Source organism: Vigna unguiculata, chromosome 8 (genome assembly GCF_037176805.1).
Source record: "Vigna unguiculata cultivar grain cowpea cultivar isolate G323 ecotype 2 chromosome 8, ASM3717680v1, whole genome shotgun sequence".
NCBI lineage: Eukaryota > Viridiplantae > Streptophyta > Magnoliopsida > Fabales > Fabaceae > Vigna > Vigna unguiculata.
In genome coordinates, this window is record NC_140799.1 from 26,955,748 (window position 1) to 27,087,063 (window position 131,316).

Sequence of the window (131,316 nt, forward strand, 5' to 3'; positions counted from 1 at the left end):
ACGAATGTTATTCGTATTGGGAACTCCACCTGGCGTTACGAAGTGTGGTTCGTAGCATGGTTTCCCGCACGTGCTCTACCAGTTGTGGCTGGTAGGTGTGACAACAAGACATCTTGAAGTACTCATCAGAAGACGTAGAACACGGGTAACATGGTGCTGACCATGTGACTTGAAAGCAAAGGATGAAATTCCTCTGGTATGCTTGTAATGATATTTTTTATGTTTTATATATATGTGTGTTTAACTATAAGCTCACCCTATCTGCTTGTGTTTGGTGATGATTGTATACGCGGTACACGGGAGCAGATGATATTGCAGGTGGATCTGGTGAAGTGTAGAGCCAGAGCATGGGCTAGCTTGGGAGATTTTTTCTATAGAGTTGTTTTATTATGAATTTTATAGACTTGTAATCTTGCTTTATGGACATGAATTTGTTTTATAATTGAGTTTATAAATTAAAGTTTTGAGATACTTTACAATGTAATAAAGTTTTAAATTTCGTCACGTTTTTGGGAAATGATATAATAAATGATGCGTAATTATTATTATTTTTTATTTTATTATTAAAATCCATAATAGCTGGACGGGATGTTACATTTGGTATCAGAGCAAAGGTTTTCCAAAATGATTTTAAGGGTCTATGGGGAGTGAGCTTATCGTGTTTCGCTTGTAAGACTAATGTGTTAAATTTGATTGCTAAGTTTTGTTGTGTAAGTTTTAGCTGGAGTTGTTTGGTGTGAACAGTTGAAAATGTGGCGTGCTTAGGCTATGGCTAACTGAAGGAGAAGGAATAATGTTGGAACTGATGAGATCGCACATGCAATTCATCGGATGGTGGATGCGATACAGCCTATTGCAGTGCAACCCAGAGCTGTGGTCGCACCCACTTGCCCATTGACTATGGAGGACTTCATGAGACACAAGCCCTTTGAATTCTCGGGCAAATCCACTCCTAATGAGGCAGATGCTTGGCTTAGAGAGTGCACAGAAGCTCTCATTCGTCACATTCTTGTTTGTGGCTGATTCAGAATACTAGTGGGTAGGGATGCAGCAGTTGATGCAAACTCGAGAGGAAGCAGTGACTTGGACTTCCTTCAGGATGATATTCTTGGGGCAGTATTTTCCTGACAGCGCTAAGCATGAGAGGGTAGCTAAATTCCTCACGTTCTAGCGGGGGATCCTGATTGTGCAGGCATACACAGACAAGTTCGAGCATCTGGCTAGATTTTACTCACCTGTTGTTACAGAAGAGTGGAGGTGCAGAAAGTTCGAGGGCAAACTTAAACATGAGCTACGCAGATTCTTGGTACCACTTCGGATTAGGGAGTTTCCAGTTTTGGTTGAGCAAGCCAAAACCGTTGAGCAGCTGGAGATGGGGCTGAACAGAGTGGCAAGACCGTAGAAGGCCACCATAGATTCCAGGCAGCAAAAGAAGCCATATAGCAGATCATAATTTTCAGCTAGGAAACTATAGTGCTATAACTGCGGGGGAGAGCATCTCAGAAAAGACTACCTAAAACCCTCTGATAATTCTAAAAGAGGCGTGAGCGCTGACAAGTGCTGTGTATATAAGCAGACTGGACACTTTGCACGACAGTGTCCCAACAAGAAACCCGTTGTTGGCGTTCCAACAAAGAAGCCAGTGGGAGAATGACCTAGAGCACCAGGGCGTGTGTTTGCATTGACTACCACCGAGGTGACTTAGTCAGGTAACTTGGTGCAGACTACTTGCTTGTTATTAAATCACGAGTTTTTTGTATTGTATGATTCAAGAGCTACCTATTCATTTATGTCCAATGAATGTGTGAGGAGGCTTAGACTTGTGATTCGAGAGTTGGGATGTGAGTTGATAGTCGCGACGCCAGCATCTAGGCAAGTATCCACCAACTCAGTGTGTGTGTGATGCCCTACGGAAGTAGCAGGCCGCAAGTTCAAGGTGAATCTCATATGTTTGCCAATGGAGGGTTTGAATGTGATTCTGGGGATGAACTAGTTGTCAAGTAACCACATTGTCATCGATTGCGGACGGTGCATAGTAGTGTTTCCAAATACAGAAGGACAACCTGTGAGAAGGACTTTACTTGATTATTCGATGCCAAATGCAAATAATTACCAAGGGAGTTGTTCAAGCCAACAATTTTCAAATCAAGCCTGCACTATTACAAGTTAATAAGCAGAATCAATTTGGAGGTGTAATTTCAGAGGATCCTAATTCTCATATGGAGAATTTTCTGGCCATTTGTGACACTTTGAAAATTAATGGAGTTTCAGATGATGCAATCCGCTTGAGGGTTTTTCCTTTCTCATTACGGGATAAAGCTAAAAGTTGGCTTCAAACACAACCTTAAGGCAATATTTCTACATGGGAAGATATGGCTACAAAATTTGTAACCAAATACTTTCCTCCATCCAAGTCAGCGAGAATGAGAAATGAAATCACTACTTTTGTGCAACAAGAAACTGAATCTTTGTACAAGGCTTGGGAGAAGTACAAGGAGCTCCTGAGGAAATGTCCACATCATGCTTTACCAGATTGGTTGCAAGTCCAAATATTTTATAATGGTCTTACACCATCTTTTAAAGCAATTCTGGATGCAGCAAGTGGAGGATCATTTAACTTGAAAACACCTGAGGAAGCTTTGGAGACTCTTGAGTTAATGGCAACTAATACAATGAATATGCAGTTTGACCGGCAAAATAGAAAAGCGAGAGTGTTGAAGGTTAATACCTTGGATGTTATCCTTGCCCAAAACAAGTTGTTAACACAACAAATTACTAAGTTGACGAAGAATTTGGGTAATATGCAAGCAAAAGTAGTTAATACAACGTCTCTACTATGTGATTTTTGTGGAGGAATACATCAAAATGGTGAGTGTCAAGTAAATCAACAAGAGGTGCAGGTGAATGCAATGGGCCAACAACAAAATTTGTTTGCTAATAATTTTTCCAATTGGAGGAGCCCACCAAACAGACCTTGGAGTGGTCCGAATCAATCTAATCAACCAACGCCTTCTTATAAGTATCAAGCACAATCTAGCAACTAAGGAAGTAAGTTGTCTAACTTGGAGAGTGTTGAGGAGAAGCTAACGGTGCAAACCTCAGCATTTGTGGAGCAGACTTCTAATTTCATGAATGAGACAAGGACTAATCTCAAGAACCAGGAAGCTTCAATCGGGAAGTTGGAGAATCAAATTGGTCAACTTTCACGACAAATTTCGGAGAGGCCTCTTGGAACATTCCCTAGTGACACCATTCCAAACCCAAATGAGCAATGTAAGGAAATTCAATTTAGGAGTGGAAGGTTGGTAGAAAATGAGAAAAAGAGTGATGTGAGTTGTGAGAAAAATGCACGACGAGATGAGATTGTAAAAGAGAGTGAAAAAAAGGAGCAAAAGAATTGTGAGGAGAAGAGTGAGGGAGAAAAGAATGAAGAGAGTGAAAAAGGCAAAATGAGAGAATATGTTCCTACTATTCCATTCCCTTAAAGGTTGAAGAAGAAAGATCAAGAGAAACAATTTGCAATATTTTTTTATGTTTTTATGAAGCTCCACATTAATATCCCATTTGCGGAGGCATTGGAGAAAATGCCAAGCTATGTTAGATTTATGAAGGATTTGTTGTGTAGGAAAATGAAGCTTCAAGAAGATGAAACCATAATGCTCACAGCGGAGTGCAGTGCAATAATTAAACAAAAGTTACCTCCCAAGTTGAAGGATCCAGGAAGCTTTTTGATTTCATGTGAGATTGGAAATATAATGGTGAGCAAGGCATTGGGTGATCTTGGAGCAAGCATCAATTTGATGCCTTTATCCATTTTTAAAAGGTTGGGTATTGTAGAATTGAAGCCCACCATGATAACTCTCCAATTAGCAGATCGTTCAGTGGCTTATCCTTATGGAGTAGTGGAGGACGTCTTAGTAAAAGTTGATAAATTTATCTTTCCAGTGGATTTTGTGGTCCTTGACGTAGAAGAAAATGCTAAAGTCCCAATTATATTGGGAAGACCATTTTTAGCCACAAGAAGAGCATTGATAGATGTACAACAAGGTGAATTGATGTTAAGAGTAGCTAATGAAAAAGTCACATTCTCCATAAATGAAGCAATAAAGCATAAGGTGGACAAGAAGGATTGTTTTCAGGCTGAAATAATTGAGTCTCCTGTGTTAGAGAAAATGGATAATCATGTGAGGAAAAATCCACTAGAGAGGACTTTGTTATCTAGAATGCAACCAAAGGAGTTGAGTGAAGAAGTGAGTGATGAAGAAGTGGTACATTGTGCATATCAACTAAAAGTTCTCAAGCCATTGTTCAGTACTACAAGAAGAATAGACCTAAATAAGAGTGAAGGTGGAGGTGAAGAGACATCCAAGGATGTCAAGCCACGATTAATCCATTTGATTCTCTTAATGCAAGAGTTTGACATGGAAATCCGAGATAAGCAAGGGAAACAACATTTGATAATTGATTACCTCTCAAGACTGTAGTTTAATGAGGATGACCAGGATGTTTAACCTATTTTAGCGGTGTTTCTAGATGAGAAGTTGCTAGTTATTAATACTTTGCCATGGGTTGCAGTCTTTGCCAATTTTAAAGCAGCAACAACCTCGTCACTTCACAAGCAAAGCTACTTTCAACGTCGGCAACAATGCACCAGTTCCACCACCAGTAATTCTGTGAGTTTTATCCCTTTTATTCTTAATTATTTTATTTATGTTGGGGACAACTTAAACATCTAAGCTTGGGAGGGTCACATGCATGTTAGTTGTTGCATTTCATTTTGTTATTTCATTTGCATAGCATACATATCAATCTAACTCAAGTCTAAGTTTATTCAATTATATTTTGGGAAGCACATTAGATAATTGTTGGGGAACTCATACACTAAACAAGAGGAGGTCTTGACACTTGACATGTAAGGAAGATAATATTTGAGTGATAGACTTAAAGATGGTCTGTTTAGGTTTCTAAGGTGACACTCACTGCATTTAGTTACTGGAGAAATGTTTGTCAATTTCACAACATAAAAAATGAAAAAAAAAAGAAAAGAAAAAAAGAAGAGTATAATTATTAATAATAATAAGTGCAATGCATATCCCTTTGAGACTATTAGTTACTAGGAAAAGAGACACTCCTTTAAGACTGGGTGTGGTAAGTGCAAACCATTTGAGTGGAGGATCCATGCTTAGTTAGCAGGTGAGTGTTTTTTAGGCTAGAAACCTAAGAAGATATCCTTTTTGCAGAGAAATTTAAAAACACATCAAAGATTCTCCTCCTTAGTGTCTTGTGTCTTTACTCATTGATTAAATTGCACTTAGGGACCTAACATATATGGAATGTGTGTATCTAAAATATTTTTGGATGAATTTAGATTTAAGATTAGTACTAACTCATCATTCTGTTTGCATTTGTTATGTTGTTTCATTACATTTTCTTTGCTTGAGGACAAGCAAAAGTCTAAGCTTAGGAGAATTTGATGAACAGATAATATATAGGTATATTCATGCATTAATTTAGGGCATTTTTATTCATTTGTGCATTATTTGACTAATTTCATCATGCATTATCTAGTTTCAGATTATACATTTGGATTGGTGCATTGTTTGTGTAAACAGGTATGAAGGGAGTAAGTTAGACACAAAATAGCATGTTCCACAAGTGCCTTCAAAGATGCGAGTTTCAAAACAGCTTATTCCATAGGTGCCTGGTGGATTTTTCCATGACCTGTGGGTTTTGCAGCGAATTGGAGGAAACAAAACAGTGTGTTCCACAGGTGCTTGGTGGGTTTTTCCACGACTTGTGGAGTTTGCTTCAGAAGATCATACGCAAAACAACATGTTTCACAGGTGGCCTGTGGATTTTTCCACAACTTGTGGATTTTCCAGCGAGAAATTTAAAGATTACGTGGATTGACAAAGATTTAAAAGGAAAAGAAAATATAAAGAGAAGAGATAGGGGAAACGGTTAAAGGAGAGAGAAAATCACCTCAACAAAGGAGAGAACGTGACAAAAGATAAAAGGAAGGCATTCACAGAAAAAAAAATTTCTTTTACCTCTTTATTTTCATCTATTGCTTCGCCTACCGTTTTAAATTTTTCTTTTCATTATGCAAAACTAATTTCCTTTTGTTGGAGGATTGATGTAAGACTTTGGATTATAAGTTCTACTCTTTACATTTGATATTTTGTTAATGTTCTTCATCTTAGTGTTTTGTTTATGGTTTTATTGTTTATTTATGAGCAATTTCATAATTGGGAAATTGGGGATTGTTTGCGATTATAAACAAGACAGGTTAGATCATATCACAATTGGGAAATGTTTGGCGTTTGGACAAAAACCAAGAGAGGGGTGAATTGGTTTTTAGTATTAAAATTAATACTTTAAAATTTTTCTGAAATTTTACCGATTAATTTAAATATCAATTCCTTTAAAAACAATAGTAGATAAAGTAAAGAGATAGAGAAGAGGAAATGACACAGATATTTATACTGGTTCAGATTAAAAGATCCTACGTTTAGTTGTTAATCTCTTAAAATAAAGAGATTATCTCAATCACTAACAAATATCAGATTACAATCAGATAACAAGATAAAGGAAAAGAAAACACCTCTCTTGAAGCCATAAGAGATGAACAACCTTTCTCTGAATCACACAGAGAACTTGACCTAGCTTTCCTAGCAACAACAACAACACTCAATCTCCTAGAAACCTCTTAGGAAAAGTTATCGCTCTACTCACACTATGTTTTTCAAAGCTCTTTTAAGAACACTCAGAGAACTCTCTTTGCAATCACAACACAAGCACTCTAGCTTCTCAAAAAGGTATTTTCAAAGTTGAATTGCAGTTCCTTAAATAGGGTTTTCGAAAATTAGGTTAAAAACTGAAACGTCATGTTCCAACTGCCAAGGATAATCGATTATCACTAAGGATAATCGATTATCTCAGTAGGTTTTCAGAAAACAAATTTTGAACATGATAATCGATTATTTCAGGAGATAATCGATTATTCCAGTAGGATTTCGAAAAAATTTTGCATAGATAATCGATTATCGCAGTGATAATCGATTATCTATGTAGTTTTTCCAAAAACAAGAAACCTTAGAGAGACGAGGGTTATGTTGCTGATTCTAAGTTTAAGTAAAACTATTATACAACGCACTTATTTTATTTTACAAGATAACATTAAACATTTAAATATTTTGTCTTTATTCTTGCTTGATCATCATTCATTTCTTGATCATCATTCAAAATCACTAGGCTTCCTTCTTTTTTCCAACAATCTCCCCCTTTTTGATGATGATCAAAATATGTTTAAAGTACCTGTTGCTTCCTGCAATTGAGAGACTTACAAAGAGAATGGTTAAGATAAAATAATGTCTTCTTTTAAAATAAAGCTTCGCCTAAATTAGATAACCTTTAAATCACATAAGAAAAATGAAATACTCAATCATTCATTGTTCATAAATTAAAAGAGGGTACAAACGGTGGCAAATCATAAGTTAGAAAGAAATCCTCCCCCTAAAATTCTGCACTCATATCATCATCATGAGTGAATTCCTCATCAAACCTATGTTCTAGATGGGAAATTCTAGTATCAGTCCCCCTAATTAAGCCAACAACCTCTTCATGGCGTGAGTTCGAGAGAAGAAATAATTCTTCTAGCTTTTTGTTCATGTTCACTATGTTGTCTTCTATGGAGAAGGATGATCCAGCACCACCAGAAGATCCAACATTTGGTGCAACAAGGGGTATAGGATCAGCAGGAGAAAGTTCTTCATCTTTAGCTTCATAATTGGGCATGTCATCTCTATGAACATATGTATCACCAATAGGAACAAGTTTTAACTATTTGAGAAAGCTTTCAACAATATCATTTGCACAGATGGTGCTTTGACAAAGCTCCCTGGTTGTGTCAACTCCCTTGTATTCGCAAATCCTAGAAATTAATAGAGAATATGGTAGAGGATATTGTGGATACCTCTTGGCTTTGAGCATAGTGTCAAGGATTAAGCTTGACCACTTTATGGGCACACGATTTAAAATCCCATATACATAATGAGAAGGTCTGCTTCTGAGCATTGAGCATGATTGGTTCCTGTGGGACATAGAATCCAAACAATTAAATAATGGATGAGTCTTTTATCCATTTTGAGTCCTCCTGCCAATAATGGTCTTCCCACATATTGTGCAGGGTTAAGTAAGAAGGATTGGTAAGCTAGAATTCGATTGAAGCCATCAATCCCATTGAGGATGGATTCAGCAGCATCATTGATGGGAAATTTGGCCACATTTTCCCAAATATCATTATCAATGATAATGTCCACACCTTTTACCCTTGAATAAGCAACTTCATCTATGATTTTGAGATTGTAGTAAAAGACTCGAACAAGATCAGGATAGTATTTTCCTTGCATTTCAACAAAACGGTCGGATACCTTGGAAATTGAAGAGAGAGGGAAATTCAAAACCTATGGCTATGAATTTTCGAGTATTGATGTATTTGGGAGAGATGATGACCTTATTTTTCTAGATTTGGATGAATTCATCTCTTCGTTCTTCGTCAAAAATCCAACCTTTAATAGAGGCAGTGAGTGTAGAAGGTTGGGTTGAACGTGGGACAGTACGTCTTCGGGTAGGAATCTTTCTACGAGATGATTCTACCATGGCACTGAATTTTGAGAGTGAGAGATAACACTGAATGGGTTTTTAAGGGTTTCAAAAGGGGGCAAATGATGATGAGTTTACTTTTTTGCGTGAATAGTTAAAATTGGGGGCGACAATTTATAGGGAGAAGGTTGCCAACGGTTATAATGAGAGAATCATGGCAAATCTAACCATTACAACGACTAGTTTTAGAAAATTTTTCACCCAACGTTGCATAATAATCGATTATCCTGAGTGATAATCGATTATTGTTTCATGATATGAATTCCAGAAAATATTTTTATGAGTAGATAATCGATTATTGTAAGTAATAATCGATTATTCCAGAACGAATTTTAGTAATTTCAACAGGGTCATGATAATCGATTATCCCACTTGATAATCGATTATTCCAGGAGTTTGGAACTTATTTAGGGAAGAGATAATTGATTATCCTGAGTGATAATTGATTATTGAGCGTTATTTTACGAAAATTTAGAGAATTTAAGTTTTTGCTCTTTTAAGAGATTTATAGTATTCCTAAATCTCTCCTAAGCTCATAGAATTTGTCTTTGGCTAAAGGTTTTGTAAAAATATCAACCAATTGATGCTTGGTGTCTACATATTCTATCACACAATTTCTTTTACTGATGTGATCCCTTAAGAAGTGGTGTCTAATTTCTATGTGTTTTGTCCTAGAATGCATATGGGATTCTTGGTTAAGTTTATGGCACTCATATTGTCACACTTTAAAGGTATATGATTTAGATAGATACTGTAATCTTCTAATTGTTGTTTCATTTATAGGATTTGGGCACAACAATTGGCTGCAACAATGTATTCGGCCTCAATGGTTGATAAAGCTACACAAGCTTGTTTCTTGGAGTGCCAAGAGACTAATCAACATCATAAAAGATGACACGTACCACTAGTACTCTTTCTATCAATTTTACAGCCACTATAATCAGCATCAGAATAACCTATTAAACTAGAGGAGGCTCTTGAAGGATACCAAAGTCCAAAATAAGCAGTTCCTTTTAAGTATTTTAAAATTCTTTTTACAACAGTAAGATGTGATTCTTTTGGATTTGCTTGAAAATGAGCACACACACATACATATTGCATAATATCAGGCCTACTTGTAGTAAGATATAACAAATAACATATCATGCCTCTAAACATAGTCTAATTTACCTCTATACTTGATTCATCTTTGTCTAAATAAAAAGAGGTCCCCATAGAAGTACTTGCTTCCTTAGCAGTATCCATTCCAAATTTCTTAAGTACTTCTTTACAGTACTTAGATTGAGAAATGAAAGTTCCACTTTCCATTTGCTTAATTTGCAGACCCAAAAAGAATGTCAATTCACCCATCATTGACATTTCAAACTCTCCCTACATTATACTTGCAAAACCCTTACATAGAGAATTATCAGTAGATCCAAATATTATATCATCTACATAAATTTAAACTAGCAAAATATGTTCACCTACTCTTTTAATAGAGTTAAATAAATTTTTCCTCTTTCAAAATCATTTTCTAACAAAAATGTGCTTAATCGCTCATACCAAGATCTAGGTGCTTATTTTAATCCATACAATGCTTTCTTCAATTTATAAATGTGATTAGGAAACTTATAATCTTAAAAACCAGGTGCTTGTTCAACATACACATCTTCTTTAATAAATCCATTTAAAAAGGCACTTTTAACATCCATCTGATACAATTTAAATTTCATTAAAGACGCATAAGCAAGAAGTAAATGTATAACTTCTAACCTTGCAACTAGAGCATGTGTCTCATCATAATATATACCTTCTTGTCTGTATCCCTTTGCTACAAGTCTGGCTTTATTTCTAGTGATGTTTCCATCTTCATCCAGCTTGTTTTCGAACACCCATTTTGTTCCTATGACTTGGTGTGAATCATCCCTAAGAATGAGTTCCAAGACTTCATTCCTTTCAAATTGATTCAGCTCTTCTTGCATTGCAATGCACCATTGATCATCTTGAAGAGCTTCTTCTACATTTTTGGGTTCTATCTGTGAAACAAAAGCAACAGTCATACAAAAATTTGACATATTTCTAGTTACTACTCCCTTTGATATATCTCCAATGACATTTTCCAGAGATAATCCTCTAGGTGATTTCCATCTTTTGGCAAGATCTTCAGGTTCAGCCAGTGGATTCTCATTTAGGTACATCTCATCAAGAGCTTCTTTAAGATATTCTTCATCACCTGCATTTGTTTTATTTGACTCAAGAGGATTCTCCTCAAGGTCCACAATTTCAACAAAAACAACATGCATGGATTCTTCTACATTTAAGGTTCTTCTATTAAAAAATTTGTAGGCTTTACTGGTTAATAAATATCCTAAGAAAATAGCTTCATCTGCTTTAGAATCAAATTTACCCAAATTTTCTTTTCCATTGTCTAAGACAAAACATTTGCATCCAAATATTTTTAAATGTGCTACATTAGGCTTTCTTCCTTTAAACAATTCATAGGGGGTAATTTTCAAGATAGGTCTAATAAGCATTCTATTAAGTACATAACAAGCCGTGCTCACAGCATCGGCCCAAAAATATTTAGGCACTTCATATTCGTTCAACATTGTGCGAGCTAGTTCTTCTAAGGATCTATTTTTTCTTTCTACAACTCCATTTTGTTGAGGAATTCTAGGTGCAGAAAAATTATGCATAATCCCGTTTTCTTCACAAAATTTTTCAAACAATTCATTTTGAAATTCCCCACCATGATCACTTCTCAAAACTTTAATTTTCAAATCTTTTTCATTTTTGAATCACTTTTGCAAATTTCTTAAGAGCTTTAAAAGCCTCACTTTTCAGTGTGAGAAAGAAAGTTCAAGTATATCTTGAGTAGTCATCAACAATAACAAGAGCATAGTAATTACCCCCAAAGCTTTTTATCCTAGAAGGACCAAACAATTCCATATGCAAAAGTTCTAATGGCTTTGATGTAGAAATCACATTTTTTGAATGAAATGATGATTTTACTTGTTTTCCTTTTTCACATGCAGCACATAGTTTATCTTTTTCAAACTTTATTTTTGGCAATCCAATTACTAATTCTTTAGAGATTAGTTTGTTTAAATGTTGCATATGAATATGAGCAGCTCGTTTATGCCACAACCATGGATTTTCTTCTTTAACAACCAAACAAGTTATATCACTAGATGATGCATTATCAAGATCAATCAAGTAGATGCTATTGTGTCTCATAACTTTCAAGGCTACTTCCTTAGAGTCCTTTTGATGAATAGTATAGTAGTCAATCTCAAAGATGACTTTGAGACCTTTATCACACATTTGACTTATGCTGAGAAAGTTGTGCTTTAGTCCTCCCACAAATAGCACATCCTTGATCTCCGAAGTATTTCCTCCACCAACATCACCCGTTCCAAGTATTTTTCCCTTGTTGTTATCCTCATATGTAACAAATCTTTGTTCCTTTCTTTTAAAGTTCTTAAACTTCCTTTTATCTCCAGTCATGTGCCTTGAACAACCACTATCAAGATACCACATTGGTTTCCTAGATTTAGAAGTCATTTGCAAAATAAGGAAACAATTTATTTAGGTCCCCAAAAACTTGTTTGGGTCCTTGGGGTTAGAAAAAGAATATCTACCTATCAACAGGCACCCAGTGATACTTCTCATTTGGAACACCAAAATGTTTAATGTTGGACTTATTTGAAGTATGACCCTTTTTCATGCAATTAAAAAACAAGTAGCAGTACATGCACATGCATTCATAGAACAAGAAGTTCCTTTTTCTACCCAAACTCTACGAGTTATTTTAGTTTTATTTTTCTTATTATAATTATGAGCATGCTTGTTCTTATTTGGAGTTTTCTTAAGAGCAAGTTTTTCAGAATTTTTATTTGCTAATGCATCTTCAAGATGTTTTTTCCAAAATACATATATCAAACATGCACTAGTGCAAAATAAGCTTTTTATACCTACATTATTATACCTGTTCAAATCCACCAGGTATAAAACAAGAGACGGATGACAATTTTGTAAATCATGTGAGATCTTTTATGCCAATTATACTTTCAACCGGTATAAAAATTAATGCGGTGGCATTTTTGCAATATCGAAAAAAACTTTTTATACCAGTTATAGCTAAAATTGGTATAAATTTCGTGTATATATATTATTTTTAATTTTTAAAAAGATATTATACTCGTTGAACTTTAACCGGCAAAGAATGTTTCTCGTATCCCATTTATTTCGTTCATTCATTTTCCTTAACACATTCCTCGTTTCGAACATAGTTCATTTTGTCGCTCCCACTTCCCAACCTTCACCGTCACTGTGCGAAGAGTCTACGAAGTCGTCGCACCGTGCGAAGTCGCTGCAGTCACCATGCGAAGTTGCCTCGTCACCGTCGCGTGTTGTTTCTGCGCTCTTCGTCTGCTAGCATCACTGTGCGAAGTCGCCTACGAAGTCACTCCTAGTCTGTGTCGCCCTCATTGTCCATCTCTTGTACACTTTCTCCATCTAAAGGTCAGCATTTGAACCCTAACCACACATTACTGTTGTTTTGTTGAATGAGTGAAATTGGTAGTTGTTCTTTTGCAGGAACAACTAATTAAACAAGTAAGCCTAGATGGCATTAAAATATTGCTGATCCATTGAGCCCCAAAGTTGAAATGTATTGATTTGTGTGTAGAATTTGTATAATGTTTGTCCAGGACTTTTACAGCTACATGTTGGTTTGAATGGTTTTATGTCTATTCTGCAGGTGTTAGCATTCTTTGCAGGAGCTCTACTGGAGAAGCAGATAGTTTTTGTCTGTTCTAATTTGGTATGTCTTGTGGCTCAACTTAAGTTAGTAATGATATTGTGAATATTGTTTATTTTCTCTATTCAATTTTATATTAATGCTAATGTTATCTGAGCCATTGGTTGGATACCTGTATATGCCTTTTTCTCTCCCCTGCACTGTTAGAAACAATACTAACTATATTTGTACTTAAGTTACCCTTGCTATGTTAGTTATATTTAGATTTGAATTATGATGTGCCCATTTTGGCCTTGCTGACATGCTCACGTGTTAATGGTCAGCTATTTTGCTACTTATTCTGTAATGTACAGACAACATCAGGAGTTATGTTAATTATCTTTGGATCTTGCAAATGTGCATATCCTCTGTTTACAAATTTATTATATCGACATTGAATATGGCTAGCTATATGTGGTTTTGACCCAACCCAATCTTGGATTGGCTGATTTAGAGACTTTAATTGTCAGAAATAAGCATCTCACTTGAATTGTTGACATTTCATAATAATCCTTAATTGAAGCAATTTGATTCTTTTATGACCAGGGAATCCTATCTGCATCAGTTTTATCAGTTATTTCACTAATTAGCCATGTTATGTTATATCATGCATGCAGTGGCAAAGAAATGGGTGATGAAAGGAAAAGTGGGTTTTGAGGTGAGTGGAGGAATTTTGGGGAATTTGAGGAAAGGTAAATTATTTCAATTTTATATAAAGAAATGTAGGTAAATATTCAGTCTCACCTCACATCAGTACCTGTGTTTATCCAACACAGAGGAAGATGTTATCCTTTGTTAAATAAAATTCAAAGGTTAAATCCAAATTTTGGGCCTTGTAGTTTCCTTTCAATTTCATGACCAAAGTATTTTTATTCTCAAATCAGTGCCTCGACTTAAACTTAAGTATTTTCAAAACAACTACATTATTTTAACACCATTGTTAGTTAGTTAATTGAGTTTTTCTTTATACAATAATTTTCTTTTACCACCAAGGATGTAAATCAACTAGCACGGGGATGTTCTAACTTAACCGATAGTCTCAAATTTGTGTCCTACATATGCAACTGCATTAAATACTAAAAGGGATAGCTTTGTTGCCGTAGTGGTCCTACTTAATTCAAATGGGATTACCTTTTGTGGAGTATATCAGTGCTCTATATAAAAAGTAGATGCTTCTTTATGTGTTTTTTTCCTATAAGTCATCCTCTACAGATGCTTTGTCATATTCTAGTCAAAGCTCCTACAGATACTCAACTCTACTGATTGTCTTCTTAATATTCATTGGGAACACATCTAGATGCTCCTTTTTTTTAATGTTAATATATTTAGCAGGGACCAAATTGATTTCGTTTATGATGAAAATGGGGGAAAGAACTACCGGAAATTATTTGTAAGTGTGAGATCAATTTTATAAAGTTAAATTTGAAAATTGATGGAAATTATACGAGCTAAAGTTTTCATTTGAGATTTTGACCATTCACGACTGTAACCTTCCACAGATCAGAAATTCACTTTAGAAACATGGTGGCGCCAAAGTTAGGCACAATAAGAAGTGTCATATATGGATTGCCAAATTTAGGTCCCACACTCTGCAGCACTTCACTCGGTCTTTTTGGTCAAACCTTCCAAGGCAGTCCTTTCTAAGACACTGGCAACCAAACCGATAACCACCCAAACACTAGGAGAACCCTCCCTTAAAATCTAGCCGTCAAGGGTGAGAACCAAATCCAAGTCACTTAATTATTTCGTCAAGGACTGAGGCACCCCATAATACCCAAGTCCCTGTCAGATTTTCTCAAACATTTAACAAAATCTCTCTTTGCCACTTTGATGTTGTTGGTGTGCTGGACTTAGGTGGTCTTGTTATCTCTTTTTATTCATACTCTCATGTTCTCCCTAGACACCAGTTGGTTGCCTGTGCTGAAGCAAATTCTGCGTTATTTAAATGGATGCACAAGACCTTTGGCTATCATTTTCTAATTAGGTCATATTTCTCATTTTAGAAGCAGTTTAGGATTAAAAATTTCTGAAGACAATATAGGCTAGATGAAAAGCATTCTATAGTGCTTTCATTGTTATTATTAAAATTAGTCAACTAATTGTGAAAAAACCTATATCTCTATATATGGATGGATGGTGCATACCTTCGTGGTTTTAAAATTTGCTTCAGTTAGAAGTGAAATGTTTGCATCTGATATCTTGACTTTCTTTTTGAATGGGTTGCATTCTTCCTCTGTTGGTTGGTGCATTTTTTAATTGATATTTCCAATCTTGTTAAATTTAACATGCAAACAGATTCCACATTTTTTATGATTGCATTATAATCATAGGAAGCTTGTTATGAGAAATTCTGAAGCTTTACTTCATTAACTTTTTAATATGGCAGGGTTGTTGTTAGCTTTAAAAGCATATCTGAACAAGGATCTGGGAGCTCTTGTAGAAGCATTTTTTTTGTAAGGAATGATATTTGTATGTCCCTTTTTCCTTTCACAAGCATTAATTAATTTGAACGCCCCACATAATTAATTAGAGAATCGTGTTGATTCTCCTCCTTATGGCATTGATTACCCAACTGGAAGAGCCACTGGCCGTTTCTCTAATGGCCGGAACATTCCTGACTTCATCAGTTTCGTTTTTAAACTTCTTTTTCTTAATTATTGCTTCAATCTTACTAGTACTAGTACTGTGTTTGTGTGTGTACATGTATAATATAATGTACTAGTTATTGTTCTGATATTTTATTTATGTGTAGGTGAAGCTATTGGCGCCGCGAATCCACATTGCCATATTTAGATCCCGAGCTCAACGGGGAAAGATTGCTTGTCGGTGCCAACTTTGCTTCTGCTGGAATTGGAATTCTCAATGACACTGGAATCCAGTTTGTAAGTCACATCACTTGCTATTCTGTGTTGAAAATCCATCCAGTTTGTCGGTCCTTACTTCATTCTAGCATCGTATACCAATATGTGTGCATGTGGTTTTTGAGTTTTCTGGGTTGTTGTTGGGTGGTATTAAAACTAACAAGTGAAATTTCTGAGATTTTTCAGTGAAGTGTGAAAACAATAAAGTATTGTTAGCTTCTTTAACCGGAGTTTTAAATGAGAATTGGATTGATTTTCTTTTTTTTATTGATTTAATTAGTGTTTGCTTCCTTTTTATGTTTTTAAGATTTGAGCCGAACTCTTGAACCTAGATATGGTTGTTAATTTTATGTTTTTATAGTTTTGAATTTCTTTGTTAGGGATCAAATCATAGGTCACGATCACATTATGGTATCTGATTTTACAATGCTTATTTTTTAATTAATTTACTATGGAAGTAGTTACGGTTGATTTTCTAACAAGGAAACCATTGTTATGAGTAATTTTAAATTAAGAGTGTATAGTCGTGAAATACTACTAAGAGCTATAGTAACTTCTATATTATATTTAATATGAAAGAAGAAATGGGTTAATATAGTAACTTAAAATAAATTACATTTGATGAAAATACGTGATTATTGTTGGGATTAAATTTTATTAAATATTTTTTTCATTGTTATAATTTTTATTTTTAATATTTATATTTCAACTTCTCCTATAAGTAAATTTTATTGAATCATAATATCTTCCTAAAATTAATAGAATAATCATATTTTTAGTTCAAAGATCTAAGAGGATATTAAATCGTTCTAATTTTTTATATAAATTATTTATTGACTGTTTTTTCAGGTTAATAACTTATTCTTTTAATCTCTTACAATAGAAGAATATCATATAAAATAATGTTCAGTAAAGCTTGTTGGGTGAGAATTTACTTACTCTCTTTAATTTTTGTAGTAAAAAATTGACTCACTAAATACATTATCATTGCTGAGCTCATATATTAGATCATAATATTATGACTTGGGTCATAGGAAGATTTTTCCATTGAAATATGCAGATGACACAAAAAAGATAAGATTGAGAGTCTTTAAGACCCTGAGTCATAAGAATAAAAAAATATCCAGTGTGCCAATTTTGTCCTTCCTTATCTCCATATAACCCTCTTTAGCATCTATATTTTTAAGATTGAGGTTAATTTTTATCTACTATAAAATTAATTTCAGTTGCATAAATTAGTATCTCCAAATTCTTGCATCTTAACTAAATTTTAGTTGTGGAATTATGATGTCTACTATCAATAAAAACTGTTGTTGAACTGTTTGAGAGATTCTTTTGTTCTATCTTCATTAGTGAGTTATATAGCTTGTGCTCATAGAATTTTTGTTGCTTAGAATTCCTTTGTGTGAACTGTTCGAAAGTCAAATGAGTTGTTATGTTATATTAAATGGTGCTAGTGTTGAGTTCACAGATTGGACTACGTGTTTGGCTGTTTCTGAGCTCTAACCAAAAGCAGTGGTTATAATTTATACACACAACAATGGATCGGAGTTGGATAAATTTTTTACGCACAACAAATGAATATGAGAATGGAGTAGAAGAATTTCTTGAATTTGCAAATATGAATGTTCCGGATAATAATGGATAATATGAGTAGTTAATCTTCAAACTGTTGAAATACAATTATCAAATTTATGATATTATATGAATTTAACTTGTAGTGCTCATGTCAACCGGGAAGCTATGAGTGTGGATATTATACCATGAGGCACATGCATAGAATCATATCCGCAAACATTGTTGACTCATGGGATATGGTAATATGTACAATTTATAAATCACATCTTAAGTATTTATCACTAAAAGATTGTTGACTCAACTATTCATTGTGTAGATTTTCAATGACACATCTCCAATGGATCAAGGAGTCTTGAAGGAAGTTCGTGAGCAGTGGGCTTCGTTTCTTTTGAGTGTTTATATAAAATGATGTTAGGTGTTTTATGACTTATATAGTAATTCGTTTTGGAGTAGTATTATATTTCATATAAATATTAGATTCTATTTCACGTAAATATTAGATTGAATGAGATTTGTTTTCTGGATGTTTTGAATAATTATATACAGTATATAAGATGATGTTAGGTATTTCATGACTTATATAGTAATTCACTGTGGAGTAGTATTATATTTCATATAAACATTAGATTCTATTTCATGTAAATATTAGATTGAATGAGATTTGTTTTCTGGATGTTTTGGGTAATTATATACAGGTTTGCTATGAGGTAAGAAGCATAAACGAATGTTTCAAAAAAAAATAATAAATCACTTTTTATACCGGTTGAGGTCATACTTGGTGTAAAATGTGTAACTTTTTATACCGGTTAAAACTATAATCGGTATAGTAAGTCATTTTTTCTTACATAACCTTCCATTTTCAAGAGGACTTTCTATACCGGTTTTAGAAATGGTATAAAAAATAATTTTTATACCTGTCATGGAACCGATGTAGAAAGATCAAACTTTCTATACCACCTGCATCTATACCGATGCTAGAACCGGTATAAAAAGCCTTTTTTAACCGGTATAAAAAGCTTATTTTACACTATGTAACTTTTACAGGAAGTACATTCAACAATTTCTTTTTCTTTGTTTTCTAAGGTTGAAATTTTATTTTTCAAAATTTCTTCTTCAAGAGAGATTTTTCAAACTTACTTTGCAAATCCTTAAAATCAGATTTTAATTTTCTGTGAGCAATATCTAATTTACTAGATTTAACAAGTAATTGTTGAAATGCATCATAAAGGTCATCATAATCATTTTCATTGCAAGTAGAACTTACCTCATTGTCAGAGTCATCATGATTAGCCATCAAACAGAGATTTGCTTCTTCATTATTAGAATTACTAGAATTTGATGTGCTTGAGACATTATCATCCCATGCTATGTATGCCTTTTTCTTAAAAAAATTTATGCCCTTCTTTTCTTCACTCTTCTTTGAATTTGGACATGTCTAGTTTCTCCACATCCATAGCACTTGAAGTTCGAGGATGATCCTTGATTTTCCTTCTTATTGCTCTTGAATTGATTTTTACCTTTGGCCTACATGAATTTTGTAAACTTCTTAATCATCAGACTCAGATTCTCATCATCATTAGAGTCTTCTTCTTCTTTTTGCTTTTTGCCTTTGATAACTTCACATTTAAAGGCAATATTTTTCTTTCTTCCAAGATCTTCTTCTTCATTTAGTCTACCCAGTTCAAGCTCGTGCTCTCTTAGCTTTCCAAATAGAGCCGCCATCGTCATTGTTGCAAGATTTTGTGACTCCGTGATGGCCGTCACCTTTGGCTGCCAAGTCCTGTTCAAGGATTTAATAATTTTTATATTCAATTCATCAATGTCAAAATTTTTACCTAGACCCGTGAGATGATTGACGATGTGTGTGAATCGTTTCTACACGTCATAGATGGTTTCTCCTTGTTGCATACAAAACATTTCATATTCTTGGATTAAGGAGTCACTCGCAAAATTTCCCACATATCACGTGCACTAGTGCAGACTTGGATCTTGTAAAACTCATCAAGGGTTAAAGCAGATGAAATAATATTTCTAGCCTTTACATCGTATTGAGCTCGTCTATTTTCATCTACAATCCATTCTGAAAATGGCTTTGGTTCATCCACATCATTAACAACATTAACAAGCATAAATGGTCCATTTAACACTGCATCCCAAATACCTCTATCAACAGATTCCAGAAAAATTTGCATCCTAACTTTCCATAAAGGACAATTTTCACCATTAACAAAGGTTTGATTTTGTCCAACCATTTTCGAAAATTTTGAAAAACTATCAAAGCAAACTCTGATACCAATTGTTGGTATCGCTAGCGGAATGTTTGGCGTTTGGAATAAAACTAAGCGGGGGTGAATTGCTTTTTAGTATTAAAATTAATTTTTAAAATTTTTCCGAAATTTTACCGATTAATTTAAATATCAATTCCTTTAAAAACAATAGTAGATAAAGTAAAGAGATAGAGAAGAGGAAATGACACAGATATTTATACTGGTTCAGATCAAAAGATCCTATGTCCAATTGTTAATCTCTTCAAATAAAGAGATTAAATCAATCTGTAAAAAATATGATATTACAATCAGATAACAAGATAAAGGGGAAGAAAACACCTATCTTGAAGCCGCAAGAGATGAACAACCTTTCTCTGAATCACACAGAGAACTTGACCTAGCTTTCCTAGCAACCACAACAACACTCAATCTCCTAGAAACCCTCTTAGGAAAAGTTATCGCTCTACTCGCACTAGGTTTTTCAAAGCTCTTTTGAGAACACTTAGAGAACTCTCTTTGTAGTCACAACACCAACACTCTAGCTTCTCAGAAAGGTATTTTCGAAGTTGAACTATTGTTCCTTAAATAGGGTTTTCGAAAATTAGGTTAAAAACTGAAACGTCATGTTCCAACTCCTAAGGATAATCGATTATTCCAGTAGGTTTTCTGAAAACAAATTTTCAACGGGATAATCGATTATTTCAGGAGATAATCGATTATTCCAGTAGGATTTCAAAAAATAAAAGTTTTGCATAGATAATCAATTATCATTATTGATAATCGATTATCACTACAGTTTTTCCAAAAACAAGAAACCTTAGAGAGACAAGGGTTATGTTGCTGATTCTAAGTTTAAGAAAAACTATTCTATAACACACTTATTTTATTTTACAAGATAACATTAAACATTTAAACATTTTGTCTTCATTCTTGCTTGATCATCATATATTTCTTGATCATCATTCAAAATCACTAGGGGGTAAAACAGCTCTCAGTAAAGTCAAGTGGATTATTACATTGCTTGCATCGATTGAAAAGGAGTAGAATTCTATAGGAAAAAGTACAAAATCAATCCTCTAACGATTCTTCTATTGATTAAAGTTTTTGTTATAAATTTTATGCTTGCAATTCTATTGTTTCGCATTTGCTAAAAATTACGTCAATTAGGAATCTAGTATTCAATAAGTCAATCCTAGAGGACGATATTTTATTACTACGTTAACGATTGGTTCACTTGCCAAACATTCATCAATAGAGAAAATATAAGTCCTTTGTTGATCTCATAAGAAGACCTTTAGAGTTTGCAACTAGAGATCATGTATTTTCTAAGGTGACTCCTACACTAATGTGGGAAGAGTTATTTGGTCGAAGAAGTTGTTTTCTAAGTTCATTGTACCATATCATATTCTGCATAGGAGTGGTTTAGTGGCTTAAGAGATTGCTTTGCCTCCTAAATTAACACATGTCCTCATGCGGGTAGTGACGATGAAGACTCTATTGGCATTTTACATGTTAGCACAAATGATTTAATGATTTAATGCTTGAAGATTTGATGAAGATATATGAAGCCATTGAATTGGGACATGGTGAAGCTATGATAAATTGATCAAGATGTGAAGACTTTAAGATTCAAGTGTCGATCAAGCTTGGAGTGTGTGTTGAATTTGAGTTTCACATGAAGAACACAAAGCTTAAAGATTGGTGCTCATAATGTAGACCATTTTGCATTGTATATATGTCTAGGGTTTGGTTGGTGTCTTTGAACTTGTTGAATGAGTTTTTAACAAGTTAAATGTTTGTTGCAATAGTTCTATCAGTTACATATTCAAAAAGTTGAATTATTTTTTAATCAGCTAATTTCAATTAAGTTAGTGAAATCAACAGATTGAATGAAAAATAAACCTGTTGAATATGCTAATAGATTGACTATAAGTTCTAGTTTTTCAGAGAGAGGCAACACATGTCATTTTGAGTGCAAAATCATTCTAAATTCTGAATAAAACTCTCTCTCTAGATCATACAAAAGTGCAACTATTGGTAAAAAATCTTTGATCATCTTGGAGCAATTTTTCTTGGTTTAAGAACTTGGAGAAAGAAGTTCGGTTGACTAAAGAGAGCATTCACTCAGGTTTGATCTTTCTCAGGTTTCTGGGTGTTGCCTTGTGGTTTTCCAGGTCTACAAGTGTGATCTTGTTGTGCTTGTTGTTAGTTTTGAAATGGTTGAAAAGCCAAGAAGGGGAGGGTTGAATTGGCTAGTTAAAACTTTAGGCTATTTTTGCAAGCTAAAAACCTCCTTTAATTGAATCAAATAGATCACCAAGTTAGGATGCAAACAGTACTGAACTATACACTTTCAATCGATCAAAAATAGAGTTAACAGATTGATTTTACTAAACAGATTCTGTTTTGGTATAATCAATCGATTGAAATTGAAAAACAGTCGACTGAAATACTGGGAAAAATGCAGAAATATGAATTTGAATTTTAAACCAGAAACAATGCTCAAGAATGATCAAGATCAGTTCCAAATGATTATACATGCTCAATGCTTCAGATGCTATGAAAACATGCAAGAACATGAAAAAGATTATTAAAGCACAAGTTCTTGAAACTTTAAAATGAAAATGCAAGAGAGAAAGGTTAGAGAAGAGATGACACCACGAATTTTTATACTGGTTCACTCAAACTTGAGCTACATCCAGTTTGTCAAGGCAACCTTAGCTTGACTTTGCACTATTTCAAAAGTTTTACAAAGAATTCACCCTTACACTTCCAAAATATGCAAAAACACCATAAAAGACTCTTGAATCACACAAGAATCACACCAGCACAGCAAGAACTCTCTTGCAGACCTGGAAAACCACCAGGCACACACACAAAGCTTGAGAAAGATCAAACCTTAGTGGTAGCACAGTCTTGCCTACCGCAAACCACTTTCTCCAAGCTTCAAACCAAGCCAAAAGCTTCAAGAATTGATCCAAGATCAATCTTCAACAGCTGCAACACCTATGATCACGAAGGAGAGAGTTTCCAAAAGTTTCCAGAACCAATTCGTGCTCTAAAATGATCAACATACCTCTCTTTCAAAAATCACAACTTTTATAGTCAAAATGTTACGAAATTCAACAGGTTGATTTTCAAATCAATCGGTTGATTTCACTTAACTTAAGTGAAATCAGTCGATTAAAAATTAAATCAATTGATTGAATTTGTTGCAGTTTAAGACTACTGCAGCCAACCTTTTAACCTGTTAAAAAGCCATTCAACAGATTAAAAGAGATATTTTAACCTGTTGGAAAACCATTCAACAGATTAAAAAACACACCAAAGACCAAACTACATCTAATTAATGCTTTAAGGTCTACAACATGAATTACAAACTACAAGCACACTTTCTTAATGATGTAAGTACATGGAGAGCATACATTCTAGCCTTGATCACCATGGATATCATCAAATCTCCTTTCCTTCATCAATGTAGACTTCATTCCAATGTTTATAGCTTCAAGATAGTTCAAAAGAGCTTCATTCAATCTTCATCAAATCTTCAAGAAGCAAACCACCTTGGCTTCTCATGTCAACACTTGTTGAGAGTCTTGTGGGATTCAAGAGTCTTGGTTGTGTTTTTGCTTATTTTGAAAGTGTAATTTTGTCTACATCTTTTGAAATAGTACAAGTCAAGCTCAGGTTACCTTGACAAGATTTAGCTCAGATTTGAGTGAACCAATATAAAAAAATTGTGTCCTTGTGTTTGACTCCATCTCTTCTCTCTTTATTTGTGTTTTAAAGTTTTAAGAAATTTGAATCGAACAATCTTGTATATGTTATTTGTAAGTTTTGAAATTGTTGAAATGCCAAGAAGGGGGGTTGAATTGACTAGTTAAAAATATGATGTCTTGTGAAGGTTTAAATTTGTTTATTGAATCAATTTCGATGACCAAGTTTGGATGCAAACACCTATGGATAATATACTTTCCACTGATCAAAAACAAAGTTAGTTGATTGATTTTACTAGACAAATATACTGGTATAATCAATCGATTGAATTAGAAAAATAGTCGACTAAAATACTGGGAAAAATATAGAAATGCATATTTGTGATTTAAAGCAAGAACAATGTAAGAGATCAATCAAGATAGGTTCCAATGAGTTATATGCTCAATGCTATAGATGCCACCAAAACACTCAAGAATATAAAAAAGATGATTTAAATTCAAATTCTTTAAACTTTGAATGATAATGCAAGAGAAAAGGGTTAGAGAAAAGATTTATGTACAAGAGTTTTATATTGGTTCACTCAAACTTGAGCTACATCCAGTTTGTCAAGGCAACCCGAGCCTAATTTTGCACTATTTCAAAAGATTTACAAAGTTTACACTCTTACACTTTCAAAATAAGCAAAATACACACAAAAGACTCTTGAATCATACAACAATCACAATAGTACAACAAGACACCTCTTACAGACCTGGAAAACCACTAGGCACACGCGTAAAGCTTGAGAAAGATCAAACCTCAGTGGTAGCATAGCCCTGCCTACCACAAACACCTTCTCCAAGCTCCAAACACAAGCAAAAAACTCTAATAATTGATCCAAGACCAATCTTCATCAGCTGTAATCACTATGATAACGAAAGAGAGAGAATTCCCAGGTTTCCAGAACAGTTTCGTGCTAAAAAATGTCTTGCTACCTCTCTTTCGAAAATCACAATAGTTATAGTCAAATTGTTACGAAATTCAACAAGTTAATTTTCAAATCAATCAATTGATTTCACTTAACTTAAGTGAAATTAGTCGATTAAAAAATAAATCAACTAATTGAATAAGTCACAATTTAAGACTATTGTAGCTAACCTTTTAACCTGTTGAAAATTCATTCAACAAATTAAAAGATACATTTTAACCTGTTGAAAAATATTAAAAAACACAATAAAGACCAAATACATCAAACTAATGCTACAAGGTGTACAATGTGAATTATAAACATCAAGCATTCTTTCCCAATAATTGATTCATGTGGAGGGCACGCGTTCAAGGCTTGTTCAACATGAATACCATCAAATCTTCATAACTTCATCAATGGAGCATGATTCCAAATTAATGGCTTCAAGTTAGTTCAATAAAGCTTCATCAAAACACACCATTCAGGCTTCACGTGTCAACATTCTTAAGTGTTTTGGCACAACCTGAGGCTTGGCTCATATCTGTATTATTTATTTTAATCAATCTTGATAAGTCTTTCAAGTTGTTTTTTAGTTAATCTGCAATTTCGAAATTCTCCAAAATTCCTAGTATTTCAATCAATTATTCTAATATTTTGATATATTGATTTACATTGCACTATTAATTGTTTAATTAAATCAACCTTTATCCATGTTTTTAATCGATTGAAAGTGAACAATCCAATAATAGTTGCATTCTGATTTCGTGGTTTATCTGATTCAATTTAAAGATGTTTTAAGTTTTCAAAAGTAATCAAAGTTTTATAAAGCCAATTCACACCTCACCTTCTTGGCTAATTACCCATTTCAATACTTGCACTACCATGGTAGGTGCATCGACAAAGATGTAGAGATGTACAAGGGTTTTTGTTAAGAAGAAGTTGAGGGTCTGTAAATTATCCAACAAATGCACTAGGTCAATTGTAGCACAACAAGGTCGTATCCACATGGATTTGGTACGATAAAGTAGTAATATATAATCTACTTTAATTTTGGTAATAAAACAGTAACAAGGATTAGTTTTGGTAGTTTGAAAACACGTTTGAATATAAATAAAGATAAGTGATGTTGATTAAGTGGTTGGGATTAAACTTAGCTTCTTTCACTCAATTGCACTACCCTTTATTATCAATAATTACTTTCTTTATCTTAATGTTCCTTGAAGTACTCTTAATTGTAATTCTAACATCATGCTTGTAGAATTAGAACTTAAAGTCATACGCAGCATGTCCCCATTCAAGTGTAGGAACCCTTGCATTAAGAACAAGACTCTTTAAACCAACTAAAGTTGCATATCCATGTCTGATATATGCCAAGTAGTAAGAGGTTTGATTGGATCTAAATACTAGACCAATTGTTGTTGCTGTCTAGTACTGATGAAGTATGATGAGTGATCAAGTCATCAAATCAAAGAAAGCAAATCAAATAACCTACATGTAAAACAAGAACATAATATATATCAAACCAAGTGGAGTACAAAGTTTAAGAGTTACATCCAATCCCAACTGAGGAAGAAGTTAGTTGCTCATAATGATGTATACAACAAGAACATGGAGTAAGTTTCCTCCTTATATAGCTTAGAAAAGATAAACAATATAAATCTAAGCTAACTATGAAGTTTCTCTCTCTAGGATGATTCACAAGATCAACACGAAAATAATAGAGATATGCTTTGTATTTATAGAATTCTGACTGTTGCTCTAGCTGTAATCAAAGTAGGCTAGCCATGGAGGTTTCCTTCATGAATGGGTTTGCCTCCAAGCTTAGGCAGTCACCTTGGTGATCAGCCATGGAGCCTCCTATGAGGTTTTTCTTTTGATGCTCAGCCGCTATTCTGGAGCTCAAGGTTTCCTTGTAGTGAAGGTTTCATAAAACGTGGCTCAATGCCAATATTGTTGCTCAACTGCATGCTTATATTCTGAATTTTCGTATTTCATCTCTTCTTGTTAAGCTGCAAATTTGAGGCTTAGCACCAACATCTTAATTTCCTTCATTTTTCTTACAAAATCAGTATAAATACATTAAATTTCCCTTTTTATTACTTCTTCTCTCTTATCATTTTGTATTTTAATGCAAAAGGGGTTGTTTTAGTGACTTTTACATTAAATTTATACACGATAAGTGTTTGAATGATATACAACTTTACTAATACTAGATACTTATCAGTTTTAATGTAGCTTAGAGGGCAAATTAGACTTATATTCTTATTAAAGATAAATAAGAAAAAAAATAGAATGATGTGTAAAATAATTTGAAATGGTAGCCAACAAAATGAAGACACATAAGGATATTTTTAAAACACACTTTGAAGAAGCACAATAGAAATCACCATTAACAAAATGATATTATAATATTTTTCAAAATTCATTTAAATATATGACAAATATATATATTATTCTATAGTAAATATTTTTATATTTTAAAGATTCTTAATAAGTCCTAGTTAGGGACGACTCAAGAGTTTAGGAGGCCTATAGTAAATTTAAAAAATGAGGTCTTTTATTTAAAATTTATTTTTCAAGCTTTTTTTATACAAAATTATTTATTAAATTGTCATAATTAATTTCATTTAACATTTCTTCTTCAATAGATAATAAGACTAATTTATTTAATCTTTCTTAGAGAGTACTTGAATTGTTAACATTATTCTAAAAGTTATATATGCATTTGGAAAAGAATATAATCTTTTTATATAATTAAGAATGTCAATTGATTTATCATTTTCCAAATCTATAATTTCTCTTAAGATATTTAATTATGAAAATAAATTAAATTCATCGCTATCCAACAAATTATCATGTTTTAAAGATATTTCAAGGTTTAAGCATTTTTTTGTAAAAATGTACAATCTAGTGACTTTAATTTTTTAACACTACACAAAAAACAAAAAATATCTTCATATATTTTAAATTGTTCAAATTTGTTCTGAAGTGTGGTAATTTATTTATCTACTATATACAAAAAGTAATCAATGCTAAACGATTCTTGAAGAGATTTTACAATTTCATTCTCAATGTTTTCATCAAATTGTTTCTTTTTGCGTCTAATACGTTTTTCACAAAACGTAGGTTTTTCTCAACTTGATAGTAAGTCTTTTTTTTTTCTTCAACATGAATTATCTTTCTATAGAAAATCCAACTTTGAATTATGCTCCAATTAATCTATTATCCACCAAAATGCTAACCCCTAATCTAAAAGTATTGAAAAACAAAAGTGGACAAAAGAAACACATTTCTAATTTTAATACAAATCCAAAAAAGAATAAAAACTACAACAACACAAATAGAAAGAAAAAACATAGTAACTAGACATGAGGATGAAAAATTGGTACACACGGGAAAGATGAGATTGAAGAGATGTAATTTGCCAAGACACTAAAAATATGAGTCTTAGAAGAGAAGAAAGTAAGGAGAGGTAAGAGTAGTCATAAAAAGACAAAAAGATAAAAGAAGAAAATGGAATTATAAGAGAATAAAAATAACTAATCATTCTCTTCTTTATAAACAAAATTATAATTTACTAAATAAATGTTTTAACTCATTAACTATCATTTTTAATAACAATAAAAATTAACATATACTAATAATAATTTAATTAAATTTTGTTCTCAAACATAATGTGAGCCCCCTTTTCTTTTATTATTTCACCTTGTGTGCCTAAGTAAGAAGGCTCAAGTTAGTTCCCCTTCAAAACACCCTTTGCTGCCATACTACTTTCTATCAGCCCTCTCTCAAATAGATTACTCCTCTTGTTTTCCATTTGTAACCTTTCTTTTCTTGCAATCAGATTTTGGAGGTGAGGCCCCCACAGAGCCCTCTATTGATCCAACTTTTTGCTTGCTTCCTCCGAGTAAGTCAACATTCCCGTTTTATATCTCCTTTTTGTTTTCAGTTCTAAGACTCTGCCTTTGTTCTAAGATTGATCAGAGACCCATTCTTTCCTTGTGTCCTAGTATTAAATTCTTCGTGGGTTGAGTTGGGGTTTCAGTACCCCTTTCCGTTTTGGGGTTGCTTCTCACCAAGCCCAGTTTCAGTAGAGGTAAGGGAAGCTAAATTGTTTTCTTTAAATTCGCAAAAGAACTACTTTTGCTAGTCTTGATTGTATGTTAGTGTGTTGGGTTGAAGCTTGAATTGTATGAGAATGGTTTTCAATGAGGTTTATGCAAGATTTTTCTAGGTTGCATGTGGGAACAGGTTGAGAATTTGTTGTTCTCGCCCAAGTGAGCAGCTCTCACCTGAGCGAGAATAGCAAAAACTCATCTTTGTCCGTGCTCGAGTTGTCGCCTAGGTAAGGACTTGTCGCTTGAGTAAGAGCAGTCTCGCCTAAGCGAGAAAGTCTAGCCCAAGTGAGAACTTGTAGAGTTTCTGATTGCTCTTTGTTTTAAACGTTGCTCAGGTGAGAATGGCTCTCCTAAGCGAGAGAACATTTATGCAGTATGGTCTTTAGTTTTTGTTGAAGTTGTGAATGAATGAGAAATCTATTTCTAAAGCATGCATTATGTGAATGAGCATTGATGGGATGGTGTTTGATACTAAATGTGAATTAATTATGTGATTGTGAATACGAGAGATGTTGTTGATGAGAGAATTTCAAGGAGAAATTCTAAAGGCTATGATATTAGTGTATGTAAGGGCATAAGAACCCGCTATCAGTGGTATCCTGAAACTCCAATAATCATTCATGCTCTTATAGAGCAAAATGGATTATGTCGTGAGGAGTAGCAGGAAGTCATAGTCATTGGACTTGAACAAGTCCTAGACGTAAAGGGGTCTTACCTTGTGAGTGATTGGATAATAACCCCTTGAGGCCAAACTCTGCAAAGTTTGGAAACCACACACAGGTGCGAACCACCAAGAGGTCTGATTCCACTTGTATATATTCGGATAATTGAGTCTAGCGTTGACTGTCTATTAGTGTTGGATTAATTTAATTATTATGCTATGGTTTGAAGTTGATAACATGATTATGAATTAATTGTATGAACCCTTTTATTCACATTAGCTTACCCTTTTGTTGTTATGTGTGTTTGTGCTTGGTTACTTCTTTTGCAATGATCCCTTAGTTGTGTGAGCAGAGGAAGATGCAGGTGAGGTACTCCTCTCATGGATGGCAGTGAGACAACAAAGTAGGCTCTAGTGGTGTATAGTGTTGGCTTATGTTTTGATTAGAGTTGAAAATCTTTTAACTCTATTTCTAGTGGTCTTGTAAATACAATTTTTATTATTATGGTTGTTTTGAAATGACTGTATTAATACTCTATATTGACCTCCTTCTACTATCTGTTTTGTGTTATCATTAGATGATATTTTGTTTAGTACATAACAATTATTAAATTGGATGTTACACATAAACTTATAATTAATGTAATAAAATTATATTAGTAATAAAATATTCTTTTAATAATGGTTCTATTTATGGATGGCAAAGGGGCGAGGCGAGGCGGAGACGAGTTTCGATATCCTATACTTGTCCCATCAAAAAAATTCATCTTCATCCCCATACCCAAACCCAACAAGTATCAAACTTTTGTCTCATTCTTATCCCCACCAGGTAACGAGTTTATACTCATACTCATACTCGTACCCACTTTCTTACTATTTCAATATTAATTAATTAATTTTTATAAAATAATAAAAAATTACGACAAAGGAAACATAATATTATCAAATATTCAATATTAAGAGAAAGATTGTTTCTTCGATATCAAATATTTAGAAAGAAACTATATTATAATTGTATACATTTCAAATTAGAATACCAAATAAAATTTCATGAAAACCAAAACATCTATTAAATTTGCAAAATTCAAAGAATTCTAGTTGATAAAATTTAAATTTGTTTTAAAATAATATAAAAGGAAAAAAAATATTCAAATTAAAATATATTTTAAATGTCCGTTTACTTCATTTGTTTAAATTCTAATGAATCTCTTTATTATACACTAATAAAAGTTTAAAAGTTATAATATCACTCTATCAAAATAACGCAAAGAACAAATATTAAACTAATAATAATAAAATAGATATTGTATCTTTTGAACTTCAATATATATTAGATAGTGATAAAAGAAAAATCATGGTAATTATAATAAAATTATATATTATAGTAAATAAAATTTATTTATACAATTATAATGACTCTTTTTTTTATACGCTAATAAAAGTTATAATACATCACTTGATCAAAATAACACAAAGAACAAATATTAAACTAATAATAATAAAATTTTAATTTAGATTTTGAACTTCAATATATGTTGGATAGTATTAAAAAGAAATTCATGGCAATTACATTATAATTTTATATTATAGTAAATAAAATTTATTTATACAATTATAGTGATAAAATTATAATATGATATGAGTTAAAAAATAAAAAATAATTATATAAAATATATCAAAATGGTATTTTACATTAGAAAAATAAACAAAAAATAAAAATATTACAAAATTATCAAATGTGTGTCTTAGAAACAATTTGAAAGACCATTGAATGAAATCGCCCAAAGGAAAACAAATATATAATTAAGGATATGATAAAATGAAAAATACTTTAGAGATCTCAGAAAAGTATTCAAATATCAACATAGTCGATGGTTGAGAAATAACGAAAATTGTTTTAGTAAAACAAAATAGTTCTTCAAATGAAACATAAATTAATAATAATAGAGTAAAGAAGATATTTTTTTTATATTACCTAGTAAAATAAATATTTATGTTATTGAACACTTAAATTGAGAGTGTTGAACGTTCTCATGTGAAAGAAAAAATATACAATAAATAAAAATATGAAAAAAATAGAAATATTAAAATGTGAAATAGAAAAGTTATTTAATTGACATACATCATTTGAACATAGTTGTATAAAAGTTATGATAAGATATATCGGTGATGCAAATGAATTTTATGCCAAAACAAATAATTAGAAGAAATAAAAAATAGAAAGTGTGAATTAATATATATATATATATATAATGATTTATTTGGTGTTCACTTTTTTCGCTTCTTTTCTTTAAGCTACAACTTTAATTTAACAGATTTTTTAAACTTAATTGTTTTTTCAAATTTAACTATTTTTTTAAGGCTTAAATACCTTTTTCGTCCTCATTTTCGTAGTGTTTATTGCGGATGGTTCTCATTTTTACCAAATGTTTAAAATGGTCCTCATTTTCATAGTGTTTGTTGCGGATGATCCTCATTTTTACCAAATATTTAAAATGGTCCTCATTTTCGCAATTCGTGTTTAATTTAGTCCTTTTCTGTGACGCTGTTTAAATCAATAACAAGGCATTGTACAAGTGGCATTGTTTGTATTACATTGTACTGGGGTGTATTACGTGTACTGTACAGGTGTAGTAATTAGATATTTAGGGATAAATAGGTGAACTAGGGTTTTGAAAATGAATTGTTGGTCAGTTGCTGCAATCTTCTTCCTCCATTCCCAATTTGTGTTGTTGCAATTTTCTTCTTCCTGCAATCCCATGTCACGGTCCAATCTTCTTCCTTTACCTCTGATTGTAATCGTTGGAGGCAACAGTGTTGTAGCAATTCGTACAATGTTGGTGGTTCAACGAGAAATTGGGGGATTAACCCCGATTTGTAACTGTGGAGAGAATATCACAACATTCCAACCACAAACAAACCCCAAAACAAAATTATGAAAACCCTAACCCCAATTGATGAAGAAATCGCCTATACTCGTCAATCCCTAATTGCAGCGCGACCTAATTGGAAAATTTTTGCCCCAAATTGAAGAGCTAATGTTAATAATCCACCTGTATAGTACATGTAATATACCCCAATATAATGTAATACAAACAGTACCACTTGTATAGTACTCCGTTACTGATTTAAACGGCATCACAGAAAATGACTAAATTAAACACGAGTTGCGAAAATAAGGACCATTTTAAACATTTGGTAAAAATGAGGACCATCCGCAACAAATACTACGAAAATGAGGATCATTTAAAACATTTGGTAAAAATGAAGACCATCTGCAACAAACACTACGAAAATGAGGATGAAAAAGATATTTAAGCCTTTTTTTTAAATTAAATAAATAAAAATCATCTAAAAAATAAATAAAAGTTATCTATAATTAGATAATAAAAATTATTTTTTTTATATTTATTTTTATAATTATAATCTAATTACTTTTATCACAAAAATATGAACATACGCATAATGTTTATGTTTATGTTTTCAATAGTATAAATGAAGGTTTCCATTTCTTTTATCTAAATTTTTTTGTATATTTATCGTTTAAATACAGTTTTCTAAAATTAAAATAATTATTTTATCAATTTTAATTTTTAAATTAATTATTTTTTAAAAAATTTAATCATTTTATTTATAATAAAATTATAAAACTTATGTATATTTAATTTTATAATAATAATAATAATTTTTTTATTTTTCATTATTATAAAAAAAATAAACACATGTTTGAGTAAAAAAAAAGCTAAAAGAGGTTGTACAGTATTTTAATAAATAAAAAATTAGTTTTATTTGCTAAAGAATAAAATTGTATAAATTTCCTTAACTTATTGGTTATACAATTTTGAGCTACTAATTAATTAGTTTTCAACTTTAACAAATAATTTAAATAAAAACTTAAAAATTAATAAATTAATTTAACAAATTCAACTAATACCACTTGGTTATTGGAAGTCTTTTTTTATGTTTACATTTTTTTTTCAATTTATTCTTTAAATATATTTTAAAATTAAAATAATTATTTTAGCAATTTTATCATAAGCAACTGTATTTTTAAATTTAATCATTTGATTTGATTTGATTATTTTTTTTACATTTAACTATTTTTTTAATTATAAAATTACATACAAAATAAATAAAAATTATTTCCAATAAAATTATAAAAATTATTTATATTTAATTTAATAATAATAATAATTTTATTATTTTTTATTATCATAAAAAAATAAAGAAATAGTAAAACACATGTGATGTTTTCACTAGTGTTTGGGTAAACAAAAATTTACCAGAGGTTCTATAAGGTCCTCTTATTTTATCCCCAATATTTAAAGGGTTGTCCCAAAACCTAATGGGCCTAAGGGCTGACCCATAGGGTGTCCAAGGCCCCTAAGGTAGCCAAACCCCTCTCACTTTTGTCATTTTTGCAAAAACAATACTTTCACACTCTCTTTCTCTCTTCACAAAACCTTTGCTAGGGTTTGTCTCTACGTTGTAGCAAGCTTGTCCCACATCGTTCTTCCTCCATGTAAGTTAGCCTCCAACTCATACCTTTATTCTCTGGTTTGTTGTTCGTAGTCCAGTTAAGATTCACCCTGGTTCACATGCTTAATCCATACCACAATCTTTCAGCTCGCGAAACTGCCCGAGGAGTTGTGGTGCTTCTTTGTTGGTACTCAAGATTCCCCTTAGTAGCTCTTTTCGGGTAAGGGAAGTTAGGGTTCTGCTTGATCTTCAGTTTTTATGCTTGCTTTGATGGTATTTCACGATTGTATGGGTTGTATGCCACTATGAGCTTATGAAATGCCTTGTTGAGCTGTTTAGGTTGTGTTTATTGGACTGTTGCACGAGAGAACAATGGTGAGCACTTGTTTTCTCGCCCAAGCAAGTACGTCTCACCTCGGCAAGACTAATAGAGGCTCGCCAAGATTTCCTACTCGAGTTGTCGCTTAAGCGATGAGTCTCCGTTTTGAGCGAGATGCAGTCTCGCTCAGACGAGGAGGGCTCGCCTAAGCGAGAAATCGCAGGAAGCCATTGTTCCCCTTTTCGAGCTCTCGCCTAGGCAAAAGGAGCTCGCCTGAGTGAGAGAACCCTCTCGTCTGAGCGAGACCTTTTTGCTTGAGCGAGGAGCTGGGGAAGGATGTGTTTTGTTCTATTACTTCTTTGTTCTTGGATAAATGTCACATATTTAGTTGGATTATTGTGTTAAAGCATGTTTTGAGCGAAGTTGCATGTATAAAATGATTCATGGGTTGAATATGATGAGTTTGGTATGATTTTGGTATGGAATATGGATGAATGTTGGTTATAAAAGTTGGCATGAGTTTGGTAGGCATGATAGTACATACTTGGTTGGTGGAACATGAGTTGTGTGTGGTTAGGACGTAATTCCATGATAGTTTCGTGGTGGTGCCTCATTGGTTAGGGTGTAATTCCATGAATTTCTAGGTGAGATCTCATGGTGGTGCCTCAGTTGGTCAGGACGTAATTCCATGATCCCTATTAGTGGGAGTTCATGGTAGTACCTCATTTATATAATTTAGTAAGGATTCAAGGTAAGGATTGCATCCTGACACTCTAAAGAGTCAGTTAGTCTCACATAGAGCGTACTAACTCAAGTGGTGAGAGTAGCAAGAGGCATGAAACACTTTAAGGGCTAACCTTGTGCGTGGGGATGAAACACATGTAACAATTAGCTTAGTAGAGCAGTAAAGACCACAACAAGTGCAAGCATCCGCTGAATTCGACTAATTATATGTATTCGAGTCGTGTCATGAGTCGTAGTGTATTGTTTGCAAGTCATAACATGATTGGTTGACGTGTGCATATTGGATTATGAAATTGTAAGTGACTGTATGATAAATCATGTTTACTCTAGCTTACCCTTTGCTTGTTTGATTGTTATGTGTGTGATTTTCTCTTTTTGCGATGATCATCAATTTATTGATGTGAGCATATGCGAGAACTCCTCGTGGTCAACAGGAAAACGGTGATTCCGCTGCGTAGCTTCTCTTGGTTGGATTTCAGCTTTCATTTAGGACTAAGGCCCATGTATTGTCTTGTCTGGAGTTTATTTGAATTACTGTCAATCTCTTACTTCATTTTGTAACTGACATCGTGGTGTGCCTTAATCCTTTCCTGATTCCTTCTAGATATTTGTAAGGAGTAACGTTATAGTCCATGGCTTTGTTTCTCTTTTATTTGTGTGACATTTCATTTAAATTAAGGTTATTATTTAAATGGGATGTTACAGATTCTACAGTTAATAAATAAAAAAATTACTTTTATTTGTTAAAGAATAAAATTGTATAGGCAATTATATTTCATTAACTTATTAGTTATACAACTTTTAGCTACTAATTAATTTGTTTACAACTTTAACAAATGATTTAAATGAAAACGTATAATTTAATAAATTAACTTAACAACTTCAACTAATACCACTTAGTTATCTGGCCTAACAACTTTGGGTTAACTTATTCCCTGATCGGTTTACTAGTTTACTGATAAATTACAAATATTTGTTTTGTAAGATATTGTACAAATATATTTAATCACGTAACAGTTAATGCTCTCGGTTAAAAATACCTTATAATGTATTTAATTTATAGGATTTCGATAACTGTTGCTGCTGCTACAGCTACAATGTTCTTTCAACTTTTTTCTGAACATAAGGTCAGAGGTTGTTGCTTTGCAATTATATCTCTTTATTTATTGAACCGATTTAAGAGGCCAAAGTCAAATTGTATACAAAGTTATTTCAATGGGGTTGTTGACAATTACAACTTGCTGGTTCCAATGTATTGCCAAATTGATTGCTGCAAGTATGGGATGACTCTCACCTTCATAAATATTCGGTTATATGATGATGAAAATATTGCCTCACAATATTTATTATATTTGTCAGAGATATCTTTGATATCTTTCATTTTTCTATTATGAGTTTAGGTTAGGTTTTATACTATAATTTTCTTTTATGATTTTCAATTACGTTATTATTTTCTATATACAATCATGTTTATATTTACGTAAACGAACTTGTTACGTTACATGTTTGTATTTTTTATCAAGTGTTTTTCTTAAATTTTCTTTTATTTGTATTTCATCAAATACTAACATCGATAAAACACAAGTAAAAAAAATGTTAAAAGAAATACTTTATTGAAAATATGAGAACAAGTTCATTTACATAAGTGAAACATGCTTGTATATAAAGAGAAAATAAAAAAAATAATAATAACATAATAGAAATTCATAACAGAAAATTATAATATAAAATCTAACATAAACTCATAACAGAAAACTGAGAGATATCAAAGATATCTATACAACCCTCTTAAGATGGACATGGAGATTATGAAAGCACAACTTAAAAGTAACATGTTTGGAAAGTATTTGAATGGAGAACCTTAAGAAATTGAGAACATTGTTGATAAATTGAAGAAAATTGATGCTTTTTTTTTCAAAGCTTCGATATCTAAGAGGCATTGATTAGAAAATTGTACAATCTAATATCCATGGTTGATAATTGTTATCAACAAGAAAGAGATATAAAAGAATTTTCACATCGTTTCTTTTTTCAAGATGAAGAAATAAAGGATTAGGGGAAGAAAAACTCGCCATGGGTTTTAAATGAACTTGTTCTCATACTTTCAATAAAGTATTTCTCTTAAACTTCCTCTTACTTATGTTTTATCAAACACTAACATAGTATGATGAAATACACCTTCCACATCTTCCGTTATTACCTTCTCTTCACCACTTTACACATGACAAGTTTTGCTTCTCCTTACCCTTTATTTCTTCATCTTAAAACAAAAAATGATGTGCGTATTCTTTTATATCTCTTTCTTGTTGCTAACAATTATCAAGCACGAAAATTGATTGTACAATTTTTCAGCAATGGAGATTTGATTGTACAATTTTCTGATCAATACCTTCTATATCGGAGCTTTAAAAAAAGCATCAAATGTCTCCAATTTCTCAAGGTTCTCCAATTTCATAAGGTTCTCTAATTTCTCAATGTTCTCCCATTTCTCAATGCTCTCCAATTTCTCAAGGTTCTCCAATTCTTAATGTTCTCCAATTTCTCAAGGTTCTCCATCTAATTACTTTTCGAACCTACTACTTTCAAGTTGAGCTTTAATAATCTTCATGCCCACTTTGAAAATGGGGTGTTAGAGATATCTTTGATATCTTTCAATTTTTTGTTATCAATTTATGGTAGGTTTAACATTTTAATTTTCTATTATATTTATTTTTGTTACTTGTGTTTTCTCATTATATAAAAGCATGTTTCACTTGTACAAATGAGTTTGTTCTCATGTTTTCAGTAAAGTATTTCTCTTAAACTTTCTTTTACTTGTGCTTTACCAAACACCGACAATATTTCTTATTTACATTTTGATGAGATGGGAAATAAAATTCTATATGTGGAAATTGTGTGAATTCATCTTTATATAGAATGAGGTAAAATCCTCTTTATTTTTCTTATTTTCTATTTTTCTTAACATTATCGTCTCTACTTTTCTTTATTTTTTTTAATCTTTATCTTTTTGAAAATATGATACCTTGTAATATTATGAAGTTAGGAATCATTTTCAATCAATCAATTTTTGAAATAAAATAAATTTATCTTTATTATAATATTTTTTATTTCTTTCTTTAACTTCTAGATTTCTTATCAATTTAGGTAAAATTAATTGAGAAAAGTTATTCTCTTATTTATTGTTTATGTGCAAAAATATTGTAGAAGTTTATCTTATTGATGTAGAGGAGTGCAAAAATTATTTGCAATTGTTCTATTTTCATTACCATTTAGTGGTGATTCTTCCTAATTATATTAGTTTCTTATCATTTTGATTATTCCTATTGTAAAGATTCTCTCTATTAATTCATTAAATGTTTTTTAAAGATAAAATTATGACGAGTATGTCAAGTTTCAAAATAAATATTACATGCAATTATTAATTTAATAGTATTTTAGTAAGCAATAAGTCAAATATTAGTGTTATTTGTGAGGTTGTAAATAAGAGTTTAAAATCACCCTTATTCCTCAATTATCGGTTTGTTAATACACCTTAAAAAAATTATATAATTATATATATATATATATATATATATATATATATATATATATATATCTTCTCTATTAATTCACAAAAACTTCAAGATTAAATTTTGAACTATTAACTTAATGGTACTATCTTAATACACTTAAAAGTCTCAACAGTTCATCTCCGAATGTTGATATGAATTGTTGTAAAATTAATGTAGGAGATCCCAATATAAGTCGATTGAAATCCTTGTTTATGAAATTAGATATGAGTTGATAAATCCGATCCATATATAGAGAAATATAAATAAAAGCATAGTATTTTACTACATTACGTAGAAAAAAAATAATCTCCTTGCAAAGTGGAAGCAGAATGAATGTGATCGTGAAAGCGGCTTCATTCAGCATTTTCCTAGAGTGTTGCACGTGTAGGGCCACCCGCGAAACCCAAAGAAGCATCACCAAACGTACGCAAAACAAAGGAAGACTCTTTTGCACTTTTGACTTTTCAATTATGGTTACCTCCACAGCCTACAAACAAGTGTGTGCCTCTAACTCTGAACTCCACATCGGTTTCTACTTCACCTACGTTCGACATTTATAAACATTAAAAACATCAACAACTTTTCAGATTTCCTCTGTTTTATGCATTAAAACAACCAGCTATTCAAATCTCAATATAATTTTCCCTCGTAAAGATATGGTGTCACATTTCGTGCTCCCTTTTTCTCTCTTCGTTTTTTTAATTTTCGCAACCAAACACGGCCTGGCTGGAGAACAAAAAGGAAAATCCTTTAACGAGATAATGTTCATAGAACCTGGACAGGAATTGGGCTACGTGGTTTCTTTAATTTAAGTGCCACTTTCCATCGACGGTTTTCAAAGTTTCAAAAGAAAAATCGAGTCTTTTGTGAAGACACACGAGAACCATCGATTGTGGAGAATTGAAAACCAAGCTATAACTGTTTCCGGGTACTCTCTCTTTATGTGTAGAGATACATATAAATATATATATCTTTTCCCCTTTTCGTCATTTTTTCTATTTTGTTTTACTTTGTGCTTCGACGAAATTGTGACAGGGTGAGATTGGGATCCTCCACTTTCAATGGCTTGCGTGAGAAGTTTAGAAAGAGAGGTTAGTTTTTGAGTTGGACTTTATTCTTCAAACTCGTTATGATTTTTGAATAGACACTTAGTGGTTCTTGAGGGTTTGAAAAAAGGTCATGTTTTGGTTCTGTCTTGTTCTCATTGAAGGATGTGTCCAATTCCTCTCCGTTGTGTGTATGTGCTTATATAAAGTGAACACTAAAAGTTTAATGTTGTGGCGCCACGTTAACGATTGTGTATCTTACTTCACATTATTATATTGGATGGTAGATTGTGATGATTCTGTTGAACGGTCAAACATGATTCTGCTTGTCATTTTTTTTTTATTATTTCCAATGGCGTTCTGGAACTTCATTAAGGTTTAAGAATTTGATTCCTTTTTATTCTTTCTCTCCAGAATGACATTTGAAAGCATAACCTTGATTATTACTTCTGTGAAGCAACAGTAACAGAAGACATTTGATAATCATGTGTCCATAGATAAACAAATTTTAAAATTTAATGTGTCTTTGGTTAACTTATTTTGTATCTACAGTTTCATGACCTTTTGTTTTTGTTCTCATAGTAATTAGAGCTTGACCTTTTAGGTGGAATTCTGAGGTATCTCCACAAGTTTGATCCTTTGAGCTATAATGAGACTAATTCTTAGTTGGAGACTCTTTATGTTTAACTCAACTTCACAAAACGAGTATGGAAGATGAAATTATGATTTTATTCTTAGTCCAAAACGAGTATGGAAGATGATATTATGATTTTATTTTTAGTCGATGTGAAATTTCTAACACAGTAAAATTCCTCACATTTTTCAACTTAAGTCCTTCCCACATACTCAGCTTGTGTTGTTAATTGAGTCACACGACTCATTTAGTTTTTGGTTGATAAAGGTTTTATATGTAAAAATAAGTTAATTTGAAGATTCTCAATCACACCTATCCCTCATAATAATTTTCACCATCGACTTCCTAAATTCCAAACTGATTTGTCGGATTCTATTAGTTTATATCCCACATGCTGTTGTCCCAATATACCCCACGCTTTCGTTGTGATTAAACCAATATTGATGTTTGACATAGGAAACCAACATAAAGGCTTCTATTTGTATACCTAGTTGTTGAGGACCACATTTCAACTTCTTTCCATTTTTTACCTTTTGGAATCGTTGGTTTTTAAGTAAGCACCAGCCATTGCAAGTTGTCATATAATTTAATAATATTATACTAATTTGTAGTACCTGCTAGTTATACCTTCTCATACTATATATTACTTCTCCTCCATTCTTCTTACGAAACAAACTACTGATTGTTACCTGCGAACCTGAATTAGCATTCATGGATTGTCTGGTTGGAATTTAATATTCTTATGTTTTAGTTTAGTTTCTTTTTCTTAATCATGCATAACACTGACGTGCATTTGATTCTGGTTCACACCTTATTGTGGTACGTTTTATGTTTCAGCTTGACCTTAACTTTTGACTTGAAGTAATATAATCCAAACTAGCTTCACGGCAGTCTTTTTGTTGAAGAAGTCTTTAACTATTCAACCAGTCAACTTCACCATTCTCTCTGCATTCTCACCCTTTAATTCAGGTTGGTTAACATTTTTTAAGTTATTGCTCAGTTAGTGAGGTCACTTTATCATAAGTGCACACCTCAAATCCTATAGAGGACCTTATGTGTCTGATATTCTTTTGGGATGAACACCAGAGCTGCAAGCATCATGGTATGCTTCAGAAACAAAATCTACTAGAATTGAAGTAGCCTTGTACGAGGCTGTCTTGAATTCAACATGAACAATATATTTTTGTTGGGATTCAGTGCTTCGGTTAAACTGTTCCATTACTCAGATATAAAATTTTCTCCCAGTGTTACAGCTGAAAGTCATTGCTGATGTCCTCAATGGGTGGTTCAACTGATGAAAATCTTGAAACAAAAGAGCCACATGCGAGAAGTTTGTCATCTTCAAATGTCCAAGAACCATATGTACACAAGGTTGGAATTCCTCCGCGGCAAAACCTTTTCAGGGAATTCCAATCCACTGTAAAAGAAACATTTTTTGCAGATGATCCACTACGGCCCTTCAAGGATCAAACTAAGTCCCGGAAGCTCATCCTTGGCATTGAAGCCATTTTCCCCATACTTAGCTGGGGGAGAACCTATAATCTCACAAAACTTAGAGGGGATCTTATTGCTGGTCTAACTATTGCAAGTCTCTGCATTCCTCAGGTGAATTTGGCATAATATGGCCATTTTTAGCTTTTGAAGAACAATAGAATGATATATCTTAGCCTACTTCTTAGCCCATTCGGAAGGTTTTGGATTGTAATATTTTCCTTGGAAAACAGGACATTGGATATGCAAAGCTTGCAAATTTAGATCCAGAGTATGGATTATGTAAGACTCATCTCTCATTAACAGCTCAACTTCCCTATGTGTTTACTATTCTTTGGATATTGGATTGAGATTTTGTTTCTTTTCTTATATCTCTTACAGACTCCAGCTTTGTTCCACCACTGATTTATGCTGTCATGGGTAGTTCTCGTGACATTGCAATAGGACCAGTGGCAGTGGTTTCTCTCTTGTTGGGGACTTTACTTCAGAGTGAGATAGATCCTATTGCTAACCCAATAGACTATCGAAGACTTGCTTTTACTGCCACTTTCTTTGCGGGGATTACTCAAGCAACACTTGGGGTTTTAAGGTATGACACTTTCTTCCTAACATGATGTTTGTACATGTGCTAGTGCCACCATCATCCAAATGAAATTCTCTATTGTTAATTCACCTTGGTATTGGTGGATCTTTTGATCAGGTTGGGATTTCTGATTGATTTCCTATCTCATGCTGCAATTGTTGGCTTTATGGGAGGAGCTGCCATCACGATTGCCCTTCAACAGCTTAAGGGCTTCCTTGGGATTAAAAAATTCACAAAGAAAACTGATGTTATCTCTGTGATGTACTCAGTTCTGTCATCAGCCCATCATGGTGTATGCTTTCTCTTTTCCTCTCTAGACCTGCACACAAAAGTTAGTACTGAAGATGCATGTAACACTAAAACTGATCAGTTTCTATGATAATGCAGTGGAATTGGCAAACTATAGTAATTGGAGCTGTTTTTCTGGCTTTTCTTCTGTTTGCCAAGTATATTGTAAGCTCACTAATTCATCTGGCTATATATTCCTGAAAACAGATTATGGAGATCGTAAATTATTTTCTCATTATTTTATGATGATACATGGATCAGGGAAAGAAGAACCCGAGATTCTTCTGGGTGCCAGCAATTGCCCCGTTGATATCTGTTATTCTCTCTACTCTTTTTGTATACTTAACACGTGCAGACAAGCATGGTGTTGCAATTGTAAGTATACATATATACATATATATTACCTTTCTCATGCTAAATATGGTAGATTGTACCTGTGGTCATATGATTAAATGCATTAGCAGAAAACTAAGATAATAATGATTTTATAGCAAGGCAAATGCTAATTCAAAACTGTACTAAGTTGATAGGACTAACTAATTGCAACAGTGGTAAAGCTTTTTTTTTTTCTATTGATGTGTGAAGGTAAAAAAGATAAAGAGTGGCATCAGTCCTTCATCTGTGAAGGAAATTTATTTTACTGGTGATTACCTTGGGAAAGGTTTCAGAATTGGCATCGTGGCTGGCATGATAGCATTGACTGTAAGCAAAATTATCCTCATATGAAGAATACTTTTCCATTTACTTATATGTGTTTTATGTGTTGTTATGAACTCTTTCATTTTTGTTATCAGGAAGCTACAGCAATTGGAAGAACATTTGCTTCCATGAAGGACTATCAATTAGATGGAAACAAAGAAATGGTGGCATTAGGTGCTATGAATGTTGTTGGTTCATTCACTTCCTGTTATGTGGCAACTGGTAAGTTCAAATATATTCTTTGCTGTAAGAAGCATGCATGTGGTCACAGCTAATGAAAGAAATTATAATGCTTTTCTTTTAGCTGATATAAGCATATAATTCGCAATAAAAATGATGAAAAAGAGAGAAGAGAAGTATGATTGTTTGGGAAAATTACACTTTATTCCATGTATTTTACTTATTTCAGAATACCCCTCATTGTTTCTTGCTATCAGTTAGCCCTCTTCAAATTCCGTATAACTGGATAACTAGCTTTTTCTTCATTGTAGTTCTTTTTCTCAACCTAATCCCCCTTCAAAGGTTTAGCTTTCCAAGAGTAAATGTGTAAAAAAGTAACAACTTTTTATGGGATAGGTTGAGAAGGTACTTCTAAGAGAGTACTTTGTTTTTTTGAAAGAATTTAATATGTTTTTTTTTGTAAAATATGTTGTTTGGACAAAAAAAATTTAAGAACAATTTGAAGTTGTAGAAATTTATGAATGTTTTGATTACTTAAAATTGTAAAATGTTAAACACTACCTTCAAATGAACAAAAGAATTTGAAATACTCTTACCTTCAACTCTCTTTTCATTTCCCATACTATTTCTTTTTTCTCTTTTCTTCTTCCCTGAACCAGTCCTCTCTCTCTCTCTCTCTCTCTTTTTTTTTTTTTTTTTTTTTTCTCTTTACTTCTTTCTGTTTTTTTAGTACACATCACTCTTCTTAATGTCCATCTAAATAAGAAAGGGTCAAACTTTGTACTTTTAAATTATTAAACATTATATATCTTAACTAGAATATATTTAAAAATTGACTAAATATTTATTTTCATAAAGTTTATTATTAAAATTTCAATCACTCAAGTATATATTTAAAATTAAACTTTCATTTTGTAGAAATTAAATGTCATACAAACTAAGAATGTGAAATTTCATATTTCAAACACTTAAAAATTCTCTGAAATTTCAAAATTCCTCGTTCGAAAGCAGCCTAAAGAAGTGGTGTAACATAAACTGCTGTCTTAATGTTAAAAGTTATCTGAAAAATTAATTTTTTTGACTAGAAAACAAGATTGTAAGGGTTAAGTAACTACACCCAAGAAAAAAGGTTGGTAGGGTTATTTGGGGAAAGGAGAAACTGCAAGGAATGAATAAAGTCTAATTTACTCTAATAATAATTTTATGGTAGTTTGTTTCATAATTAATCATGAAAACAAAATGCATGCACATGGATTCTATGCTAATTTTTCATAGGTTATGGACTAATCTCTTGCTAACTACAGGTTCTTTCTCTCGGTCAGCAGTAAACTACATGGCTGGCTGCGAAACTGCTGTATCTAATATTGTCATGTCTGTTGTTGTGTTCTTAACCTTGCAATTCCTCACACCTCTTTTCGAATACACTCCAAATGCCATTCTTGCTACAATCATTATTTCTGCTGTCATCAACCTTGTGGACTATAAAGCAGCGATTTTGATATGGAAGATTGATAAGTTTGACTTTGTTGCTTGCATGGGAGCATTTTTTGGGGTTGTTTTTGCATCAGTTGAAATAGGACTTTTAATTGCAGTAAGTACTGAGACAAAGTTATCCTATGCTGCATAATGTTAATGTGCTTTCTGATAGGTAATATTAATTTAGATGTTCTTGTGGTAGGTCTCTATATCCTTTGCAAAGATCCTATTACAAGTTACTAGGCCACGAACTGCAATTCTGGGGAAGATCCCTAGGACTACTGTCTACAGAAACATCCAACAATACCCTGAAGCCACAAGAGTTCCTGGTTTACTCATCATCAGAGTTGATTCTGCAATATATTTTTCTAATTCCAACTATGTTAAAGAAAGGTAAAATTGTTCCTTCTTTGTACTTTTCAAGCTATAACTGACTAGAACTGTTATCCAGGCATTTATATTCAACAAAAATTAAAGAATCCATCATGTACAGTTTTTTACTTCTGAATTGTTGTCTTAATAATCTAAAGTGATCAGAGAACTGTTATATTGTTCTGAAAATACCACTGATACTAGATATCTATGGAGCTCGGACATGTCTGATACGTATCGATCGAACACCGACACATGTACAATACTCACACGATACACATATTGGTGAAATGTCAAAGACATTTTCCTGTCTCTGACATGATTTTGATATGACTCCAACACAATGTTAATAACCACAAATCTAATGGTTTTCTAAAAAACTCAAACTTGTAAACTTATTACATAAGTATCTATTATGATTATAGAAATAAGGAACAAATCTTATATAATCACTACTTTTTTGCTTTTTGGATATTAGGTAGATTAGATTCATTTTTGTGTTAGACGATAACATATTTAGATTATTATATTTGACTAATCTTGTTTATAGATGATTTTGACGATGTAAATACATAATGATCTAATATATAGATTTGTGTCCTTGTGTCCTACATTTTGGAGACTACATATATCGAAGTTTCCGTGTCTAGTTTCCGTATCATTGTCCGTGCTACCTATTGTATGAAGTTTCAATGTTGATGTACCAGGAAAATAACACAATCAGTATCAAATATCGAACTATTCTACTGAATTAGATTGTTTCTCTCTTACCATTTACAATATTACTCTTAAATGATGATAACTTCACTGACAACCTATTTCCTTGTTTTGGTAATTTTGAAACCTATTTATTAATCAATGACTAACGTTTTCTCTTGCAGGATATTAAGATGGCTGATGGATGAGGAAGAACAAGTGAAAGTAGACTACCAAACAAGAATCCAATTTTTGATAGTAGAGATGTCACGTGAGTGTCCACAATTTTTTTTTCCTTTGTTACATTTTCCTATAGTAAGTATACAATTTCATATCATTGTTCTCAAACTGTGTCTATTGCAGCTGTCACAGACATAGACACAAGCGGCATCCATGCACTTGAAGAGTTATTTAGAAGTCTTCAGAAAAGAGATGTTCAGGTAATATGAAACCATCTACTCTAACAATTCTAAATGATATCATGTGACAAATATCTTACCAAAGAAAGCACCATTTTGAGCAGCTTGTTCTGGCAAATCCTGGGCCAATAGTAATAGACAAGCTCCACACATCAAATTTTGCGGCTTTGCTTGGTGAAGACAAGATCTTCCTCACTGTTGCAGAGGCTGTTGCATACTGTTCTCCAAAGTTGGCTGAGGAACCTTGAAGAATAACACTTTCAAAATCTGATTTTGCCATCGTTAGGGAAATGAGGGGAAGAAATGAAGTGGGGGATGGTGGAGATCAACCCTGGCTTTCAGCCGAGTTAGCTTTTCAAGAGATGGTCCTACAAAAAGTTGTTACAAATTGCCCTTAAATTTGTGCTAGTTAGTGCTTTTGGGGTCCCTATCCTAAAGAAAAATGATTCATGTGCACAAAGAGCTACATCAACACTTAATATATACTTTCAGAAAGAACAAAAATGATAAGTTTATAAGTTACATGATGTGATAAAAGGAAAGAGATAAAAAGAAAAAAAAAATAAATGTATAATATGTGTAAACAAAATCAAGATGTATTTGTATCATTGCTCCAACCAGCATTAACTCAGGCCTTGGTTTTCACTGGAATCTATATTGTATTATAAAGTTCAGTGTGATACCTTGGAAATGCTCTCATTTTCCATTATGTGTACTGAATGAAAATTACACCTTCAGAAGGAAACCTTTCCATTCCCTCTTCCAAATTTTCTCTTTTTCTTCCGTTTTGTGATTGTAATTCTTGCTGCAGTGAGGTTTGGTTTCAGCTCTAAGCACTTTTAGTGAAAACAGTAGTAACAGTGTAGAAGACAAGATTAATGAAGCAGGTACATTATTTTTCTTTTCTTTTTTCAATGAAAGGTAGATTCGATGTGATTTTATCTTTTCTGTGTTGAACAGGGTCGCAAAATGAGCCACATTCATAATGCAAACATACTTTTTAGGATGTGAATATTATCTGTTAAAAAGTTTCATGACACGCTCCAATAAGAGTTAAGATTTTTTATTAGGGTTAAATAGGGTTTTCCTTTTCAAACTCCTATAAAAAGTTATAATTATAAATTATTTAATCTTTAAACTTATGAAAATTATGTAAAATATCATTTTCAATAAAAGAGATACGAGAATTATAATTTAATGTACTATGAAACTTTATTTGTCATATGAACAATTTTTTACAATAATTTTAAAACAGAAAATATATTTAACTCATGTTTTTTAAACTGACTTGAAGAACCTTTAAATTATATAAAGTAAATTGCGCTACACTACACTCTATTTTTCGGATTAGGCTCATGCTAATTTTGTTATAAACATTAAAATATTACACCAACATCAATTTTAATATTACATATAACTCAAAATTTTGAAAGAATGTTACGCTTTTACTATTATAAGAAAAGGTACAAGGAAAAACAGAAGATAGAAGTGTAAATTAAAATTGTTTTAAGAAGTATTAACGTAATTTAGTTCATTGTATTATTATATGTTCTAGCTAACTTATGCAATAATTTTATAATAACAATAAAGGATTATGTGTAAGGCCCACGAATCTGCCCCTTTTTCTTAAGGCTGCCCCTAACTATTGGGCCTTAGGGTTGACCCAAAGAGGAAAACAGACCTAATCTGTCCCAAACTTTAACTTGTGCTCACTTTTCGTAAAAACAGAACCCTCACCTCCTTAGAGCTGCTGCCGTCTTCCTCCGCTAGGGTTCCACAATATACTCAGCTTCGCGTTCAGCTTGACCCCGTTTTGGCTCACGTAAGTATTCCCAACCCATACTTTTCAATCTTTGGCCCTATTTTCGTGGGCAGTTTTAGAGCTCCGGTATTAGACGCCCTCTGTTCTTTTTTCCAGCTCCGTAATCTTCTCCTAGAGCTGTGGTGCTCCGCTGTTCGATGTTGAGGCCTTAAAACTAGCTTATTCCAGGTTAGGGAAGCTAGAACCCTTCTGTTTGTTGGTGTGGTTGCAGTTGTTTGTGTTTGTTTCGTGATTGGTTGAGTTGTATGTTGCTGTGGATGTATGAGCTAGTTGACATTTTGTTTGGGTATGAGATATGATTGTGGTAGGGAGAAACAATGGCGAGGTTCGACACACTCGCCCAAGCGAGCCTGTCTCGCCTAGGCAAGACTTGCAGGAACAGACCAAAGCTGCACTCGAGCTCTCGCTCAGGCGGAAGCTCTTGTTTTGAGCGAGGTACTATCTCGCTCAGGCGAGAGACGCTCGCCTAAGCGAGGACGCGTGAGAGCCCTGGGCCTGTTGCTCCTGTTTTAGCCTAAGCGAGGAACCTCACGTTTGGGCGAGGGGTTGTCTCGCTCAGGCGAGGAGGGCTCGCCTAAACGAGCCATGCGAAAGCCTCCCCATGCCCCTGTCGCGATCTCGCCTAAGCGAGGGTCCACCGCCTAAGCGAGGACATTCCTCTCTCCTGAGCGAGGACTCCTAGCTTGAGCGAGATCCGCTGCGAGTTGTGTTGTTTCCTTCATTTGGCTAAATGAAATGTTTGATTATGATGTACCCTATATAATGTATGATACCTACAAAATGAAATGCATGAGATAAGCTGTGGTTATTGTACCTTTGGTGGTTTTGTCAGGAAGAGACACCTCCGCCATATCAATCTATCAACCACATCACCCATTCTCATCACAGACGTCGCATGCCCCCCATAACCTTCACAGATGACGATTTTCAAGGCCTTGATCACCAGTAAGATGACCCTATGGTCATCATCGTCGAAATCGAAAACTACGCAGTCAAGAAAGTCCTCATCGACCAAGGCAGCTCCGTCGACATCCTCTATTGGGCTACGTATCAGAAACTCCAACTCCCAACACCGCCATGGTCCTATACAATGAACCGATATACGGATTTTCTGGAGAAAAAGTTTTCACCCGCGGCTACATTGACCTCCATATCGTTTTTCGCGATGGCGCCCAAACCAAAACAATTCATATCCACTTCCTTATCGTCGACGCACCTACATCTTATAATGTCCTCCTCGGCCGCCCTTCACCCAACACTCTTGGCACTGTTGTCTCCACACCTCATCAGGCCATGAAGTTCCCCTCCCCATCTGGCGACATCCTCACCATTCATGGCGACCAACGCCTTGCACGCGAATGCTACATGGCCAGCCTACGCCCACAACTTCCCATCCTTCAAACCAATCATATTGAGCGACCACCCGGCTCTGAGATCGCCTTATCTGGTGACGATCTAGACCCCAGAGTGGGCCGGGATGTCCGCCTCGAACCTGTTGAAGAAACCACCCCCTAGAGCTCCCTAATGGCCGCACAATCAAACTCAGTAATGGGTTAGAACCTGAACAACGTGACATCCTAACACCCACCCTTGTCAGTAACACGAACCTCTTTGCTTGGTCAGCTGCTGACTTACCTGGAGTTGACCCTCACGTGGCATCCCATAAGTTGTCCATTTACAAGGAGGCCCGGTATGTCTCCCAGAAAAAATGCAAACTTGGTGAAGAATGACGCCTCACGGCTAAGGCCGAGGCCGACAAATTACTAAATGCGGGGTTTATCGAAGAAGCCCACTACACCACTTGGCTCTCTAACGTGGTTCTGGTCAAGAAAGCCAATGGCAAGTGGCGGATGTGTGTTGATTACACGGATCTTAACAAAGCCTGTCCTAGGGACGCCTACCCTTACCTAATATTGACTGACTTGTAGACGGCGTAGCCGGTAACAAAGTCCTTCGTTTTCTCGATGCATACTCCGGTTATAACCAAATTTCCATGGCCGTATCCGACATGAACAAAACCGCCTTCATCACAGACCACGCCAACTACTTCTACAAGGTCATGCCATTTGGTCTAAAAAACTCAGGAGCAACCTACCAACGATTGATGGACAAAGTCTTCAGCCATTTAATGGGCAAATGTGTCGAAGTATACGTTGACGACATGGTTGTCAAATCCCCAAGCCATCACCAGCACGCTCAGGACCTATCAGCAGTCTTCTCCGCGTTAAGGCAATACAACCTCCGCCTCAACCCCGACAAATTCGTTTTCGGCGTCGACCGCAGTAAATTCCTTGGATTCATGCTGATCCAGCGCGGCATAGAGGCTAACCCTGAAAAGTGCAACGCGATAATTGAAATGTGAAGCCCCACCAGTGTCAAAGAAGTACAACGCCTCATAGGCCGCCTTACTGCCATTTTCGGCTTCCTTCCCAAACTAGCCGAACAAACCCAACCCATCATTCAGCTGCTCAAAAAATCCGCCAAGTTCACGTGGAATGATGATTGTGAACAAGTATTCTAAAAGCTAAAAACAACCCTCACCTCACCACCCATCCTCCATAAATCGGATCATCAACCCTTATTGGTCTATATTACCGCCACAGATCACACCGTAAGCACTGCGCTGGTTCAAGATGTCGGCGACACCCAACATCCTGTTTACTTCGTCAGCAGAACCCTGCAAAATCCCAAAATCAGGTACCAGATGGTGGAAAAATTAGTCCTATCCCTGGAACATGCAGCCCGCCGCCTACGCTCATATTTCCAAAATCATAACATTATCGTCAAAACCGACTACCCGATCAAGAAGATATTGCAGAAACCAGACCTTGCGGGGCGGATGTTGTCCTGGGCCGTTGAGTTATCCGAATTCAACATCCGCTACGAACCTCACGGCCCCATCAAAGCTCAATGCCTTCTAGACTTTGTCAACGATCTCCAACGAACTCCTGAAAAGGACCAATGGACACTTTATGTTGATGGTTTGTCAAACCCAAAGAGGCAAGTGCCGACATCGTACTAGAAGGACTCAACGATATCCTCATCGAAAAATTGCTTCATTTCGCCTTCAAGACGTCTAACAACCAAGCCGAGTACGAAGCCATCCTCGCCGGGTTATCCTTGGCCCGCGAGGTTGGTGTCAAGTCACTAACGTGCAAAACTGATTCCAAGCTTATCGTAGGTCATTTAAATGACGAGTTCCAGATCAAATACCCTACCCTCCTACAATACTATCACCTGGTCCGAAAAGTCGTCCAGTTCGCCTTCGAACAAGTCTGCATCCAACACATCCCTAGATCCGAAAACGTCAGAGCTGACATATTGTCCAAACTAGCCAGCACCAAGTTAAAAAGCAGCCACCGATCACTATTGCAACAAACGCTATCCGCCCCCTCTATCACAAATACTTGTCATACCCTAACCCAACACCAAGTCGACAATTGGACAACTCCCTACATCCAATACCTCCAAACTGGTAACCCCTCACCCAACGTTGACAGGAGTTGGATAACTAAAGTCGTCAGGTACACGATGATAGGCGATGACCTATACAAACGCGGATACGACCAACCACTTCTCAAATGCATCACTGCAGAACAAGTTCAGTACATCATTAAAGAGTTACATGAAGGCATATTCGGCTATCATTCCCGTGCACGCACCATGACTACCAGAATCCTTCGCGCTGGTTACTTCTAGCCAACCATGGAGGCAGATTACCACGACTTCGTCAAAAAATGCATACCATGCCAGAAACATGAAAACCTCATCCACCAAAAACAGGAGTAGCTACACTCTATATTATCCTCGTGGCCCTTCGCAAAGTGGGGAGTGGACATCCTTGGCCCTTTCTCCCCCGGCAAAGGTCAAGTAAAGTTCTTGATAATAGTCGTCGACTACTTCACCAAGTTGATAGAAGCCAAACCATTAGCCACCATTACAGCCCAACAAGTCCAATAATTCATTTGGAAGGATATTATATGTCGGTATGGTGTCCCACATACAATCATCACCGACAATGGCTGACAGTTCATAGACAAAGAACTTGCTAAATTTTATACCAGCCTAGACATCAAACACGTAACCAGCTCTGTTGAACACCCACAGACCAATGGACAAGCCGAGGCAGCAAACAAGGTTATACTAGTAGAATTGCGTAAACGATTGGACAACGCCAAGGGCCGAGGGCCAGAAGAATTAGTGGAAGTGCTATGGGCCTACAAGTGTACCCCTCAATCAGCAACAAATGAATCTCTATTTAGCCTAGTATACAACACCGACGCTATGATACCAGTTGAAATTGGTGAACCATCTCTACGTCGAGAACTATACGACCCAGTCCAAAATCATCAAAACATGAGCACCCACCTCGACCTCCTGCCCGAGTTAAGAGAAAAATCCCAAATACACAACTTAGCTGCCAAACAGCGAGGCTCAGAAAATATAATGCGAACCTATGCCCAAGATCATTCGCAAAGGGGGACTTAGTTTGGAGAATGGCCAACAGTGCAAGGAAGAAGGATGTCAAGTTCTCCGCCAATTGGGACGACCCATACCGAATACGTGAAGATGTTGGGGGAGGAGCGTACAGGCTTGAGCAATTATCGGGGGAAGAAATACCTAATACATGGAATGTGTCCCATCTCAAATTTTACTTTAGTTAAAGACATGTATTGTAGCACATACTTTTAACCTTGGGTGTACTCTTTTCCCTCACTTGGTCTTTTTTCCCTAAGGAGGGTTTTGGCCAGGGAGGGTTTAACGAGGCACCCCAAATTTCATGAATAAATAAAGGGTTCTTAACCTCACGACTACTCCTCACCTTACTTCTAACACGCTTTTAAGTTCCCCACCTTTACCACAAGTAAGCGGCCTGGGTGGAACACCCTTAACTTAATGTTAATTCGTTTAAGTTCCCCACCCTTACCACAAGTAAGCGGCCTGGGTCGAATACCCTTAAGTTAATGTCAATTCGTTTAAGTTCCCCATCCTTACCACAAGTAAGCAGCCTGGGTCGAACACCCTTAACTTCATGTTAATTCGTTTAAGTTCCCCACCCTTACCACAAGTAAGCAGCCTAGACCCTTAACTTAATGTTAATTGGTTTAAGTTCCCCACCCTTACCACAAGTAAGCGGCTTGGGTCGAACACGCTTAATTAATGTTAATTCGTTTAAGTTTCCCACCCTTATCACAAGTAAGCGGTCTGATTCGAACACCCTTAACTTAATGTTAATTCGTTTAAGTTCCCCACCCTTACCACAAGTAAGCGGCCTGCGTCGAACACCCTTAACAAAATGTTAATTCGTTTAAGTTCCCCACCCTTACCACAAGTAAGCGACCTGGGTCGAATAGCCTTAAGTTAATGTCAATTCGTTTAAGTTCCCCATCCTTACCACAAGGAAGCAGCCTGGGTCGAACACCCTTAACTTCATGTTAATTCGTTTAAGTTCCCAACCCTAACCACAAGTAAGCGGCCTGGGTCGAACACCCTTAACTTAATGTTAATTCGTTTAAGTTCCCCACCCTTACCACAAGTAAGCGGCCTGGGTCGAACACCCTTAACTTCATGTTAATTCGTTTAAGTTTCCCACCCTTACCACAAGTAAGCAGCTTGGGTCGAACACCCTTAACTTAATGTTAATTCGTTTAAGTTCCCCACCCTTACCACAAGTAAGCGGCCTGGGTCGAACACCCTTAACTTAATGTTAATTTGTTTAAGTTCTCCACCCTCACCACGCGTAAACGACCTTGGTCGAGTACTCTCATATAAGCATCAATGGTACTTCTCCAGGTAAATACACACTTAACATAACATATCGCATACATAACAACGTTATCCGACAAACACGTTCCTATCACATACGCTATCGTCAACAACTACATAACAAATATATCCACAATATTCATCACATTAAAAGCAAGGTAAAATATTGTACGAATTATTACAGACTTAGGATTCATTGTCAATAGAACATCATAAAAAATATATATCCTAAGTCGCCTTGTTGTCATCACCCTCCACGTCCGCTGTTGCTTTCTCTGCCTCCTCCTCGGGGCTGCTCTCAACCTCATTGATAAGCTGGTCGTCCACCACATCCTTGTTCACGTCAAATCTTGGATCGGCTGCATCAACATCCTGGCAGAAGAAGGCTGCCTGCCTCACCCCTTTCTGAAACCCGTTAATGTGCTCTTGAATAATGCAGCCTTTCAAATCTTCAAGTTCCACCTCCACGCCTTCATATTTTTCCTTCAACTCATCATAATCCACCTCAAGGTCCGCTATCCTCCCGTTGAGCTTAGTCTCCGAATCTAGACAACGAACCTTCCAGGTCCCCAATCTCTTCTTTTCTTCCTCCCACCCTTCCCTCTCCTTTTTCCACGCAGCTCTTTCCTTTGCAAACTTGTCAATTTTCTCTTATAAATCTTCTAGCTTTTCCCAGTTCCCTTCCTTAACCTCCCTACGATACAACGATCCAACCCGGCGACTCAAAATTAGCGCCTTGCTCCCAAACTCCACCACCGTCCTCACCAAGTGGTCCGACTCCATACTGTCGATAGAATTAATCAGTATCTCTGGCATGTTAATTGTGATGTCTTTCCCGACGGCCGTCTCTAGCAACTGTATCAGACCAGCTTCCGGTCCTTTAGCACCACTAGATGACCCTTGCCCCAACAAGGCGACCCTTACCTTCTCCACATCTTTGCCCTTACCAGGCCTAGTTGGCAACTCGGCCATCCTTTTGGTGCCGCCATGAACATGCACCTCCACCAATGATTCTTGTAAGTTTGGGACCTCAGTATTCCTAGCTGCCTTCGCCTTCACGGCCTTCTCCTTCCTCAGTGCTTGAAAAAGGGTCAAGTTCTTCTTTCCAGCTTGAGGCATATGTCCTACACGAATACACCAAAGTTCAATTAGTTTAACTTAGAAACATCAAGACAGTTTAAGTCACAAACAGATACCTTCAATATCAATAATTGGATGAACTGAATTATAAACCCTAACTAAGCCCTTAGTGGGCAGTTTATCAGTAAACTTCATCAGCACCTCTACCACCTCCCTATCCGCCGCCGACAACTCATCGGTACTCATATCCTTATATCGAGAAGGGCTACCCGTCCAACTAAAAGGGAATTTTGTACTCCCATCTACATTAAGGAAATGCGACTTCCCCCCTCCTTCACCACAACTTTGAAATACCCATCCTTGAAGTGCTTGAATGACTGTGAAAACGCGTCCAATCTGCTAATGCTTGGCCTGCTCACCAAGGATAGCCAAGTAGTCAATTGTCGAGGTCTCGTGTCATAAAAGTATAAAAACGCATGAGGAGACGGTCGTAGGTACAACGACTGACACATAACACGAAAGGCCTGCAGGTAAGCCTAACTATTCGGATGTAGCTGAGTACGCGCCATGTTTAGCTGGCGGAGCACCCCCATGGTAACATCATCTAGCGGTAACCTCACATGTAATTGAGAAAAGTTACACATATACATGTAAATTTTTTTTTCGACAGCTCCTTCTTGGCCATGGCAGACGCACTCAATAGCGCTCACTCGTTCTAATGACATGATACCACGGTCCACGCCCTTCGCGATAATGGGGGTACAGTTCAGCCACGACTTTAGCAGGCGAGACCACCGGAACAATGACGACTGGTTTCGAACATCAGCCGCTACCCAGTCATAACCGGCCTTAGCCGGTCAGCTACTTTCTGCTATCTCTTCGGGAGGATCTTCCCTCATCACGGTTACTATCTCCATCGGGATCCTCCCCACCACAACTACTGGACTGGTACTTTCCTCCTCAAGACACCTACCTACACTCTCCCTCGATTGCATACTCCCACTACTTGACGAAGACAATGACACAATATCACTACTACTAGACATACCTTTTTTGAAAGATGTCGGCAGAAACAAGGGACTAATTGGACAGTTCTAACGCACGCAAGTCTCTGATTTTGAAATCCTCACAAATGATCCAACAAAAGCAAACTCTTCGCGAAATCCGCATTTATAAGCATGAATTCCAAACGCCACAACTTCTTCCCACCAAAAGTCACAACCCATACCAATCGTCACAAGGCACACCAAAGGTCGTGAGCACCAGAAATGACAGCGCAAAAACCCTTTTTGATTAGACCTCTGACACCCTTTCACCTGCTACAAACCTTTTCACATCATTAGCCTTAACACTGTTCATCACATTTAAAGGCTGGGAGACTGGTGTACCACACCTAGCCAACCTGCCCAAAAATGACAAAGACTTGTTATCCTTTACCGACATAACTATATCGGCAAAGGCTGGGGGACTGGTGTACCACACCTAACCGACCTAGCTGAATAATAACCAGAAAACCCGTCCATGTAACTACCAAGGATGTAAATAATAACAATTACCATACACATGCTAAGGTACCCAGACTAAACCGCTAAGGAGCAACATTAATCAAACAAACCAAAACAACAATAGTGGCCTAGGCCGCTAAAGAGTAACCGGCCTAGGCCGTTAACTCTAGGAAACTAACCAAGGACTTGGCAAAACTATAACATTTCTATAAGATTCATCAAGCCCACAATAATTGAACTAAGGGCCTGGAGTAGGGCCCAGGCCCACCTACAGCCCAAAAAGGGGCCCAGCCCATGACGTAACCAAACATAATTAATAATCTATAAATATGCATGGACCCTACGAATTAAAGGTACATATTTATTACTTCCCTAATCACCATATTCGACTTTCTTAGAGATTTTGCTGACTTGAGCTTCAAAGTCCCTTCTGCAGGTAACCCCTCTCGGGTCCAAACCGATCACACCGAGATACCCATGAGCGACATGTATCAACCAGGAGGAAGCCTACTGAGGAGATGGCGGACCAGAGTAAGGTAATGCTTGTGTGTAACATATCTTGTTTGTTCTCTGCAGGAACAATTATAAATTGGATTGATATGATTGCATGATCTCGGCATGTGAAGCAAATGAGATGGTTGGTGTTAAAGTGGCATGGTATTAGCATGAGATGAAATTCCACAACTATTATTTGAGAGTAATGAATGGGTATGGAACCACTGGGAAAGAAACGAAAGAGGCAAATTATAAGGAGCTGGTATGTGATGTATATGCGTATGTGTGATAAACCCTTCTTGTTTGGTCTGGTATGTTTGGTTAGTGTCAATGCGTAATTCCTTGGAAATCTCTAGGTGGGATTTTAGGGTCATGCTTCAATAGTCGGGATGTAATTCCATGGCCCCTGTTAGTGGGTATCCATGGTGGTGCCACATCTATATAACTTGGTAAGGATTCAAGGTAAGGATTGCATCCTGACACTCTAAGGAGTCAGTTAGTCTCACTTAGAGCGGACTGACTCCTGTGGTGAGAGTAGCAGGAGGCCTGAAACTCATTAAGGGTTAACCTAGTGTGTGAGTGAATTGATTCATTGTAACACTTGTAACACATAGCTCGGGGGTGAGCAGAGGTATCCACCACAAGTGCAAGCATCCGCTGAATCCGACTAGGTTATATGTATCTGGATGAGTCAAGTAGAGTCTTAGTGTATTGATTGAAAGGTCATAACATGCGTGGATGATATATGTATATTGGACTGTGAAGGTATATTTGATTGTATGATAAAAATCTTGTTGGCTCTAGGTTATCCTTTGCTTGTTTGATTGCTTTGTATGTTGTTCTTCTACCTTTACGATGATCATCAATTTATTGATGGGAGCAGATGTGAGAGGTACTCGTGGTCAATAGAGGAGGGATGATTTCGCTGCATAGTCTACATGAGCTGGACTTTATTTTTTCTTAATGGGCTTTTCTTTAGGGCTATGACCCATGTACTTGTCCGTCCTTTGATTTATATACATTATGTTAAACTTTTCAACTAGTTTCCTTTCGGGCATCGTAGTGTGCCTTGGGTTGTAAGGAGTTAAGTTTTAAACTCCAGGACTACGTTATTATGTTATCTTTATGTGACACTTCCTTTAGTTTCGCTTACTAAATTAAATGGGGTGTTACATTTATGGTATCAAAGCGGTCATTCCTTAGGTCCGTGGACTTGGATGTCCGCTTAGCTTTCTCTGTGTCTTTTTGAGTGTTCTAGTTAAATTTCCTGTCTTATCAAGGCTAACCAAGTGATTTTCTGTGTGCCAGTGAACTATGGCTCCTTCTCGTAGGACTCCGCAATCCTCTCAAGGTGACGTACGTGGTATCGACAGGGCAATAGAGGCGATGGTAGCGGCTATGACGCAGCAAAGCACAACGATGATGCAACATCATGAGGCATTGATGCAGCGACAGGCAGGTCGCTTGAGCAACAACAGCTAGTGATGCAACAGATGGAGGCTGCTAGGGTAGCTGCTGAGGATGCTCATCGACAACATATGAAAGCCCTCCGGCAGCTGGAAGAGAACATGACAGCTGCACCTATTTTTGGTCCCAAGCCACGACCGACAATTAGGGAGTGGAGCCTAGAAGATTTTCTGAAACATCATCCGGTGAAATTCGACGGTAGAGTCAGCCCAGATGCAGCAGACCAATGGCTGAAGGATATAGAGAGGATCTTCGATGCGAAGATGTGCCCGACTGAGAACCGATTATCATTTGTTGTATACATGCTCACAGGTGAGGCAGAACATTTGTGGATTTGCATGAAGTCCATCATGGAGGAGAGAGATAAGCCGATCACGTGGAAGGCTTTCACGGGGAAGTTCCTCTCAGGGTATTTCCTCGACAACATGAGGTATGCCAAGGAGGTGGAATTCCTCCATTTGACACAAGAAGGGAAATCAATGACCGAGTATGCTGAGAAATTCAAACACCTCAGCCGCTTTTACACTCTATCGCTCGACAAGGAATGGAGATGCTTCAAGTTTGAGAATGGTCTCTGCGGTGATATCCGCTTGATGTTGGCTCCCTTGTCCATCAAGGACTTTGCCGCTCTGGTGAAGAAGGCTGAGTGATGGAGAAGATGAAACATGAGATAGAAGGCCAGCGCCCACAGTAGCCACAACAACCACAGAGAATTGATGGACCATCTGGGTCCAAACCTAGGTATGAGGAGCGAAGGAGGCCATATGATAGACCCCACAATCAGTCCTAAGGGTCTAGGAGTTTCCCTCCCCAACAGGACCGAGTACAATGTTATATTTGTGGAGGCCATCCCTTGAGGAACGCTTGCCCACGTATGGAGGGTTACCGCCGGTGCAACAACTGTGACAAGGAGGGCCACTTTGGGAAGGACTGTCCCACGAGTTCTAGGGCAGTGACCTGCCCTCCAGTTCAGACTCATCACCAGCATCAGCAGAAGGACAGAGGCAACAGGCCTCAGGCGATAGGCAGAGTGTATGCCATGACCGGAGCGGAGGCTGCTGGCTTAGGTAACCTTGTTATAGGTAATTGTGTGATAGCTGGAAAAGCATGTTGTGTGTTGTATGACTCTGGAGCGACACACTCCTTTGTGCCAAATGCTTGTGTGGAACGTTTGGGTCTGCCGATGTGCGAGCTGCAGTGTGAGCTTGCGATATCTACTCTAGCGTCGGGTTTGGTTAGGACGTCGTCCTTGTGTGCTAGGTGTCCAATGAAGGTAGAGGGACACAGGTACAAAGTGAACCTAATATGCCTACCTCTACAAGATATGAAGGTAATCTTAGGGATGGATTGGCTCTCTGCCAATCGCATTCTCATAGATTGCTGAGAGAAGAAGTTGTTGTTCCCCGACTCGGTGGAACCCGAGTTGTTATCATCTCACGGAGTCATGAAGGAGCTACAAGGTGGTGCGCAATGTTTCATGATCTTCATATATCTGGAGGGGGAGAGAGAAGAGGCGACGTCAGTGATATCGGTTGTACAGGAATTTGAAGATGTATTCTCGAGGAAAGTGCCCGGGACTGGACCAGTGTCAATGGCTTTGTATTGTATGGCTCCGGTGGAGTTAGTGGAACTCAAGAAATAGATAGAGGAGTTACTGGGGAAACAATTCATTTGACTAAGTACAACCATGGGAGCACTAGTATTGCTAGTGAAGAAGAATGATTGTAGTTCATGTCTGTGTGTGGACTACAGACAGTTGAACAAGATGACAATCAAGAACAAATATTCACTTCCCAGAATTGATGACTTGATGGATCAGTTGCATGGTTCATTCGTGTTCTCGAAGATTGATTTGCGGTCAAGGTATCACCAGATTTTGGTAAAGGCTGATGATATGCAGAAGATGGCCTTCAGGTCCCAGTATGGACACTACGAGTATGTGGTTATGCCTTTCGGTATGCCCAATGCCCCAACAGTGTTCATGGACTACATGAACAGGATCTTCCGACCCTTCTTGGATAAGTTTGTCGTAGTCTTCATAGACGACATCCTTATCTATTCCAAGACTCAAGAGGAGAATGCAGAACACTTGAGGTTGGTGCTTGGTGTTCTGAGGGAGAAGCAGTTGTATGCCAAGTTGTCCAAGTGTGAATTTTGGATGGATGAGGTACAGTTCTTAGGGCACATGATATCCGTCCATGGGATAGCGGTGGATCCAGCAAAGGTTGAGGTAGTGGTTAAGTGGGAAAGTCCCAAGTCAGCAACAGAGATCAAAAGCTTCGTGGGTTTAGCTGGTTACTACAGGAGATTCATAGTGGGATTATCCAAAATAGTGGCGCCCTTGACGCAATTCATACAGAAGGACCAACCTTTCACCTGGACAGATACGTGTGAGGAAAGTTTCCAGGAGCTGAAGAGAAGATTGACCAGCGCTCCGATACTAGTGATCCCGGATGTCGGGAAGCCGTTCGAGGTCTACTGTGACGCCTCCCATCTCGGACTTGGTTGTGTGTTGATGCAGGAGAAGAAGGTTGTGGCATATGCCTCGAGACAACTCAAGGTGCATGAGAGAAACTACCCTACTCATGACTTAGAGTTGGCGGCCATAGTATTTTCCTTGAAGATCTAGAGGCATTATCTTTATGGTGCGTAGTTCCGTGTATTCAGCGATCATAAGAGTCTTAAGTATCTATTTGATCAGAAGGAGCTGAACATGAGGTAGAAAAGATGGATGGAATTCCTGAAGGGTTATGACTTCGAGCTCCTATATCACCCAGGGAAGGCGAATGTAGTGGCAGATGCCTTGAGTAGGAAGACTGTACATGTTGCACACCTTATGATTAAGAAGGTGGAACTATTGGAGGAGTTCAAGGACATGAGGCTACAGGTGGAGTTGGGGTCCGAGTCCATTAAATGTAGTACTCTTACTATATCTAGTGACTTCTTGGACTCAATCAGAGAGAGGCAGTTGTTGGATGCCAGTCTGAACAGAGTCAGATAACAACTTAGGTCGGATGAGGCTAGAGACTTTGCCTTGGGTAATGATGGTATACTGAGATTTCAGGGTAGAATCTGTGTACTTGATGATGCAGAGGTAAAGAGGTTGATCCTTGAGGAAGTACACAAAAGCCTTCTTAGCTTGCATCCTGGCATGACTAAGATGTATCAAGACCTCAAGGAGACTTTCTGGTGGCAGGGGATGAAGAAAGATATGGCCTTATTTGTATCGGCCTATCTGACCTGTCAAAAGGCAAAGCTGGAGCACCAAAGATCCGGTGGGATCCTACAACCTTTGGAAATACCGGTGTGAAAATAGGATAGCATCTCCATGGATTTTGTGACCCATTTGCCACGAACTTTTCGGGGGCATGACACCATCCGGGTTATTGTGGATAGATTGACCAAGAGTGCCCATTTCTTGGCGATGAACTTGAGGATGTCTATGGCAAAGTTGGCCCAACTGTACATCAAGGAAATTGTAAGGCTGCATGGGGTACCTTCGAGCATTATATCAGACAGGGATCCACAGTTTACGTCACAGTTTTGGCAAACTTTACAAGATACTTTGGGAACCAAATTGACCATGAGTTCAACTTATTATCCCCAAACCGATGGACAGTCCGAGAGGACGATTCAGTCTCTCGAGGACTTGTTGAGGACATATATACTGGACCATCTGGGTGCTTGGGATGAAGTTTTGCCGTTGATTGAATTCACCTACAACAACAGCTTTCATGCGAGCATTGGCATGGCACCATACGAGGCTCTATAAGGCAGGAAGTGTAGGATTCTCCTATGTTGGTACCAGGATGGGGAAGCCGTGTTGGTTGGACAAGAGTTGTTGGAACAGACTACTGAGAAGGTGAAGATGGTGAGGAATAGGATGCAGGCCTCTCACAGTAGGTAGAAGGCTTATGCAGACCGTAGGAGGAGGCCTTTGGAGTTTGCAGTTGGCGATCATGTGTTCTTGAGGGTGACCCGAACCACTGGTGTGGGAAGGCCTCTACGCTCAAAGAAGCTTTCTCCTAAATTCCTTGGTCCCTATCAGATCACGAGAAGAATTGGACCAGTAACTTATGAGATAGCTTTACCCCCTCAGTTGGCGAACCTTCACCCGGTGTTCCATATCTCACAGTTGAGGAAGTATGTGTTTGACCCGACTCAGGTGTTGGAAGCCGAGGATATACAGATAAGAGAAGACCTCACTTTGGAAGTACCACCCATCGCTTTAGAGGATAGCAAAGTTGAGGAACGTCGATGAAAGACAGTCAGCCTGGTTAAAGTCATCTGGGATCGGAGGACAAGTGACTCGACTTGGGAGTTAGAGGAAGACATGAGAAAATCACACCGGCATCAATTTGTCTGGTGAGTCTTTATTTTCGAGGTCAGAAATTTTCTTGTTGGGGAGAATGTAAGGCCCACTTTTCATTCAGCTGCTTTTTCTTAAGGTTGCCCCTAACTATTGGGCCTTAGGGTTTGCCCAAAGGAGAAAACAAACCTAATCTGCCCCAAACCCTAACTTGTGCTCACTTTTCGTAAAAACAGAACCCTCACCTCCTTAGAGCTGCTGCCATCTTCCTTTGCTAGGGTTCCACAGTATACTCAGCTTCGCGTTCAGCTTGACCCCGTTTTGGCTCACGTAAGTATTCCCAACCTATATTTTTCAATCTTTGGCCCTATTTCCGTGGGCAGTGTTAGAGCTCCGGTATTAGACGCCCTCTGTTCTTTTTTCCTGCTCCGTAATCTTCTCCTAGAGTTGTGGTGCTCTGTTATTCGGTGTCGAGGCCTTAAAACTAGCTTATTCCAGGTAAGGGAAGCTAGAACCCTTCTGTTTGTTGGTGTGATTGCAGTTGTTTGTGTTTGTTTCGTGATTGGTTGAGTTGTATGTTGTTGTGGATGTATGAGCTAGTTGACATTTTGTTTGGGTATGGGATATGACTGTGGCAGGGAGAAATAGTGGCGAGGTTCGACACACTCGCCCAAGCGAGCCTGTCTCGCCTAGGTGAGACTTGCAGGAACAGACTAGAGTTGCACTCGAGCTCTCGCTCAGGCAGAAGCTCTTGTTTTGAGCGAGGTACTATCTCGCTCAGGCGAGAGACACTCGCCTAAGCGAGGACGCGTGAGAGCCCTAGGCCTGTTTCTCCTGTTTTAGCCTAGGCGAGGAACCTCACCTTTGGGTGAGGGGTTGTCTCGCTCAGGCGAGGAGGGCTCGCCTAAGCGAGCCATGCGAAAGCCTCCCCATGCCCCTGTCGCGATCTCGCCTAAGCGAGGGTCCATTGCCTAAGTGAGGGCACTCCTCTCGCCTAAGCGAGGACTCCTTGCTTAAGCGAGATCCACTGCGAGTTGTGTTGTTTCCTTCACTTGGCTAAATGAAATGTTTGATTATGATGTACCCTATATAATGTATGATACCTGCGAAATGAAATGCATGAGATAAGCTGTGGTTATAAATTGGATTGATATGATTACATGATCTCGGCATGTGAAACAAATGAGATGGTTGGTGTTAAAGTGGCATGGTATTAGCATGAGATGAAATTCCACAACTATTATTTGAGAGTAATGAATGGGTATGGAACCACTGGGAAAGAAACGAAAGAGGCAAATTATAAGGAGCTGGTATGTGACGTATATGTGTATGTGTGATAAACCCTTCTTGTTTGGTCTGGTATGTTTGGTTAGTGTCAGTATGTAATTCCTTGGAAATTTCTAGGTGGGATTTCAGGGTCGTGCTTCAGTAGTTGGGACGTAATTCCATGGTCCCTGTTAGTGGGTATCCATGGTGGTGCCCCATCTATATAACTTGGTAAGGATTCAAGGTAAGGATTGCATCCTGACATTCTAAGGAGTCAGTTAGTCTCACTAAGAGCGGACTGACTCCTGTGGTGAGAGTAGCAGGAGGCCTGAAACTCATTAAGGGCTAACCTTGTGTGTGGGGGAATTGATTCATTGTAACACTTGTAACACATAGCTCGGGGGTGAGCAGAGGTATCCACCACAAGTGCAAGCATCCACTGAATCCGACCAAGTTATATGTATCCGAACTAGTCGAGTCGAGTCTTAGTGTATCGATTGAAAGGTCATAACATGCGTGGATGATATATGTATATTGGACTGTGAAGGTATATTTGATTGCATGATAAAAATCTTGTTGGCTCTAGCTTACCCTTTGCTTGTTTGATTGCTTTGTATGTTGTTCTTCTACGCTTGCGATGATCATCAATTTATTGATGGGAGCAGATGTGAGACGTACTCGCGGTCAACAGAGGAGGGATGATTCCACTGCATAGTCTACATGGGCTGGACTTTATTTTTTCTTAATGGGCTTTTCTTTAGGGCTATGGCCCATGTACTTGTCCGTGTTTTGATTTATATACATTATGTTAAACTTTTCAACTAGTTTCCTTTCGGGCATCGTGGTGTGCCTTGGGTTGTAAGGAGTTAAGTTTTAAACTCCAGGACTGCGTTATTATGTTATCTCTATGTGACGCTTCCTTTAGTTTCGCTTACTAAATTAAATGGGGTGTTACATTATGGCTGATTTCTAAATGGATTTTTGAGATTAAAACCAAATATTTTATACAAGATTCCTTAAAATAGTTTGTTCTCCAAATGTTAGTCGATAGTATTTTGACTAAAAAGTTTTTGAGCAAAAAGTAAGATCTACAGTAACTCAATGACTATTCCTCAAGGAAGAATGGGCTTGGCCCTAATAAAAAAATGTTGCAAACGCTAACAAGTGGATTTTGTCCTGCACCTTCAAGATTTCTTCTACACTTCCAAAATTTTTTAAAGTATTAAAAATACCCTTTGACTATTTAAACGAAGCCACAGAGATCACACTTTCAAAATTTTTTCGGATATCGACTTTCCGTGAGGGATACTTTTTAAAAATCGACATTCTGTTAACTTCCGATAATATATATTTCATAAGGCGATTTCTGGTTATATATATATATATATATATATATATATATATATATATATATATATATATATATATATATATATATATATATATATTTGACATCCAAAAGTTTACAACTTTAATCCGATGTCGATTTTCAAAAGTATCTCTCATCGAAAGTCGACATCCGGAGGTAATTTTGGGAGTGTGATCTACGTGGCTTTGCTCAAATAGTCAAAGGGTACTTTTGAGATTTTAAAAATTTTTGGAGGTTTGAAAAAAATCTTGGAGGTACAAGCAGAAAGCCCCTAGAGACAAACAATGGTCCATCTCTACCCCTCTACGCATAACAGATACACACATTGTCACGAGCGAACAAGGACATGACACAAGTGAATACTTTCATGAACATGATCAATAAAAAAATCCCTAATAATGGGTGACCTCAAATAAAACTAATGGAACATGGGGGACTTTGCAACTATAGCCAAGCGTAGAGAATGAAATTTGTAAATTACGGAGGAAAATTCCCAAATCAGAGGAAGATTAGGAGAATTTGATTGACATAATAGCCAAAATGGAAATGAAGGCCAAATGAAACTAGTAAAGATGACTAAGACTACTCCAACTACATGTTTTAAAGGAAGGAAGATGTACCCAGGGCAACCAAGCTCACACAAAAAACAAACCAGGGAAGTTCATTTAACAATGTATATATTGGCAGCAACGTCATCTCAACATCGAAGATAATTAAGATTTGCTATCAAATCCTTGAGCAACTCTATTTCAGATGATGATATTATTAATTGTAATAGAATTTTTTGGTTAAAAAAAGGACCTTTAGAATCACAAAAATTGTGGAACATAACCAAAGAAATAGGGAGCACATACTCTGGTGATGAAGTAAGTATCTTAAATAAGTTGGAGGAAATGGAACAAAGAGATAAGAAATTGAAACAAAAGATAGATGAGGGGAAACATAATGGTGATAAATGAAAGTTGTATGTTTTAATATTAGAGGAATAAGGGGGGCAGTGAAAAGAAGATATCTTAGAGAGATCATAGCGAATGAATAGAGATGTCAAAATGGGTTTCAACCCGTGAGCCAACCCGGCTCACCACGAGTTCGAGCCGGGTTGGGTTGAGAAAAATTCAACTTTTTTAAAAGTGGGTTGAACTCAACCCGGCTTACTTAACCCACAGGTTAAACGGGTTCGAGCCGGATTAAAGGTGGGTTGGCCCACTTAACCCACCAACATTTTTTTATAATTTTTTATAATTTTTTTAAAATATTCTTTTAATTTTTTTAATAATTATTTACTACTCCTATTATTTTTACCACTATTTTTTTTACCGTTAGTTAATTAACTGCCATAGAATTTAGTGCCACAAAGGAATATAACATCAGTTTATTGTAACCGCCGGAATAACTGGCAGTAAAATGATTAAAGTCGGTTCAATCGTCTCTAAATCAAATTTTTTAAAAATTAAATAAATACTTAGCGGCACTTACAACCGTCGGTAAGCCTAGAAATTTAAAAAATTGGTGGCGGTTATAACTGCCAGTAAGTTTAGGAATATAAAAAATTTTAGTGGTATTGAAAACAGCCAGGAAGCTTTAAAGTTTGGTGGTAGTTATAACCGCCAGGAAGTTTTAAAGTTTGGTGACAGTTATAACTGCTAGGAAGTTTTAAAGTTTGGTGACGTTTGTAACTGCCAGAAAGCCTTAAAATTTTAAAAAAGTTAGTGGCAGTTCTAACTGTCGGTAAACCTAGGATGTAAACAATTTTTATTTTTAATTTAATAAAATTATATAAATTTGTTTAAATAATTGGACGAATGTTATGATTATAAGCAATTTTTTGTCCAAAATGATTATTCATTAAACATATAATCAAATTAGTCAAACAAAAACAATAACAATGACACAACTTTGCAATTTATCATAAAACTACCTTTTGGAAAGTTAAACGTATAACTTTTTCTACTAAAATTATGATAAATACAGATAGCATAAATATTTTTTCACTAAACATAATTTCAAGATAAATCCTTTTATAAAAGATAAAAATAAACTTAGTGAAAAATAACTCTAACATCTTTTTACCACCTTGTAAAGAAAGATTAGAACCATTTTTATATATTTAAGATATTAATTAGTAATTTCTTTAAGGATTGATAAGAAAATGTATTCATACCAACATAAATTTAATGACAGAGGTAGCATTGTTATTTATTCATTTTAGGAATCAATTTTTTTTATTTAATGACGTACCTAATAACCTTTTTGCTGATTCGAAAACAGTACATGTGTTAAAGTTTTTAGACTTTTATGAATGTACTATTTCTAATGGATGTACTATTTCATCCATTTCACTTTAGGTGTAATTTAAGTTTTTCTATGAATTTTTAAAGCAACTGTCATTTATTTCTTTTGTAATACATTAGTTATAATTTTATTCCAAATAAATATTAAGACTAATTTCATGAATCAGATAAATGAGGGAAAGTATGGTTCAGTAACTATTGCTACCTTACAAATTATAAAGGGAGAATAATCTAGTATTTGAAGTTTTTATAGAAAAGAATATAAGAATATTTCAGTAAAAAATTTTAATTCATTAATATTTTTCATCATAAACCTCCTGTAATCATAAACCTCTTGTCTCATGTAGGGTATAATGGGTTTTGGGTATGACACTTTTTGTCTTACTACCCTTCTAGAGATTTTACTGGAAAAAAATTGCAGAGAATAAAAGCTAGATGAATATCTCTTACACATGGAATATTGAATAGACAATGTAATTTCCTAAATTTTCCAAATATACTAATAAAATTTACCTGAGAAAAATAACATGCATCAAAAGAAGCAACATATGATGCTCAACTTACTCAACAATTCATATATATGGTATTAATATACTCTCTCAATCAATGTTTAGTGTTTAGTGCCTGAGATGTTACCATAATACCAAAGATAGTCACTATATCACCTGAGATGTTTAATTCAAAAGTCTGACTCAAAATGATGACAACAACATAGTTATTATATCATCATCATTCCCTCATTCCTAATACCAAGCACAAGATCTAAAACATTATAATAGAGCATAAGGTCTAAACCATAGTCTAGTTAAAACATCAAAAGTAGAATAATAAGTAGAATACGAACTTCAAAGTAGTTCTAAGGTTGATTGGTGTTAGCATTTGATGAGGAAGGATGGTCACTAGAACTTTGTTGTTGCTGCAATAACAAAAGTAAAAGAATAATCAATTATTTCTACAAATATATTGAACTTTTATAGCTAATCATGGGATATGATAAGAAAAACATACTATAACATCAAGAAGTTCAGCGGGTACTTTCATTGATGAATGTCTTAGCAGTTGAGCAAGAAGTGTAGCCATTATTTTCATATTCCCATCCTTTGTCTCTATTTGATTTTTCAACTCTTGAACTTCAATCTTAAGTTCTTGAACACAACTAGTAGAAGTAGGAATGCCACCATATCGTGGGTTGGATTGTCCAAAAATTTGGGATGGACAAACTTCGTCTCCCACGCATCGTACTCGACCTGGATGTTCTTTTCCAAACACTTGACCAAGGGAATCGTTGGGTGAGATTTCCACAGAAGTAGTTCCATGATTCTCTATCTCAATAATCTTCTCTTGTGTAATTAAAGTTACATGATATAGATATAATAAAAAAATGAACCAAACATACAAAAAATTAATCCCTTACACAAACGATTCGAGCTTCTTCATTTATGTACGTCCCATCAGCTCTCATGTGAGTATGAATATACAAACTACCTCTGCTCACTGGTTGGCCAGTTTCCATCATCTATTTATAACAATAATATTTCTATTTGTTAAGCATATCTAATTTACCAAAAAAAAGAAAAGAAAAACAATAGACTGGACTTGTTTTTAAATACTTACAATCTCTGTTCTTTTTCTTTTCAGTTTTTTAGATCCACCAGTGTGATTAATCTTGAGTTTGGATCTATTTTCAGTATTCCTTTTGCACATTTTCTACAAATACACATACACAGAAAATGAATTTTATTGTCAAAAGGCAACAAAATTATAAATATTGAGTAAGAAAAATACCTTTGTGTTTTCTTTCAATCTATAGTTTATGAAAGTTGCTCACTCAATTTCTGGAATTGACAATGGTGGGTTCTTTACATTTTCATCACGACTCTTTTTATCATCATAGTAAGTATAAAACAATTTTAGCCTATTCTCCTTCCATTTTTTGCCTATGTCTTTCATCATATATACTTTTGCCGCAGTTTCGTAGATTGGATCCCACCATAACTTAGCCTAAAATAACTTAATATTTGTAAGTAACAATAAAAGTAACTCTTTATGACAATATATAAAAGTAACAATAAAAAATGTACTTTTTACCTTAATGACATCATTCCATGCTCGATTTTTGTAGTTGTTAAGCACCAAATGCCAATTCTCAAAACATATGGGAAACATTTTAGAATCTGCTGCCAATCGACCTAAAAATCCTCCTAGAAGACCATCTACATCTGTGGCACTTGGTTGGTTTCCATCAAAAGGTATCACAACTTTATCTCCCAATGGAAGGTCATAAATTTCTTTAACCATTAAACCTCGTTCTTTTATCTCTCCTTCATTAGCTATAAAAAAGAAAAGAATTGTTAACAAACTGTTATCAAACCTTTCAAGTAATGCATAAACAAATATTTAGATTAACAAATGCACATTATTTGACTTACTTCTCACTTGAACCATCCAATATTTTCTTTTTGATTTATTTCTATGCGGACGGGATGATAGTTCATCATGATGATCATGTAGAAATGACTCATCATTGGCTGAATCATGAGAATTTTGAGGTGTCTCCATATAAAGAAAGTAGAATATACCTATTTACCATAAAAGATAACTCATTAAAAGTACCATAGAAACATAACATGAAATTTGTCTTCTCAGTCTTGATGAACCTGCAACTGCACAAGTATATTAGAAAATATACCTTCTCATTCTTCTTTTCATCATTGCCAAACTTGACTTACGAAATAATATGTTTATGAATATCCATCCAAAAGCATTTTAGTTTAAAAATATGGATAGTAAAGTTTAATCAAAGACAAGTAGAAAATGAAATTATTATGACTTTTATTCAAGACTAGCCACCTAATCAAATTCTACATTTACACCGGGCCTAGACAAATGAGTTTCAAAATTGTCATCTGAACAAAATGAGGCTAACTGTGGCTGCAAAGACTCGCTTTCATAAGTTGTCATTGTAGCATCTCCACCCATGTCAAATAAGTCTCTAGGCTTTAAGTTAACTGGTGTACACCATCCTTCATCTTTCTTGTCTTCCACATAATACACAAGTTGAGCTTGAGAAGCTTGAATGTATGGTTCATCATCCTCCCTTTCACCCGTATGTATCAAATGAGAAAAAGTGATTGATGTGAACCCCAATGCATCTTTTCTAATATATCTAGAATTTGTAGTGTTACTCCATTGGCATTTAAATAAATGCACCATGAATCGACCATAGTAATTTAGTTCAATAATGTCAACTAGCTTCCCATAATATGGCACTAAGCCTTCTATTGGCCTATTATCACTTGTACTTGCATAACTTTTAGTTCCAAAGCTACAAAACACACCACTATTTTGAGTTTTCATCCCTTGCTCACGTTTTAGTGTTCGAAATTTATACCCATTAACATTATATGCAGTAAACCTTTTGGCTTGTTGAAATGGACCTTGTGCAAGGGCACGAATCTCATCAAAGTAAGCTTCAGGGTTATTGTTCATTATCTATTTGAAAAACAAAAACAAAAATCATAAGCAATTCATATTAACTATTTAAAAATAACAAAAATGATATTTCTTAACTCACGTAACATCGAAACCACTCAACAATGCCTCGATGAACTTCTTTTTCTATCACACTTGATAACCTTGTTTGATTTCTTAACCTCCTTTTCATAATAATTCTAAATTCCCTATATATAGAATTATGTTAGTAATATGTATAAATATTACTTACATTATAATGTGTGTGTATATATATAAGTTGTTTAAGGAAGACTTACTTGATGAAGTGTTGTACTTCTTTACAATTAATTAACACATGCCGATGTGCTTGAAGCAATTCAATTGGTGTCAAAGTGAAATAAGATGAACCTCCAATAGGTTTGCCTATATTAGGAAATAGAGTTGATGAAGACTCAAATGGAACATCATCGACACGACCTCCTCGGTTGAATCTTGTCTCGATTTCATTATCCAAGTACCTTGAGCAGAAAGTTAGCATCTCTTCAGAAAGCCAACCTTCAGCTATTGAGCCTTCAGGTTGTGCTCTATTATGCACATAAGACTTTAATTTCCCCAAAAATCTACAACTTGGAATAATTTATTACATTTAGAAACTTCAAAAAAAATATCAAAATAAAGATTTGAACACGTTAAAGTTTATAAGTCGTAATACCTTTCTATCGGATACATCCATCTATAATGTACCGACCCTCCAAATTTAGCTTCATCAACTAGATGCACCATTAGATGAACCATAACTGTGAAGAATGATGGAGGAAATAACATTTCCAAATGACACATTATAAGAATAATTTCTTCCTTAAGCTTGTCTAGTTCATCATGGCTTAGCACTTTAGAACATAATAACTTAGAAAATCTGCCTAAATCAACCAATATAGTTGCAACTTGGACAGGCAACATATTTCTAATGGACAACGACAACAACTGCTCCATTAAAATGTGACAATCATGGCTTTTCAACCCAAAAATCTTTCTTTGATCTATATCAACACATCTAGAAATGTTGCTTGAATATCCATCTAGCACCTTAATATTTTTCAATGTGTACAACAAAATGTCTATCTCTTCTTTTTGTAGCGTAAACAAAGCTGCAGGAAACTTTTTCCCATCATTTGGTGGCCAAAGTTCTCTTCTTATACCCATTGCTTGCAAGTCTTTTCGAGCCTCAACATGATCTTTTCTTTTGTCTTTGTCATTTACCAATGTGAAAATTATATTGTCACATACATTCTTTTCAATATGCATCACATCTAAGTTGTGTCGCAACAAATTAAACTCCCAATATGGAAGTTCAAAGAATATGCTTTTTTTCTTCCATTGTTGCATTTGATATGTAATGGTGTTTTTTCCATAATTTCTCTTTCATTTATCTAATGATGTTTATATTCTTAACTTGCTCTAAAATTTCTGAGCCAGATAATTGTTTTGGTGGATCTCTATCCTCAATGTTTCCATTAAATTGAACTCGATTCAATCGAAATTTATGCCCTCGAGACAAAAATCGTCGATGACCCATAAAACACCATTTATTACTAAATAGAAGCCGAAGTGAAGTTGCATCAAAATTACAAGATGGACAAGCTAGGCCGGTATAAGTATTCCATCCTGAAAGCATCCCAAGACCGGGAAAGTTGCTAATTGTCCATAAAAGACATGCTCGCATCATGAATACTTCATTCTTTGAGACATCATATGTTTCAACACCTTTTTCCCACAACTCTTTCAACTCTGCTATAAGTGGCTGTATGTAGACATCAATGTCATTACCTGGCATTCGCTTTCCAGGAATTATGCTTGAGAGAATAAAGTTCATTTGCTTCATACACATCCATGGAGGAGTGTTGTATGGAATGAGAACCAATGGCCAAATACTATAACTATTGCTTAAAGATCCAAATGGATTAAAACCATCACTTGCTAAAGCCAATCGTACATTTCTAGGATCCGAAGCAAAATCAGGATATTTTAGATCAAAAGTCTTCCAAGCCTTTGAATCTCTCGGGTGCCTCATCAACCCATCATTGTTATTATGCTCAGTGTGCTAAACCATACTCTTAGATATCTTTGAAGACATAAACATCCTTTTCAACCGTGGGATTAATGGAAAGTACCGTAAAACTTTTGCTGGCAATTTTTTTTGCTGCTTCTCATTAATCAAATTGTGTTTACTAGTAGTTTCATGACCCTTTTGCTTCCATCTAGATCTCTTACATGTTTTACATTCCTCTTTACCTTCATCCTCTCCCCAATATAACATACAATCGTTAGGACAAGCATGAATCTTAGTATAATGAAGACCAAGCTTGTTGAGGAGCTTCTTCGCATCGTAATTAGATGAAGGAATGTTTGCATGTTTAAAGGCATCGTGCAACAACTCAAGGATCATGTCCATTGCTTTGTTGCTAATTCGACACAAAACTTTAATGTGATACAATTTCACCAAGAAAGACAATTTTGAAAACTTTGTGCATCCATCGTAGAGTGGTTGCTCCCCATCTTTAAGTAAATCAAATAACTCTTGAGCCATAATATTTCCTCCATGTTGTGGTTCTAAATGACTCTTCATTGGTGTACGTGTTGGACAATCCAAATGCATCGTTTATCATTATTTGCATTGGATATTCATATTCTGTATTTCTCATGCCATCTCCATTTACCATTATAGGCTCCCCCGATATTGGCTCCCCGTGACAACACCAAAATGTGTAACCTTGAGGAAAGGGTTTACAAAGCAAATGGTCATATACTTCTTCCCGAGTTCTCCACTTCCTAAAGCCACATTTACTACATGGACATACTATCGTATTCGCACTAGCACCATATTGAAAGGCAAAATCCAAAAAGTTATTTAGTCCCACTAAATACTCTGGTGTATTGCACGACAACTTAATCCAAGATTTATCCATCTCTAAATATAAACACGTGTAATCATTAAGTGAATATAAAAATAAGAGATATAAGATAGGTGCTAAACAATTTAAATTACTTATACAAAAAACTTTAAATCATACATTACCTTAATCTATAGGTTAGTGTTGTATTCGTGTTCCAACGTACCTAGTAGAGCAAAACCTAGTATAATATAAACCATATAATTAGTTTTTAATAGGCAACAAAAAAAGTCAAAATATTTTTGGCATCTACATTATTGTAGTGAGATACCTATAAAACCTTAGCCTAGCATATAATCTTAGCCTAGCATGTCCATTGGCTCACCAATAAGTCAAAACTTAGTTAAGATACATATAAAACCTTCCACAAATGTCTATTCGAAATCATTAATGAGCCTCAAAGTTTAGTTAAGAAACAACTCTTCCTTTTCTTCAGAGTCTACATCAGAATAAGACAAACCAATTGAATAATGTAACCCTAACATGAAGTGATTTTAATAGCATGTCTTCAAAATTTTGACTCAGTTCAACTTTTCAAAATTATACAACAATGAAAGCAGTCTAAATATTATTCAAAAATTGAAAAAATGAAATGAATGTAATTCCATCAGAAACTAAAATTTTCTGGAAAAGTAAAGATCAACATAAAACAGCTCTATATAGAAATGTTATGTTGGTCTGGATTCGTGTATGCATTATACATCTCAATAAAGAATTTGATGGATATAGTCAGTTTCAGTGTCACTGCCAGTGTTGCTGTGGAGTTCACACACAACTTCCATAACAAGATAAGTTCTAGATAATTGTCTCAACTCAAACCATTTCTACTCTAGCTTTGCTTTTCTTCCAATTAAAGTGTATTCATTAAATGTGTTCTTTAACCATGATCTATGGATTAATACTTGTCATGTTCCATCTATGCTATTAGACTCTTCTCATGCAATGTTAAGGCAAAGCTAATAAATATATTAATAGTAAATAAGATTAAATGAATAAAAACTACTACAAATATTTTAAAAATAGAAATACCTCTCATTAATATTAGGAATTGTTTGAAAAAATAATAATAATAATTTAGCATAAATATGATATTATAACTGAACTTTCTCTTCTTTTTTTATCACAATGAATTATTTTAATGTACGCCAATAAGTTTTCTAGAAATGATTTGTTATTTTTCTATGGCTCTTGTTATCATAGTTAATTAATTTTTAAGTATTAATGTTTGAGGCTTTTAAAGATGAGTATATAACTTTGCATGAAGTTATAAAATTGTGCGTTTTAAAAAATTATTTCATCTTTAAATCTAAATAATGATAATGAAAGGCTAAAAAAAGTCATCTTTTAGCAAAATATAAATTGCAAAGAGCGAAAAAAGAAAAACACTTCTAAAATTCAACAATACTTTTTCAATTGCATTAACTCTCAAATCTTTGGTCTTTGTTTCATGATTGTGGGATGGAGCTATTATGTATCAGAGTGAAAAAAACAAAACCTATACACCTTTGTTTATGAAACTAGATTTTTTCCCCTGTTTTTTAAGGAAGACACAACAAACATTTTTATAAGTCAATAATCCTTGTAGACTTTATAACTTCACAGATCCAACAGTTTCATAAATAGGCACAGTCTAAAATATTAAAAAAGCATAAAACAAAGAATCAACTCTAATCAGCAACTAATTATCACCGAAACCCAAAATTTCAAGTTAGGGTTAAGAGAATTGAAAGTAGGTTTATAACAAGGTGAAACTGAAATTTGCAGTGATAAGAAAAACAAACAAAGAAAAACAACTGTTATAACGGGGGGAAACACTTACGAAAAGGATTTTCATGATGAAATGAGTGTAGATGATGGCTCTAACAAAAGAGAAAATGATTTGAACAATGAGAAGAGATGATGGTTCGTGCGTGGAGAGGATGAGCGGGGAGATGATGGCTCTGCAACATTTTCATTTTGGTTCAGCGAGAAGCTCGTGCACAGGATTCAGTAAAAAAGAAGCATATCAATTGTGGAAGAAGAGAGTGGGTTGCGGAAGGGAAAGATGGAAAGATGGAGCGGGAAGAAAATTAAATGTGGAAGAAGAGAGTGGGTTGCTGAAGGGAAAGATGGAAAGATGGAGCGGGAAGAAAAATAAAGTAAGAAAAAAAAGAAGTAAACTTACCGCCAGTTTGAAACTGACCACAAATATTTATGTAAATTTAAATTTTTTTAATTAAGTAAAGTCAGTTTTTATAACCGCCAGAGAACTATTGACGCTATTAAATATTTTTGTTATAGTGTCTAGAATAGTTTAACCTAAAATCCACTTTCCACTTCTCAAGATTCACCAAACGTAGGTAGCTAATTGAGGTAAAACAGACGCACAACATCAAAATTCACTTTTGTTAGCAATTATTTTACATTTTAATCGCAATATGAATAGTCACTAAAATATTTATTGACCATTAAGTAATGATTAGTATATTCATGGTTTAGATGTATTAATGATAATTACAGCGAGTGCTAAACCTATTTCTTTTTAGCTGCATTCCTATAGTAATAATTTAAGTAACCATTAAAAATAATTTTCTAATTCACACTTGGGCTTTTGAATGATCAATTATTATTGTCATAAAACTTCTTGATAAAAGACTAAACTTAAAGTGTACGAATTTGAGGACAAATTCTCCTAGAAGGAGAGAATGATAGAGGACTATCCTAGGAAGCTCTCCCTTCTCGTCCTTCGGCTTTAATCTTCATTAATGGTGATTTTGCCCTTTTTGGGTTAAGGAGGAAGGTGGTATATGAAATTGAAGGTGGAAATGCAAATGGGAAGCGCAATTGGAGGATGAAGGAATTGCCAAGAACCTTGAGAAAGGGATTGCTTCTACTCTTTGGTTCCAATTTCTTCCCTAACTCTTCACTTTTGTAAAACCCTAAGTTCTCCACCATGGAGAGCTAACCTTTCTTGTTGAGATTAGATGCAATGAACTGTATTCTTGTGTAATTTGTGTTGTTAATACATATGTTTTTCCATTTTAATGTTATTATTTGATTTCCATGCTTAATGCTTGCTTTGGTTTGGCCATCCATTCATGATTTGTGGTTTTTGAGGTGTTAGAAAATGTCTTTTGAACCTAGAACTGAAATGGAATCTCTAATGGAGCTTGTATATAGGGATATAACATGATTCATTAATAATCCTAAGACTCTTGAACTTAATGTATGTTGTCAACATCCAATTTTGTCTAGGTGAATAAAAATTATTTTCCAAAAAGATAAAAATAAGTGTTAAATAAAAAGAAGTAAAAATAAATTAGTTTAAAAAGTAATAAAAATTCATTAAAAATAAGTTTCTTTAATTTATGTTTTAAAAATTAAATGAAAAGAGAATTTTGTTTCTAGATAAAAAATGAATTATAAAAGAATATACACACACATATATATATATATATATATATATATAAATTAAATTTTTTTTTCATTTTTATTTTATTAATTAATTTAATTTTAAAAATTAAAAAAAGACTTTTGGCAGGAAGGGAATGATTTCTTATCATATTTATATATACTAGTGTAAATACAAACACGATTTTAAAAAGGGTGTAAACATTTTTTAAATATGTATGATATTATATTAGTAAGTGATAATATTGTAATACAAACATGATTTTAAAAAGGGTGTAAACAATGACTGGTCATCGGTCTTTGGATTATGCCTCTCACCGTTCTCCATGTGTGTTTGAAGCACAAGGTAATAAACATCGTTCTCCCTACTTTCAATTTCGTCTCCCTACTTTCAATTTCTTCTCCTTTGCGTTCAATTTCGTGTCACTGCTCTTTCGATTTCATCTCATGCTTTCATTTTGTCTCATTCAATATCGTTTTCCCTTTCTCACCAAGAAAAATGCGTGCTTCCAGCAATACAGAGCTCCTATCTCTTCTCATTCTCCGTTACTGGTGCCGGAGGTGAGTTGTAATGTTAGATTATCACACTTTGGGTAAAGCATTATCCTAAAACACTCGATTGATTAGTTGTAAATGTAAAGCCTTTGTGAACACTAACCTAAACAGAGAATTTGTGTGGTTCAAAGACGAAAAACGAGTAAAGGTTGGTGAAGCTAAAGATTGATCGATGATTTTGTGAAGATGGTCTCGTAAGGTGAGTTTATTGAATAATTATTTTCATATTTTAAGTACTTTGAACTATAATTGCTATCTAGTAGTTGGGTTCTGCTTCTTGCTTCTAGATTTAGATTGTAATCTACTTGTGGATTTTGTTGTTGATTTACACTCCTGGATTTAACTTTCAAATTATTTGATTTTCGTAGGCAGTCGATTCTTTTGTCAATTTTCTGATTGGAATTTTACCATTTTTTATTTAATATTCTTCTAGTTTTCTCTTGTTGCTATGTTGATATGTGCTTTGTTGAATGGTGTAATAAATAGTTACTTATAATGGCAATCCTTGTTTGACCAGTTATTGCCATGTTTCATGGATTCTACTAAATATATATTGGCCATATAAATTATGAATGTTAATATAGCTGATTAGGTAAATGCAGAAACATTATATGGTGTAGCTCAAATTTTGAATATCTTAATTTATTTCATTGGTTGAGTGCTACAGGTTGAGTGAAGAAGACTACCCTGTAGATTGCTACCTGCATATTGTCTATTTCAACTGGTATGTGTCTCTGTGTCCAAACTGTAGGAAATACACATACATAAATGATAAATGCTACATGCCACTTCAAGTTTAATAATAATTGATTATCTTGACTTGTATACTTTGCTAAAAGTCACGTGATTGATAATCCATTGTTGTATATGATGTTTATTACGTTGCTACTCATTTTATTTGATATCTTGCTGTCATTTTCACGTAGAATTCCTTAAATGCAAAGCTTAGTGGAACAAAAATTGAAAACCCTTGGTTCGTTTTTGGTGGCTCATACGTTGGAACAAGAATTCCCTATTTTAAAGCTTTAAAGAGATGGAGACTTCATGTATTTAGTGGTTGATCTACTTTAGCAGTAAGCTCTGTGACTTTAGCTGTAACTCTTGGTCATTTCCATCTCTTGTATTCAATTAATTATGATGTCTTCTATTTTTCTGGATTTTTGAATGCTACAGATTCAAAATGAAACTCCTGAAAAATTATGCAATCCTATGGTTAAATCAAAAAGCAAAGAAGGCAGGAGAGGACTTGGTGGTAACCTTTTTTCATCTAGATCATTTTTCATTATACTATAAAAGTGTCAATTAAACTTGGGGAAGGAGGGGGTTGCTAATATAACTTACAAACCAACTGATTTTTCCCCTCATTAATTTTGTTTCTCAATGAGATTCATGATGTAACAAATAATGTTTGTGCCTTAATCTTCTCATAGTGTTGTTTTCATGGGGTGTAACAAAGGAGAGCTTGGTTTCTTAAATATGTCTCACGTAAGAAACTATTTGTGACTACTCTCCTCTATTTACATTATTCTCCTTTGAGGTAGTATGTGACTACTCTCCTGTTAATTCTGAGGTAGTATGTTAGTTTTTCTTGTTAATTTCATGTTTGATAGTCAATGAATATCATTTGTTTGAATGTCATTGTATAATTTTGTTTCTAGCAATTGAATGTGACAATTTTAGTGCTTCCTTTTAGGAATTTCATGGGAGAAGAGCTTGATAGCTTAAATATTTAGAGGACTTCAGAGTTTAGAACAACAACTTGATTCTGCCCTTGAACACATTAGATCACGAAAGGTGAAATAAAACTACAAATAAATATACATGAAACCTACACTCATTTCCCCATCCTAATATGTGTTCACTAAATATCCACAAATGCATAATTACATATCATTATTTGTGTGTTAATGTGCATAACCAAGCCATGCATGAATCTATTTTAGAGGTTTTTTCTTTGGCATAATGTTGAATATAGTAAACTAGGGGTTTTCATATAACGTGAAAGATAGTGAACAATTTTTATTTCTATCCTTCCCTTACATGACATATTTAATTGACCAAAACTTTTGGACATGTTACCCATTTATGAATCATTATTTGATTGATGTGACATAGGTAGTACTATTCTGTGATACCCGACAAGGCACTTTGGCATCCTTTTCTTAATATTCTCTGCATTGGATTAAAGTTTGTCTTGCAAACTCTCCACTGATATTTCCAACATTATTAGCAATTATGATTTATGAAATATTGGTGAAATTATCTCTTCTCCTTGAGATAGTAAGTAAGCACAAAGCCTTAGATTTCTCAAATAATAAACTTTTATCTAGAAACTTGACAGAATTGGTATATAATGTTGTTTTGTTGTTTGGTTCTACTGTATCAAATAGTATTTTTTTTTTCATAATGCTGTTTTTGTTGGATGTTAAGAATATAATGGAAATTTGAGCACTTAATTTGTTCTAGACTTAAATAAAACTTATTCCCTTCTTTAGTTTTCTATTTGGATATTATTTCTTTATTTTGGTGGCAGGATAAAGTTTAATATGATAAGCTAGTCATTCTCTCATATTTTTGGGTGGAGGAAAAGATGCTTATGGTTGTAGAAAAGGCATCGAAGAAGAAAGAGATTGTGGAACATGATCAACAACAACTACAGCAAGATGAGAAGAAGAATAGGGATGGTCATTAAAGAGTTATGGCATGATCATCATGATTGAAAATAAAAAAGCATGACCATCATGATTGATTAACATCAAGCACTGCATTACGAGGGTGTTATTTAATTTTTTATTATGTCTATTTTTCTTATTTAAAACAAATAATATTGTAATGATTTGTTATTTTTAACTTTTACGCTTTGTCATTTATATTGTTTGATATTAACATTGTAGACTTTGTTCTTTATTCCTTTTATAATGGTTATATTCATGAATTATAAATACCAAAATTCTAAAATCTTTGTCTTTTATAATTTTTCTTTTATTTTTGGATTTATGTATTATTAAAACATACGAAACAAATAAACATGCAATATCAGGTTTTTAAACTATAGGCAGTAGCAAGGGTTTTGAGAACCTCAGACAATAGCGAGGGTTTTGAGAACCCTAGGTAGTAGTGGGGGTTTTCAGAACCCCATGCAAGTTGTGCTTTTCCAGGGATTGCTAAAAATCCCTAGTACTACCTGCAAACCCTTAGAAGAACCCTAGGTAGTAGTGGGGGTTTTCAGAACCCCATGCACGTTGGTTCTTCTAAGGGAATTGCAAACCCTGGGTAAACCCATTAATGTGGGTTAAAACCTTTGGAAACGCTAAATATAACCCCCCACTAAAAATAATTATTTTTGTAGTGTCTCCTTTTCCAAACCATTTTTTTATGGTTTGCCACCTCATCGCAATTTAGGTTGCAACACATGGTTGCTTGCTAAGGATTCAAGGAATTAGAACTTGATAAGTTATTAGAGGCTCATAGTCACTAGGAATAGGATTTGAGTATTCTTTTGAGTTGATTTTGACATGAAATTAGAATTGAGATGTTTGTGAATACATGAGAATGAAGTGAATGAAATATAGTCTTGACAATATAGGGGAATTGCAAACCCTAGGTAAACCCATAAATTGGGGTTAAAACCTCTGGAAACACTAAATATAGCCCCCACTAAAAATAATTATTTTTATAGGTACTCCTTTTCCAAACCATTTTTTATGGTTTGCCACCTCATCGCAATTTAGGTTGCAACACATGGTTGCTTGCTAAGGATTCAAGGAATTAGAACTTGATAAGTTATTAGAGGCTCATAGTCATTAGGAATAGGATTTGAGTATTCTTGTGAGTTGATTTTGACATGAAATTAGAATTGAGATGTTTGCGAATACATGAAAATGAAGTGAATGAAATATAGTCTTGACAATTATATATAATCTGTGTTATAAAATTTTTTTGCACACTAACTATTTGATAAAATACCAAAAAGAGTTCATTTGTGTTTTTGAGATCTTTGTTATCTATTTGAGTTGCGAATTGAGAAAGTTATCATGTATTGCACAAGTTCCTGTGGAAAGAACAATATTTATTATTTTCTACCTACGACGAATGCACTTGTTGTTTCCCACTAACAAGTTTTTGGTGCCATTGTAGGGGACTTGTGCTTTGACATAAGGCAATTTGACTATTTGTGACTCTTTTAGACTTTGTCGTGTATTTTCTTTTCTTGTGTTTCCTTTTATGCAATTTTTATATAGATGTTATATTTTCCATTGGTTTGGTTTGTGCTTAAAGCTTGTCTTGGGGTACGCCTTAGAGCTTGATCTAGTTGTTGGAAGGTCCTAGGAATGAGATTTCAACAACTTAACTAACCCAATCAAACCAAATAATGCAAGTAATTAGGATCAGATTGTGTGTTTGTCCCCCATTGTTTTGGTTCTTAATGCAAGCCTTGATACATGCTTAGTCCAAGGAATTGGATAAGGTTTGAGAGGCTTAGATAGACATAGGAAGAGGAATTTGAGTGTTCTTACCTTAGAGAACAGGGAAAGTAGTATTCATCACCTTAGGAAAGTACTAAGTAATCTTGCAATAAGAGGAATCTGAGTGAGGTTGTTTGGCAAATTTGTTGCAATCACTATGCGTATTACATTCGTTGTTTGGTTGGTGTGTTTGTGTTTATGTTTTTGCATTTCTATTTTCTCTTTGTTATTTTTATGTTTTTCCCCTTTGAATTCTCTTCCTTGTTTTTATGTTTTTCAATTTTCGATTCTAGAATGTGTGTTTCTATAAAAATTGGGCTAACGTGTTTGTTTGAGTCTCTTGGTGTTCTTGTGAGTGATAGGTACGTGTGTTGATGAAGAAGAATGCACAAGAAGCCGATGAATTTGAGCAGCAAGTTGGTTTGACCAAAAATATTTTGATTTCCTTCCCTTTCCATTTTCATGTCTTTCTTTCAATAATCCAAAGTGTGACGTGGATGGTTTGATAAATATGAATGCATTGGTTTCATGAATTTGAGTGAGTTTTGCTCATAAATTAATTTTGGATTACACTGAAAGTATGTTGTGATCATGTCAAAATTAGTGTTTGTGGTTGTCCTCATGTTTGTATTCTAAGAATGTTGTCATTGTTTTTACTGCGGTTAATGATTGTGGAAAATTTTATGACAATTTTAAGAAACCAAAGAACAAAACCGGGTGAGATCGTGTGCGTCAAAGTTTACACTATTGAGTGCCACCACTTTTTACTTACAATTAACTTTTCTTGATTTTCATGGCTAGTTGTTTTTCATTTGAACAAGCCCATTCTCCATTCCTTGCATAATTTTTTGACCGAAAAAGCCAACTTGTTTTTCTACTTTACAATCTTTGTGCAAACCTCTTGAGCATTAAAAGCACATTTCCTTCATCTTTAAACCATTGAGCCTTGCTAAAAATGATTGACCACCATACCTTAAGTGGAGAGAGAAAACAATTAATTGTCTTTAGGATGATTCAAGTGTGGGGGAAGTTATCAAAAGAGGGGAAGCATGAAACAAAGTAGAATTGGTTGTAGTTAAGGTAATGCGTTGTTGTAAATATGTCATCTTTAAAAGAAAAAGCAAAAAGATAAAAAGCGAAAAAGAAAGAAATGGATAATGTGGTTGCAATGTGGTAATTGGTTGTGTTCTAGTACAAATAAAAGAGGGTTGAATGCAAAATTTGTCAAGTTGATGTGATTTCTCTCTTTACTCATTCGTGCTGCCTAGAAACATCATTCCTCTTCCTAGCATTGTCATAATTCACCAAATAAAGTCCTTATTGGTGTTTGCATGTTTTGATAACTCTTGACTATTGAAATGAAAAAAACAAATTGAAATTGTGTGCAATTAATGGTGGAAGAGAGAATAACACATACCCTTATACACTAGTGTGCTTGACTAAAACACTTTCTTCTAGTGAGGATTGAATTCTTGGGTTGATCAATGGAACATTTATGTTATAGTTATTAATCTCTTTTAAAACATGTATATTCATTCTTGTGATGTTTACATTGTGAGCATCACAACTAGGGATTTGCAAGGTTGCACATATTCTCTTTGGATTGGTGTTGAAATGAAAGGAGCATTAATGAATGTTATCCGAATTGGTTGTGTGAACTTGCATCTTAGTTGTTTGACCTTTGTTGAGTAGTCGTACTCCTAAGCCAAGTTAGCTTTTGCTTGAGCACAAGCAAGGTTGTAATTGTGAGAGAGTTGATAACATCCATTTTTACCATTTTTTTGTGTCTATTGTTTGAATAAATAAACTTTTTTCCTACCTTTTTATCTTATTTTAACCCCGAGTATATTGTGTCTTGTATTGGTTTATGTTTTAGTTGTTTTATGCTTGTTTTAATTCTAATCTCTTTGTTTAAATGTGTGAAATAAATATATAAACAACAATTCTAGTGGAGGAAAACAAGTAAGAACTTAAAAGAGCATGTTTTGGAGAAGAAAAGATCAATTTAAAGTAAATACTTGCGTCGGGTGCCACTGTGATGGAGCTTGGTGGAGACATGAAGCTCCAAGTGCAGCGGAAATGATGGAGGAAGCATGGAAGAGTGGAAGGCAAGTTTGTAGGCTCTTGCTTGCAATGGATAGGTGAAAGGAATAAATGATTTAGAGGTGGTTCTAGCCTAGGAAGGGGGCTAGAGCTAAAGAGAGTAAGCTCTCTAAAAGATGACTCTCAAGTGGCAATAGTGAGGAGTGTTCTCAACTCAAAGTGTCTATTGCACAAAAATTCAAGAGTGAGTACAATGCTGAAAAATTAAGGCTTTTATACTCAAGCCATTACACATGAGGAATCTTGACCCTTGGATGAGAAGGAGAATGGATCTTGGCCTTTAATGCTAGCTTGGAGAAGAAGGCTTGATCTTGGCCATTGGATGATGCCTTGGAAAAGGAGGAAACATTCCTCACCCTTGGATGCTTTGGATCCATGAGGTGTAGGAAGAAGTGTTGACTTCCACTTAGTCCACCTTGGCTCTTTTGATAGCTCATGGCCAAATCTCCTATTGGGCTTAGTCAAGCCCAATTTTATCAATTCAACTACTCATTGTTTGACTTATTATTCTAGAAAGCAAAGCCTAAACAATGGGCCAATACTATTGCTATTCTATTGCTCTTTGAGACAACTCTTCAAATCTTCACATCTTCTTTGGCCCATTGAAGAGTGTGAGAAGCCCATGTGGGTTTGGGCCATCCTGAATGAAGCCCAATTGGATCTTTTTGAGCATGCTCCTTGTTATTGGGCCTCTTGATGGGCTTGGGCTTGAAGGTGCATGTGGGCCATGTATTGGTCCTTGAGCATGATTTGGGCCTAGGCGTTGCCCAAGTTATAAGCCTTGTTGGGATCACATCACACTGGGATAACTTCCAATGCTTTAATAACATAATATTGTCAAACTTCCTAGGGTTGAGCATCACATTTATGGGGTTGAGAGTCCCCAAGCCCTGCACAAGTAGAATTAAGCAGTGGACAAATGGCGTTGAGCACCAATTAATGCGAGAGAACTTGGGTTGAGCAGTGCTAAGATGGGATTAAATGGTGGCATCGCTGGAATAGCCTATAATGTTTGGGAGAGGCCTTTTGAGTCTGTTTGGGGTGCTGGGAAGCTCTCCCTTCTCCTCATTGAGCTTCAATCTTCATCAATGGTGATTTCACCCCTTTTGGGTTGAGGAGGAAGATGGCCTACAAAATTAGAGGTGGAAATGTGAATAAAAAGCACAATTTAAGCATGAAGCAGCTACTAAGAACCTTGGGAAATGGATTGGTTCTACTCTTTGGTTCCAATTTCTTCCTTAACTCTTCAATTTTGTAAAACACTATGTTCTCCACCCAAGAGAGCTAATCCAATTTGTTGAAATTAGATGTAATGAACTGAATTCTTATTTAATTTGTGATGCTAATACATATGCTTTTCCATTTCAATCTTAGTCTTTGATTTTCATGTTTAATGCTTACTTTGGTTTGGCCATCCATGCATGATTTGTGGTTCTTGAGGTGTCAGAAAATGTCTTTTGAACCTAGAACTGGAATTCAATACCTAATGGAGCTTGTATCTAGAGATAGAACATGATTCACTAGTAATCTTAACACTCTTGAACTTAATGCACGAGTTCTTGTTGAGGATTCAAGGAATTGAAACTTGATGAGCTATCATAGGCTCAAAGTCACTAGGAGTAGGATTTGAGTATTCTTGTGAGTTGATTTTAACATTAAATTAGAATTGAGATGCTTTTGAATGTATGTGAATGAAGTGAATGAAATTTGGTCTTTACAATTGTATATACTTTGTGTTATATTTCTGTTGTAGACCAACTATTTGACGAAACAACATAAAGAGTTTATTTGTGTTTTAAGAACTTTGTTGTCTATTTGTTTTGTGAATTGTGAGAGTTGTGTTATGTTGCAAAACTCCCTATGGAGAGAACAATATTTATTACTTTCTTCGAAGGATTTAATATTAACTTTCTTTAGCCTACCCCTACTAGGTTTCCTTACCGTTTCAACCTACTTATCATCCTCTTTAGTATTATAATCTTCATCTCATCAAGCATATTACCCCATTTAAAAGTCATTTTCAATTCCTCTGCAAAACGAGCCTCCTTAGATGTGAAAGGTTACATGATGATAAACTAGGGGGGACCATTTTGATATTTAGTTTGGGGAAGGATATTGATGCCAAACTCAAGAAAGTTGAGAAGGTGAGTGATAAGTCATGGGGATGATCGCCACAGGGTACCCTCATTTCCTTTAGCCAGTCCTCCAAGTAGGGTTAAGCAACGGTTGAGTAGGGCTAGGTTCGAGTCCAACGAGACTAATGCACCCCAATCAAAATTTAATATTTGAAATACATATCCAACTATTTATGATGTCGGGTAAGGCGGGTTTGGGTCTTTTTGGATCTGGTTAGATGTGAATGGATGTGGGTTATTTGTAAGGAGAAATATGAGGGAGGAAGATGAGAATATTCATTACCTTACATCCATGGCTTGCTCCAACTTCTCCGCCGTCCTCGCTTCTCCCTATCACTATGTCACCGTGCAGATTGCTACCGCACCGCCACCTACGACACAAATCCACAACCTATGATATAGATCAGAGCAGATTTGTTACCTACGACACATATCGAAGCAGATCCATCACCTACGACACAAATCGAAGTAGATCTATCTACGACCATGATAGCATCATGATGTGGTTATTTTCCAAGAAAAATACCACATGCCCCGTCACCAAACAACCTTTTCGTCCTATTTTTCACTCTCTTCTTTACTAGATGATTCAAATTTTGTTGATTCACTTGTGATGTCACCATTCTGCTTAAGTAGCTTATATTTCTTAATGGGACATTCTAAAGCTATGTATCATCTTCCCAAACACTTGAAATATTTTATCTCACTAATATTACCTTTCTTTGGTTTATCATGATGCTTGACATAATTATTTTGAAAACAATATTAGAACTACTAGAAGAAACAAAACCATTTTTCTTATTCTTCTACTTCAAACTCAAAGAATTAAGATCATAAGAACTTTTCCATTTTCACACAACGATGTAACTCCAACACCTCTCTAATTTCACCACTCAGCCCTTGCACAAAATGAGCCATAGTTATTCCCTTTTCATCAATCACATTGGCTCTTATAATTCACATCTCCATCTCTTTAAAATACTCTTCAACACTCTTTTCTCCTTGAGTGAGGCGTACCAACTTTTCTCGCACATCATTATGACAATTTAATGGAAGAAAGCATCTCCTCATAGGCCTTCTCATATCCATCCAAGTTTCCACCTCAAGTTCTTCATACCTTATTTTATCTCTTTGGACTTGATGCCACCAAATTAAAGCGTAATCGGAAAATTCCATTACAACCACCTTTACTTTCTTTTGTTCACTATAATTACGATAGGAAAATAATCATTCAAACTTCTTGGTCACTCTTCCCTTGAAAGGAATACTAAGTTTCACCAACAAATATAGAAGTAATAAAGAACAATTTTACAACAAAAAACAAGCAAAACAAAACACAACTGATAAGGTAGGAAGCAAGACACAACTTGTATCCAACGAAACAAATCAAGAGGCACAAATTAACACAAGAACAAAGAGAGAGAGAGAGAGAGAGAGAGAGAGAGAGAATTGAAGAGATAGAGTTGAGAACACCAATATAGGAAAGGGTTTTGGTCGTGGTAAAAAAAGGTGACATTTCTGCCTCGGTTATGAACCGAGGCATATTTAGCCGTTACTGCCTCGATTTTGAAGGCAACCGAGGCCTAATATAGATGAAAAAAATTAGAATTGTGTTTCTGTCTTTGTTCCAACAACAAAGGAGGCAGAAAAGTGAAATCTGTGGGTACCCGCGACCGTGTGACCGAGGCATAAAGCCTAAGAATGGAAAAAAAACCCACGACCGTGGGTGCCTATAGATAAAATCCGTTGTGGATAAAATCCACTGCAAATATTTGGTACCCGTAAGTATCTATTACCTGCTAGTAGTAGCGGGTAGTGGGTAATTTAATACTCGTTCCTTAATGGGTTGGGGTCGAGTATTATACTACCCGTACTCGCGAGTACCAGGTACTTGTTAATAAAATTAAATTACATATTTATCCCTATTAGGGTATAAGATATTAGGTTGATGCTAAAGTTCATTTCTTTTTTGGGTTCACTACTGTCGTCCAAGTGCTCTTTGCTAAAAGGGACGAACAGTTAAAAGCTTATTTCTTCTTTACTTTCCTTTATTTCACATTTAACATTCATCTAAAAAAATTGGTCTTACTCCCTCCAAAGCTTCATTTTTACTCAACAACCTTTTTGGGGTATTATCCTTTTCATTCACCCATTTTCCTTTCATTCTCTGCTCCCAGTCTTGATCTAATCTTGTGCTGAATCTTCCGAAGTTGGTCCTCCAATCCTTCAAATTTTGGACGCAGCTCCAAAATGGGTATGTTTTTTATCTCTTATTTCAGTTCTAGGTTAATATATGAACTACTCATGACTCTAATTATTTCTTGTTGAACAAACTGAATTATCCAATTATTTTTTTCTATCAGATTAAGTTCGTTTCTAAGTCAGGGGACTTTTGCACATGAATTCTAAACAGAAAAGATAAGGAGTGAATATGTGTGTCACACACAATATATTTAGTTGTTAATTTGATAAAGACTCTCAGATGATTCAAAAAACTTTTGAACTCACATTAACTTAGTTTTTTTCATTATTTCAATTCAAGTTCCATTCATTTTTTATGCATGAATGATTCCTTCAATTAGAAGCAATGTCAACTCACATTTTCCATCACACTTTTGTCTGTAAAATTGTTAACTTTGTGAATACAAACATTGGACACTGCAAGTAAAACTTAAGGCATGTAAAGTTGAAACTTGTACTTTAGTATTCATTCATGTGTTGAATGCATTATAATTTTGTGAATTGGTGCAATTAATCACTGAAATTGATAATTTCAATGTTGATATCTTTAAATTAAATTTAGAAAACTTAGTGAACATAGAAAACTTAGTGAACAAATTAATGCCTAAAGTATCTTTGTAGACTTTCAATCTAGAAAGAAGTAACGTCCATTAGTCTTCTTTCCACTATATATTTATTCCATTATAGTATATTTCACTTTCTTTTATATCCAAAATTAAATTTTTTGTTGTGTTTTAATATGTATAGAATGTCTAATCAAGATACATGAAATTGATAATTTCAATGTTGATATATTTAAATTAAATTTAGAAAACTTAGTGAACAAATTAATGCCTAAAGTATCTTTGTAGACTTTCAATCTAGAAAGAAGTAACATCCATTAGTCTTCTTTCCACTATATGTTTATTCCATTATAGTATATTTCACTTTCTTTTATATCCAAAATTAAATTTTTTGTTGTGTTTTAATATGTATAGAATGTCTAATCAAGATACATTTTCCTCTATGGATGATGGCCAACAAGGACAATTTGTAGAATCGAATGCAAATCTAGGAGATTCAAATCAAAATGATGTTCCTATAGATTCAACTCCAGGAGAAACTGAAAGTTCAACTCCACCTGTTAACTCAAGAAGATTACTGTCAGATGTTTGGAATCACTTTCAGAGACAAAAGGTAGATGGAAAATGGAAAGTGATATGCAATTATTGCGCCAAAAGTCTTTTGGCTGACGCAGGGCAAGGTACATCACATTTGAGAAGCCATTTCAAGAGTTGTAAGGTTTGAATAACACGAGACATTAAACAATCTTTTTGAAAATATCATTAAAAAGGTGGTGAAACCATAGTTGTTGGCAATTATGTGTTCAATCAACAAACAACTAGATATATGCACTTAGTAAGATGATAATTCTACATGAGTATCCAATGTTAATAATTGATCATATATGCTTTAAATAATTTTGTGATGTTGTACAACCTCTATTCAAGGTGGTTTCTCGAAACACCTTAAAAAAAGGGATATTATGAAGGATTAAAATGAAGAAAAAAAGAAAATGAAATTAATGTTGTCAAGGATTCAAAGTCGAGTTACAATTACAAATGATATGTGGATAGCTAATAATCAAAATAGAGGCTACATGACTATAACAACTCATTTTATTGATGATTTATGGAAGCTACAACATCGAATTGTGAGGTAATAACATTATATTAACTTTTTTCTTCTTGACTAGATTAATGATTGGCAAATGGAAAATGAAAATTGTTAAAAGTTGGAAATATTTTATTATGTGACACTTTTGTTTTCTGGTACTTCTTATCAAACTGCTAACATTTTCTTTCGAAAGGTGTGTTAAATTAAGTTGGCATTGATGGAATGACTTAACTCTCCTAATTCTATTATTCATCAAATGTCTGCTTCTATGGTTCTAAAGTTTGATAATTATTGGGGTGTGATCAGTAGAGTGATGGCTATTGGTATTGTGTTAGACCCCGAATATAAAATTGATTTGTTGGATTATTTTCCCCCCAGATATATGGTGATCAATCAGATTGTGAAGTTGAAAAGGTGAAAATTCTTTTTAAGGACTTGGTAAGAGTGTATGAAATGAACATGAAAGGTAAGAAGTTAGTTTCTTTATGTCAAAATAGAAACATAAATGTATGCCAAAGTGTTAATGGAAGAAAAGATGCTTGGAGGAGAGATTTTGCAAAACATCAGATTGCAAAGAAAAGTGAACCATCAAATTATAAATTGTAACTTGACTATTACTTGGAGGAACTGACACTACCTGATTTAGATGAAGAATTTGACATTTTAGTTTGATGGAAGGCTAATGGGTTAAAATGTCCAATTTTCAAATGATTGGAAGAGATTTTGTAAACATTCCTATCTCAATAGTTTCTTCTGGGTCTTCTTTTAGTACTAGTGGTCGATTTCTTACTCCACATCATAGTAGATTACACCCAGACACTTTAGAGGCATTGATGTGTGTTCAAGATTTGCTAAGGATTGACATAAAAGGTAATTAAAATATCACTCAGATTACATATTTATATTCATTCAAATGATTTTCTATAGCAAATGAATTGATTTTCCTTTTCAGGTTCTTCAAAATTGAGAGTGGACAAGATGAAGTTTAATACAATACTAGAGGAGATCATTGATGATGATGTTAGTAGTTTTCTTTTTAGTATTTTATTACAATTTTACTAATAGTTTCACTATGTCAGTTAATGATGACTTTATTTGTGTGTTATTTGTTTCAAGAATCAAGTGGTCAACATGAAGATATTGGAAAGGAAACATAGATATTAAAATGTTATTTTAGAATAATTAATTTTTAAATTTCTTATTTTTGGATGTATGTTTTAGGTACTATTAATTTGAATTTATGTTTTAACTTTAATTTACTTGTTCATTAACTTCTACTCAAATATATGCTTAAATATTGTTTGTTTTTTTTTTCCATAATTTAATTTGGACCTCATTTAAAAACAAATAAAATAAAATATTTTAAATATCCACTAGTATTCAACGGGTACTCACGGGTTGAAAAATATCTACGGGTATCCAGGGGGTTACAAGTACATTTTTTTCTTGCAGGTCGAGTAGCAAGTAGGCATTATCCGTGTCCGACCTTTAATTTAAATTACGTAGTTCAAAATGTTAGCTTGTCAAAAAACTTCAAATAACAATTGCGAACAAAAGGAAATTACATAGTCTTCAGTATTTAATTTAAAACAACTAAATAATTTATAAAAACTCTAGAGTTCATCCCACACTCTCAACGATATACTTCTTGTCTGAATCTTCTGCATTATCAACTGCTCCTGTATAACACACACGTCATACGATCATCGCACACATAACAAACACACAAACAAACAAATAGGGTTAAGCTAATGTAAACAATCATATATAAAAGATTCTTAGTAAAATAATGTTTTTCAAATAAGTCACATCTATCCACTACCCACCTTCTCTTAAATATAAGAAAGTAAAGTTTAAATAGTCACTATTGTTTTTATAAACTCAATATTCACATTATTCTAACTAATAAAAATGTGAAAACCTTTAACTTTGTTAAACATGATCTTTTTACGTTATTATAATTAATAAATCTTTAATTTCTTTAGACAAGAAAACCTAAACGGCAAAAAACATTTGTGAAACTATATTGCATCTTCTAAATTAATAAAACGAGACTATACCAAAAATACTTAAATATTGATTACCATTAAAATAACCATTTCCCTATTTTATAAATACCTAATATTAAATCATAAAGAAAAGGGAAAAGATTATGCCCAAGGAGAATGAAAAACGTGCATTGTGCTACTGCACCTAAACCCTCATGTATAACATTTGCAACCTAAATAGGTGTTAACACCATGATACCATTCACATCACCTCTTTAAGTCTAAAAGAAAGAAAAAATAAATAAAACCTGGCATACAAAAACGTACAGGCACTGCCACGGAAAACCATTAGGTGCATGCTACTATTTTCAAAAGATTAAGACTAAGGAAAATGTAAACAAAAAAAAAAAAACTTAAACATTAACCCCTTGGGTTTCTACATGAACTATAAACTATGCAAACCAGCATTTTCACAGGGAACATAAGCAAAGTAACAGGCACCACGTCTGAAATTAACACATGCAAATACCACTCTCAAAACCCAAACAATTATCATACAATAGCAAAGAAAAGTTCCTAACCAAGCATCATGTGGATCATGTAGTGATCATAGCATTCACACATCATTTATACGCTCGACACTTAGAAATCAAACAATACGTAAACCACCCTTCAACGTTCTAAGAACCCACACATATTCTCCCTTGAATATAGTTCATACCCAAAAGCATGAAACCTGCTCAAACACCCCACTTGGCCCCAACACTCAAAAACTCTTCCTCCTTCAACAAAACATTGAAATTCCGAACAAGAAACAAACAGCCCCCAACTACACGAAAGGAGTAAGGAATGAACTACCAACACTTTTGTACATGTAATAAGCTAAAACGTTGGAAACAAAACGTTGTCCTAAACTCATACTAAGGCAACCTACATGAAACAAAATATACCCCTAACCTCAGATTGCATGGCTGCCCATTATGCCTAATGCTTTCTAACCTCATATTGCATGGTTGTCCATCACGCCTAACCCCTTCTAACTAACAGATTCTACAAACCTTTATAATGCAAACCCCAGAACATGCACTCTGCAAAAAAACAAAAAAGAAAGAGAAATAATCAATGCCACTGTGAGGAACAACAATGCCCAAACCTTCCACACTTCACCATCCACTACAATGCACCACCATTGCAGCACCAAAAACTTCCTCTCACTCACCGTGAAACTATCACGAACAACGACTCTGGACCCAAACGCGCAACCACCACCTTGCTCCGATTCCATGCGCAAGTTCCACTCCAGAAGAAACAACCATGCGAGGAAACTAGCAGCAACACAAACCTTCATCTGATCCACTACACACACTGCAACTCACACGAATTGGAACCCAAATGGTAGCACCCACACATCCGACCCAAAACCAGCAACACGAAAAGTTCTGCACCCACCTTTACGCACTTAATATAATAGGAACCAAATGCAAATCTGTGTGTGTCCCTCACCCGCATTCAATATTGGATTCTCCAATATTTACATGAAAAGGATAATCAAAAAGAAGAAAAAGATTAACCCGTGAACCCATGAAACCCCATGGTAGACAAGCAACATGTTTGTGAATAACACAAAAGAACAAGCAAAAGAACACCATCAACTTAGCTTCCTCTACACATACATGCTTTTCTAGTTTCATCGATCAAAAAAAAAAACAAGAAAGCAAGGTTGGCTTCCCCTACCTGATGGGTCTCTCTGGGAACGTTTCTCTTCTCCACCACAACTGCGAAATCACTCACACTTACACTTTCTTCTCTTCTCTCTTTTATAATCCTTCCAGAACCCAAAACTAAGTGGTTTTCTTTTATCCCTCAACCCAACCCTAAACCTAGGCTATCTACTCCAAAAAGAAAATATGTGAAGCAAAAGATAAATATTAACTAACAAATCTATAACTTGAATGAATATTGGTCGTTTCTATTTTTTTTAGTGTGCACGAGAGTTCCATTTTTATATCACCAAAAATATGCAACGAAAATCTAATGAACAAAAGTTGTAACAGATGCAACAAATCAATGCACCATTCTGAATAAGGAGAGAGAAAATTCATTGAAAGAGTTTTGTGGGCCCCACAACTTTAAGGAGAAAAAAAATGGTTACAAATGAAACAAATAAGGTACCACATTTCCCATGAATCCTACCACTATGCCACATGCTATCTCCCAAAATAAGGTACTCAATAGATATAAAGACACCCATATTCCATAAACCTTAATTAATTAATTAAATAAACAACAACTTAGATCACTCAATTAACTAAAGAAATACAACAATAACTTAAATCACTCAAATAATAATTATTCCATATTTCATAAATTTATGAAATAATTAATTTAAATAAATCCACAAAAAAACATGACATTATTTTTTTTTTCATGTGTTTCTCTATATTCTAACTTTTGCCCGGGTCTTACAAGCAACACTAAATTTGTTCACAAGTAGAAAAGGGTTGCCTAAACATGGAAAAGGCAACACTTTTATAAATGTGGCTTACTAAGTCCCAAAGACAACAATTTTCAAAGTGTTGATAGTTTATACCACATTTATCCAAGTGTTGCCTCAAAAAAGTGTGGCCTAAAATAAATTAAATTTTTTTAGTTTTGACTAAAAACTCTTCGACTTTGAAAATCCCAAAAATTAAAGTTTCCCTCCTATTGAAAATTAAACACTACACCAAAACTCTTACTCAAAACTAAAAACACGATACTCTGCGCCCAATCTAAAATTTCAAAACATTTTTCATTTCCCACCTAAGTGCAAAAAATATAAACCTAACATCGGTCCCTCGCCTTTACCGTGGTTGCCTCACCTTCACTATGACTGCCTTGTCAACCTCGCTTTCGCCGTCTCAACATGATATGGAAATGATTGCTGATTGAAATCGCTCGCTAAAAATGCAAAGAGCTCAGCGTCACGCGTCGCACTCTTATCACCAATGCATCCACTTTGTCTCCTTTAATCACCAATGCACCGTCCCACTTCGTCTCCCTCTCGGCATAACCCCTTCAGACCAGTGCACCACTTCGCCTAAGCTTTCCACGTCCTTGTCAGGGGTGAAGTTCGTGAATAGTGAATAAAGGTTAGTATATCGTTCTTCAACCTACGAATTTGCTTAAATTGATTTTATCGTTTTTTGTTCTATGTCCAATATTTTGGGGTTGAGGTTTTATTTTGTTATTTGAGTAACATTTAGTGAATCAAGTCTTCTTAATAGGTGTCCAGTTCTGGTCTTCCTAAGAATTTTTCCTGCATAGGCTTTCTCGAATTTTCAAGTAGTTTTGGTCAATTTCGCTCACATTCTTATCATATTGATGTTCTCTTAATTCATCTCTTTGATTTCATGCTGCCAAACTTGTACTCTAAATGTATTTTAATAAAAGTTTACTTGGAAGAAAACAATGTAGTTTGCAATAAAATAATTAAAACACATATGTTTGGCTGAATGTTCAATTTCAATTTTATTGGTGTGTTTGTGTATTGCAGTTCGCAAGACAACCGCTTTTCTTCAAGGAGACTAATCCTTAGCCTAGAAAGCATACATTATGGCAAACAACATCATATTTTACCTATGGAGAGGTTGGCAAACATAGTTATAAATTATTTTCAATCTTCTAATGTGTGGTTGTTAAGCTTAACAATTTTGCATATAATCAGATTGAGAAATATTATGGTTTTTGTTGATTTATCATAAGCTGGGTTGGAAAACTAGTTTTCAATAAAACCTTTCAATAAGAGAAAGATAATTTATTGAAATAGTTGATGAAAAATGGGTTTCTTGTATATTTCACACTAAAATTTTAAAAATTGATTTTCCAAGTTTTATCCAAATACACATCCAAACTCACTATAACAATAGGGTAACATTATTCATACTAAATGTTCACATCTTTAGTTTCATTTTGAAGAATTGATCATGCACTAAAAATTGATTTTAAATACTTTAGATTGGTACAATTTGTTCTAATTATTTTTATACGCTAATGAACTATTTCTGTGTGATGGAACTTGAAAGTTTGGTAGGTTAGGGGTGGAGGACCAGATCATGCATCTTTCTTGCAACAAGTAGGAATGACAATTTTGCATCACCTTGTTTCAGGCTTCTAGTAGGGTCCCGAGTTGTTGGGTCCTTCATCATGCCTTGTGGCAACTACTCATACTATTCAAAGGTAATATTACTTAGTATTGCACTCTATATTACATGAATACTTGTTCATCCCTTCATGTTATATCCAAATGGTATGTAGGGCCATGATGATATATGTCAAGCTTTCTTTACCTATAACAGGACAAAAGGAACCCTCTGTGATGGTGAAACTAGACTATTTCTTCAAAATAATGGTTAGTATCATTTAGCTACTATTTCAAGCCTGGCTATGGAGTATATAGTATCAAGACCAATTCTAGCAGGTTTATCATAACCTAGTAAATAGAAGTTCCATAATATATTAATTGCACGATTATTTAATGTACATGAGTCTTTTGGGAAACAATATCCTGGTCTTACCAGTTAATACTTGTATGACTTGGTACACTTGCCAAAGTCCTAACAAGTTTTTGGCACCATTGTTGGGGACCCATGTCTAATACTACACTATTGTATGATTTTTGACTTATTTAGACTGAATTCTTTTGTCCATATTTTACTATTTTTATTTAGTTAGATACACACGTTATTTGGGCTAACTTATAGTTTGAACTTGTTGTGGTTCTCTAGTGTATGTAGGGTAAGATTCGTACAAGGAGGATTGTGTGTTCAGAACCACTCCTTGCTGATCTTGAGATAGAGAAAACTACTCGCAGAAATAATAGTATCACAAGGAGACAACGAGCTCTAGCACAACAAGTTGCCCCTCATTCTTCTAGTTCAAACACTCTTCATTCTACTTCTCAGAATTTTGATTCATTTCTAGAGGAAGAAAGGATTGAAAATCCTCATGGTGATGGTAGAGGTCGTTAAAGACGCACTTGAGAAGATTATGCAGCATTCACAGGCTATATCAACTTCAACAATATTGCTCGGTACACAGTCAATGCCACCAATATAGAGATGAAGTTAGCTCTCATTCACCTGGTTTAGAGTAATCAGTTCAACAACTTGGCTCATGAAATCCATACACTTATTTGGTAACATTCTTAGAGATTTGAAACAGCGTGAAGATCCATCAAGTTCTCGATGAAGACATACACCTAAGTGTCTTTCCTTTCTCACTAGCAGGACATGTTAAAGCTTGACTAAATTATTTTCTTGAGAATAGCCTCACTAACTTGGATGATGTGGTTGCTAAGTTCTTAAGCAAATATTTCCCCCGATCTAAGGTCAACAAGGGAAAGCAACAAATCTTGGCATTCCAGCAAGATATTGATAAGTCCTTAGGCCAAGCATGGGATAGATTCAAAGGATTGCTAAGAAAAACTCCCATCCATGGGTTTGATCAACCTATACAACTTATTCTTTTCTTGGCAGGCCTTAAATCCTAGTCAAAGTTAATGTTGGATGCCTCGGTAGGAGGAAGTATCAAGTGGAAAACGCCAAAGGAAGCCTATGAGTTGATAGAGAACATGAGGGTAATGACAATGAAGCCTATACTGAGAGATCCTATTCTCAAAAGAAGGGTACTCTAGAGCTTCAATCTCAAGATGACTTCTTGGCTTAGAATAAGATCATGACTCAGCATCTAGAGACCCTTATGAATGTGGTTGAGGGAACGATGAAATTGAAGGAGCAAGATGAGGAAGTGACTTTCAACGTTTTTGAAGTTGTGCAAGAATCCATTTATGCACAAACTAGTCTTAAGGCCATCAATATGGTCTTATTTGTGGCTAGTAGACCTTGGCATGCTTCAAAGTTGCTTGAAAAATGCTCCAATTTATTATCTACTAAAGTGAATGAAGAGAGGGAAGAGAAAGATGATGATCTAGTTCACCACCACTCTTTGATGGGAACTAATGAGCTTAGACTTGGCCAACCAATTTTGGTGAGAAAGGAAAATTTGAAGATTTATCCTAGAAGATTCAAGTCAAAATAGTCAAGGAATGAATGAAAGCTGGTGGAAGGAATGAAATTGAAGCTCTTTATTCTAGAAGTACTAAATTTGTGACTAGTAATCAATTGAAGTTGTATAAGTGTAAGGTTGGAAAGGAGCACACTAAAAGCACCAACCAAGCTTAAGCGCATCACCCATCAGGCTCGTGACATTAAGCAAGTGCTTCTTGGGAGGCAACTCAGTGCTTTAAACTCTTTTTCTTTTAACTTATTGTTTTATATTAGTATTGTGTTTGTATGCTTGTGTGAAGCATGCTAGTATTAGTTGTTATGTTTATGTTGATGTTTGAACTTTGTGCTAATTTTTTTCCATGCATTTGTGAACTTGTGGTAGCATAGCTTTGAGTGTTGTTAGGCATGTTGAGTTTTAGAATGGTGATAGCATGTGCTTGTTGTGGCATTTTGAATTTAGTTTCATCCTTGTGCATTGTAGCATGTGGTTGTGTAAAATTGCATTTTGTGAAAATAGTGGTAACATATCTTGTTTGCTAAATTCATGTTTTAAATAGATATGCATACTTGTTGTTGTTGCTTGAGTGCTTTGCATGAGTGTGAATGCATGGTTTGAGGTTGAGAAAACTTGAAAAGGCTATATACAAGAGTGCAAGGTTGGTATGAGCACAATGAAGTCCATCCAAATCCAAATCAAATCCTAAAATCATAAAATTTTTGCCTGCAACTTCATCGCCTGGTGCCACCCCCTTGTCGTCTAATGCGATCTACATTTTAGCCCAATCAAGCAAAGACAGGGACTAGGCACATGGTGGTGCATACCTCCCGCCCGACGCCTGCTGAGCAAACTAACCCCTAGGACTAAACATAGACCAAGCGCCTGGCGGCACCTATATGCCCTCCTGGCACCACACCAGGAAAAAAGCCCCTAAGTAATTTTATTGTTACAGCGCCTGGCGACAAGAGCCCCTCTCCCAGGCGGTAGCACTACGACAGTAGTCATTTAATGTGTTTTAAACCTGGCCTACTCCATTTTTAAAACCCTAACTTCACCTTCTTCCCAAATCAGAAACCCATTCACCACCAATTTCAACTCATTGTTGTGCTAACTCTTCCCATTTTCGTGCCCTCCTCACTCTCACTCACACTTCACCTTTGCTCTCTCCAAGCGCAGCTATTTGCACCACTCAACCTTGCTCTCGCCATGCGCCATTATTCATGAATCTACACCTCTTACATTTCACTCCTACATTTCACTCAACTAAACCATTTTTTTTGTGTTCTTCTCATGTTTCTAGAGTGTTTAATGTTTGTTTTGCTTAATAATCCAACTTTGACTCACTAGCTTAGGGTTTACCTTGCTTTGATTCTCTATATTTCTATTTTTGTTTGTGATTACATGTTAATCTTTAGCGTTTTGGGGCTGCCAATGTGTGTTTTTCTTTGTTGTGTTGTGCTTTTCTGTTTGAAAAACAATGCCAGCCACTTGAAGTACCACCTGGCGAGCACCATTTCTTAGGGGCCAGGCTGCAAGACCTAGGAAAATTAAATAAATAAATAAATATTTAATTAATATAAATGCAATTAAAGGAATCTTTATAATAATTAATGCGGAAAATTATGAAAAGGAACAATGGTAGCTCAAGGGGTTGAACATGTTAGGTTGTGTAAAAAGGTCTTGGGTTGGGATCTTGTGTATGCCATTAGTGTGAGGTTTTAATTATTCGATTTATTTTATGTTCATGCATGAACACATGGCATAGTGTTATAATTGTAGATATGCATGAATATCAAGAAACGTGAATTGACTTGATGGTCATGCAATTTCTTGGTCTTTGGGTGGATGTGGGTTCAAACCTTGATTGAAGCTAAATAGTGTCATTTTTGTTCAATTTCTTTTTGCCGTGGATTGGAAGGTTCGAAAACCCTAGTTGTCATAGAGAGAAGCCCAAACTAAAACTGATCAAAGGAGAGAGTTGGAAGGGAGAGAGCCTTCATAGAAGGAAACAAGTGTTGGAATCATTTTGGATAAAAAAGGAAACTCTAGAAGAGCTTTGGTGTGGGAAATCCAGGTTAGGGGAGCTGCCATTTCCTGTTTTAATGATATTATATGCAATTGCGTTATATATTGGTGCATAAAAGCTTTCTCCTGAACCAAATTTTTTCATCGTTTAACCTGTTGATGTTTGTTGTATATGGTTTTAGAGAAGTATGTGTGTGCTTGTGGTTTCTGTTGTATTGAGTTCTCTTTGTAACCCCATCACTGTTGTGATTATTATGATTCTTCTTTTTGGCTTGGCATGATGTTTATAGTTTTTCTTCTAAATACGGCACACTTATGATTACTTATTATTATTACTATTATTCTTAATATTATTATTATTATTATTATTTATATTTTATTTTACTATTATTATTACTATTATTATTATTATTATTATTATTATTATTATTTTATTACTATTATTATTATATTATTTTTATTTTTATTGTTATTACCATTATTATTATTATTATTATTTGTATTATTTTGATTTTGATTTTGATTTTTATTACTATTACTATTATTATTATTATTATTTTATTTTACTACTATTATTATTATTACTATTTTTATTTATTATTATTATTATTATTATTTTTTATTATTTTTATTTTTATTTTTATTATTTTTATTACTATTATTATTATTCTTATTATTTTTTTTATTTTATTATTATTATTTTATTTTACTAATATTTTTATTATTATCATTATTTTATTTTATTTATGATTTTATTATCATTATTATTGATTTACTATTATTGCTTTATTTTATTATTATTATTATTATTTTATTATTGTTTTATCTTATTATTAGTATTATTTTCATTATTTTTGTTTATTTTATTATTATTATTATTATTATTATTATTGTTGTTGTTTTTATTATTATCATTACTACTATTTTTTTGCTTGTGCGATATTTTGGAGCAACCTTTATGCGCTCTTCTTGGTTTGTATATTGTTTGGTTGTCCAAGATTGTGTGTTAGGTATAACACTTTGTTTTGATAGTTTTATGTGAATTTATTGTGATTCTCTAGGATGTATGAAAGCAAGGATATGGTGTTCATGTGTTGACATACACATATCGAAGAGGCATTCATGTGTCTGGTGGATATTTATGTGGTTGTGTTTTATGTATGACCATGTGATATTGTGTACTTGAGTTCAACTTAATGATATGAAAGTGTATTTACTTGTCATGGACGCATGTTTTGTGTGAATTTAGTGTGTTGTGTAAATTGGTTCATTGGAACCTAGTTTAGAGTGCCAAAAACCAGTAAATTACCAGTTACTGGTGTGGTACCTGGCGAAATGGTGTAAACTGTCAGGCGATAGGCCATAAAGTGAACTTTAGAGCAAAACCCGAGAGCTGGCACTGGCAACGTAAATGGTCCTGCCAAGCGGTGTGCTATAGAATTGAGACTGGACCAAAATTTAGTGGGTTGGCGCCTAGCGATGCCAAGTGTCTCGCCAGGCGGTCTGGAGCCAAGTTTCACCTTGAAATCCTAGAGATGCGTCAGGCAGTGATGCACGTAGTGCGAGGTTACATTGGAGGATTTTATACTGCTTTGGATGAAAGGCTTGAGACGATGACTTATTGAGGGCCCTCTACGAGTTGTATCTTGCACTGGGGGTTAAACACGTGACCATTCTAGGTTGGTGCCTGATGGCATTGGAATTTTAGTGAGAGTGTGCTAGTTGTGGCTAGTACGGATGGTTCATTTGATTGCCCTTCACGGTTGTAGCCAATGAGGCTGGTAGTCTATGATGAATACGAATTGCGATTTGTGTTGGGGAGGTCGACTCGGTGTTACAGATTGTAGCCCGTGACTGGATAATTCTCGCGTGTGGTCTATATGGTGGTGGCTAGACAGAGGGGTGAGTACACACTCATGGCAGCAAGTATCGATTAAGGATATCAACGAAGTGTGTAAAATTAGAAGGCAGACAATGAGAGAAGTGAATGTTGGGGTCTAAGGGTTGTAGTCCTCAGAAGGGGTTAAGTTATCTTCAAATGATTTGGATGATGGCTTTAGGGTGGAGACTTGCTAGACCATTCCTTGAGTTGTGGCTTGGAATGGCATCCCTTTAGTTGTGGCTCGGGATGGAGGGTAAACACATGACGATCCTGGGTTGTGGCCTGGTGATATTGGTAACCAGTGTGAGTGTGCGAGTTGTGGCTTATACGAATAGTCTCTACTTGATTGGGCAGCCAAGGGTTGTGGCTAGTGATGTTGTTAATCTTGTGTCGAGAGTACGAACTGTGGTTCATATTAGGAACTCTACCTGACGTTACGGATGGTGGTTCGTAACAAGATAGTCTCGCACGTGTATCCACGAGTTGTGGCTTGTATGTCGTGGAACCACGAGTTGTTGCTTGTGGCAACAAAGGATATCTTAAGGTAATCATTTGAAGATATAGAATGTGGATTACATTAATGTGGTTATGTTGTCTGGACTTGGAGGATAGTGGTTCTTCGTCGAGTGTGTGTGTGTGCACACACTATAGTTTGTTTATAAGTTATTTATATAGTTACCTCACCCTACTTGCTTGTGTTTGGCGATGATCGTGTAACTCAATACACATGAGTAGATGATGTCACAGGTGGAGCTGGTGACGCGTAGAGCTGGAGAGGGGCTAGCTTGGGGAAGCTTATATGGAGTTTTATGTTTTCTTGTAAAGACTTATTTTAATTAGACTATGAATTTTAAAATAGTTGGTTGGAATTATGTATTTTGAATTGTGGAGAAATAATAAAAGTTAAATTTTCCCGCAGGAAAGAAGTTTTAATAAATGCGATTTGATTATTTCATACCCTTTTATTTTATTTAAATTAGTAATATTCGGACAGGATGTTACATAGGCAGTGGCCCCTGTTTCTACTTCTTTGTGATGATTTCTGTGATGTTGAATATGGTCTTCAAACACCACTACTACAGTTGTTACTGCACCTGAATTACCCGTCATCTTACTTTACTTGCATAGTCTTTATATGTAATTAGTGTATTAGCACTGATATTTTGGTGCATAATTCTTTTTGGTTGAATCTCTCCTCTTAAATTCTAACTTTGAATTGTCTCATTGCACTAAATGTTTATTTTGCAGATAACATTCTCCTCAAACCCTAAAAGAGTTAAAACAACCATTGGCAACCCCTCTGAAGGGAAGAAACGCAAAAAACACTTTTATTCTAACTACTTTCTCACCAAAGACAATGAGGCCCGATTCGCATTGGTCATGCAAAGAAAATTTATGCCCGAAAGGAAGGTCATTCTGAAACCAGGGGAAGTAAATGAACTTCAACTAGAGTTAAATGAAGGAAGGTCACCACCTTTCGAGCTCCCACCTATATCAGCCATGTGAGGGGGAAAAGAGTGCCCTTTGATGCCGACATAATAAATGAATTCCTAGGCACCCAATTGGCTGAAAATGCAGAGTGCGAGTTCTTAGAGGTAGATGCTGGAGGAGTTGAGCCTGGAGAGCGGCTTAAAGCACTTTATTTAGTGGGGGAAGGATTTCATAAGGGCACGAAACAACAAGGTTCCTTTAACCCTTTGGCCCAATTCTAGTCAGCTTTTTTTCACGCCAACATTTGGAGAAAGCCACACAACACATATATTTTGCTTATTTTCAGAGGTTTTGCTCAATTGCTCCCACACCCTGGAGGCCCAATCAGCCATAGGCCGAGCCTGAACTAGATGTATCTCCCACATTGGATATGAGGTTGTAGGAATTAGAGGCCAAAATAGACAATCTTCAACTTTTGGAACCAATATGCAAGCCTTTTACTGAAAGGAAATGGCGAATGCAGAAATGCTGAATCTCTCTCACAATTCCAGAGCTGAATGCTCCCTCAACTAAGGAGTTTGCAGCAAAAGTTGCTTGGCCTGGGGCCCAGGCCAACTTTGCGGGAGGACGTGGAGCCCCAACTGATGGAGATGATGATAAGTAGGAGGTGCCAAATGGAGAGGGCGAGGAAGACGCTTAGAATTGGTGAGATTATAACTTTTGGAGGACTCTTTGTGGATAGTCTTTAGTTTATTTATGCTTTTAGATTCAAGTTTTTAAATTTCAATTTTAATTTTTAGTTGATAGTTGTTAAACTTCGTAGCTTAGCTAGTGAACTAATATTTTGAAAATGATTTGGTACTTTGATGGAGTAACTTTTGCGCTTGGGTTGGATGATTATCTCTTGTGCTTGTTGTGGAATGATGTTGATTTTGCTTGTGAGAATAAGCTTGTGATTCCTTTCATTTTGTTATAGTGAAGCTTGATTTTTAATTGAGATCAATGGTTTTGGCATATGTTGACAATTGTGGACCTAAAGATACCCTGTGAGAGGTTGTGCCCCAGAGTTGAATTGTTTGAATGTTATCACTTTGGACTCATAACTTTAGGGAAGTTGTTACTGATATAAGGGAGCATGAGAAATATGTTTAGAGCTATTGGTTTAATAAAATAAAATGCAAAGAATGAAAATTGGTGTAAACAACCTGGGGATTGGTTTTGTTTGGTTCAATAGGAAAGGGAGAAAAATGCTATTTCATTATTTGATTATTTGCTCTCTTAGCTCAAGGTACTTTTCTTATCTAGAAAAACCAAATTTCCTTCTTAACGCAGCCACGATACAAGCTACAAAAGTCCTTATGATGATAACATGCTTATGAACGTTTTTGGCCATTTTGAACAAAAAGAATAGTTAAATTGTCTGAAATTGTGATGGTAGAGACAATTTTATATATCTACATACACTAGTGGGCTTGAGTGAAACACTTGCTCTTGTAAGAAGTGTTTACCATTGATCAAGGAAACATCTTGCCATGATAGTTGATTCCTTATAAAACTTTTGTAAGCACTTGTTGATCTTTTCTTTTGTAAGCACCATAGCTTAAGCTTGTTTTGCTAATGAAACACATGTTCCATAGGATCATTTCAAATAAGAGCAAGCATGATTGACATCTGTTTTGGTTGTGTAAATATGTTTCATTGAGTTGCTAAATCATTGCAATTGTGTTTGTTTGTCTAGGCCAAGTTACCTTTTGCTTCAGGACAAGCAAGGTTCTAAGTTTTGGGGAGTTGATAATGTTAATTTCTACCATTATCTTAGATATCTTTTGTTAACAGAATCAGCTCCTCTCAAGTTTTTAATCCACTTAATCCTCAATTTTACTTTGCTTTTGTGAATAAATACATTTTTTGTTACATTGATCTAAATATACCACTAATCCCTTTTTTGTGTCTATTTATAGATTGGAAACTTTGTTCCAAAAACCCAAACAAATGAGCGACCCGAAATAGCAAGGAGAAGATAAAAAATGTTATAAAAAGGAAGCAATAGCCAGCGCCTAGTAGTTCAATAGCAATGCTAGGCACCAGCTTATTATAGGGAGTTAATGCCTAGAAAGCAACATTCAGCGCCAGGCGCCAAAGTTTTCCAGAGAACTACCGCCTAGCAGCATCTAGAGACTGTTGGGCAATTCACGTAGGATTTTCCTTCTTTTTCTTTGCTTGCGCCTAATGATGGGACTCTTTCGCATGGTGCCACTTTTGTTGATGTGGCAAGTTGGCCCTATTTCTCTGAGTTTTAACTTGGGAAACTCATCTTGGACGTTTTGGAGCTTGAACAACATGATTTGGAACGATTGGAAGACTGCTAGGGCTTGTGGGAACTATCCCTTCTTCCTCTTTGTATCTCCTTCCTCTTCCACCTTCATTTTGTAAGCTTGTGCTGTCCATGACAATGGATAGCTAAACTAGTTTTGTTGGGGGTAGATGTAGCCACTAAACTCTCATGTATTTGTGAATGTTTGTGAATATATATATATATATATATATATATATATATATATATATATATATATATATATATATATATATATGTTGCTTCCATTAATTGCTAGTATCTTTATTTCTTTACATAATGTTTGCTTTATTTTGACCATTCATTGGATGATATTTGGGTTATTACGTATTGGAAAATATCTCTTGAACCCTAGACTTGGAACAAGATATCTAATGGAACTAGTGTATAGGAATGGAGGTTGACCCTTTAGTTGTCTTAAACCTTAGTTTGTAAAGCATGTTTGCTTATTTAGGTATTCAAAGAATTGACTCTTAATAAGGAAACCTAGACTCACTCCACTAAGAGGGTTTGAGTAGACTTGTGGGCTAGCATTAGTAATTTAATGGAGAAGAGTTTTAGTGTTTTATATGCATGAAGTTAATGAAATATAACCCCAACAATATCAATCCATTGCATTTCTAGTCTTTTCCATATTCTAGAGTTTCAAATATCCAAGTTCACCTTTTACTTATTTATTCAAAATTTACTTTCATGCACAAAAACTCAAATTATAGATTCATTCTTTAGTTTAAATTATTTATTAACTGCACGATTATTTAGTATACACAAGTCTATTGGGAAACGATATCCCGGCCTTACCGGTTACTAATTGTGCGACTTGGTATACCTAAAAAGTCACATTTAACTATTTTTAAAAGGATTTTGAAATATCTAAAAGGCATTAAAAGTCAAGGTTTGCATAATCCTAGAGGGGCTAACATATCCTTAAAAGGATATAGTGATTATGATTTTAGTGACCGTAAAGTTGATAGGAAAAGTACTATTGGTATTCCAAAAAGAAATCATTTGTAGCCCTTTCAAATATTGAAGCAAAATATATTGCTGTAGGAAGTTGTGCACAATCCATTAGGATCAAACATCAATTAGAAGATTATGGCATTCATTTAGAAAATATACCTCTTAGATGTGATTATACTAGTGCTATAATTCTAAAAAAAAATCCAATCATGCATTTAAGAACTAAGCATGTAGAAATGAGACATCATTTCATTAGAGATCATGTAGCTAAGGGGGAGTGTAAAATTAAATACATAGAAACTAATAACCAATTATTGACAATTTTAGTAAACCTTTAGTAAAGAAAGATTTTGTCATGAATTTGGTATACTTGATGTTGCATGCACATCCTCGAAACCTACATCACTTGTAACTTTTGGTAAATTAGTCGATTACATTAATTATTTAATCCATTAAATGTCTAGCTATTTTGAAAAATTCTTTGTAACAATTGATTACATTATGATACTAATCGATTAAATTTTTCAGATGCCATGTGTCATGATTGTATTGCTTATTATCATGCTCTGAAAATGTTTTTCAATGGTTAACTACATCAATTTCAATTTTAATTCAAAACTTGACCACAAATGAAGTTTATAAACCCTAATTCTTTCTCGTTCAACATAAGAAAGGTATTTCCTTTTCAAAAACTTGAAGTATTTTACCCTCGCCATTCCCTTTTCTCTCTTCCAAAACCATACACAACCTAGAAGCACCAAAAATCACAACCTTTGCTTTGTTGTTCTGCTTTGCAACCACAAAAGTGGCCTCCTCCTTACGACCTAGAAGAGTAAAAAGGATAGCAACAAAAGCCACTACTCGCTTCACTAATGTTGAAGGGTGGATGGCGATGAAGAACAACAAACAAACTATTTGTGCTTCTTAAAGATTAGAAAGTTGGTGAACCTAAAGTACATTGAGACGGGTTTCTTTAGAGCAAAAAGGCATCTTCTTCTAGGAACTCTTCGCATACCAAGGTCTAGAAACATTTGTGCAATTAAAAGGTACCTACTATCCTGACCTAGTCAACATTTTTTATGAAAATGCTAGTATAGAAAAAAAAATCCTTATCTCTAGGGTAAAAGGGGTAGATATTATTGTGTTAGATGATTATATGTGGATTTCTATTATTGGATTTAAGCTAGGGGAGCTCAATCTCATCGTGGTGCTCCCAATGTTACTAAGGAATCCTGATGAACTTGAGAAATGCACTATGTTTAAGGTTGATGGTATGAAAAGAGATGAAAAAGTCATGAAATTTATTATTGGTTGGATCCTCGCTCCCAACGGGGTAATCACGCTTGGCTAACTATTGAAGACGTATATCTAATTGTTGCCCTCAAAGCCAAAATCAAAATTGAAAGTTATTCGTCTTCCCATGTATCTACTACCATATGGTCTCTTTCTGTCAAAAGTCCTTAAGTATTATAAAGTGGATTTAACAGATGAGGTGTCTATGGATCTTAATCACACGAATGTCATTGAAGTAAATGCCTTGTATCATATGAGGATTTTTCTGTTTAATAAGGAATGGGCATTTAAAGATAAACCCCTAAGATAGTAGAAGATGTTAGTTTTGAAATGGTTAAAAAGCCAAGAAAGGGGGGGTTGAATTGGCTAGTTAAAAATTTAGGCTATCTTTGCAAGCTAAAAACCACCTTTAATTGAATCAAATAGATCACCAAGTTAGGATGCAAACAGTACTGAACTATACACTTTCAATCGATCAAAAACAGAGTTAACAGATTGATTTTACTAAATAGATTCTGTTCTGGTATAATCAATCGATTGAAACTGAAAAATAGTCGACTGAAATACTAGGAAAAATGCAGAAATCCGAATTTGAATTTTAAACCAGAAACAATGCTCAAGAATGATCAAAACCAGTTCCAAATGGTTATACAAACATGCTCAATGCTGCAGATGCTATGAAAACATGCAAGAACATGAAAAAGAATATTAAAGCACAAGTTCTTGAAACTTTAAAATGAAAATGCAAGAGAGAAAGGTTAGAGAAGAGAGGACACCACGAATTTTTATACTGGTTCACTCAAACCTGAGCTACATCCAGTTTGTCAAGGCAACCTTAGCTTGACTTTGCACTATTTCAAAATTTTTACAAAGTATTCACCCTTACACTTCCAAAATATGCAAAAACACCAGAAAATACTCTTGAATCACACAAGAATCACACCAGCACAGCAAGAACCCTCTTGCAGACCTGGAAAACCACCAGGCACACACACAAAGCTTGAGAAAGATCAAACCTCAGTGGTAGCACAACCTAGCCTACCACAAACCACTTTCTCCAAGCTTTAAACCAAGCCAAAAGCTCCAAGAATTGATCCAAGATCAATCTTCAACAACTGCAACACCTATGATCACGAAGTAGAGAGTTTCCATAAGTTTCCAGAACCAAATCGTGCTCTAAAATGATCAACTTATCTCTCCTTCGAAAATCACAGCTTTTATAGTCAAACAGTTACGAAATTCAACAGGTTGATTTTCAAATCAATCGGTTGATTTCACTTGACTTAAGTGAAATCAGTCGATTAAAACCTAAATCAACTGATTGAATTTGTTGCAGTTTAAGACTATTGCAGCCAACCTTTTAACCTGTTGAAAAACCATTCAACAGACTAAAAGAGACATGTTAACCTATTGAAAAACCATTCAACAGATTAAAAACACAACACAGACCAAACTACATCTAATTAATGCTTTAAGGTCAACAACATGAATTACAAGCTACAAATACACTTTCTTAATGATGTAACTACATGGAGAGCACATGTTCCAGCCTTGATCACCATGGATATCATCAAATCACCTTTCTTTCATCAATGTAGGCTTCATTCCAATGGTAATGGCTTCAAGATAGTTCAAAAGATCTTCATTCAATCTTCATCTTCAAGATAGTTCAAAAGATCTTCATTCAATCTTCATCAAATCTTCAAGAAGCAAACCACCTTGGCTTCTCATGTCAACAATCTCCCCCTGATTTGATGAAGCCAACCTCTATTCCATCTATCTTCTTCTATCTTCCATTGCAAAATGCTTCCATTTGTTGGATACCAATTGATGAAGTAAAACCTTAGCTTGAAGCTTGTGAACCTGAAAAATATTTTACAACAGCAATACACACAAGCTAGCAAGTATACAATTGTGATCATGCTCTCCCTATCAATAATATGGGTTCAAATTCAGATTTGATTATTGATTCCAACTTTAATGCTTAGTTTAATGTGATCAATTATCCATTTTCCAATTTTTCTCCCCCTTTGGATTCATCAAACAGAACAAATGCATAAAGATAACAAGCATTTCATTTCATTTCATTAATACTGGAAGGGAATACAGCCAACAGAAACTAAAAACAAAAAACAGATGCATAAAGCTGATATAATCAGCCGACTGAAATGAAAAACAACCAACTGAAACAGACAAAACTCAAACTGAAAAATCACAAACACAAGGATGAAATGCATGATCCTAAACAACCACCACACATTAGTCATCCCGAGGATCATTTCTGGTCTAGAATGAGTGGAGCATATCATGGATTTCATGGATTTGGCCATCCAATGCATTGAACCTCTCATTGCAATAGTTGTGATGTTCATGTTGAGACACATTGAGCTCATACAGCTGGTTCAGCACCATCCTCTCAAAATGTGAGTACACAGGGCCTCTATCCTCTGGAAGGTTGTAGGGAATCAAGTCCATAGGTCCAGCATTTGGTTATTCCTCTTGATTTGCACCACTTGGACCAGCTTCATGGTCATGTGCACCACCAACAACAGATCCAGCAGTTGACCATCCATTTCCCACCTTGATAAAGCCCATTTTGTGCAGATTTTGGTTGGAGGTATGGTTCAATAGTCCAGTTGACTCCTCTAGCTCATCCTCTACATCAATACCAAAGTATTCAATGAATTTAGACACCAAAACCACATATGGAAGCCTAAAATCCGTGAGCCTTTTGGCCTTGAGCATGTGATCACGAAACACATAGATCCAATCCACTTGAATGTTGTGTTGAATGCAGTACATGAGTATTAAATCTCCCTCATTCAATGTTGAATGGTTGCTACCACGTGGAACAAGGATTTTTGTGACAATCATACCAAGTAACCTTTGATCCACCTTGAGACCACCAACATGGAAGTGTTTGATTTCAGCAATAGGATTTCTCAAGCATTGGCCATAGTATTGCATCTTGTTGAATTCTGGAATAGCCCTAGTTTCACCTTTTCTCACTTGCACACCCCTTGGTTTGAGTCCAACCACATCTTTCCAAGCTCTCTTGTTGATCTCCATTTGAACACCCTTGATGCTGGACAGTAGGACATCATTTTTGAACTCCAAGTTGGTGAAAAACACCTTCACCAAGTTTGGATAGATTTTCCCTGAAAGTTCAAGGAAGGACTTCAACTTTTGATGCTTTAGTTGTTGGAATAGGCTCTCAAAGCCTTCAGCCCTTAGCCATGAGAACCTCAGCACCTTAGGAATGCTGATCTGCTTCCTCTTCATCTCAATGAGGAACACTTGAATGTTGTCCTCATGATCCTCAAACCATGCTTTAATTCTTCCATGACTTTCATGATTTGGAGACCTTGGAGTAGGAGGAGTGGAGTGCTCATCATCAGATTGGGTAGCTCTTTGGGAACGACGAGGCATGATGAGTGTTGGTATGGCTGTTTCTAAGAGATGTATGATGCAAATGCAGCAATACAAGTGCAGTATTTATAATTCAACAAACTGATTTTTTGAAACAGTTGATTAAATGGTGCAGATTTTTCTAATTAATTCGTTTTATGTTACCCAAATCAATTTAATGCAGTCCAAAATAGTGTCTCGTGCATTCATGATGTTTTCAATGTGTTTTTATGAGAGAATCAATCAGTTCAGATCATGTGAGCTGCATGCACATTGGAATTGTACACTAGAATGCTTTTTGGTGAAACAATTCAGTAAAAGTAACACATGGCAGTTAAGAGCAGATAGTACCTGACAAAAAAATGCTTTCTTTGAATGGGTCAACTTAACAATTCAATTCGTGAGTAAAAGCACAGTTTAAGTAAAATTAACACGTTGAAAAAAATATCAGTCGACTAAAATAACATCACAGATTAAAAACATAATCTGGTTAAGTAAAATCAGCTAACTGATTTTGAAAATCAATCGATTGAAAATCGTGAAATTTAACTTCATTTTTCCAGATTCAGTTTTAGTGAAATCAACATACTGAATTATCAAAATAGCATATTAAAAATCATAGCAGATCAATTTTTCATCATCCAGTGGCAGTTTAAGTGAAATAAACATGTTGAAATACAGAAACAACAGGTTGGCAGATCATGAATTGTGCAAACAGAGGAAGATTTAAGTAAAATCAACACGTTGAAATACAAAATCAACAGGTTGACTATGACAATTTTAACTTTTGCATACAACAGCGAATTTTTATGAAACCAATGCATGAGTACATAAGATTAACATGCTACAAACACATCAGACCACATTCTTGATGTCTAAAATGCCTAGTTCAGTTCTTAGCTTGTTAAACCTATCTCTAGCCAATGGTTTTGTAAACAAATCCGCCAATTGATTTTCAGTTTTAACAAATTTGATTTCACAATCTCCCTTTTGAACATGATCACGAATGAAATGATGCCTAATCTCTATATGCTTGGTTTTAGAATGTTGTATTGGATTCTTGGTTAAGTTGATTGCACTAGTATTATCACAATACAAAGGTACCTTGCTTAGCCTTACACCATAGTCCAAAATTTGATGTTTCAACCATATGATTTTTGCACAGCCATGTCCAACAGCAATATATTCAGCTTCAGTTGTGGAAAGTGCCACACAAGCTTGCTTTTTGCTATTCCATGAGATTAGACTTGATCCAAGCAAATGGCAAGTACCACTTGTGCTTTTCCTATCCAATTTGCACCCTGCATAGTCTGAATCTGAAAAGCCACTAAGATTTATGTTAGAATCACATGGATACCATAAACCAACAGTGGTTGTTCCTTTAAGGTACTTTAGAATCCTTTTTGTAGCCTTAAAGTGTGATTCTTTTGGATTTGTTTGAAATCTAGAACATAAGCATACTCCAAACTGAATATCTGGCCTACTTGCTGTAAGATAGAGCAAAAACCCAATCAACCCTCTATATTTGGTTGAATCTACTGGTTGGCCAGCCTCATCTGCATCCATAAGGCAATTTGTTGCAATTGGAGTGGCATATTCCTTGCAATCCTCCATTTTGAACTTTTTCAACAAGTCAAAACAGTATTTTGATTGATTTAAAAATGTTCCATGCTTGAGTTGCTTGACTTGCAGCCCTAGAAAGTAGGTAAGCTCACCCATCATGGACATCTCAAATTCTCCCTGCATAGCTGCAACAAACTCTTCACACAATGTGTTGTTATTTGAACCAAAGCTGATATCAACAACATACACTTGAACAAGTATAACATCATTTTCATGTTTTCTAATGAAGATAACCTTTTGATAAGAGAAAATGGCTTAGCCTTTCATACCACTGTCTTGGTGCTTGTTTCAAACCATATAAGGCCTTTTTCAATTTGAAAACATGGTTAGGATAGAGATGATCCTCAAATCTAGGAGGTTGTGATACATACACTTCTTCATTTAGGAAACCATTCAAGAATGCACTTTTCACATCCATTTGATGCAATTTAAAGTTACACATGCAAGCATATGCTAAGAGTAATCTCACAGCTTCTAGCCTAGCTACAGGTGCATAAGTTTCATCAAAATCAATACCTTCTTCTTGATTATAACCTTTAGCAACTAGTCTAGCTTTGTTTCTTACAATATTACCATCTTCATCCATTTTGTTTCTAAAAACCCATTTGGTTCCAATTATATTCATATCATTAGTTTTAGGCACTAGAAACCACACATAATTTCTTGTGAATTAATTGAGTTCATCTTGCATAGCCACAATCCAATTACTATCATTCAAAGCATCATTCAGATTCTTAGGTTCAATTTGAGATACAAATGCAACATGTTCACAAAATAAAATCCTACGTCTAGTTGAAAAACCATTCAACAGATTAAAAACACAATAAAGACCAAACTACATCTAATTAATGCTTTAAGGTCAACAACATGAATTACAAGCTACAAATACACTTTCTTAATGATGTAACTACATGGAGAGCACATGTTCCAGCCTTGATCACCATGGATATCATCAAATCAGCTTTCCTTCATCAATGTAGGCTTCCAATGGTAATGGCTTCAAGATAGTTCAAAACATCTTCATTCAATCTTCATCAAATCTTCAAGAAGCAAACCACCTTGGCTTCTCATGTCAATAGAAGACATTGAGCCCATCAATACAGATGTTTCTAAAGCTAAACTAATGTTTAGGGCTAAATAGAAAAATCCATTTGAGAGGTGTGTGCCGAAGTATCTTGATACACTTACAAAACCAATGACCAAGCTTGACAAGAAAATGGCCAAGTTAATGAAAAATAAAAATATTGAGGATGACACGGATGATTCAAATGATAATGCAGCTAAGACAAGTGCTCAACAAACCGCAAATGATGATAAAAGCACTGAAAATGCTACTATGGAAGTGGAAGAAGATTTTGTTGTTGCCCAACATGTTTCTAGTTATAAAGATGATGGTGATGAGGAAGAGAACTCAACCTCAACTAACATGTCTGACTGATGATTTGACTGCATGCTTAAAGTTTTTTTTTTTTGCTTTCATATTTTGGATTGTATTCGGTTATATCTTGAACAATTATTAGTTGTGTGATGTTTCGTTATGTTGCATTCATTCATCACTAGTTCCATCATGCTAATGTGTTGAAAAATCATTATTAACTTTGTCCCATGCATTTGTATACTGCATTGATATTTTACTATTGTTCACTATTTCCATGTTTTGTTAATGCCTAAAAAGGGAGAAGAGAGTTTATTATTGATTGCAGGTTAGTTTTGGACATCGTCAAAAAAGGGGGAGATTTTTACTCCTGACATCCAAGGTTGGATCATTGGCGTAAGAGCTCTATTTTTTAAGATGTCTTACAAATCAAAGTGCAAAGGATGCCTAAGGTGTATGATAGAATATTAGGCTTAGGGTAGAGTCTAGAAAGGTTGTAAAGCTAAGTTAAAAATAAAATAAAATGAATATAATCAAGGTTTAATAGTTTATTAATCAAAATGGTGCGAAATATGTGCATCTTTTAAGAATAACTCACTTAACGAACAAAATAATAAATTAGGAAAGTAGTCTAATCGATTAGATCGTGTATTAACTAAGAACATATCATATTTTGTAAAATTGATCAATTAGAACAATAATATAATTGACTATTCTAGAAAGATTCAATATTTTCTCGAAAACAAGATTTAATGATTACCTCCTTAATGTAATCAATTAAATTTGTTAGAAACTGGTTTTCACTTTAAAAATCCAAAATTTAGATTTCTAAAGATACAATTCATTCTTACAAATATTGAGCAAGATAGATTGGAGCTTCTTAGAGCATTTCTTATTGATTTCTAGAAAACATCAAGATAAATTAAGATCATGCTGATTCAATTTTATCTTGACTTGGCTTAGGTTGAAATTGTAACATCAACACAAATCAAGTATAATTGTTCTAATTTTTCGTTGCACACTTTTTGTTATAGTGTGTCCTTGTCACTAAGAAAGTGATAGAGTTAGAAAACTGTGTGAAACATTTGTACGTATTGAAATGGTTGAAAGGCCAAGAATGGGGTTTGTATTGGCTTGTTAAAAAATATGTTGACTTTTAAAAGCCTAAACAGTTTGCAATTGAATCAAATCAACCATGAAGTATGGATGCAAACACACTTGGACTGGTTCAGTCAAACCTTAGCTACATCTAGTTAGTCAAGGCAACCCAAGCCTGACTTTGTACCATTTCAAAAGATTTACAAAGTTCACATTACACTTTCAAAATATGCAAAAGCACCTCACAATGACTCTTGAATCACACAAGAATCGCACCAGCACAACAAGACAGCCCTTACAGACCTGGAAAACCATCAAGCACAACCTAGAAGCTTGAGAAAGACCAAACCTCAATGGTATCATAGCCTTGTCTACCAAAACCTCTTCTCCAAGCTTCAAAAACCAAGCAAAAGCTCCAAGAATGATCCAAGGTCAATATTCAACAATTGTGCATCTGTATGATCACAAAAGAGAGAGAGTTCCACTAATTCTAGACAATTTTCGCGCTAAAAAATTGCCTTCTTAACTCTCTTATGAAAAATACAAACTTTATAATCAAACTATTATGAAATTCAATAAGTTGATTTTAAAATCAATCAGTTGATTTCACTTAACTTTAATAAAATCAGTTGATTCCAAAATAAATCAACTAATTGAATATGTACCAGTTAGAACTATTACAGCAAACCATTTAATATGTTAAAAACTCATTCAACGGATTAAAAGAAACCATTTAACTTGCTGAAAAACATTTCAACAGATTAAAAGACACAACTAAGACCCTATACATCTATATAATGTGAAATGGTCAACAACATGAATACAATTCTTCAAGCTTGTTTTCTTCATGAATAATCTAGGTAGAAAGCATGCACACAAGGCTTGATCAACACGTGAAAAATCAAATTTTCACATCTTCATCAATTTAAGCATGGTTCCAACATGTTCTAAGGAAATGACTTCATGTACCTTCATCGAATCTTCAAGCACTAAATCATCCAGGCAATTTATGCCAACAATATTGTCTTGTGTAGAAATTCTTGACGTCTGTTCAAGTTTCTAGAGTATCATGTGTTTAGATGTTGCATAGGTGAATTCTTGTAATGTTACTTTTGATATTCTAGTTAAAATCTCTTGTTAAGGTTGCTAGATTGAAACTGGGTGTATAGAACCAGTATAAACATAGATTCGTTAGGTGAATTCAACAATTTGATCATTAGTGTTATGCTTTAGAATATGTGAAGGAGTTGAATATGGGTTGTTTTCATCTTCACGAGTAACTTTCCTTTTATCACTTTTAAAAAATGAATCTATTCATATTCTTCATCAATATACTTTAAAAAAAATTAAGACTAAAAGGTAATTTATCAAAATCTAATAAAAAAATCAAGAGAAATTAAGTATACAAAAGGCTCATGAGATAGAAAAAAAAGTACCGTGAAACTCATATTTTATTACTATCAAGTGAGACAAAAGAGTTGCCTTTTTTTCCTTAAGCATGAAATAGAATAGATGAGAAATGAAAACATAAATAATGAGTTTGTATATAACTTCCTCTTTCTTTCTTTTTCCAAAAAAAAAAGAAAGAAAAACATTTGAGAGTGAGAAATGAGTTCAATCAATGAGTAACTTAAAAGACAATAAGAGATAAAATAAAAAAAATATCTTATTCTTTATTGTATTTAGTTCCATATTTTTATTATTTATTAAGATTAAATAGTGTATTTTATAAAATAAATAAAAATCTCTCTAATTTAATCTGCCACCAATCACCATCCTTCTTCATTAGGTATGATCACTATCCTTCTTCATTAGGTATGCTTTCATGGCATTTTCTTCTTTTTTTTCTTTCATTCCTTCTAATGGAAATAACTCTATAGAGAGGTTATTAGGATCGGATATGATAGTTATTGAGTCATGATGACTTTCGTTTCTTTAGTGGGAGACTATGTGTAAGAACTTTCTTCTCCTCCTCTATCATTCATAGGGTGTTTCACTACCGTGTCGCTAGCTAGCATGATCACAATTATTTCTTCTTAAGGGATATTGAGCCCCTGCTATCATCCCACACACCACTCAGAAAAGCTTCCCCTCTCTCCTTTTAGATCTGAGAGCCCTAGTTGCCCAGATCAAATGCAAAACATAGAGGAAGAAGAAAGCATGAAGCAAACTTTTCTCTTATTTCACTATGATTCTCATTGTGTTTCACACTTTTTACAAAGCGGAAGAGGATCTATCATAAATAAATCCCATAGTAGAAAAAGGGGACAACAACCCTAACTAACTGTAACAGCAGAAACCCTAAATAGTAGGGTTTCAACACCCTCTCCTTAAGTCGGATGATGTATATTTATCATACCGAGCTTGGGAAGAATGGTTTTGAAGGATGTACAATTTAGGGCTTTCGTGAAGATATCAACGGGCTGCTAGAGGAACGAATCATTAGCAAATGGAAGAGCTTGCTTTGAAGTTTCTCTTGAACAACATGGCAGTCCAGACCGATGTGTTTGGTATGCTCGTAGAATGTGCGATTGTGAGTGATTTGGCAAGCCGATTGACTATCACAATAGAGGATGGCTTGATCTACGGTTTGGACACGCAGATCATGAAGGAGGTAGCTAGGCTATTGAAGCTCGTTGGTGGTAGTAGCTAGGGCTCCATATTTGGCTTCTGAAGAGGATCTCAACATTGTGCTCTACTTCTTTGATTTCTAAGAAATCAAGGATGTGCCTTAAAAGACACAGTATCTTATTATATTATGTCTTGTGTTTGGGCAAGTGGCCCAATCTGAGTCGCTGAAGGTCTTGATTTAAATGTTGTTGGAGCCAACAAAGAAAAGGCCTCTAGCTGGGCTTGCCTTGATGTATCTAGGATATGATGGGCTGTTGGAGGATGGTATATGATAGGTGCTTGCACAAATTGGCTTAATAAGTGTACATAATAACAAATGTCAGGTTTGGAGTTAGTAAGATACATCAACTTCCCTACTAGGCGTTTGTAGGAATCATGATCTTTGACAGGCTCAACTTTATCAAAGAGGATTTTAGTGTTGTTTATGATGGAAGCCTGACTAGGTTTGCAATCCAACATCCCTATTTCGAATAGAATATACAGAGCATGTTTTTGTTGACACAAATGAATTCCCTTGCTAGATCTAGTCACTTTAAAACCCATGAAGTATTTTAAGGGTCCTAAATCTTTAATTCTGAAGGTTCTGTGTAAGGATGTCTTTATCCTCTCAATTTCATTCATAGAATTTCCTGCTAAAATCACATCATCCACATAGACAAGTAGAATTGTAAAAGTATTTAAGCTCTCTTTAGTAAATAAAGAGTGATCATATTTAGATTGTACAAAACCAATAGATGTAAGGAAAGATGATAGTTTAACAAACCATTGATGGCTAACTTGTTTTAAACCATAGAGGGATTTGGTTAGCCTGCAAACTTGACTTGGTTTGGGAATATGAAGCCCTAGAGGTAGGCTCATGTACACTTCTTCATCAAGGTTTCCATGTAAGAAGGCATTGTCAACATCCAATTGGTATAAATACCAATTTTTTGTGACTGCAATGGCTAATAAAAGTCTCACTGTTGTGAGTTTAGCAACAGGGGAAATAGTTTCAATGAAATCAATTCCTTCCAAATGTGTGTAACCTTTAGCCACAAGTCTTACTTTGTGTCTTTCAATAGTACCATTAAAATTTTATTTAATTTTGAAAATTCACTTACATCCTACTGGTTTCTTTCCTTTAGGGAGATCAGTAAAGTGCTGGGTTTTGTTTTTTTCTAAAGCCTTTATTTCCTTATTAATAGCATCAACCCATTTAATATCTTGACAAGCTTCAACATAAGTTTGGTGTTCATGATAAGCAGATATAACAAGAGTGTAAATAAGGTGTTCTTTAGAAAGGGATTTACATGAAAGAACAAAACTAATAGGATAATTAGATTTTAGAATAGATTTGTTATGAATAAAATGTTTAGGGTTTATGGAATTGTTCACCTGGTGTATGTAATCCTTTAGATGAGGAGATTCTTTCTTTGCCTCTCTAATCTTCGCATATTTTCACCTTCTAGGTTTTGATCATTGTTGCTTAGCTGTCATTGTCTTCATTGTTGGTCGAATCATCATTAATAGTGTCAAGAATGGATTCTAGTTTTGTATTATCAGTGGTTTCTTTGGGAAGAAGTTGATAAGAATCTTTATTATTCTTGAGGTAATGATTCTCGTTATCCAGCAAGAAATCCAAGTCATGATTGTCGTCGTCAATGATTTGAATGCATTGTTTTAAAGCCCTTTTAGGGAAAATATTTTCATAAAATATCACATTTCTAATGATGAAATTTTATGTACTCATAATATCAAGGAGCACATAACCTTTAATACTAGATTTAAAGCCTAGAAAGACACATTTTCTAGCCTTAGGGTTTAGTTTGGTTCTATTATGTTCAATAGCACTAGCAAAACATAGAGTTCCAAAAACCTTAAGATTGAGGAAAATAGGAGGTTTATCATACAAAATTTCATAAGGACATTTATCATTTAGAACAACAGTAGGTAATTTGTTAATGATATTAACAACATGAGTAGCAACATAACACCAATAAGCCTTGGGCATATTAGATTGAAACAATAAAGTCTGTGTTACATTGAGGATGTGTTGGTATTTATGCTCCACAACTGAATTATGTTGTGGAGTTTCTACACAACTTCTCTTGTGATTTATCCCATAAGCATCAAAATATCAACATAGTTAAACTATGGCCCATTATTAGTTCTAAAACACTTGATGGCTTTGCCAAACTGGTTTTTAATATGCATTACAAAATTTTGAATAACTTTTTGGTTTCAAATTTAGTGTGCTTATGAAAAATCCAAGTGTGCCTAGAATGATCATTTATCACAATTAGGAAATACTTATGACCATGAATGGAAGGAAAATTTATGGGTCCCCAAATATCAAGATGAACAAGGTCAAAGCAAGAATCAGAAATAGTATCACTTTTAGTGAAACACAATTTATGTTGTTTGGATAAATGGCATATATATCACATACATCAAAACCTTTAGATTGAATGTAAGGAAAATTTTTACAAATGTGATCAGTAACTCTACGAGTAGGGTGCCCAAGCCTATAATGTTATGTATCAATGTCATACTTAGCACAATTAAGCACAATACTAGGGTAAAATTTAGTATTTTTTGTGACAGGGGCACAATCAAGGTAGTATAGACCTTGGTTAAAATCAGCTTGCCAATCATCTGAGATGTAGAATGTCTTGTATCTGACAACACTTAGCGGAAAAAGTCAGATTATAGTTCCAATCCTTGATCAAGGTCTGAACTAAAATTAAATTGAAAGATAATTATGGAACATACAATACATTAAGAAGAATGAGATTCTCAGAAAATTGAATTGTCCCAACAAAATTGGCAATAACTATAACATCTCGGTCGGATATTAATAATTTAAATAATAAAATAAAGACATGTGAATAAAACTTCATTTATTATAATAATTCCATTTCCCAAAAACGCAGGAAATTTAAAACTTTATTTCATCGTAAAATAAACTTAAATCCACACTTATAAAAATCTAAATACAATATTCAAAATCATAATAAAACTCTGGTTAAAAAAATTTCTCTCAGACTAGCCCCACTCTAGCTCTATGCCTCACCAGATCCACCTGCAATATCATATGCTCCTGTGTACCGTGTACACGATCATCGCCAAACACAAGCAAATAGGGTGAGCTAACAGTATATAAAACATATACAATTCATATATATAAACACAAAAACATCAAAGGAACTTCATCCTTTGATTTCAAATCACATGGCCACCACCATGTCATCCATGTTCTACGTCTTTAGATGAATGCCTCAAGATGTCTTGCTGCCACACTATTAGTGAAAAACCAACACGGCAAGTGCACCGGTCACACATAGCAAGTAATAAGTATGTTATCGTTCTCTCCCAAGGGACTTGTGCAACACATGACAACTCTCGCAATTCACGACTCAATTAGACACAAAGTTCACAAAAATACTAAAAAACTCTTTTTGTATTTTATGAAACAGTTGGTGTGCAACTAGAAATTAACATAGTGTATTTACAATTTGTCAAGATTAGACTTCAACCATTTCATTCTCATGCATTCTAAATTATCTCAATTCCATATTCATGTTAAAATCAATTCACAAGAATACTCAAATCCTATTCCTAGAGCCTTTGAGCCTATGATTACTCATCAAGTTTCAATTCTTGAATCCTCAACAAGTGAAATCATGCATTAGTTTCAAGAATCTAAGATTACTAATGAACCAAGTTCTATTCCTAGATACAAGCATCCATTAGGTATTTAATTTCAAATCTAGATTCTAAAGATGTTTCCCAACACCTCAAGAACCACAAACAAGCCATGGGTGATTAAACCACAACAAGCATTAAGCATGGAAATCAAATACTAACATGAATTGGAAAAGCATATAAATTAACAACACAATCTTACACAAGAATTCAATGTTTTACATCTAATCTCAACAAATAGAAATTGCTCTCCATGGTGGAGAACCTAGGGTTTTACAAAATTGAAGAATAAGGAAGAAATTGGAACCATAAAGTAGAAACAATCTCTCTCCCAAGGTTCTTGAATACTGCTCATGGTTCAATTGCGCCTCCCATTCGCATCTCCGCCTTCAATTTCGTAGCCCATCATCCTCTCCAACCTATAAGGGGTAAAACCTCCATGGATGAAGAAGGAAACCCAAGAAGGAGAAGGGAGAGTTTCCCAACACCCCTAATAGCCTCCAAGAGTCTCTCCCAAGCACCCAAGGTGTTTCTATTCGTTAAAAATGAGGAATCCCCCAGTACTCTCGTAGAAACATGATTAAATAACCATATTCGCGTATTGGGGTCGATATTCTCGCCCAGCGGCTTCACACTCGCCCAGCGAGGCCTAAAATCGACGTTCTCGGACATTCAACTCGCTGGGCGAGCCGCATTTTCGCCCAGCGACTCGAATACTGCAGTTCTAGTCTGTCATTTTCGCCCAGCGAGTGACCCTGGCGCCTAATGATCGCTTTTTTGCCTTCCAAGGGTTGTCCAAGGCAGTATATACATATAGGTGAGTCCTTTCTCCATTTTTGCAGTGCTGGACTTGATCTCGGTGTCCCTCGACATGATTATTTGTGTAAAAGTCAATCTTTCATGTCCAATCATGCTTCCTTGAGCTTTAGCTTGTTTTCTTCCACCAGAATTGCTTCCTATTGTTTTATTTCACACACTCATAATAGAGATTAGAAGTAAAAAAGCATAAAACAACTAAAATACGAAACAATGTAAAAACAACACAAACTAGAGGATTAAACAAGATAAAAGTTATGTAGAAGTTGATTTTATTCACAAAACTTACCATCAATAAAAGGTAGAAAACAACGTTATCACACACCTACAAGCCACAACTTGTAGATCACGTGCGGGAAACCTGCTACAGACCAAACTCTGTAACGTCAGGTGGATTTCCCAATACGAACATAGCTTATAACGTCCCAAAACTACCAAACTCGTCAGCCACATATTGAGGAGGGCGATCTATCTGGACCCCTCCGTACGAGCCACAACTCGCACACTAACACCGGCAACACTCGCCAACCCAAGCCACAACTCAAGAGTTCCTTGTGTTCATCCGTCATCTTGAGCCACAACTCAAGAGATGCAATTACGAGCCACAACTCAAGGAATGCAACGTGTTTAACCCTGATCCCGAGCCACAACTCAAGGGATACGTTTCGAGCTACAACTCAACAAACATCCAACAAGTCGACCTTTAAGGTATCACCAAAGCCTTATAAACCACGTACGTCAAAATAACAAGTTGTCTACCTCTACGTTATCGCCTGGTGCTGCTTCAGAGCTGCCAGGTGAAACTCGCTTCCAGACAGCTTGGCGGACACCTCTTGCAGCCAGACACCAAGCGCCTTTAAATCCTTTGACCTTACAGACGTCGCCTGGAGGGAAGACCCTCACCGTCAGGCGCAGTGTGATCCAAGACTCCTCTAATTTGGTAGCTACCGCCTGGCGTCAAACAATACCGCTAGACGCTACACCAATATTGGCGCAATACTGGTTTTTAAGACCCTGGAACATATTGTAACTAGCAATCTAAGCATCAAAACTTGCAGTGATATCTACTAGGACAATTGCATCAATTCTCACCGGTTTGGCTTCTCACCACTGTTCCTATTCCTCTTTTAAGATTCAATAATTCCCAAGCATTCACTTCCCTAAACCAATCTAATGATTAGATTCAATTAAGTGCAACATTCACTTATTCGCAGGTGTAACATTCACTTCCTAGTTTTTAACAGGTGCAATATAATCTGGTATTTACAGGTCTTATTTTGAAAAAAGTGGTGTGAAGTAATCTTTATTTTGTGCAATATGATCAGTTACACCTATATCAAGAATTCAAAGGTTTTTCCCTTGGGGAATTTTGTCAGTAGAATTGGCACATTTTTGTATTTGGTTAATACTATGTCCAAAATCATCAGGGTCACTCAGGAGTTTTAGCAATTTCTGCATCATTTCTGCTGTGAGCCCTTTGATAGTTTCGTCCCTAACATTCTGCTTGTCATTAGGGTCTTCTTTCATGTTCAGATTGCATACCTACTGTTCTCTTTTATTTTGACTTCCTTTTTTGGGGGATTGTTCTTGTATTCATTCCTCTGTTTATACCATGCGGGATACCCATGTTTTGAGTAACATTCCTCTATTGTATGATTCATCTTATGGCAATAAGAGCACTGTTTGTCATAATTGGGACTCATACCTCTTCCCCTTCCTTGAGACCAAGAACCAATACCTCTTCCTTGACCTCACCAATTGCTTTGTTCTTGAGATTTGTAATGCCTTTCAATGGTATTAAAGAAAACCTTGCCTTCTAGGTTTAAACCAACAGTACCATTGTTCTGCCTTTCTTGTTGCATAATGAGGTAGTAAACTTTATTCATATTGGGCAGGGGTTTTAACAATAGGATTTGAGTCTTAACAATGTTATAGTTATCATTCAGACCCTTTAGAAAACATATCACATATACAATTTCCCTTTATTTTATGAAAATGTAGAAAGATTACATTCACAAGACTTACCATAAACAGTTGGGAACAGGTCTTAGAAACTCTAATTCTTCCTAAACAATCTTTCGATTTGTGAAGAATTGAGTAATACTTTTGTGAATCTTTCCCTTAAATCATCCCAGAGGTCTTTGGCATAATCAATATGTGACATAGGGGAGCCATGGCTCCCATATATATATATATATATATATATATATATATTGTTTGTGGCACTGATGGCATTCTGTAATTTGTTTTGGATGGTTCTTCACTCTATATTGTGTTTTAGAAAAAAGATAATTGATTGTTCTTAAGCTTTTTGTTGTTGGCTTTCAATTGTTATTAGGTTGTTGCAGAATAAGTTTTTTTTTATGGTAAATGAATACCTAATAATGTAGTGTATTAAGTATTATGTTTTTATTTATAGAATAAAGCTCATATTTACTTTACTGACAAGCCTATTAGTTATAGAAGGGACTCTAATTATTTTTTAATATTTATATAAATAAATATATACTTTAAAATATTTTTTAAAAATGTATTATATTTTAGATACCAATTGACAAAGTAAAAAATTATTTGTTGCTAAAATAGTTACTATTATGAATAAAAAAATGTAATTGGTCAGTAAATTGGTTTTTAAATTAGCTATCATGATTTTGGCTAACAAAGGAAATTAATCACTAAAATTAGCTACCTAGGTTTTGGCTATCAAAATGACTTAGTTACTAAATTGGTCTTTAATTAATTAGTGAACAATTATAATTTTTTATTTATAATAGTGACTATTTTAGTAACCAATAATTTTTAATTTTGTAAATTGGTATTTAAATTGGTCACTATAGTGACTAACAACTTTTGGTCACTAAAATTGGTTACTAATGAAGGTAGTATACATGCATGTAGTGCAACACATGTGTTTTCACTAGTTGATATAAAAATTTTGGCACCCTCAAGATATTGATTAAAGATACGCCATTAAATATAGATGACACTTTCTGCTATTTGAGGAGAAAGAGTCTTAATAATCCAAGATAAAATCATAACATTAGCTCTTTCCCAAGCTTCATAGAGGGATTCATCTTTGGTGGGAACTTTGATGTTGCCTTCCACAAATTTGAGTTTATTCTTGGACATGAGGACTCTTCTCATATTTCTTCTACATGAGTTGTAATTAGTCTCATTCAGAGGTGGAAACACAAGAACCTGTCCTAGGTTCTCTCTTGGATGTATGTAGTATGGGCTGGTGGGAATAAGGGATTGATCAAGATCCAATCTTTGTGTATGCTGACTTGTGTTGTCGACTTCTACATAATTTGGGAACTTGCAAATTTATCCCTCCAAGCTTTCCTCTATCTAGATATGGTGAGTATGTTAAAGAGGTTCTTTCATTTTTTTTTTAATGGCGAATACTGAATACTCTAACCATGAAGGAAATAAGCTAAACCATGTATATTAAAATCTTCTTGGATAACCATCTTTACTAGACAATGAATAATTTTCTATATATATTTGATACGGACCCTATTTTAGATCAGTCCTTCGTACCTCATCAATTTGATTTGGTGGGTATTACCAAATTTGAGGACGTTTCTCCAGATCACGTTCTAAATCATTTTCAAAATTCATTATATGTAATTTTAGGAACTTTAGAGAGTTGTTTTTCATTTTCTTCAATTTTTGGATTATAGTGAAGTTTCTCAAGTTTAGATAACATAGATGCATTTTTTTCATCTTCATTACAAGCATTCCTCTTGAAAAAAGAATCAATTCCTCAACTCTTTATCATAATTTTTCTAATATAAATTTATCACCTCTCACCTATTTAGAAAAAGATAAAATTATGAATACTGCAAATTAAATCTCAAAACCAAGACTCAATATTTTAAGAAAAATGATTAACTTCCCTTATCTTAGAGTAGATTCCTAATATTGATCTTCCCTTATTATACAAATTCAAAAGGCTCTATCTACACAAGAGAGTTTGATCAACAATTAGAGCATGATTTTATGATCATAAAGATATGCCTAGAGCGTAGAAAAACCACATACAAGAGGACAACATATTGTTTTTTTAAAAAAAAAGGATAAAAAATGAACTGACTCAAAAGAAAGAATTGTTCGGTCCACAATGTTCCTTAACTCCTCAATTTTGTTGTGGTATCGTTTGATTTTGAAAATGATAAGAGATTGATGGTAAAAATTGGAACAGAAAGAATAACAGAGAAAGAGATGGAGATACCTAAGAAAAAAAAATCAAATAAAGAAGCAAAATAAATTACAACAGAAAGAGAAAACGTAATTTTTAAATTTATATAAAACTTTTTAAAACTAGATTATATAAATAATATAATATATATATATATATATATATATATATATATATATATATATATATAAAGGAGAGTTGTGACTCTCGTGTGTCACACTTAAGTTCCGTGACTATTTCCAGCTTAATTACATCATTTTATATTTAAAAAACTTCTCAATAAAGATTTTATAAATCTATCTTAAACCGAACTCTAAAATAATGTGAAGTTATACGTTCAACTACCAATTTTTATGTGTAAGTTTGATTTTCTTAACATTTCATCATTACTAATATCCTAATTAATTAAAAAAGTCTATCAACTATCTCAAACTATCTAACTTTTCTTTTTTGTTAGTACTTCATTTTTAGACTATTTATAACTTATCTATTTATTTTTATCTCTAAATTAAACTTCAATATTTTAAAAAACAAAGTTCTTAATGTTTAAATTTGTTTACTTTAAATACAAATTATAATTTATATTCAATTATATTTATAAGATTTCAACAATAATATATCTTATATCTTGTAACACCCTATTTAAATAATAACATTAATTTAAATGAAATGCCACAGAGATAGAAATTTAGTGACAAGTCATGGAGTATAAACGCTACTCCTGACAATATCCAGAGGATGCTAGGAGAAACCAAGGCACACCACGATGTCGGATACAAACGAAATCCAAGGACTTCACAATAGTTAATAGCGTACTAAAGAGCAAAGTAGTACATGAGCCATAGCCCTAAAGAAAAGCCCAAAGAAACATGAAGTCCAGTCCAGGTAGACTATATAGCGGAACCATCCCTTCCCTGTTGACCTCGAGTACCACTCGTATCTGCTCCCATCAATAAATTGATGATCATCGCAAAAGTAGAAGAACAACATACAAAACAATCAAACAAGCAAGGGTAAGCTAGAGCCAAAAAAAAGTGTTATCATGTAATCATATACTCTTTCACAGTCCAATATTCATATATCAACCAAGCATGTTATGACCTTTCAATCAATACACTAAGACTCGACTCGACTCATCCGAATACATATAATCTGATCGGATTCAGCGGATGCTTGCACTTGTGGTGGATACCTCTGCTCACCCCCGAGCTGCTCACCTCCGAGCTATGTGTTACAAATGTTACAATGAATGAATTCCCTCACGCACAAGGTTAGCCCTTAATGAGTTTCAAGTCTCTACTACTCTCACCACAAGAGTCAGTCCGCTCTAAGTGAGACTAACTGACTAATTAGAGTGTCAGGATGCAACCTTACCTTGAATCCTTACCAGACCATATAGATGGGGCACCACCATGGACACCCACTAGCAAGGGCCATGGAATTACGTCCCGACCACTAAAGCACGACCCTGAAGTCCCACCTAGAGACTTCAAGGATTTACGTACTGACCACATATCAAACATATACAAACAGCTAAGTAATAGATACACATATCATGCATAGGAACCTCATACCAACATTTGTAACCAACCCTCATTAATCATATGTTGAATCAATACCAACTCGTTATTCCCAACCATGAGTAAAGTGCTTCTGCTTATACCAAAACCATGCCACTGGATTACCAACCATCATGTCCGTTGTTGCTCATGTCAAATTCGTGACCATATATATATATATATATATATATATATATATATATATATATATATATATATATATATATATATATATATATATATATATATATATATATATATATATATATATATATATATATATATATATATATCCAACCTCGCAGGTATAATTCATATAAAGATCATGCCAACTCACAATTCACCATATATAATCCTCTCCCAATCATGCATAATCATTCTCATTAAGCCATCATACAATAACTCAAACAAGCACAAGCTAAACATCCAAGAATAGAGGGAAACCAACTCGGGACGCATTCTCGCCCAGCTCCTCGCTCAGGTTGGAGGGTCTCGCTCAAGTGAGAAGGACTCTTGCTCAGGCGAGCTCCCTTCGCCTAGGCGAGAGCTCGACACACACAACAGTGGCTTCTGCGCATTCTCGCTTAGGCAAGACACTCGCTCGCTCAAATTTGAGCTGGTTGCCTCAGCGACCCCTCGCGTAAAAAGGTCTGGGCGAACCTCTACTCATCTCGCCTAGGCGAGATAGGCTCGCTTGGGCGAGATTATCAGATCTCGCCACTGATTTCCTACAACAACCATTCATACCAAGCCAAACTAACATACTAAAACATTCCACGCATTCAAAACCTCATATCAACCATAGAATCTTAGCACAACAGCAAGAACAACAAGAAAAACGAATACATGATTAGGTTCTAGCTTCCCTTACCTGGAAAGAGGTTTGTACGAGACTTCGACACTGAATCACAGAGCATAGCAGCTCTAGAACCAGACTCGCAACTGGAAACAGCGAACATAAATGGTTTATTACAGGGCCTCCAACTGTGACCACGAAACTAGACTAGAGATGGCGATAGGAGTTAAAGAACACTTGCGTGAGGGGAATCAAGGTCAAGCCAAACGTGAATCTGAGGAAACTTTGGAACCCTAGCGGAGGAAGGCGGCAGCAGCTCTAAGGAGGTGAGGTTTCTGTTTTTACCAAAACTGAGCACAAGTTAGGATTTGGGGTAGATCAGGTCTATTTCCCGCTTTGGGTCAGCCCTAAGGCCCTATAGTTAGGGACAACCTTAAGAAAAAGGGCAGCACGAAAAATGGGCTTTACATATCTTATATTAAAAATAAATTATTTTAGTTATATAAAATCATTTGCAATGAAAAACAAAAAATATTTATGTTCCTTCGAATGGTATCTTCTACAAAAGTATATTTTTCACATTAAATAGTTTTGCTTGAATAGAACTCAATTGTCTTCTTGCATGTTAAATGATTAGTATAGCAATTATTATAAAGTTATCTAACAATTATTTTGTTTCATGTAATTAATAATAGTTGATGCACAACATAATTATGTTCCTCTAAATTATGATAACCAGTTCTTTCATATGTAAGTATATTATGATTATGATTTGAACATGTGAGGAATTGAAAGTATTGTTCAAGTACTCTCTTAGCTGCTATTTCTTTTAAAATTTTAACTAAATAAATCATAACTTTGTTAGTTTTTAAAATATTTACCGACTTCATATGAGTTCCGACTAAATAAAATGTTAATTTATTTAAGATTTTCTGTTTTAGAATTGTTTTGTTGTTAGAATTTGTTAATAGTAGACTGCTTGGTTCATTTATTTATCCATTTTCATTTGTTTTTATAACTATTTATTAATAGGATAATTTTTGTTCAATAATGTACATCTTTTTTTAATAATCTCTTCTTCTCTTAAAGACTTTCAACTTCATCAAACTTGACATAAATTAAAACTAACTACTAAGTTTTTCTCTTCATACTGTGCGAATAATTTGAAGGAAGAAAACACCAATTTGAATAGACTGAACATCAACAATTATATCATACGATCAAAAAATCTCATCAAAACGGACAGAAACTATGGC

General features: G+C 34.9%; 3 protein-coding genes, 1 long non-coding RNA gene, 1 other non-coding gene and 2 pseudogenes across 6 annotated transcripts; 5 read left to right on the forward strand and 2 right to left on the reverse strand.

The window, feature by feature from the left end:
- The first annotated feature begins 831 nt into the window (after positions 1–831).
- LOC146884295 (uncharacterized) lies at positions 832–4,484 on the forward strand (annotated as a pseudogene).
- Positions 2,421–2,527, reverse strand: LOC114195706 (small nucleolar RNA R71). Its single transcript, XR_003606539.1, has one exon. It is a non-coding gene; the product is annotated as a small nucleolar RNA R71 (small nucleolar RNA).
- Positions 4,485–12,924: 8,440 nt separating the features above from the next.
- On the forward strand, positions 12,925–18,408 carry LOC114195590 (uncharacterized). 2 transcript variants are annotated; one of them, XR_003606515.2, is made up of 6 exons: positions 12,925–13,170; positions 13,409–13,471; positions 15,834–15,916; positions 16,200–16,329; positions 18,030–18,125; positions 18,203–18,408. It is a non-coding gene; the product is annotated as an uncharacterized LOC114195590 (long non-coding RNA). The 2 variants fall into 2 exon arrangements; XR_003606516.2 differs by having other exon boundaries at positions 15,834–15,900.
- A 23,229-nt stretch (positions 18,409–41,637) lies between these two features.
- On the forward strand, positions 41,638–47,549 carry LOC114193223 (sulfate transporter 1.3). The gene is made up of 13 exons (XM_028082945.2): positions 41,638–41,973; positions 42,093–42,141; positions 42,241–42,448; positions 42,560–42,734; positions 42,830–42,895; positions 42,992–43,105; positions 43,316–43,432; positions 43,525–43,651; positions 44,914–45,200; positions 45,288–45,478; positions 46,339–46,424; positions 46,517–46,593; positions 46,677–47,549. Exons 1-13 carry the CDS (start codon positions 41,638–41,640, stop codon positions 46,818–46,820), a joined length of 1,977 nt encoding a protein of 658 aa, XP_027938746.1. The 3' UTR covers positions 46,821–47,549.
- Positions 47,550–58,724: 11,175 nt separating this feature from the next.
- On the forward strand, positions 58,725–59,357 carry LOC114195009 (uncharacterized). The gene has a single exon (XM_028085410.1). The coding sequence runs from the start codon at positions 58,725–58,727 to the stop codon at positions 59,355–59,357; it is 633 nt and encodes a 210-aa protein (XP_027941211.1).
- Positions 59,358–59,581: 224 nt separating this feature from the next.
- Positions 59,582–60,091, forward strand: LOC114195010 (uncharacterized). The gene has a single exon (XM_028085411.1). The coding sequence runs from the start codon at positions 59,582–59,584 to the stop codon at positions 60,089–60,091; it is 510 nt and encodes a 169-aa protein (XP_027941212.1).
- An 8,707-nt stretch (positions 60,092–68,798) lies between these two features.
- LOC146884296 (uncharacterized) lies at positions 68,799–74,361 on the reverse strand (annotated as a pseudogene).
- Between the last annotated feature and the right edge of the window lie 56,955 nt (positions 74,362–131,316).

Excerpts from the sequence above, each read along its gene's own strand:
- LOC114193223 (XM_028082945.2), top strand. The coding sequence starts at position 41,638 with ATGTCCTCAATGGGTGGTTCAACTGATGAAAATCTTGAAACAAAAGAG. Across the intron at positions 42,896-42,991 it reads TTCTGTTTGCCAAGTATATT|GGAAAGAAGAACCCGAGATT; the intron begins GTAAGCTCACTA and ends TACATGGATCAG. Across the intron at positions 46,425-46,516 it reads TTTGATAGTAGAGATGTCAC|CTGTCACAGACATAGACACA; the intron begins GTGAGTGTCCAC and ends TGTCTATTGCAG.
- LOC114195009 (XM_028085410.1), top strand. The coding sequence starts at position 58,725 with ATGCAACAGATGGAGGCTGCTAGGGTAGCTGCTGAGGATGCTCATCGA.
- LOC114195010 (XM_028085411.1), top strand. The coding sequence starts at position 59,582 with ATGGAGGGTTACCGCCGGTGCAACAACTGTGACAAGGAGGGCCACTTT.